Genomic DNA, 144,179 nt, shown 5'->3' with positions numbered 1-144,179 from the left:
TGTTCAGTGGTAGCAGTATGCTGAATCTGTGAGCATAGATATGAGAAAGGTGATGGAGAAAGAATGTTAAATGTTAGGAAAGGTGAGACTCTGGTCATCCAGTGAAGGATTTGCAGTCAGAAAAGATATTTGAGGGAAGGGGAGACTGTATCACACAGAGTATTGCAAAAGCTTCAAAGTACAGCAAAAGCTACAAAAGTAGGAGTGAGTGAAGTTAATTTCAGATACATTGAATGTCTCACTTGTTCTTTATTTCAGTGATTTTAACATTAAGATGTTATGTAGAACAGGTTTGTCTTAATTGCATGCTGTGAAATCAGACATGTGACCAAGGCCATGTTTGGGTGGGCACACCCCCTTAGGTGCTGGGCATGTTGGTGGGCACACCTCCTTGGGGCAGCTGTGTTGTCCTCCTTATTGGTTTCCAAAATATGGTCACCCTATGCCAAAGAGATTTCTCTGTGGAAAAAGAGTGAGATGTTCCATAAAGGCTGGCTTTCTGCTTTATCCAGTTACTGCATAAACACAGTTTTATTTTAAATGCCTGTCAAGAAAATCTCCGATGTGCCTTGTGCTACTACATCCTTTCCCACACATTCTTTGATTTACAGCTCATTTCGCCAAAATCTTTGTTTGCTCCTTGCAGAGGAAATACAGGGGAAGCTTTAAAAGTATTAAAATAAAAGATGGACCAGGATAGTTGCCACCAGCTCAGTCATATTGAGGGGAGCATACAGCTTCTTTCATTCTCTTTAGAACTGCACATGTGTTGATCTTCTGAACTGTTAGTGATGTCTTCTTGTTGCTATTCCCAGTTTGGCTAGTTTTGGATGGCCAAATTCCACATTAGGCTAAATAATCTCATGCTTTTATGACTCTGGTTGCAAAATGTGCACTTTAGTTATTTCATTAGAAAGAAACAATGAACAAGTAAATACATTGTTTGATGTCCTGCTGCATTAAGCTCTGGCTAAGCCTGAAAAATGGCCGCTCTTATGCCTTCCCCTGCTGTTCTTTCTGGCAGCCATGAAGGAACCTGGCCTGGGTTCAGGTTTCTGTTTATTAAATCATAATCAGGATAATGATTCCCCTTTGAAAACCTGTTACAAATTAAAAGCAGAATAGATTTTCTTTGCTCTGCTATTAAGCTGCAGCTATTGCAGTATTGATAGAGCACAGTGAAAAGAGCACAGCAGTAAATTAGTCCCCTTTGCTATCAAGCTGCCTAACAACATAGCCTGCTTCTTGAGTAAACAAAGCTTGGAAATAGACCTTCAGTGTAGCTTAAAAATCCATCAGTTGCCAATACTGGTAACCACATGATTTGGAGCAGAAATACAGAACAAAATATAGTTTGCTCCAGTTTATCGTTTTGGGTCACCAGACAGTGGGTTGTGCTAGGCAACATTTACAGCGGGGTGGGCAACATGTGGCCTCTGGACCATATTCCACCCCACCCCTACAAGACCCATTCTCCCTGCAACTCCTGATGCCCCTGCTGTCCCCGTTGTCTTTGCCATGCCTAGTTAGCTTGTTTTCAAACTAAATTTGGTCATTTTAAGGCTCCGTGTTGGCTACAGGGGCTTAGCAAATTTAGCTTTTTTTTAATCCCCCCCTCCTCCTAAATAATCAGCAGGACAGTAGGAGTGCAAACTGCAGTAGGTCCAGGGGAAGGAAATTTGACCCCCAGACTTCCTGAAGCTTCTCACTGCTGCAGAGAGCTCCGGCTATTGGGCGGCATAGAAATAAATAAATAAATAAATAAATATCGCATAAGGCAGCCTCCCCCAGTCTAGTGCCTACAGGTCCAGAGTTCCTGACTATCGGTTGTGCTCATTGGGGCTGGTGGGAATTAAAATTCAAAACTTCTGCAGGAGACCAGGTTGGAGATGGCTGGGTAAGGCCTTGCCCTGTTTCATACCTTTCCTCCATGCGTTGACCAGACATGTGGAATGCGGCACAGGGACACGCCCACTGATCCCATCCTTGAACTCCACACATTCAGCAGTATGTGCTTCTAGGCACATACAGCTGTAGGCATGCCGGGCGTTCCATGTGATTACAAACCTCATGTGATCAGAACCCCAATTATGTGTACCGAACCTATATGTATACCGCTTCATTCCTCCTGCAGAACATGTGGAGGTCAGGGATAGGGCCAGAAGGTTTAATGCCACTCCAAGTATCCAGTCAATGTGTGGAAAGAAAGAAGGTGTGAATGGAAGTGATTTGAATTGCTCTAATACAAGGGGCGTTGCTAGACCTACCGGGTGTTCCGTCGTTGAGGAGCGGTGAAAGCGGCTTTTCCCGTTCAGCCGTGACGCCTCATGCTCCACACCTGCCTTCAATTTGTGGCGGAAGTTTGCGCCGGTTGTGCTGCTGCCGCCGCGAGCACGGTTGCGCAGCCACACCGGCCTGATTGCCGCGGCTTTTTTTTTCGCTCGCTGCACGGTTTGCGCACGTCCGAAAGACCGCAAACTTGCGCAGCCGTCAGCGATGCCGCCGCCGGCCCCGGCGGCAGCGGCGGCGGCGGCGGCAGTGCCAGTGCCAGCTGAAGTGCTGCTGGTGCTGTTGAGGGTCAACATTGATGCGCTCACTTCCTGATGGGGGTCGTGGCGGGTGTAATATGACCCGAGGTCAATTGTCTGCATGGGCACTCTGTGCCTACATCTCCCATCATGCCTCTGAGGTGTCGGCGGCGATGACCGCCTCTGTGCCCTGTGCCCCATCCCAAGGAGCCAACCCACATCTGGCCGTAGCCATGGCAGCAGCCCACAAACAGCTCTGCCCTCTGCCAGCCTGGTACCCACACTAACAGGCAGCGTACAGCACCGCCATTATGCGGCCACGGTAGCTGCCCACCGCAAGGAGTCACCAGCCACTTTTCCGGTCCTCCGGTCCTGCGCAAACTGTCACTGGGGAAATAAAAAAAAAACACTAGAACAGGCGCACATCCCCCACCCATCCCCCACACACCCCAGCAGCACACTAGCCACTTTTCCGTTCCTCCGTTCCTGCGCAAACTATCAGTGGGTGAGTAAAAAAAAAAAGCCGCTCCGCCGCGCTGCCCCAGCTGGCAGACTGCGCGCAAATGGCGGAGGCGGCTTGACCGAAGCCGCTGACCACTCCCCCTTAGCACGCCTTTTCCTGCCCAGTGCGGACCGCAGTGACCTCACATCCTCCCACACGTACTCCAAATTACCGCGGGACGGCAGGAAAAGGCGCACTAGAACTCACTTTTTTAAAGTCGGGAGAAAGAGGCTTCGCCGCAGGATAACGGCGGATCCTCGTGAACGTCATCTGGAAGCCTCGACGTGACTGTGGAAGGTAACGCGCACTAGAGCCTCGTCTAGTAACGCCCAAGGTGTTTGGGTATTAGCCTTCATAGGCCAGATCTATACCAAGCAGTATATAACACTTTGCAAGCTGCTTGAAAACGGTAAATGGAATGTGTCATAGATCCCAACAGTTGTCAGTGCATTATAGAGCAGTAGTGTAGATCCTGCCATACTTTTTTATTTTGTTGCTAAGAGCAAATTTATGGACAGAAACATTTTTCATTGTCTATATTCGTTTCTACAAGGATGACAGAATAACAAAATGTTTCTTTTTTATTTGTTCTTTCCCTTTTCTCTCTTCAGCTCATTCTATAGATACTTTTAGAATCTGCTTGTCCAGATCAAAGGTTGCAACGAAGATAAAATTGCAATAAAGACAAAAGATAAAGACTCAATTATCTTAAAAACTTTCTTCTTGTTGCTTTTTGACCAATGTGCTTGGACCTGCCTTTGCACCACACTGATTGGTCAATTAGGGTTGTCTGTCATCCTGCCCAAACAAGCTGCCCTGCCTGTTTGGCACAGAGGAAATGAATTGCTATTAAACTCAAGCTTTGAACCTTTTTGAAATTTCAAATTTTCCTGCACATCTACACTGCTCAAGCTTCTGTTTAAAAATAATAATAAGCAAAACTGGTCTGGTAGATCTCAAGTAATAAGCTTTACACTACTTATTCTTATATAGATAAAGTTGAAAAGGACCTTGAAGGTCATCTCGTCCAACCTCCTGCTCATGAAGGACATGCCACGGGTAAAGCATTCCTTCTTAGTTTATATAGCACAAACATAATTATTCCCTTCTCGTTCTAAAGGTTGTACATACCCAGTCTAGAGTAATTCACTAGACTGGCTTTTAGCCTCAGATGTCAGTGAGCATTTTTACATGAGGCATTTATTGTGTGCTTGTGATTCCTCACTCATAGTAGTTTGAGGGTGCTTTATACAACATCATCAGTTCTCTAAGACCTCTCTGTGCTTTTGCAGCCATTTTAAGGGGGGGTTTCTAGTGAGGAAAGTCTGGTATTTTGTGTTATTGTGAACCCCTGGGGTATTTGCACACTTCCGCTATATCGCAGCAGCACCCAGTGGTTGCATAATGGAACATATAGAAAGGCAGAAAAAGAAAATCCCCAGGGGAAAAACATGTGTAAAGGAGCTGATCTGAATCCCACAAAGAATCTGGAAGCAGAAGCCTTAGTAAAGTGGTGGGTTAAAAGTCTCATGTAGAAAAGCCCCAATGTTCAAGCACCAGAATCTGTGGTATGACTTTATATCTACACATGTGCTATGGCTATTTATCATTTCACAAACACCGTTTGATAGCTATCTTCCTGATTGGTCAAGGGAGATAATGGGCCTCTAGTAGAAGTGTTAGGAACAATGGAGACTGTCTTATACCAGGTCGGATTATTGGTTCATCTAACTCAGTATTGTCTGTTCTGACTGGCAGAAGCTCTCCAAGGTTTCATACAGGAATCTTTCCCAGCACTACCTAGAGATGCCAGGAATTGAATCTGGGACCTCTGTCATACAAGGTATGTGCTCTACCCTGAGTTATGTTCTGCCCCCTAGCAAATTGTTTTCCACTATTAATTTTGGTAACAAAATTAAACAGAACACTAGGGGGAGTAAAGTTACCAGTCTGGCTGGATTTGTTTGTGAATTAAACCTATCCACACTGTAACTAGTGTCAGACAGCTAACTCAGCTGAGATTCAGTTTTGTCTTCAGAAAGACAATATAGTGGCTTTGGTGCCTTTAGGCAGTTTGGCTTTAAAGCTAAATTTGAAATATGCATATATTTGTCACAGGATTAAAAGTATTTTTGGGTTAAAAATATAGAATAGAATTTATAGGACATAGTTTGAGCACTGTTCCCATGGCAACAGGAGTGGAAACTAACTTGCACATAGTAAGAAAAATAGCTCTTGAGTCAGATGGTCAAACTCATCTAAGTTGTATTTTTATGGGAAATGTTTTATTAAATTCATATCCCATCTTTCTTCCACCATGGACATCAATGTGGCATATGGTTTCCCATACATACACTGACCCATCTTAAACCAGCTTAGCTTCAGCAGGAGTTCTGCATTGTAGCACAATCATATCAGGATTGAAATGGCTGCAGGGGAAACTTTAATCCACTCTTCATCTGCTAATGCTTGGGATCTTCCCTTTTAAGTTCTCTGATAACTTTTTCTGTATTAAATTGCCACTGCTGGTATTTATGATGTCCACTGTGGCTTCCTCTATTAATTAAAAAGGAGCCTAATATGCTTACATAATAATAGTTCATATATGATATACTAAAGCTATACTAGAGTGACCAGATACAAAACAGGGAAGGGCTCCTGCAGCTTTAACTGTTGTGATGAAGAGGGTATTTCACCAGGTGCTGCATGCATACAAATGACGCTTGCTGAAAACCCCTTTTCTCAACAACTGTTAAAGATACAGGAGCCCTGTCCACCTTTTCATATGGTCACCCTAATTTAGATGGCAACAGAGCCATCAACCTAGTAGGATCATAGCTCAGTTGTAGATCACATGCTTTAAATGCAGGCGATCCCAGATTTAATCCCCGTCATCCCCAGACAGGGATGGAAAAATTCCTTCCTGAAACCTGGGAAAGCTGTTGCTAGTCAATGTCAACAATACTGGCCTAGATGAACCAATGGTCTAACTCAGCATAAGCCAACTGCCTATGTTCCTACCAAAAGACAGGGCCTTTTTAATCATACCCCCTTGCCTTTGGAATGCCCCCCCCCGAGTCTTAGCTGCCACCCATTCTTTTCTTTTCTTTTTCACAAGGGGTGAAAACAGTTTAACTTTCCTGGATCTGGACCTTATAATTTCTGTCTGCTGATGTTTTTTATTTGGCCTCTCTCTGTGTCGCTGTCTTGATGACAGCGCACCCTCAAACCTCTGTGTTTGCGCTTTGTGTTATCCCCATGCAAAGGAGCAAGGCAGGGGGTTATCTCAATGGAAGGGGAGAGCTGCTGTGCCGTGTCTTCTTGAGCTGGCAGGGAGCCCTGTGGCAACCAACCAGGGCAAGTTCTGCCAGTGTCGCAGGAAAACATGGATCATTGAAAAAGTTTCTGCTGGGTGATCCTTTCCCCCCCTGCCAGCGGCACCCTCAAGGCCTGTGCACCAGCAACAAGCGGAATGTCTCCACCAGGCAAGGGATGGACCTTCAGCCAATCAGAGAGCGAACACGGGTCACACAGGCATTTCAGAATCCATTTGGCCCACCTTGCCCTCCCTGTCCCTGATGGAGACCACTAATCGGGGTTTGCCATTGGCTGGGACACAGCTCAGTTGTAAGTCCAGAGCAAGGTGACAGATGGCAAATGCGAGTCAGCGCCTTGCTCACAGCAAAAAGACAGGGTAAGTCCCCAACTTTTTTAAACTGGAGCTTCAGGGAATGCCCTGGGATGGCTCCGTGATGGCTGCTGCATCATATAAATGACACAGCACCACTGCGGATTCATCCCGGGGCTTTCCCCTCGTCAAGACAAGCCCCTAGTCTCTCCCATGGTGTGTAAGTTTGCTGCGTGTTTTTAATTTTATGGCTGTAAATTGATATATACTTTTTTTCTTTTCTGGATTTCTTAGCCACCCTGAGAGGCCTTCTGTTGGAGGGCAGTAAAAGAGTTTTTGAAAAAAGTGAACAATATAGCTATATTTTAAGCCTGAGAGCCAGTTCAGTGCTCTCAAATGCCTAAATGATAAATTCAGGTCTCTAAAATCACCTACAGTTTGGTCTGCTCAAGTCTTATTGAATATTAGTGGGTGAGGGAATTGGTTGCCAAGGATGCAATGTTAGGCATGTACACACAGAAAAAAGTCCTACAACTCCCACTATTCCCCAGTCAGCCATGTCTAAATGTGCATAGGATTGTACTCTAAAAGACTGAGTTATTGACAGTAAGTTCCTTGTTAATATCTTTCCTCTGCTATAAATTCACGAGGTGGTCTTAGGCAATCCTTGAGGCCCCATCTTGAATATAGGGACAGTAATACTAGCCTTCTACCATGCAGGGTTGTGGTAAAGATTGCTGAGATGATGTACATGAAATGTGAATACTAAAAAAAGGTCTATATAGTAAGTATTAGTATTAGTGAGGTGCTACTTTGGTACATGCCTCAGTGGAGCAGATTTAAGTATGTGTATATATACTAAGGATGTGAAAATTAGCAAAACTCAAGCTTGCTGAGGTCTTCCAGGTTCACCTCGAAGCTTGGTGTAACTTGTATCCATGTCAAATTATGACACCCACACCCACACCCACACCCACTTTCCCTATGAAAATCACTTGTGTACTTGGGTATGTCCTGGAGTGCACATTCAAAAGTACACAGTCTTCTCCTATTGATTATAGCTTGTATAATTTTTTAAAAGAATGTTATGTGTTTGTTTACTACTGAAATCTGGTTATTCAGAGACTTATTTCCTCTTGAGATAACATGCTCTAGCTAAAAAAGAGTTTAAAATATCTACCAATTATGCAATTATGTGTTTTTGTCGGAAGATTTTGCATCTCGTAAAACTGTAAAGATTCCACCCCACCCACCCCACGGTATAATTTACTTAAATATATTCCAGGTCCAGAGGACTATTTATTTAAAATTGAAAAATTCAGTCTGAGGAAGAAACTCACTTTTGTCAGTAGAGCTATCCAGGGACACCCCAACCCGCCTCAGAGGCTGATTTGGAGCTTCCGAATTGGTCCAGATATGCCTCAGCCCATGTTTGGATCTGAACTGGGTCAGATGTTATGGTTGCCCAGGCACGAGCAAAGTTGGGTATGAGGGCCAACTGGGAGTCCATTGGATTACCAGCCCCCCGCTCACCCTATGAAACCAGCAAGCTACAGCCCCCCGCCTGCCAAGCCACTGGGACTTACCTGACCCATCCGCTTGTGCCTGGCAGCCATTTGTCCTCCCTGAGAGCCTCCATGTTTATTGAAGATGGGAGCTCTCTATTGTTGTAGATCCAATGTTGGAAACTAAGGCCCTTTCTATGGAGCGATCATCCCTGCCTGCTCCCAGGATCCCCTGTGTGGCATTTGGATACACAGGGATGATCCTGGGATATAGGGCTGGTGTAGACATGCCCAAAGGCTGCCATAGAGGGTCACCATAGTTTCCAACATTAGATTTATGACAATAGAGATCCCCCATCTTCTTTAAAAATGGTGGCTCTTATGCAGGAAGGGCAGCTGCAAAATGTAAGCAGACTGGCCAGGTCAGTCCTGGCAGCTCAGCGGGCTGGAGGCAGTAGCTCACCATCGTCCCAGGTTGAGCCAAAGTGCTCTGAAGTGGTTTGACTTCAATCCATACTGTTTTGGCCCGATCTGGATTTTGTCTGAAGAGGTCTGAATCAGTCCACTTTGGTTCGGGATTCAGATCCAGAACCGAAGTGGTGCACAACCCTACTTGCCAGGTTTCAACTAATGCCCTCTACAGTCCCAGATGGACTAAGATACCTTATCACTGACACTTCTGTCATTGTGGATCAGATGACACTGAGTATCTTCCTCATTATTTGTTTAATTGGTCTTTGATGCAACATATTAGAAAAACATATTTATTGAGATGCTAAACAGTGGAACAAACTGGTCAGTTTGCCAAAAGATAGATGTCTTGCTTTACAATGAAGGCACACAGATTCTGAGAAGAGTTGCTACTTTAATAATGGCATTAGCTAAGGTCCAAGCCAGATTAAATAAGGGAGATGTGAAAGGTTGCACTGATACTTTAAATTTTTAGCCTTGTCTGTTTCTTCTTGGTTTGGTTAATAGACACTTCTATAAAAGTCTGAAATTTGCATTAGGGAATGTTATCATTAACTTAAGTTTGTTTGATCAGAGCTGAGCAGCACGAGCAGCACGACAGTGGAACCAGTTACCTGGGGAGGTTGTGGGCTCTCCCACACTAGAGGCATTCAAGAGGCAGCTGGACAACCATCTGTCAATGCTGCTGGATTCCTGCATTGAGCAGGGGGTTGGACTCGATGGCCTTATAGCCTCCTTCCAACTCTACTATTCTATGATCTTAACTATTAGTCATTGTCTCTGATCTGTGTTTAATTTCTCCATATTTATTCTTGCAATATCCTCTGAATGAAGTTGTGTTGTTCTAGAGTTATAAACAATAAAATGGAACTGAACAGAAAAAGTAGACATTTTTCAGGTGCATTTTTAAAATATACATTTTATTATATATCCTACCCCCACGAGCAGTACCACAAGCTCAAGAATGTAGGAACTTTGGCTGCAGTTTGCATTTGTGTTGATGTTCAGAGGTGGAAACAGGCTAAATTCTGATCATAATTTTTCATACATCCCTAGTTTTTATGTCCTGCCATTCATCCTTTGACAAGACCCTGAAGGTCTTGTCAATAAAAACAAGATATTAAATACATAAAACATACAGTTGCAACAATAATGGAGCAGCTTCTTGTGGGTTGTTCTCAGGGTTTCAAATAATGGAGGGATTTAATAGGTTCTTGGGGCACCTACATTTATAGACTGATCCTCCAAAAATGTATTTGCTTCCCTTGCAGAATACAATTGCTGAGGCATACAATTTAATGATTCAGCACATAGATCCTATTGACAGGGAGCTGCAATAAATTCTCAGCCTTGGGGAGACATGCATCACTGAGACAAACAACAATTCTTAATCTATATGGGCAAATGCAGGGGGTGGGGGAGAAAAAGGCTACCAGTCAGAGGTATGCATGATTAGTCTATAAAACAATACATCTTTATGACTAACATCTCTTTTGTCCATTGAAATCTTACATACTAATAGCAAATTTGAGTACTGAGTTTTGATGACTGTGTAGCCAAAATGAAGCTGCTGAAAAACAAAAGGTGGAGATCAGCATGCCCAGGGAAACCCAAAGTTTGAAGAATTAGAAAAAATCTTTAAGGATCTTCCACCACCACACAAACCACTCAATAAGGATTGAATATGCTTAGTGGCCACAAAATGCTGAATGTCTGTTAGCAGGGCAGGCCCTACCATGAAACGAGAGGATGTGGGTGCAGCAGGTGGTGGAGTATGGGAAGAGTGGCGCTCTCCCTCCCCAAGTGGTCTGCCACTTCTTGGTCCTGCTGGCTGCCTGCATGGCGAGCCAGCTGGCTGGCCATGCAAGCAGCCGGAAGGACAAAGAAGGAGCTGCTCTCTTGCACACCACACTGCTCCTCCCACTCCCCCCCGCAAATGCACTTCCCAATGCAGCTGGCTCCATCTTTGCACCTGCGTGCTCGCCTCCCCAGCGCGTTGAGGTGTTCCCACCTTCAGGAGCCATGTGGTTCCTTCTACAAGGTCAGGCAAAGTATCACAAGAGCAAACACCTTAAGGGCAGTGTGCTGGGGAGGTGGATGTGCGCACTTGCGCAAAGAAAATAAGTTGGCCAGCTGGATTGGGAGGAGCACAAGTAGGGTGGAGTGGGAGGTGTGACGCACATGGGAGCGGCTGCGTCTTCGGCTGCTGTACATCTCTTTATTTCCTTCCTCCTGCAATGAGCCCCATGAGCTGAAATGCTATAATTACTGTATTTTCTGGCGTATAAGACTACATTTTAACCCAGGAAAATCTTCTCAAAAGTTGGGGGTCGTCTGATACGCCCAATATAAGATGACTTTTTAACCCAGGAAGATCTTCTCAAAAGTTGGGGGTCGTCTTATACGCCCAGTCGTCTTATACGCTGGAAAATACGGTGCTATATAATGTTTAGGAAGAGTGCAGTAGTAGCTTTTGCCAAATGTTCTTCTAAATTTGAGGTTGTAGCTGTCTATTACTTAAGTAGTTTGGGGCTCAGTCTGTTAATGTGAAGGTTAAGTGTGGATTGCAGAGATACTAGACCAGAAGTAAGGAAGCCTTACAGAAAGTGTATGGGTATGCGTGTTTAGAATATGCATATATAATATATATTGTCCTGGTTCCAGGTTTTGAGGGCCCTTGGGCAGGATTGTCTCAGATGGCCCTCCTTCTTCTCTGCACCCACTTCCTCCTCTTCACCACTGTTGCTTCCTTCTGGGCATAATCCACGCGGCCACCCAGTGGGAGTGGACAAGCTATGCAGGCTGTACTACTCCTTCTCCTTGATCCTCTTACTGCTTGCTTACTAGGAGAGGGCAGGTGAATAGGTAGTAATGGCAAATTTATTTATTTATTTATTTATTTATTACATTTATATACCACTCCATAGCCGAAGCTCTCTGGGCAGTTAACAAAAGTTAAAAACAATGGGCCTCCTACTGGGGTATGGGTATTCAGCAGGTACCCAAAAATGCCAACTTCTGACACTGGCCCTGAAAATAGCCCACCTATTAATTGCTTTACCCTTCATTTTTCTATTACAATTTGCAATGTCTTTAATTTTCTAATTAACAGAACGTTGTTGTTTTGTTTTTGGTGGCACCAAATTACCATTATTAGACTGAGTCTCAAACTGAAGAATTCAGTACAGTGTGTGTGTGTGTGTGTGTGTTTTAAACTCAAAGCAGCAAATAATCTCTGAGTGCAAGGACTGGTGGGGAAAAGTTACTTAAGTATTTCCTTGCTGGGCATCTTTCAGCTCAAAATCTCTCCTGCCAAGCTGCTTTTTCACCTGCAGGGAGAAAAGACAGAGAGAAGCTACAGTCGCCCTGTGTGATTTCCCTCCGTATGTGAAATAGCTGCACAGGGAGGGTGAGTTTGAGGTGAAAAAAGACTCAAGGGGGAAGGGTCAAGTAGTCTCTCTCCATATACTCTTCCTCCTCTCAGATATGTGGCCTGCCCAGGCTACTTTGAGATTTTAAAAAATATCAGAGAAAATAATCATGGAATTTCAGTTTACATGTAATTTGTGCCTATCAGACAAGCTCCTATGTGTACCAGGGTGGACTGCTTTATGGTTTGACAGCTCTAGTTTTTTTAAAAAAGAGCTATGTATGATGTGTGTCCTACCTTAACAGTGACTCATCAGTGAGATAAGAGGTAGTTTCTAGTTAGATAGCTTGGATTGATTTAAAGGGGCATTTTATTTTCACTTTCTAAAACCCGATTTTTCTACTACTTCTTTTTAAAAGATTGTTTGTTGTGGATTATCCTGCAATGCATCTTGGGAAACTTTCCTGTTGTTGAGTTTTAGTTGACTGCCAAGCAGACTCCTGAGGGAGATGCTGAAGAGCCCCTGTTGCTTGACACAATCAAATAATTTGACAAGAAGCAGGGCCAAGTAGCCTGTAAGCAACAATCCTGTGTTAGCCAGAGAGAGTGAGCTGATCAGTTGGTGCTCTTCCAGTGCTTGTTTCTAAAATTTCAGGAGACAGATTTACATGAATAACACATAAGGGAAGAAATAACAAGTAAACGGCTTGCTGTTGTGATACACTTTCTTTCCAACAGGATTCAATTCCTTGGCTGGCACTCAAGGAAAGGCATTGGCACAATAAGACATAGTAGAAGGTGCTCACTATTTAAAAGTTGGTAGACTGTATCCCACAGACTCTGTCTTCCAAATAAGCCTACATGTTTGATTCAAACAAAGCCTTTCCACTGAGCTCTCTCAGGCTGTGGCCTCTCTCTCTTCAGGCCAGAAGCAGTGGGTGTTGCCCTTAACGAAGCACAACCCACTCAGGCTGTATCCAGGAGCTCTTTCATATTGTTACACTCACTGACACATGTCTAGATCAGTCGTTATCCCAGGGATCATCCCGGGATCATCCCTGTGTGTCCAGATGATGCACAGGAAATCCTGGGAGCAGGGAGGGCTGATCCCTCCATTTCCCCGGGATATCGGCAGGCCCTTTTAGCCCTATGCTTCCCGTGGACTCGGGATCATCCTGAGACCAAGGGAGGTGTGGGCGCCCATCCCAGCTTCGTCCTGCCTCCTCGTGAGTAAATGCGAGGAGGCGGGTACCGGGCACAGGGCATGGAGTTCTTTTTACCGGTAGGTGCTCCGTGCCGATCAGGGGAGGGGTGCGGGAGTAGGTTTTTTTAAAAGAAAACAAAACAAAACCTCACTTTCTGTAAAAAGAAAAGAAAATGGCGGACACAACATCCCTCCTTCCTCCTGGGATGTTGCACACATGTCTGGACAGAGGGTTGGATTTCATGAGCAGAATATTGCAAGATCCTCCTACCCCCCCCGCCTCCCCTGGTCTAAGAGAAAGCCATTCTACACATTACAGAGGATGTGATGCTAAACTGAGGTGATGGTATATTCTAAAGTTAGCATTCCAGACTGCAGGTAGGCGGTCATGTTTTGGAATGCTCCCAGAGGTCTGGAGTGGACAGAAAGGTCAGGATTTTACCACTGCAGTTGCCATCTCATTCTGCATAAAATCAAATATGACTCTAAGGAACTTTTCTTGTTTTAGGGCCAAAATACATATTACACAAGAAGATCTGTACTAAAGGCAGGTATGTGGGTGTGGCTAATTTAATGGAGAAACAACACAGGGGTTGGATTCATGATCTGCCTTCCATAAGGATGTTGTGTAAATGGCCCCTTTATGGCCTCCATTTACATAACATTAAATTTACGGAAAAGCACAAGCTGCCATTTCTACACTAAACGGCAACTTGGCAAGGGAGTGGAGGGCCCTGCAGTGCTCTCCTGGCACTCGCCAGACCGTCCAGTAGTTCAGCGAGCACCTGGCAAAACTAGGTACAGTTGAGTCATTGATTAAAGTAATGTCTGAACCCACCCAAATCTCTTGCATGGTCTCTCAGTTAAACTCCAAATAACCCATAATATAAACAGGACAACCCATAATATAAACAGGGCAACATCAGTTTTCCACCCCACCCCAAAGTAAAGAAAAACAGCATAGCCTGTACAAAGGGAACAGAACTGCTAAGCTTGCCCAGATGTACTGAAATCATGGGATTTAATTTCACACACATATTCCGCAGGCCCATATCGGAACAGATACCTTTCAACCTACACACTTCACACAATTCACACTTGTCACACACTTCAAAATGTGAAAAAAAATCTGTTGGTACTCTCTTCCTCCTCTGATGAAAAGAAATCAAGAAAGTAGGTCTGTTTTTTCTCTCAGCTGCACAGCGATAGCACAAGGGGCTGCTAAAATGACTCACTAGGGGCTACTCCAAAGATACAGAAATGGCTTACTAACATTTTAGTAAAAACACTTACAGTATGTTCTGAGTCGCTTACTTCAGATATATTTCTATCCAGTTTTATTCTGCACTTCCTTCTAGAAGAGCTAATTTCTGTCCTAATATGAGCATTCCGGCTCCCTTGTCAGCCCCCCAAAATGGCAGAAAAACTGTTTCCAAATGGAAAATTACTTCATTCAGAAATAGATATGCATGTACTTCGTGTATTGGGGATATTGTGGCTTCTCGAGAAAGCTTGCAGTATAGAATGTAAAACCAATTTTTATTCAAGTGACAGTGGCTACTTTTTCTAAACATTGCTCAAGGCACCTCTTTTATTTCACTAGAAGAAAAATATAATCGTTCACACAGTTGTACTCAGTCTCTAATGAAAAAGGAGTTCATATTCTATAAATATATTTCAAGTGCCAGGACAAATCAGATGTATTCTTACAAACAGCCCTCTAAAGGTAGGTAATATATCCCCAGTTTATTATATTTTTCACCACAGTGGGATCATAACTCAGGGAATGTGCTTAAGTATTACTTTTAGATATGGATATTTGGAATCAACATAGCAGCTACCTGCAGACTGCTAAGGAGATATGGATTAAAAAATATCAATCCTGCTGTCTGTCTCTTAAGATCAAGTCTTCGCTCGGAGAAAACTCTGATTATAAACTAATGTGCCTCCAGAGTCAATAATAAACTTGACACTCCATACTTATGATATACTATTAAACTACCCTGTGTTGTTGTTGTTTTCTTCTGATGAAAGCTTCCCTACCATTTAGCTTAGATGTATGAACGGGAATAAAGTGTAAACCAGTGCAGCTGCATATTTATAGCCTTAGAGGGAGCCAACCTATTTTCCCGCTTTTGGACATTATCAAGAAGTTCTCCTATACATACCCAATTGAAGTGAACAGGATTCATGCAAAGTCTAATAGTGTGAAAAAGACCTGCCTGGGGCATGTGACCTCACAAATAGAAACCAGTGGCACAATTCCTTTTTCGCAACCCAGTATTATTGGGAAAAGGTCTCTCCCCCACACCCAATCACCTGAGAAACAGAGGCTTATTTGCTGCAGTGGAGTGGGGAAGATTTCATATAGCAAAGGCCAAAAAAGCAGTCATCTCCACAGCTACCTACTGATGTATTCTTTCAATAGAACCCTCTTCTATTACCAGTTTACAGTGTCAAAAAGTGGTCTTCTGAGGTGATTGAACAAACAGTAGGACCAAACACGTCACCTGCCTGCCAAAGCTTAGGCCTCGTTCCCACAAACTTCAGATGGGAAGATAAATCTGATTCTCGATTTCAGACTTCAGCTGGGGGAATAAAAAATGAATGCTTCTCCATACAAAATAAATAAATGTCCCCACAGGAGAAGGGCTCTAGATTAGCGTTTTACCTGATATGTTGATTTTCTATTTGTTTGGAACAGGAGGGGATTTAATCATGTGAGTTATTACCTGCAGCTTGTGGAAATATAGTCCAGAAACCAGTTTAACCATCTCAACTACAGTTTATGAGATGGATAGGCCTTCCATCTTTTATATGTCAGACTATAAACAAGAATAGAACTTCACAAACACAGAGAAGAACATCAAATCCGGGTTGCTTTTGTGTACATGCTCAGAATTTCTCTGAATTAGAAGGAAGTTCCCTAAAAATTACCAGTAAATAGTAGATAGAGCATGGACATAGCAGGAAGCAGGAAATGCAGGTTACCTATATAGCTCAGGGGTGAGGAACCTTGTTCCTGTCAGTCTTCATCACTTTGGCTGAAGCCATCTGCATTGCAGCAGTGGGAATGGCCAGACTCAAAAGTGGGTGGAGTTACAGATGTGACTCTTACCTTTGTTCAGGGGTGGTGGGGGGAAGACATTTGCATCCAGGCATTCTCCTTTCCCAGCTTGTGCAAGGTTCACTCCAACAGCTCTGTAGTTGAGAGGACAGAGGCAGGCCCTAGTAAACAATATTAATAACCTGGAGCAGGGGCAGTGAGGGGGCATGGCCGGTGGAGAGGAAGGGTCAGCTAGGGAATCTTGGTGTAACCTCGAGGTTTGTGTTTAGAAGTTCCCCACCACTCACACTACCCTTCTGCCTTTAATTTCCTCTCATCTGAAAACTCTGTTGCATTCTCTCATGTAGATTGAAGGATGAAGGTGGTTTCCAAAATGGACACGACCCAGTAGAGTAAGGCTGGGGAACATCTTTGAGCCTGAGGTCTGAATTCAGTTTGGGAGAAGATCTCAGGGGCTGCATTCCAGTGATAGGTTGGGGGCAAAAGTAAAAACCCAGTGTATTGTAACTTAAAGTTCTTAATGCCAATACTTAAAACAACTTAAAGCTTTTACTGCCTTTGGAGAGCATTTTCAACTTTTTAGAAGGGAGGAGGACTGTACAATAGCTGGGACACAATTGGTGGTTGGAAAAAGGGGGGGTATTGCTAGGGTAAGGGGATATGGCCACTTGTGGAACCCAGAGTGCAGATTGGAACTCCAGGAAAGCTGGATTTGTACCCCAGACCTGCGATCCCCCACCCCTGTAATAGAGAATTTAAACCAGTGAATTTAGGCTAGGGATGGGTGAAAAAATTGTATATATGTGTGTGTGTTTATATATATATATGTGTGTGTGTGTGTGTGTGTGTATGTGTGTGTGTATATATATATAATATATATATATATATATATATATATATATATATATATATAGCTTGCCAAAAATCACAAATGTCTGTATAAACAGGATGGGAAGAACCTAAGATTTTTTAAAAGATGAACTCAGAGAAAGTAAAACTGTGGACGTTTCTACACCTGCCTTTTCCCCCCGGGATCATCCCTGTGCATCGAAATGACACACAGGGGATCCCAGGAGCAGGCAGGGACAATCCCTCCATTTTCCTGGGATATCCTTAGGTGTAGAAAGGGTCGGTGTCTATCCCATAATGGGCGTTAAGTACTTAGCTTTTAAAAGTCTGGATTTAAATCACTGTGTATTGTGGTGCTGATTATTTTCTCAAGCCTTTTATACCGACAATGAGATCCTATGTACGTGACTCCACGCAATTTTTGCAAAAAATAGGTACAATCGATATATTACCAGACGATTTGTTAGTGACAATGGATGTAAGATCCCTTTATACAAGTATCCCACAAGACAGAGCTTCAGAGATTATCTTCCAGGTCCTTCAAAAACGTGACCATCTGCACACACACCCTCACATTACCTTGCGGCCCTAGCGGATCTGGCCCTTCAGAAAAATTATTTTGCTTTCAATAAGAAGTTCTATCTACAAATCAAAGGCATCGCCATGAGATGCCCAATGGCTCCTGAAGTGGCAAACCTAAATATGGAAAATTTTGAAGAATCCTTCATGTTTAACAACAACCCTTACAGCACGCATTTAGTCACATGGCATAGATACATCGATGATGTATTTTTGGTGTGGAGAGGTACTGAAGACATTCTACTAGATTTTTTCAAATGGATTAATAGCAGAGACATCAACCTGTCATTTGAAATTTCATATGACATCCAAAAACTGAATTTTCTAGACATCTTTGTCCAAAAAGGAATGCATGGGCTGATCACAACCACTTACAGAAAAGAAACAGACAAGAACACCTTTCTACGGTACGATAGCTTTCACCCAATCCATCTGAGAAACAACTTGCCATACAGCCAACTTCTCCGGCTCAAAAGAAATTGTTCCCAGCACAAAGACTTTGAGCGTGAATCTGAAGAGTTAGCCACACGCTTCAAGGTTAGAGGCTATCCACAAGCAATCATTGAAACAGCAAGACGAAAAGCCAGGAACAACATATGGGAGAACCTTTTAGAGTCCAAATCAAAACACATGCCGGAACGGACTTCTTGTGTTCTACCATACAATGCAGTGACTAAACGACTCCAAAGACATATACATCAAAACTGGGCATTTGTGCAAGATTTATCAGGTTTATCACCTTTAAGAGGACAAAGAACTTAAAAGATTGGTTAGTACACACTGACCATACGTTCCTTCAAAACAACAACAACGTAATGACCCAATCTTTTTTTCTGCATTTTCCAAGACCTCAGGGTTTCCATCCATGTGGATGGTGCACATACTGCAAACATACCAATAAGGTCCCTTCTTTTACAAACCAAAACAGTGGAAAGGAAGTAGTTATTTCAGATTTTATAACTTGCCAGACTGCCGGAGTCATTTATGCCATTAGTTGCCCCTGTAAAAAACTTTACGTTGGAAAGACTTCTTGACCACTTAAGATTAGAATTGCTTAACACGAAAGATCTGGAGCACCCTTGGTACATCATTTTCAAGAATACAATCATAAAGCAGACGCTATCATTTTCTGGGCTTTCGAAAAAGTACCAAGAGGTGAACCTCAATTGAGCAGGAGGGAGATCTTTTGGATTTTATCCTTGGAATCTTTATAACCCCCTGGGCTCAATGATTCTCTGGAGTGGAAAACAGTAAGATACTAAATAGTTGCAATAGGCACTATATTTCATTTCAAAAAGAAAAAGACCTTACCCAGGGCAAAAAACACAAAGTTTTGACAGGATCACATCCAAAGGGTCTCCCTGAGTGTTAGAGCAACCACAAACATGTATAACAGCTGACTCATCTTAACAAACAGAGAAACGTTTGCTGCAGATACAACAGGCAAAAAGAACACAAGGAAGTCTTTTGACTGCTTCATTTGGACTTTTTGGTAGCTCATATTATTCTGTTATATCAGGTCAGTAGATGCATTGTCTAAGAAGAAATTGTGTGAAGATACTGTGTGCAATGTATAGACTAAGGGATTAAAGAAACATAATTGTTAGACATAAAAAAGAAATAAACCTCTATAGACAAAAAAGGGGGGATATACAAAACCAGAAAATTTCCCACATAGACAATTATTATAACAAAATAAAAAATTAAGAATACAAATCCTGTTATTTGAACAAAGTTTACAAGTTGAAAGCTGTTAACCCATATTTATATAATGCAGACTCCAAGGGCACCATCTCAAGTTATAAATAAATTGCTGTAAAAAATATACAATACTAATGTTTTCCATTCAAGGTTAGGTTATTATTAATTACAAAGAAGAAAAGGTGTTGTTCTGTTTTCTTTTTCTCCCTTTTGTTCTCCTCCCGTTTTTTTCTCAGACTTTTACTCTTTCTCGTGTATAATGTATAATGATATTCAATATAAATATGACATGTGTTGTTCAAAAAAAAATTCTTTGTTCGTAGCTCCTGAAGAAGGATCGGCAGATCCGAAACGTCGAGCTTTTATTCAAAAAGTCTTGTAATAACAATACATTTTTAAACGTTTGAGATATCAGTACAAAGAGATTAAAACTTTTCTACTTTTTAACACTAGAGACTATCTCTTCCTTTTTTTGGCTGAATTTGGTTTGCCACCTCACTTTGCTTTCTTTTTTTCTGACAGACTCCTTATCTTTAACAGCCTCATGACAGGCACATACAACATAGTCCTTGTGCTAGGAATAGCCATGCCTGTTGCATTTGGTCAGTGCAAGTGGGCAATTTTATTCAGTTCATTAAAAAAAGAAAAAGAACTGACCAACTTTGCAAATTTATTCAGACAGGATGGAACTAACTTAATTTTTTTAATGTGGGAGAAAGTGAAATTGACAGATTCATCTATCACTGGTTTATGCATGCCTAACTCAGTGTTGGAACAGTAACTGATGGATCATAACAACAAAATAATGATTTTAAACCCTAACTTTTAACCTTCTGTAAGCTACTTGTGCCAGATCTACACCCAGCAGGATATTCCACTATGAAAGCAGTAGATATGAGGCTTTATAGCAGAATTGAAGTGCGCTGACAACTGTTGGGGCCCATTGACACATGCCCTATACTGCTTTCATGCTGCTATATCCTGCTTGGTGTGGCTCCTGCTTCTTATATACTGCTATCATGGTGCTATATCCTGCTTGGTGTAGATGTGGCCTTGGTAAACGTTTGGACCAACAAGATTGCTCTTTAACATTTTTAGTTTTCCTTAATTTATTTTTTATGTTGATTATGTTATTTGTTATAAGCTGAAAACAATAAATTGATAAAACAATGAGGAAATGACCTAAATCAAAATAAGCTTTTTTTGTTTCATATTTGAGAGAGGTTCTTAGCCATAATGCTGCCTCAAGTTTAGCCCTAAGTAAAAATAATTTGAAATAATTGGGAAATTAATGGAATTTCTAATTAGTATTGCAACTGTGTGATAAGCCATGGGTTGAAATCACGTTAATGAAAGACATCTTGTTTACTCTAGATAACTGTGAGCTGACATAAAAAACAAAAGAACTAAAACCTCCTTACAGACCATCTTAGTTAATCCTTGTTTTTCCTCCCATAAAGGAGATGACCTGATTGGAGATGCCACAACCAAAACAAACCATTCTTTTCTCTTGTGAATTAAGAAATATTTCTTCTCATCATTTTTGGAGCTGGCAAAGATTTTTATATCTGAGAAGTTCGTTACCAAAATTACTCAAGAGAGTTTAGACTGTGGATTAGATTAATGAGATGTTAACTAAAGACAGAGAATGATTTGTGACTTCTTCATCCAAGTGAAGTTCTAAGGAGTTTCTTTCCACACAGAACATCAGAGGATGCTAATTACAGAGTCGATTTATATTTTCAGGGTTGTCCCTTCATTGCCAATGCTCTGCATGTATTAACCAGTCTGTGACGAAGTTCACTTCAGATGTTTAGAGAAGACATAATAACCATTGGTGCAGTGCAAAGCCATAAAGCATAATGTTGTACCAGCACTACAGGGACTGTTAATGCTGCAGTTATTGGTGTGGATGTTTAAGGCAAGGATGGGGAACTGGTATTCTGTACAGTGCCATGAACATTGATGGTGCTTTATTATTATTATTATTATTAATAATAATAATAATAATATTGCTGGACTCCAACTCCCATCAGCCCCAGCCAGCATGACTGATCAAAGTGACACAAAATCACGAAGGGCTTTTTTTTTTTTTTTTTTTTGTACAAGCCCAATTTATTTATTTACAAGATTTCTATGCCACTCTACATCTAACAGGATTCCTGAGTGGTGAACAATAAAAAAACAGAATCAAAATAAAGTATTAAAATGTTTAGAATCAGATTATAGCAACAACACAGTTGCTAGTCAGGGAAGGCTTGTTTAAATACAAATGTTTTCAGCAGGTGCCATAAACAAAGCAGCATCAACAGGAAGGGAATTTCATGGAGTAGGAGCCAGTACAATTACAGCTCTATTCCGAGTGGGCGCCAAATGGATTGTAGGTCCATGTGGAACTACCGAGAGCATCGCATCTGATAACCTCAGTGACCAGGTAGACTGATAAGGAAGAAGGCACTCTGTCCAATGTTTTGGAGAATGATTCCTTCCTCAGGGATTACTGCAACCCATTCATATAATGGGCAGCAGTAACTGCTGAGAAAGAGGTAGTTCTCCAAAATGTTGGGCTTGCACAAAAATAAAAGCAGGCACTTAGTGGTTTTGTGTCATTTTTATTTCTTGCATTTTCTGTGCCTCCCTGTGGCTATTCATATTGGAGTTATAGTCCAACAATGTTTGGAGGACCACAGGCTCCTCACCCCTAGTTTACAGGTTAATGCTTCAGGTTCTTTCATCCGTACCTGGACTAGGCTGAAAATACTAGTCACTTGTCTGGTTGTCTGTGGCAGCCTTCCTCAACCTTTGCTCTGCATTTTGCACTACACCATGCAGCATTCCTGACTATTGGCTAAAAAAATTCAAAACCAAGGCAAATCAGTATGCTGTAGTGGTTAGAGTATTGGACTGCAACTCAGGAGATCTTGGTTGTAGTCCCCACTCAGCCATAAAGCTCCCTGGGTGACTTTAGGCCAGTCACTGACTCTCAGCCTAACCTTCCTCAAAGGATTGTTGGAAGGATGAAATGAGGAGGATCATGTAAGCTGCTGTGGATTCCTTGCAAGAGAAAAAAAAGTACAGAATATAAACGTCATAATAAATAAAATAAATAAATCCATGTGAATCAATTTCTCTGCATTTCCAATAGATTGTTCTGTACATGACCAACAACAGTACTTCTCTTTTAATTCCGAAAGAATTATGAATGGCCTTACAAGTTACAACCAAATCAAAAGAAAAATCCCCTTTCCATTTATTACAGCAGCAGCAATTGGCCTCCCTTTTCTTTTTGATTTCATTAAAATCAAAGCCACTTGAGACAAAGAAAGAGTGAAAAATTGGATTTGCTGGCAAATTGATGAGTTGACAGGCTTTACCCATTAAAACTCTTTTAATCAAGATCCAAATGCTTTTCAAAATGGAAGATGACAAAAAGAACCCTTAGAAAAGACATCAAATTATTAAAGTGAATATTTAAAAGCGCCTGTATTCATAAGAACACCCTCCCTATTTGTTTTCTAATGGTAAATTACTATATAATACTTATTCTGCACAACTGTGGAGATGAGATATAAAAGAAATGTGAACAGAAGGAATAGTGAGCTGAACTACAAAAGGAAGTGCACCATTTTCTACATTGCTACACTACTCCCCTCCACTACCCAGAATGTTTTCAATTATATTTCATTCAGGAGAAGCTAGGATCTTGATTTATGAGTCTGACTGGTTGGATCATGCCAGTTCTATAAATATAATTTCCCCATTATTTTCTGGCAGCTATAACATTAAAAGGTAAAGTATACAAGCCCATCTAACACATCTAATGCGGTTTAATAGTAAATTAACACAGATAGATGTTTTCCTGTTATTTTGTTGTTGCATTGGTGTTTGGATAAAATGAGGAAGTGCAGTAAATTTAAAATGGAAACAGATACTTCCAATCTCGTCTTTCTTGCCACACTGGAAGAGAAGAGGGAGGCATGTGAGCCTGAACCTTCCTCATGTAATGGTAAACTGTGTTTTAATGTGACACCCAAACTCTCTGAGCAAGAGTCAACCAGTCCACAAAGTATTTGAAATGTGTAGACAGCAGTGGAATGGATTAGACTGCTGGGGCCAAAGTCCAGAAATTGATTCATCAGTGTCCAATGAGTAGCTCTTGATCTCTTTATAGCGGCTATTTCTCATTCCCTCATGCTCAATTGTTACTTGTTCTTGATGGATGTCAGTTGTACAGTTGCTATATCACTGTACTTTTGCTTTTGGAGTTCTACTTTGAATCCCTCTTCCTATGTGCTTCCCATAGTTGTAACCACTGTCCAAATCTTCTACATAGCAAAGGTTTTCATTCTAAGCCTTCCCTCCAAACTTATCATGGCATCCTCAGCCTACTTTGCAGGTTCTCTGTGTCCTGTCATCGCACATCTCTTTTAATTACAGTTACTGGAGAATTGGGTGGCCTGGCTCTTGCAGCTTCTGCTTTGAGCCAGCCATGATTGAACAACCACAGAATTACAGCACCAAGCAATTATAGAGCCAAACTCATCAATCACAGAGTCTCATTGCTCTCTGGCCAGGTGACCTGTTGCAGTTTGTGAAAGGGCTCTATTACAAAATTCAGTGAACGGCATTCCTCATTGTTTTGCAGTGGAGGTTAATGAACCAAGCCGAAGGTTGTAAACATTTCAATTGGTGTTTTTACAGTTATGTCTATTTCCGGAACTGAATGTAACCTTAAGGCAGCCATTCCCAATCTGGTGCCCTTCAGATGCATTGGTGTACAACTCCCAGCATCCCCCAGCCAGGTCCAGAAAGGCTGCCTTATAAGAACAACTACAGTTCCACATCAGCTATATCAATGTCATGGTGTTCTTAAAGCAAAAGCACCTGACAACATAAGGTCCTCTTTTGCTGATCACTATCAACTGATTAGTTGCTCATCCCTTTTGCATAGCAATGTTGTCACCTTACAGGTAAACTCTTCCAATGAATCAATCATTCTTGCTAGGGATGTGAACAAACAGCAACCAAGCTTTTTGTAAACCGCCCAGAGAGCTTCGGCTATGGGACGGTATATAAATGTAATAAATCAAATCAAATCAAAATGGTGTTTATTATTCCCATAAAAAATAATCTGATTCAATACTAATTCATTAGTTATTATATTCTGTATTTTATACTGTGTATCAAGCAGCCTGATCCTCTGCATGTTTACTTGGAAATAAGTCTCTAAGTTAACTTAAATGGGGCTAACTTTGCAAGTGTGCATAGGGCTTCAGCCTTCTTTGTTATATGCTGTTATTATATAGCCAGTGTAGTGGCTAAGGTGTTGGACTGGGAGTTGGGAGATCCGAATTCTAGTTCCCACTCGGCTATGGAAAGCCACTGGGTGACTTTGGGCCAGCCCAACCTACCTCACAGGGTGGTTGTTGTGAGAATAAAATGGAGAGGGGGATGAGGATTAGGTACGCCACCTTGGGTTCCTTGGAGGAAAAAACGTGGGATATAAATGGAATAAATAAATAAAAATATATGCAATAGTATGCATTAAGCTTTTTGTTTTCTTATAAACAAATACATACTTAGGATTGACATTGCTAATATCAACTCTTAGTAATGTTTGATTTCAAAATTGGTGTGTTCATTTCTTGGCTGCTATTACTATTATATCTCTTGCTCAACCTTAAAAATCTAACCAGGATTGTAGAGAATCCAGCATTCCAATGTTTTTGCTAAGAAATTATTTGACAGAAACATAATTTAACTTTAATAACACTGAACCAATTTCCTCTTCCTTGTTTAAACAGTCATATAATAATTAAATCTACAAGTAAAGTAATGTTAAGAAGTCATTTTGAACTTAACATTGAATGGGAAGGGATTTTCAAAGCATTGTCAAAATGTTGTCTGCTGTTGCTCTCCTGACAATGGAAATAGTGATCTGTATAACCATACTATTGATGTTACTATAAACATACCACACCCACACAATTATAGGTAACCTAATGGTACAAATAAAAAAAGACAAAGACATTTTGAGAGTTAACTAGAATGAAAGCAGCTGTCCATAGTAGAGGTATATGTATTATTGAGCCACCTGTTTTCATCCCAATGTATACTAACTTATTTCCTATCCTTTATCAGTTAGGAGAAATACACACATATGATGATGTTGAAGATATTTTAGGGAAATTCCAACTCCTAGTTCCCCACCATACCATCTTTATGTGTGGCATAATATGACCTGAATGCAGAGGCTAGCTTGACCAATAAAAAAGTTTAATACTATGATTGATTGAATTGTTCTTCCCTCTTATCTCCAGGGTTCTGTGCAAGTTGCAATAGGGTGGCTGTTTTTTTAAACAACTAAAATGCCCATTAAAGTACGCCACATAAAACAACAGATTGAAGTGTCACAAAGGTCAAATCCCAAACAACAGTTTAACCCTGGAATTATAACTCAACCCCAGTATGATAGAATCTTATAATGCTTCCAAAGTATGGTTGAGCTTGTTCTTGCTTGTAAAAGCTCATGCTGCAATAAATTAGGTAGTTGTTAAACTGCTGCAGCACTCTGCCATCTTTGAAGACTGTGGGAGTCTCTAGGTGTAGTAGAATACCACTCTATATGCCCTTGTTGCATGGACACTGCATTCAGATGGTGGGGTCAGAGAGGCACTGTTGGACAAGCTATATAGGCAACTCAGAAGCAGCATTACACTTCAGCAGCTCCCCAAGCTGTTTTATAAAATAGCCAGTTCCAAAACCAACTTGTTTTGTTCTGGTAACATTAAAAATATGCGCCTCCCTGGCACAAAGTGCACCTCTGCTGGACAATTACTTTGACAGATCAAGCATGCTACTTTGCCCTCAGAGAGATGTGTTGTAAGCAGATAAAAATGTTGAAATAGACTGAGGGTACACAAGAAAGCTCACTTTAATTATCACTGCAACTCTGGGGAGCTTTTGAAAATGTTCTTTCTTTGAGCAATTTTTAATACATTTTCTTATCTGATTCAAGATTTTAGGTCATATCTTGAGGTGAAATAACATTTTAAAATTTCTGTCTTTTTCAAATGTTTGTGTAAACCCCACCCTCCAGTTGTAATGTGTTGTTTGGATTCATATTTTAAACACTGCTGAATTAAGTTATCCAAGGCATCTGAAAGCTACACAGACTGTGTCCCAATTGATAGTGAACCAATTCACTAATACATTTAGGTATGTGCAACTGGTTTGATGGAAGTGGACTTCCTGCCCCTCTTCTCACCACAGTACCCCCCTCCATCCCCCTGAAAATGCAATACTGAGAGTAGAGGCTGTTGTTGAATGGAGTGAGCTATGATATGTTTGGGGAAAGGGGGAATCCTTGAAAACCAGGTGGCATTGTCTTCCATAAGTGCAGTCCTTCTGTCTATAGAAGGTAGTTCCTGGATCCAACCCAACACCTTATTCCCCCCCCTCTCTCTCTCTCTCATTATTTTCAAGAAAAAGAAGAAAAATACAAAGTATTGATTCCATACTAAGAAATGGTTTCGTCCTTCCCAAAGACAGCTTCTCACAACATACACCCCCAAATCTTGTCCAACACTTGTTTTTCTGCAACCTTGTTTGGCTCCACCTTTTACCTAACATATTTACCCAACAAATATTATCAAAGTTTCAGAGTTTAGCATGGGGGGATTTGTCAGATCTTGAGTGATTGTCTCTTCATGAAAAGCCCCTAAAGATGTATTTTATCTTGTGCTAGTTGCCTGCAAGAACTATTGTCTCTTTTTCTAGTGCTCCAGACAGGTAATTGTTACCATTTAAAGCTGCCTGATGCCTGTGGAATGTATTTTAGGACTTACACTCTTTGAATTATTGCTCACGATAAACCTTCTTTACAGCTTGGCTGTTTTTCAGTTTTATCTGGACCATTTTACCATTGGCGGGAACCTCCTTCACACCTGCTTGCCCACTGACACCACCCATATGTCCATACAGCTTTGCATTTGGGTGTTTTCCTTCTTGCAAAGTAACTTTAAAGCATATTATGAAGTACAACTCTATAACTCCCCTGGATATTTAATGGATTTCTTTGCAAGGTTTGTTCAGCACATCTTTTATAATTGTTTGTAGGCAATACATAGATGGATCCACATATTTGTGAACTGTAGTCAGTTTCCTGGTCTTAAAAATGCTCTCATCCATAGGTGACAAAGTCTTTGATGATTTATTTTGTTAGACACATCCCTAACAGAGTTTTTTATTTTTTCTGCAAGTTTTAAAAGTTTAAACATACAAATATGACATTTCTGGCACTGTGTCTGGGCATTAGAACAGGAGTAAGGTAACTTAGCCCACAAGCCAAATCCAGCTTACCTGGAACCCAATTCTGGCCCTCCGAGGTTCCTCAGATGGTCACACTCCCTTCATCATTTGGTGGATTCCTGGCTCCCCATCCCCACTCTGTTCCTCCACTGCCCATCCTATAAGGTTGAAATGTCACTCCTAATGAGTAGTTACTGGCAGTATGAGCTTTAGGTTATAATTCATTAAACAAAAAACCTATGGTTTACAAAACAATGTTAAGGCTCTTCAGTTTTCAACCAAGCACCAAAAAGCAGGGGAATTGGGAATTAAGGCTCACAAGCCTTAATGCAACATCCTTCCTAAGGAGGCAGAAAGTGCAAGAGAAATTCTCATTCTCCCAAAGCAGATAAACCAATTTCCCTGCTTTTTGGTAACAAAAAAGGTTTTGCCTGCCTCCAAAAATACATCAAGAGCCAGTCTAGACTGCAATGATTAGAAAGAAAATACATGTGTACACTATGCAAAACACACTACAGTTTAACTGTTTCTAAAGCTTATGAGAAAAACACTGTGACTAGGCTGAAACCAATGGTGTAGGCCCAAATGCACTTTGAAAGGTTTCAAAATTGTACTTAAAAACTTACACCAGCCCAAACTAATTAACGAAGTGTTTGAAGCTTTCAACTTTATAGCAGTATGGACAAAACTCTTAGAAAATCGGAAAGGAGCACTGTGTGTATATGGGGGGCGGGGGCGGGGGGGGTTAAAAGGAATGTATAGCTACCTATTCCAAGGAGAGATCTGAAGACCAGGTGATCATGGATCCAGAGGAAGGCTGAAAGAGATCTTTGCTGAGTTCTACACCCTGCTTCACCAGTGAGCAAAAAAGCAAACTGGCTGTTGGAAAAAGAGAGCCCCAAATACTCTCAAAGCCAAAGGAAAACATGTTCGAAAAGAGAACTCTTCTTCTCTCAAAAGGGAGGCAAGAACCATGCTGAGTCTGTTTCTTAGAAAGCCAGGGCTGCTTATGAACTAAAGTTTAAATCCCATTCAGTTCCATTGCTTCCTTGTGCTAGGGTCTGAAACCAGGCTGCTTACAATCATAAGGAATAATTTAAAGAATTCATATGAACAAAAACGTAAAGGAAGCATGAGCAAAAGTGTAGTAATTAAAATATTTTTGTCCTACTTTTTGCACTGTATAAAGAGGCTTACAAAAAGTTGTTAATTGTAGGATTATTGTGCTGGAAAGGAAAGGAAATTCTCAGTAACGTCTCTCACTTTCCTCCTTCCAAGGTTCCAGGCAGTTTTAATTAAAAAGGCTACAATCCCCTACACACTTACCTGGGAGTAAGACCATTACACTCAATGGAACTTACTTCTGAGAAGACACAGATGATTCCACTAAGCAAATGTTTGTCCTAGAGAAGGCAGGCGGGCATTTTATTTTCAACATTCTAAGGCGGGGGGAGGGGGAGAGCAACGCTACTGAGCTGTGCGCGCTATCCTTGAAGAAGGCCTCTGTATTCACTCTAATGGGATGAATAAATATTCATTGAAAATCAACCAAAGGGAATTTTAATTTTTTTAAAAAAGCCATTCCACCAACTAGAAAGAAGGAGGAGGAAGACCCCACCACTGTATTAATTACTAAGGATTTCCTGACTTCATAAATTGTGAGCAAATATACTTGCCAGCCTGTGTTATCAGAACCATTTTGATTCAGAGATGGTTTTTCCCCCCTTTTGTACTTTAAACTGCCCTCCTTCCCTCAATCTTTCACCAATATTCTTGAATTTTTCAGCATATGTAAAACCAACATTTCTTTCTGGCACATGTAAATTTCAGCAAGATTGGTGAAACATTTTCGATTTTATGAACGATAGAATGACCCACTCCAATTACTCATTTAGAATGATAGAATGCATAATCTACTGTCCACTCTTAACTACAGGGACATGGCAGTGTCCCTGTAAATATGCCAGCTTTTTGTTTGTTGTATATTTTGTGTAACTTTTCATTTACACAAATCCGCTAGGGAGAGGGGGAGAATAACAAAACTAATATTTATTTATTTATTACATTTTTACACCGCCCAATAGCCGAAGCTCTCTGGGTGGTTCACAAAACTTAAAACCATAATAAAACAACCAACAGGTGAAAAGCACAAATACAAAATACAGTATAAAAGGCACAACCAGGATAAAACCACGCAGCAAAATTGATATAAAATTAAAATACAGAGTTAAAACAGTAAAATTTAAATATCCCCAAACAGAATTAAAATAATAATTTTCCATTCCCCACATTTCTGACGTTAACCAAATACTATCCTGCCTCAAAAGCAGGTAGCTGCTTTATTTACAAAATGAATGCTTTTGTACATTTGAATACTTGGGATAAATATATTGAGATAACTATATTGACTGCAATTATTACTGAGTTCAAGCTTCAGATATATTTTAAATGTCCTGAGAAGATGGAGAATTATGCCTTTGTTTTAAAGTGCTTGCTCTGGTGTTCAGGCATCCTGCGTGGGCATTCAGACTCTCACTATACTGTAACAAACACTATATGTCTCTTATATATCCATATGTTTTCCACTTAGATTTGCAGGCTTTGTTTTTCAATGACTTTTTCCACTAAAAAAAAAATCTTCACAAATGCACCCATTAATTTCACTCAATGAATAAATATGATACAGTTTGCCAGCAAAGGTGGGGAATGGGCCTGAGAAAAGACCAACTATTGCATACCTGGTCTCTGGGGATCATCAAGTAGTCATGTTTAGCTTCTACTAAAATGAATGAGCAAACAACATTAACAATGATAATGCCACAGGAAATTCACTTACCCCCTGTTGTGTGTTTTTAAATGGTTTTTAAAGACCTAGCTATTTACATCTATTTTTTTACTGATTAAAAACCTGTGCCAGTTTCAAATTAGTATTTTTTTAAAGTATCTGCTTATTTTACTGTTTGTTTTAGATGGTATATTTTTGTGGTTTAAAACGATTTTGTATATTTTATATGTTTATCACTGAGCAGGGAGAGCTAACAGGAATTTGGAAAGACAAGGCAAGTTCTATAGAAGGCTCCACAGGTGAAAGACAAGGAGTTCTACAGGTGTAGACACAAGAAGAAGAGTGAACCTGAGAAATTTGCTGTGTGCTCTAATTGAACATGTGCTCAGCTGTGTGGGTTGAAAGGGGGATGTGTTCTAAAATAACTGCTTGATTGCCAGAGGTGGTCCTGAAATATGTGCTTGATTGCTCAATTGCTCACTGTGTGTGATTGGAGGACTCCTTCCTGCTCAGCCAGGAGAAGCTGGATTATTAGGTCTAGTAGGTATATAAGCCAGCCAGATCCCAGGCATTTGACAGTGGAATTTGTTGGAGGAGGTCCCTAACAAAAAATTCCCATAAGTTAAGTGGGCAGTGTGTGGCTAGAAGGATCCACAAACTATGCAGCTAAGGAATAAGAAAGAAGGCCCACTACGCTGATAATGAAGAGGGAGGACTAACATGGAAGATGAAATGGACAGAAGCAATTCATCAGTGGTGACCTGCAGTGTATGTTTGTTTTTCTACCTGAACATACGATGCCATACATTTGCAGCAAGTCCAAGCTGATTGCATTACTAAAAGAAAAGATAAGAGGTCTGGAACAGTGAGCGACCACACTCGAATGTACAAAAGAGGATGAAGAGTTCTTGGACAGAACACAGGAGTCACTGAAAAGAAAACTACAGGGGGGCACTCACAAGAGGAACAGGATGCATGAAAGGAGAAGAAACCTGCATGGGTGACAGTAACACCCAGGAGGAAGAGATTCAGGAGGCATTCTGTACCACTGGAACTAAGAAACTGCTTTGAGGCTCTTGCAGAAGAGAGTGGCTCTGAGACCTTGGGGGAAGATCTACAGCAGACCTCACAGGACAGGAAGCAAGGTGCTGTACTCCTACAGATCAGAGGGAATGGAACTGCAGGCGCCTTGACTCCAATGCAGTGAAACCAGCATGGATTTATCAAGAACTCATCCTGCTAGACCAATCATATTTCATTTTTTGATCAGGTAACATCCTGCTAGACCAATCTTATTTCATTTTCTAATTAGAAGGTAGAAATAGATCATGGGCATAATACACATGTTATCCTGATTAGCAAGACAGTTAAGTATGGGTTGGATGACATTACCAATAGGTGGATCCACAGCTGGCTGGAAAACCATACTCAAAGAATGCTCGTCAATAGTTCTTCATCAAACTGGACCGAGGTATTGAGTGGGCTTGGTCTTTCGCCCTGTACTCTTCAACATTTTTATTAATGACTTGGAGAAAGAGGCGAGGAGAATGCTTATCAAATTTGCAGATGACACAAAATTGAGTAGAAGAACTAATACCTTAGACGACAGAAACAACATTCAAAATGATCTTGCTAGTTAAGAAGACTGGGAAGAAAATAACAGAATGCAATTTAACAGAGGCAAATGCAAAGTTCTTCATTTAGGAAAAATAAATCAAAAGCAGAGGTATAAGTTGGGGGATACCTGCTTGGCAATAGTACATATGAAAAGGATATTGGAATTGTAGTTGATCACAAGCTAAATGTGAGTCAGCAGTATGGTCTGGCTGCAAAAATGGCAAATGCAATTTTAGGTTGCATCCATAGAAGCATAGTTTCAAAACAAGGGAAATAATAGTTCCATTCTGCACTGATCAGACCTTATTTTGAATTCTGTGTCCAATTCCAGACACCACACTTTAAAGATTCAGAGAAATTGGAATGAGTTCAAAGGGCAGCAAAGATGATGAAGGGTCTAGAAAAGCTAAATCCTACAAGAGACGATTGAAAGAACTGGGTATGTTTAGCCTTGAGAAGACAAGACTGAGGGGGGATATGATAGCACTAAGTGCCTAAAGAGTTGTCACACAGACAAGGTGAATGGATGTACAATTACAGTGATGCAAATCTTGTTTAAAAAGAAAAAGACTCCCTAAATATAGCATCTGGAAGGCAATTGGATGTGTGTGAATGTTAATGTTCTATTCACTATTACATGTTGTTCCACTCATGTACTGAATTATGTCCAAGCAAAAAGCATGTCAGCCACATAAATATCACTTCAGTCTTTATTCATATAAGGAAAGAGATTGGCCTGAATTGGTTTTATTAGATGAAGTCCCAACCTCATTAAAATCAATAGGATGTCTGCCATTTTCTTCAGTGTAGGCAGGTCAGTAGGAAAATTTATTTCATTAATGCATCAGCTAGCATATGAATTTTATAGCACTATTAGAAGTGAGCAGATTAATCCTCTATTAAAAGGGAATATAAATGTAATGACTAAAGAGAAGGTCATTTGGCATTTTTTCACATATTGGAGTATATACAATATTTTCTGACTTCTGCACATAGACCTCTGAAATCCAAGGTGACTAAAATGAAAGCACTTCCCTGCGAAATAATTTTAATTAATATTTATAAATATTTAAGGATTTGATATCATTGACTTTTGCTTTGATGGAGAAAAGTATTTGTAGAGTGTTACAATGAGCAAAAGTTTCTTGACTGACCCTGGGATATTTATAAATACTAATTAACATTATCTTAATGTACGCTTAAAACTATGAAGTCCACTCTGTGCCTTCCTCATTTTCATAACTATATGTAACAAGGCCAGCACATATTACTGTTTTCTTACTACATCAAGAAGCCAGATGACCTTCTTTTGATCTATTAAATATACATTCTTCTTTTTAAATGGAAACTTAATCCTTTCATTGCTAACAATGGTATAAAAATTGCATGCTAGCTGATGTGATGAGTTAAAGCTCCCAAGCAGCCTACCTCCAGAAGTGTGTTCTAAAAAATTAACTGTTTTTCCACCTAAAAGAATAGCCTCTCCATATTAAAGGAACAGAAGAAGTGTTATAACAGACAGAACTGGCTAGTACGTTTCTCATTTTTAATAGAATATCTGAGGCATGTTCCAGAGTAATTTGGGCAAATAATATGCTTGCTTCCTAGAAAGGGCTGGGTGGACACCTCATGATAGACTGGGGCCAGTTCAAGCAAATGAGCATGGAATGTGCTTGTGAAGGATCTAAAACATAGTATTTATGTGATTCACGTCAATGGACATAGAGAATCATGGGCTACAAATAGAGATAAATAGTGGAGTAGTGAGCCCAATGTGGGTCATTCTTTTTGATGCTTCTAGATGAGGCTCCTTTGTGCGATTTCTCAGCCTCACTCATGGAATTTGTATAGTGGTGGTGATGGGGAGTCCAGAAATGCCGTAATGGCGTCAGGAAGGCTAAAGCTGAGAATGAGCTGAGATTAGCGAGGGATGCTAAAAGCAATAAAAAGGCTTTCTTCAGATACGTGAGTAGTAAAAGACAGAGGAAAGAAATGGTAGTTCAACTGCTTAATGAGGGTGGCAAATTGATAACAGATGACAAAGAAAAGGCTGAAGTGCTTGATTCCTACTTTGCCTTAGTCTTCTCTCATAAGTGGGTCTATGACCCTAGAAAAAGTGAAGCACAAGTTGAGGGGGCAGGATTGCAGTTTGAGATTGATAAACAAATAGTCAAGGAACACCTGATTTCTTTGAAAGAGTTTAAATCTCTAGGCCCCGATGAACTGCATCCTAGAGTAATGAAGGAGCTAGCGGAAGAACTCTTAGAACCACTATCTATTATCTTTGTGAAATCATGGAAGACGGGTGAGGTGCCAGACGACTGGAGGAGGGTTAACGTTGTCCCTATCTTCAAAAAGGGCAAAAAGGAAGAACCTGGGAACTACAGACCAGTCAGTCTAACATCCATCCCTGGGAAATTTTGGGAGCAGATTATAAAGTCAATCTGTAAGCACCTTGAAAACAATGCAGTGATTACTAGAAGCCAACATGGATTTGTCAGGAACAAATCCTGTCAGACTAATTTGATCTCATTTTTTGATCGGGTAACCTCCCTTGTGGACTGTTGATATTCTGATTAACAAACTAGCTAAAAGTGGGCTAGATGGAACAACTATTAGGTGGATTCACAGTTGGCTACAGAATCGGACTCAAAGAGTGCTTTTCAATGGTACCTTCTCAAACAGGGGGGAGGTAACAAGTGCAGTACCGCAGAGCTGAGTCCTGGGTCCAGTGCTCTTCAACATTTTTATGAATGATTTGGACGAGGAGGTGCAGGGAATGCATCAAATTTGCTAATGATACAAAATTGGGTGGGATAGCTGATACCCTGGAAGACAGAAACAAACTTCAAAGTGATCTTGATAGGCTGGAGTGCTGGGCTGAAAACAACAGAATGAAATTTAATAGGGATAAATACCAAGTTCTACATCTAGGAAATAGAAACCAAATGCACAGTTACAAGATGGGGGATGCTTGGCTCAGCAATACTACAAACGAGAAGCATCTTGGAATTGTTGTAGATCACAAGCTGAATATGAGCCAACAGTGTAATATGGCTGCAAGAACACCTAATTTCCTTGAATGAGTTCAAATCTCCAGGGCCCGATGAACTGCATCCAAGAGTAATGAAGGAGCTAGCGGAAGAACTCTCAGAACCTTTGTCTATTATCTTTGCAAAATCATGGAAGACGGGTGAAGTGCCGGACGACTGGAGGAGGGCTAACGTTGTCCCTATCTTCAAAAAGGGCAAAAAGGAGGAACCTGGGAACTACAGACCAGTCAGTCTGACATCCATCCCTGGGAAAATTCTGGAGCAGATTATAAAGAAGTCAATCTGTAAACACCTTGAAATCAATGCAGTGATTACTAGAAGCCAACATGGATTTGTCAGGAACAAATCCTGTCAGACTAATTTGATCTCATTTTTTGATAGGATAACCTCCTTTGTGGACTGTGGGAATGCTGTGGATGTCATATATCTTGACTTCAGCAAAGCTTTTGACAAAGTACCACATGACATTCTGATTAACAAACTAGCTAAAAGTGGGCTAGATGGAACAACTATTAGGTGGATCCACAGTTGGCTACAGAATCGGACTCAAAGAGTACTTATCAATGGAACCTTCTCAAACTGGGGAGAGGCAATGAGTGGGGTGCCACAGGGCTCAGTCCTGGGCCCAGTGCTCTTCAACATTTTTATTAGGGATGTGCTCCGCTCCGATTAGGAGCGTAGAAGCAGTAGCGGATTGGCCTGCTCCGCCTTACCCAGAGGCGGAGTAGGAGCGGACCGCGGACCCCCTAGAAGCAAGGCGAAGAGAAGCGACCATTTTTCGGAGCTCCGAGTTCAGTCGGAGCGCTCCGGTCGCCATCTTGAAAACATTTCGCCATAGGATTGCATTGCGGCAAATAATCGCGCATAACTACGTTGTTTTTGAAGCTATCGTTCTGGAAATTCTTGTGCACAGAGAGTCGTGGATGGGGGTCATTTTGAGACCACTCTCAACTTTCTGCATCGTACGGGTCGCGGGCTATATTTTTGTGAAAATCGGGTCAACCGCGCGGCTCAAACTGCCTTTTCGGCTTTTCGCCCATAGGATTGCATTGAGGGAAAGAATCGGGGATAACTGGGGGGGGGTTAAGCTATCGTTCTGGAAATTCTTGTGCACAGAGAGTCGTGGATGGGGGTCATTTTGAGACCACTCTCAACTTTCTGCATCGTACGGGTCGCGGGCTAGACGTTTTTAAAAAATCGGCGGGAAAAATACCTTTTTCAAAGGGCTGAGGGGCAGAGTCAGCTCCCGGTCATGATGATCCCAAAGTTGGAGGAGGGCATAGGCAAAACAGGTAACTTGGGATTCTGGGAAACTTCTCTTTCTTCATCTGAACGGGCTTTTCCCCGTGTTTTTTAACACAGTAGCCCCACCAAATGCACAAACACAACCTGAAATCATATACTAAGCCAAGAATAAGAGATAGAAAAACACAGCACTGCTCCCCACCCTAACCTTGGGGAACAACTGAATCGATGTGGTGCAAGGGGATGAGCTCCCCTAGGGCATCTCATCATGGACGTGCCCCCACTCTCTCCTGCACTGGAAGGCCATTAGAGCCTTCCAAAGAGAGTAAAACGGTGGAGCAAATGCCTATCATGAGTTGAAGTGAATGGTCACTTTTCAGTGGTGGAGCAATGCCTGTTCTGAGTCGAAGTGAGCGTTTTACTTCTTCTCAGAGCTGTGGCTGTCAGTGTCTTGAACTGGCAGCTACTTCCCCCTCCCCCGGGCACGTCCCCCTATTGCTGGTAAAAGACAGATATAGCCTTTTAAAAAAAGTTCTTCTTGTTGTTTATTGAGCAACACTGCTGCTTTTAATTCCACCCCTCCTTTGTTTATTGATTGATTTATTCCATTTTCTATGCATTACTGGCTTATCCTTGGCTCACTTCCTTATGCCCCCAGAAATGCCAGCTGCATGCCTGCCTGCCTTCCCTCCCTCCTCCCCTGCCCACCTCGCAGGGATGGTGTGTGTGGGGTGCCCGATTTTCAAAAATTCGCCAAAAATCAGGGGATGATGGGATTGCTTTGAAACTTGGCATGCGTGTGTATATCCCCATGAGGTGTCATGGTGCCAAACATGAGGTTTCTAACTTGAACAGAAAAAAAGTTGTATAATTTTTTAGCTTTCAATGCAAGCCTATGGGGGGGGGAAATGGAGCTCCGGATCCGGATCCGGAGCTCCGGGCGGAGCGGAGCGGAAGTGGGCGGAGCGGGGGCGGGGCGGAGCGGCCCGATCCGGAAAATGGCGGATCTGCAAGTGAAGCAGAGCGGGGGGTCTGTGCACACCCCTAATTTTTATTAATGATTTGGACGAGGAGGTGCAGGGAACGCTGATCAAATTGCAGATGACACCAAATTGGGCGGGATAGCTAATACCTGGGAAGACAGAAACAAACTTCAAAGTGATCTTGATAGGCTGGAGTGCTGGGCTGAAAACAACAGAATGAAATTTAATAGGGATGAATGCCAAGTTCTACATTTAGGGAATAGAAACCAAATGCACAGTTACAAGATGAGGGACACTTGGCTCAGCAATACTACAAAGATCTTGGAATTGTTGTAGATCACAAGCTGAATATGAGCCAACAGTGCGATATGGCTGCAAGAAAGGCAAATGCTATTTTGGGCTGCATTAATAGAAGTATAGCTTCCAAATCACGTGAGGTACTGGTTCCTCTCTATTTGGCCCTGGTTAGGCCTCATCTAGAGTATTGCGTCCAGTTCTGGGCTCCACAATTCAAGGACGCAGACAAGCTGGAGCGTGTTCAGAAGAGGGCAACCAGGATGATCAGAGGTCTAGAAACAAAGCCCTATGAAGAGAGACTGAAAGAACTGGGCCTGTTTAGCCTGGAGAAGAGAAGATTGAGGGGAGACATGACAGCACTCTTCAAATACTTAAAAGGTTGTCCCACAGAGGAGGGCCAGGATCTCTTCTCGATCCTCCCAGAGTGCAGGACACGGAATAACGGGCTCAAGTTAAAGGAAGCCAGATTCCAGCTGGACATCAGGAAAAACTTCCTGACTGTTAGAGCAGTGCGACGGTGGAATCAGCTACCTAGGGAGGTTGTGGGCTCTCCCACACTAGAGGCCTTCAAGAGGCAGCTGGACAACCATCTGTCAGGGATGCTTTAGGGTGGATTCCTGCATTGAGCAGGGGGTTGGACTCGATGGCCTTGTAGGCCCCTTCCAACTCTGCTATTCTATGATTCTATGAAAGGCAAATGCTATTTTGGGCTGCATTAATAGAAGTATAGCTTCCAAATCATGTGAGGTATTGGTTCCTCTCTATTTGGCTCTGGTTAGGCCTCATCTTGAGTATTGCATCCAGTTCTGGGCTGCACATTTCAAGAAGGATGCTAACAAGCTGGAGCATGTTCAGAAGAGGGTAACGAGGATGATCAGGGGTCTGGAAACAAAGCCCTATCGGGTGAGACTGAAAGAACTGGGCATGTTTAGTCTGGAGAAGAGAAGATTGAAGGGGACATGATAACACTCTTCAAATACTTGAAAGGTTGTCACACAGAGGAGGGCAGGATCTCTTCTCAATCATCCCAGACAGCAGGACACAGAATTATGGGCTCAAGTTACAGGAAACATTACGACAATGGAACCAGTTACCTAGGGAGGTTGTTGGCTCTCCCGCACTAGAGGCATTCAAGAGGCAGATGGACAACCATCTGTCAGGTATGCTTTAGGGTGGATTCCTGCATTGAGCAGGAGGTTGGACTCGGCCGTATATGCCCCTTCCAACTCTACATTTCTATGATTCTATGTCGTCACCTCCCAGTTATAGCCCACTGCTCCTTCCATCTCTTTTCTTTCTATAAAAAAACTCATTCAGGAAGAAAAGGTGGAATATCTGCATAATGTCTTTTAATTGGTAGTGCTAGGAGTAGTTTACAGATCAGGTTCAGGAACTGATTCTTCTTATTTCCAGTTGAAGCTATTTGCAGTGCTGGCTCCAGATTTTTGAAGGCCCTTGGGCAAGACAACCTCAATGGGCTCTGTCCCTCAGTGAGTCTACCCTCTCACAGCCATTGTCTTGCTCCTCATCCTCTTTCTTATCATTGTCACCAGTTGTTTGCTTGACAGGCAGAGAGCCAGTGAGCAAGGAGCATCTGCTCCTCCTCCTCACCATGTCCGTTATCTGGGCCAGGACAACAAGTAGGTGAATAAGCAGGTTGCAATGGTTTCCCCCCCCCCCCATATATATATACAAGATAAAAATATATTTACAGTTATTTCTACAAAGCATGATTACAGTAATTAAAAATACTAAAAGGTTTTAACAGTAAAGGATTATCTTACCTATTTTATATATATAGATAGGTAAGAGGTTGCAATGGAGAAGCTGAGGAACAACTCCAGGGGGCTCTTGTCAGTGGGCCCCTGCTGGAGTGAGGGCCCTCCACAGGTGCCCAACCATGCCTACCCTTGACACCTTCCCTGACTGGTTGCACGGAATGCTGATTCTGTGCAACCAGATGAGACCAAAAGTCCAGATGAGACTTTTTATGGTGCCATTGCCCTGTCTCATTCATAGAATTTTATGGGGAGGGGGATCCAGTCTTCGAATCTTAACCCTCCCATGTTTTTCCACCACATATTCCATCTTTTCTTCTACTGCAGATTATCTGTTAAGAAAGAAGAGTTGGAATAGCTGCACAATGCCTTCTCATTGGTAGTGCTAGGAGTTCTCTGTCTGGAAGCATCCACAATCACCCAGAGCAACTTCTCCCAATAGAGCAGTGCAGAGTGCTGGCTGGCTGGCTCTTGTGGCAATCACAAAGCCATTTCCAAATTTCTCTTTAATAAAGACAACAATAGATTGGCAGACTAGTGCTTAACAAGATGGACCTCCAACAAAATATTGCAAGGCTGAGTGCCCGTTTGCGTTTTCAGCATTCCATTGCCCCAGCCCCCCCCCCCCGCGCTCCTGGTTTTCTAGGGGTAGTAGATTCTTCTCCAACCGTCAGCCAGAATTCCATAAATATTAAGCACGCATAGTCTTAATTGGGTTGCTGTTTGATTCCCACCCCCTTAGGTTTTCTTCCTCTAAAGTATTTTTGTATATCTGTAAAACGTAGGGTTCCCCCAAGGTTGCTCCCTCTTATGTGTGGACGGTGCTGTTTTAGGACCATCACTTGTAGAACTTTGTTTGCTATGTAGATCAAGAGTGGGCAATGTCCTGGGGTGGGAGGGCCACATTGCCTCCCTGGAAACCATCACAGGCCATGTCCCACCTCCATGGAACCTGCTCTGGTGGCAGGCAACGTTGTGGTGATTTTGTAAGGGAACAAAATCTGTGGCTTTTCAGATGTTGGAATCCTAATCCTAGCTGCCCCTGACAGCACATCCAATTGATAGGAATTAAGGGAATTGTCATCCAACATAATCTGGAGAGCTACAGGTTTTCTACCTCTGCACTTTAGGGAGCTAATTTTATGTGAGTTTACTGTATTTTCATCAGTTGAAAGTTTCTTTCTTTCCCTTTAAAAAAAAAATTCCCTAGCTTTTGATCTGATATTTAAAACTGCTTCCTCCCACTGATTGTGCTTTGATTAATTTTATTCTTTACTCTGCATTACTGTACTTTTAACAGGATTTTACTGTATTCCCTGCCACCGCCACCACCTCCTCTCTTTTATTATGAGCTACTTTGGGGGCTCATTTCAGGGCCAGTAAATCGGATAACAATTATTGACACATAAATAAACATGCAGAATTGTAGTTGCAGAAGGCCAGAGAGTGAAGATTAACTTCTCCATTTCGCCCAGAAATAGTAATCCCAACTGCCTTCCTGACCCCGGGGCAGAGCAAGACTTGCCTCCCACTCCCTCACGAAAACCCCCTCAGCACACTCTTCACCCTCCGCCCCAAGGGCGAGTGTGAGGGGTAAAAAATTATATCGACCCTTCTCCTCCCCTCCTGGCGGATTTAAGATGTCAGTCAGTCGCGTAAAGACCTTCTCTCTTGGCCCCGGGGAGGCTCTTGAACAGGCCGAGGCGAAGGGGGCAGTCCTTGAGTAGCCATTTCTTTCCTCCTCCTCCCGAAACAGCAACCACTCTTCTGCTTGCGTGGACCAGCCGGCGGGGAGGGCGCAAGACTTAGGCAAAGGTAAGCCGCCGCCGCCGCCTGTTGCATTTCCTGTCAGGAATGGGCGCGCGCTCTTTTTTCCTCCTTGCTAGAGCATCTGCTCCCGCGGCGATCGTTTATTCCCGACGGTGGTTTGGCTGCTAGGCTCACGGAAAGGGCTGGGCTGGTGACTGGGAGAACCAGCCGGCTTTCAATGTTGCATTGAACATCTATGCAAACGGATTGAATTAGTGGAGGCAGGATCTGCCCCTTCTGTAAACTGCATCGTTGCCTAGTAATCTCCCTCCCCCCACCCATATACATCTTTTGAAGTTGCTGTGCATTGATAAAAATGGAACGCACGGAGGAAGCTTCGGTTGAAGGAAGGGAGTAGGAAGGTGCATTAGGGGTGGGTGGGTTTCAATTTGGCGTCCAAAAAGATTGCTGCTCACGCGGGGTACGAAAAGATATCTTCCATCGGGGGTAATATGGATGCAGATTTCCCCCCTCCTCTAAAATCGAAGTCCTCGCCTCCTCCCCCTCCCCCACACCGGTGCATTTTGAAAACTGACTGAAGAGAATTGATCTGCGCATATACTATTTCTGAGGGAGCTTAGAAAGATAAAGCTGCATCATTTAAATAACCAGTTTTTTTTTTAAAAAAAGAGAGAGAGTGGAAGGGAGAGAGATTGCAGACGTGTGGCTGCAATCTCCCCTTCTATACAATTTTGTGTTTTTGCATGGGAATGGGGAAAAACCCTGCATTTTCTATAGCAGCCTCCCTCAACCTGACGCCCTACAGATGTGTTGGACCACAAGCCCCCATCAATCCCAGCCAGCGTGGCCGTTTGGACTACAACTCCCATCGTCACCTGGCTGGGGCTGATGGGAGTTGAAGTCCAGCACATCTGGAGGACGCTGGGTTGGGCGAGGCTGTTCTACAATCCAGCCAAAGTAGAACATCTGCCGGGGAGGGGAAGGAGAGAGGTGCCTAAACGACAAGCAAAAGCTGGGGCCGCGAGAGCAACAGGAGCATGAGTTTGCTGAGCGTCGGTGTGTGTGTGGTGGTGGTGGTGGTGAATCTGCAGAAAAACTGGTCGAAAGGCTGGGTTAAGAGGAGAGGTTTAAAGCCGGAAGAGTAGGAAGCTAAAGCCTGACAGCAAATCTCTTTACTTTCAAGGGGATCGACTTCTTCCCAGCACGTTTAGAACTAATTTGGGGCTGCCAGATCTAGTCCGAGAGAAGTGAAAATCCAAACCAACGGCGGAGCTTGCACGGCACAGCAACGATGTGTGCTGAGACAACAGAGCGCCCGACATGGCAGGGCAGAGTCGAGTCCTGGGTCGGGATGGCAGGATGGACAGAGGAGCCCCCATTTCCTGTGGGGGGGGGAGGCGAGGCGAGGGATGCCCCCGTCGGAAGGGCGCGTTGGAGGGGGCACATGGCCGCGTCACTTTCCTGCAGACGCTCCCAGGGGCAGGGGTGGGGGAGCCTCCCACGCCAGACGCTCGGAGTCCGTGACTCTCTTGCCGCACGTCCAGAAAAACTCCCGCTGCCTGGGTCGTGTCTGCACCGCCGAGCAAGTCATCTCCTTGATCGCAGAGGCTGTGCGCGCGCCTCGCCGGGCAGCGGGGATCGCGGTTTCCCCCGGAATACAAACGCCCCCAGCGGGTGGCGCCGGAGGGGGGAGGGGCGGCTACCGAATGCTTTTTAAGAGCCCTCCTAGATCGCGGCGGCGGCGGCGGCGGCGGCACCTGTAGAGCGCACGAGGCGACCGAGTCCGCCCCCCCCCCCCCGCCCCAACCCACCCTTCGCAGCAGAGCGAATCGAAGTCGCTCATCTCTACCAAGGCGCTGCTTTTGCCACGCCCGGGTTGCAGGACGCCGCGGCGGCCGCCGATCAGCATTCGGGGGGTGCGAGAAGCCAAGTACGCGAGCGATTGGGACGTGCCAGCCGGCTGGCAGCGCAACATGAGGCGAAGAGCGAGCGAGCAGCCGAGCCGAGCGGTGGGGAGCGCCTCGGCTTGCCTTGGGATTTTGCCACACTGAGCGGAAGGCTGGGGTGGGGAGAGAAGCCCTTAGCCAGGATCTGTTGCTACGGATCATGATGGGAAGGAGCGGCACTTCCTAAATGCCTCGCTTGCGGCTTCCCCGGGCAGGCGTGCAACAAATGGCAGCCAGAGCTGTGATCCGGGCTGCAGTAGCGGCAGCGGCGACTCCCAGGTGAGGCGCAAAGGCTCCGCTCTGCAAGCTGCAGCTCTCCATGCCTGCCTGCCTGCCTGCGCCTCGCCTTCCTCTCCTCCTGAGTCACTCCGCTGCTGCAACCGGTAAGGCACTCGGACGCCCCTCTCGTGTGTCTCGGGGGTGGGGTGGCGATCCGTTAGAAGAGAGCCCTCGCCCAACTTGGGATGCAGGCACGGGTGGGGTCTTCCCCCCTTTCCTTGGTCTTTGTACATTATTTCACCTAACTCCCTCGCCCCCTACTTGGGGGCTCCAGTATTGGAAGGGCAAGAGAGTGTGTTAAAAGATACACTGCGATGCAGGGGGGTAAACACACACACACGCACCTAAAGGCACACACACTCGCATATGCCTCAAAGGCGGTGAAATGCCCTGATCAGGACACTGTGGTCCTGCCCTTAAAATCTGAAATTTCATGGCTGTGAATAGGAAAAGGTGCAGAGATTCCAAGGAAGTGGAAACTGACATGGTGTATCTCTATGCATTTATATGTGTGTGTGCTCCCAAATTCCATACCTTTTGAAAAAGTCTGTGTATTCCCAGGCAGTCTTTTGAGAAAATGAGAACATAGCAATACCAAATAAAATGTGTTAATTGTGCTCAGTGTTTGCCTAACTCAGAGTGGGGTGGGGAAATGGCCAAACTACATAAGTAAACATAACACAGCAAAACCAAAAACGTCTTGCACCCAAGAAGTAGTGGAAATATAGCTAATTATATTTTTTCAGAAAACAAAAGTGTATTCTTGGAACTGCTTTAGATAATGATGCCGTGAAAGAAAGACATTGAACAGAAAACTTCAGATAAAACCAGCTCTGATGGTATTGCAACATTTACATGTCTTGCAAAGTCTGTGCTGTGGGCATGTTGAAAACGAGAATTTTTGGAACTTCTTTTGAGATAGAACTATTTGGATGCTTAACTTTAGCTTAAGATTTCCATTTTTTGACTGTAAATGACAGGTGCAAACTAGTGTGTGGTTTGGTGACAAAAAACAGAATAGATAAGTGGTGTTATAAATTGACCTCTTCCTTTTGGAAATCTCCCAGCATTGGGGCAGCATAGAAATGTAACAAATAATAAATAATACATTTGCTATACCTAATACAGTATCAATTTCTGATATTTTTATTAGGTCCAGTTTAGTACTAATCTTACTCAGAGTGCCAGAATAATTAAATAAATGCTTGAACAAATTCTGCACTCCTTTCCTCCCTCTCCATATGAGTAAAAGGCTGAATTTCCAATTTGCTGTTAAACTGGTAATGATACAAAGGGTGAAATCCAGGTCCATTAATGTCAATGGGAGACTTGCCAGTATCTTCAGAAGGATGTGGCTTGCACCCAAAATTAAATTTGAACTTGGTCCTCCTGACCTCTGAAGTCAACGAGCAATATCCCAGTTGACTCTCAACAGGGAAAAAAAGCAAGCTTCATCTCCAATCGAAATTTCCTTTGCCCTTGTACTGCTAATATGTTCTACCTCTCCAGAGACATTTAGCATTTTGTGGTGTTTGGAGCATTTAGTTTTCTTTATCTTGCAGGCAGTTTTGTAAAAACCATAATTTCATTTTTTGATACTGAGGAAGATGATGACTAGTAAGCCACATGTTGTGCCTGAAGGGAGGGATAATGGAAATAAAGACTTAATTGCAAGAAATAAAATAAGCATATATTCTGGTGATGAACGCAGATTCAGGATGAAGTAAGCAGAAGATGGAGCAGGAGTTGTTCTTTCCCTTCTAATGGGGAGTTGGCTAGAGACTAACCTGTGCCATAGGCCGGTTTGTTTCTCTCCTACCTTTCAATGTATATTGAACCTACCTAAGCCCCTTAAATGTCAGGCTGTGAAACGACTTTGGAAAGCAAGGCCATCTGTAACTGAGGACTTGTTTGTGTGATCAGTTATCCTGGAATCACAATCCATTAATTCACCTCAGCTGCTGGTTTGTTTACACATTCAAGGGATGAACTGGAGGATAGCGAGAGTCCTGAAAACATACAGTCAGGTTGAGCTCTTGACTTCCTGCTCTTTTAACCCAGGATAAGTGATCATATAAACAACAGCAGGATAATTATCTCTGCTGTGTAAACCCAATGGAGTGATTTGTTCCGTGCAAACATAGTGATGTTGTATGAATAACCTGAAATGATTAGTGAGGGTATATTGGTGAAACATTCTCAATTGACAACACCAAATTCCAGGGCCCTTGAGTCAACAAGCTCAGGGAGCTCTGAAGATTTGTTCGAACTTCACCCGTGTCTTGAAGACAATTAGAAGCCAAGTCATAATTTTTCATTTGAAGGCAAAACTTCTGGAGTGAGAAATTAAACATGATCACAGCTCCATTTGGGGCTAAACAAGATAATATACTAATGAATACTTAATGTGATTGCTTATGTTTGCAATCCCATAAATGTGCTTTGCCTTATTTATGGGAAACATGTATGGGTTGCGGTGGGATTATGAAAGAAAGAAGAATTTAGTGGGATGGTTATCGAATGAATGAATGAATGAAAGAAAGAAGACTGTCGTTGCATACAGTGCAATCCTATACATGTCTACTCAGAAGCTAGCACCATTGAATTCAGTGGGATCTGCACCCAGATAAGCGTGTATAGGATTGTAGCTAAACTTTGGCTATACCATGCCCTTCATTAGTTGGAGTATGTGAGTGCGTGCACTACAATAAGGGGAAAAGAGAAGAATTATTTAATAGAATTATTAAATTCACTTAAGAAATGTTTGCCGGTTCCTTAGTTTGACTTCATTGGCTCTAGGCTGATCAATATCTTTGCATGGATTTTATCAGGCTTTGGGCATTCCCTCCCCACCCACCCAGAAAGAAGGGAGGAAACTGATAATAAGATATATATATTTTTGGTAGAGGGTGTCTTAATGAGATTGTACAAAATATTTTGAATTAACTACTTGGAGAAGTTTCTAGAATTAATGGGTTGGATCCAGACCTTGAGTAGACCTATTTGAAATTATTGGAATTTAAGTCATGACTAAATTAGGGCTCATTGATTTTGATGGGTCTACCCTAATCTGGACCTAACCCTTGGGGAAACAATACAAAATCACATAATGTAATTTCCAAATCATTTGGAATTTACTTAGCAAACATGTAGTGAGAGCTTTGGCAAGCCTTTGAACAATTTTGTTAATAAAAAGTAATTTCCCTTAATCTGATAAGGAAGCAGGCATTTGTGTTCATCTCACTGAAAGTGCTGAAGAGTAGCTAGACACATTCATCAGCCAGGGAACACATGTAATGCTAATGAACCAGCTCTAGAAAGTTAAATAGATTGTTCATACTGTCCATTCTGTTGGGACCCTGGCTCCTCAAGCTTCATGGAAACAGATTTCATGGCCAAACCATGGTTGGTTGCGAGATCTACGCTTTCAGCTTGCATGCTTCCTCCCTCTTTCTCCCTCTGCCCTGCCCACTTATGCACTCTGATTTCTCCCCTCACTTCCTGGAACATGGGAACTATAGTTTGTTATTACAACTGAATTGATAAACTGTGATTACTGCAAATCTCAGTTTACCTCTAACCCTGACCTGGAAGCTGAATTTAGACAACTTTGGTCTAGGGGCAACATGGTCTGTAGTAACCATGGCTTGCCAATTCAGATATAACAGCATTTAATAGCTACAGTTAATCAACAAGAGTCGGACATGCAGCCCCACTGGCCAAATGCTGTTTACTAGGACATAGCATGTCATAGCAGAGCAGAGTTTCCAGTCAAAGAACATACAAACATAGATACATTTTTCATAGGAATGGGGGCCTATTGAGTAATTTTCTCAAGGAGAAATAAGAAATGCAAATTATACTTTCAAATTGATCATATTTGTACCCAAGCAGACAACCGGTGCCTCAGGGGCTTTACAGTCTGGCTCTATGTAGTGCATTTCAGGAAGAGATAGTGCCTCACAGATGTTTCCTTCTGCCTAGAAAAGTATGTCTAAGGAGAATAGTGTTCTCTACAGAGAACTGCCCATCGGTGAGGCCCATGTTACTTATGTTTACGTTTTCCGTGTTCACCCTGATATTGCATTCACTGAAAACTGATCTCTGAAAAGCACATAGAGTTGGATCCAGATTACATTAGTTGTGTTTTTTTCTTACTGAAAGCAATTGGATTTAAGTTAGGGTTTGCTAACTTGTCCCATTCACCTGACAGTTTAGATCCAACTCATAGCTTGGTGGAGGGGTAGCCAATTTTGTGAACCCATTTTGTTGATGCTCGTAGCTTTCAGATATGTCCACACTTTTCAGTTATGCCATTCGTCATATTTAGTTAAAATGGCAATAAGGTATTAATCCTGGTCCACGTGCCCCAGCATTGACCTCCTGTTTTTTGGGGAAAAGACTGATTCGAGGCATCTCCTTCCTTCCCCTTCCCCAGCAGGTGATCAGTACTGTCAAAATTGACAGCACCATCTGTTTGGCAAGGGAGATCTTTGCACATGGCAGCATGTGTACAGCATCAACAACATTTGAGGATCTTTGGATTGTGCTTGCTGTGTTCAAAGACAGTATGCACAAAGAATAAATTGAAGCTGTTCTGTGTTAAAAAGCATTCGTAATTTGTGAGGACATTTCTACATGTCTTTACAGGCAAACAAAACTTAAGTTAACATATCATTACTTTATATGGAAGTCATGACCAAGTACAAATGCCTCTTGTTCTAATCATCTATTTTTGTTCTGGTCATGCCCCTGTATCAAGTCAGTATAAAATATCTTTTCAGCCCCTTCCTCTTTCAGTTACAACTTCTACGTATTTGTGAGCATTACCCGATGTGAATTTCCAGGTCAAATTAACTGATAGTGTTTAACCATAACTCTTGATTTAGAGTGTTGTCAAGGCCAAAGCTTGTTATCGTGTTATTTAACAGTGACTAAGGGGAAAGCATTAAACGCTCAATGACTGGTGAATGCAATGGTTGTTTCTAATTATGGCCCAGTGACTCGCCATGCAGTTGTAGTTCTGTACACTGAGCTGGGCCAAAAATGTCTGTATTATGTTGAACCTGAAGGGCCCTGCATTGGGATAGGAGGGCAGGCCTGCACATTTTTGCCATTCAGCTCTCAGAAATATATCAGGTTTTATTCATTTACGTTCTTCCCATTACGGCATTTACGTGTTATTAGTGCTGTCATGAAAGCATGCCTCCTTCACAAGTGGTCAGAACTACAAAACTGTTGAATCCACCTGTTAAGGGAGAGGGCAATGTTGGCCAAATAATGAAATGGCTTGTTCCTCTCTCAGGAAATAGATGATTTACAGAATAAACAAGAAGGAGGGGATACATAGGGTGGCCACTTATGAATAGTTAAAAAAGATGACATGCATCACCAAAAGAGAGGATAAAAAAAGACACAAATTTGCATAAAATTTGCATATAAATTCAAATTTAGAAATAATTATTATAATTTAAATACAGTACATCACACTATAGTGGAGAAGACTGTGACCAGGTGACCTGGGTGCCTTACTGGGGCCCTTTCTACACCTAAGAGCCTTCGGGGAGGGAGGGGGGACGATCCCAGACTTACCTGCTTCCGGGACCATCCATAGGTGTCTAAACAGAAGCACGACATCCTGGAACAGAAGAGGGCCATTGCGCCTGCCATTTTCTTTTAAAGAAACAGGTGCTGGAGTGCACTTGTGCTCCAGTGAAAAGTAAGTTAAAAAGAAAGCCCCACCCTCGCTCCCCCCCAACCCCAATGTCTCTGGACTCCCCCAGGCCCGTCTCCTTCCCTCTGCTGACTCCCACTACTTGCGGGACCGCTGGCAAAATTGGGATAACTGGGCAACCAGTTATCCTGGGGAAATGGAGGGATCGTTCCTGCCTGCCCCCTGGGATCCCCTGTGTGTCATTTGGACACACAGGGACAATCCTGGGGGAAATCCAAGGTGTAGAAAAGGCCTTAGTCTGCTGTCCAGGTACTATTGATGTGCAACTTCAAGGCTCCTGCTCTTCCTTCTGATGGTTCTTTATTGTTAAACTGGACTTGGACTGAATAGACCTTCTAATAGGGAATGCCTTCAAAAGAGAGGAATGTTCTCAGTTAAAGGAAACCTTTTCACCCTAAATCAGGCATAAGGAAGGTTGAGCAGATGTTTGGCTAGGAAAAGAGATGGTTAAGAGAACAATATGACATTTATCTACGGTGGCTAAGTTGTCAAAGTAGCAATCCCCAGGACTAACCACCATGCTTCTTCAATACCTTTTCTTTGGAGTTTCATCCTTGCTGTTAGTTGTCAGAGCCAAGAGACCTATTTTCCCAGGGCCTGGTCATATTAGAAATTGAACACACACTTCTTGCATTTTATAGCTCTGTGGTGCCTTGCTAAGGGCCCCCATTCTTTCTTCTTTTGCTGGAGAGAGAACACCCAAATAACATAGAAAGGAGAAAGCATCGCAGGTTCTTTGACTTTCTCAACCCCTGTTCATCCTGGCCAAGAGGGTGGGTGAGGCAGTCTGCAGTTATGCCAGGGATTGGCATTGGATCCTACATTTAATGCTCAGTTCTGGAACATGTGAATTAGCATCTCCTGTGCCCACAACTGTCAGTCCTTGTTCACCGATAATTAAAAGACGAGGATTTGGGGTGGACTTGAGCTCCAGCATCTTTCTTTTTATGAAATAATAAGTACTGATTTAGATGTCACAATATTTATTCCTGTTACAATGCTCCTTTAACAGATGGCCTACCCTTCAGTCATGCTGTGGCAGGATGACGGAATGTTCTGCTATTGTGAATGGAATCATATTGCTGTTTGCTGATGGGTTATTCACCTCAGCTAGTAGCATGTGTATTTTTAACAGTGACATACAGCAGCCATATTTTACTTATTTATTTATTTACAGCATTTATATACCGTTCCACATCTAAATGATCAAAAAAGATAAAAGAAATTAAACACCATGTTAATTTTTTTTTAAAACAACAACAACAGGGTAACAGTAAAACTAGCTGGTGAGTCTGTGGCGGCACCTACCCTCTGGAGGACCCTCCCTCGTGTGGTTCAGGAGGTGGAAAACATAATATCTTTTAAACACCTCCTGAAGACATACCTTTTTACACAGGCTTTCCCTGGTTTTTAATGTAGCTGGTTCTATATTGTCTTTTTACCTTTTTAATGTTTAAAATTTGTACTTGTTATATTTTATGATTTTTGGTTGTGCACTGCCCATAGAGCTTCAGCTGATGGGCAGTATAAAAATGTTATAAATAAATAAAATAAAGGAAGGTTTCCTGGAATAAAGCTGTTTTCATGAGGCGCCGGGAACAGCACAGTATTTGCTCCTGCCTGACCTCCAGAGGCAGGGAGTTCCATAGAAAGGGGGGCACCACACTGAAGGGTCTTCTCTGGGTAGATTCCAATTAGGCCATAAGTCCATGTGGAACCACCCGGAGCATCTACAGAGGCAAGAGACTTTTAAAACAAAGGTGAGGTTCAAGAGCCTGTGCCCCCTAGCAGTGGTGCAGCTAAGGCTGTTCCTCCATGCTGAAATCCAGGATGCAGCAACTTTTATTTTTAAAAACATTTTATAGTCAAGAGATGGGAAGGCAGCGGCCTCCATTTTATTCCTGTAGCCATGAAGGTGTTATGATTTAAGTAAGTTTAAAATGCAAATTTGCACATGCTCAGAGTATTTCTAAATCAGGGTTGGCAAACTGTTCATTTGTTGTCCTAACACGGGGAGGCAACCTTATGGGCCCATTTGGAAATTTGGGAATTTCCTGGACACAATCAGGAAAAGACTGGCATGGCTAATTATAAAGGACAAGTAACTAGCCCAGAGGTATTCATTGGAGATTTAGGTGACAGCAGCTAGAGGCCACCACTTCACATTGAACCAAAGTAGGCTGACCATATGAAAAGGAGGACAGGGCTTCTGAATCTTTAACACTTGTATTGAAAAGGGAAATTTAGCAGGTGTCATTTGTATTCAAGGAGAGTAAAAAATAAGCCAAAGGCAAGGGTGGAACCAAGGAATCTTCTACAATAATATTATTAGTAAAAGGGTTATTAAAGTGCTTGGCACTTGTCTTTGGCTTATTTTTTACTCCCCTATGGGGTTTTCCTTCTTTTCGCACTTGTTATTTGTATTCATGCAGCACCTGGTGAAGTTCCCTCTTCCTCACAACAGTTAAAGCTGCAGGAGCTATACTAGAATGACCAGATGCAAAAGAGGGCAGGGCTCCTTCAGCTTTAACTGTTGTGAGGAAGAGGGAATTTCACCAGGTGCTGCATGCATAAGAATGACATCTGCTGAAACTCCCTTTTCTATGCAACTGTTAAAGTTACAGGAGTCCTGTCCTCCTTTCATTTGGTCACCCTATCTTTGAAGCAATCCTAGCTGCCAGTAAGAAAATATTAAAATAATTTAAAGTAAAAATGGGAAGAGTAGGGTCCCTTGGTGGGCATGAAGGGAAGTATCTGAAGTGACATTACTGTCCACAGGCAGTACGTTGCCTATTCCTGCTCTAACACATCAGGAATATAGAAGCAATTGTAAAACATGGAATAGTGAGTGGTGGCAGGAGAAGAAAAATGTTGTGTGTTTCACAACTGAAGTAATCCACATGGCTCTCTAAAGGGCTTCCACAGTATAAATGGCAGGGGGAGGGGGGGAAATTAACTCAAATGAGCTAGAGGAACCATTTCCTACTGCAATCCTGGCTTTAGTCTGCTGGAGGACAAGCAGCTGTCGAGATGGCTCAGAAACTAGCATGTTTTCCAAATACGTAATCATGTCAGCAAGTTTGGATTGTTTAGTAAAGGTAACAGAGTGCCCTCATAAAGTTGTCAGAAGCAAGATCAGAGCTTTTCCAGGAAAAGAGTTTCATTGAGAAAGTTTAACAAAATGACAATTCAATAGTTAACTGTGAAGGCAAGGCTCCTGCAGCTTTAACTGTTGTGATGAAGAGGGCATTTCACCAGGTGCTGCATGCATACAAATGACACCTGCTGAAATTCCATTTTCTGTACAACTGTTAAAGATACAGGAATCCTGTCCTCCTTTCCATATGGTTACCCTAAACAGGCATTGAAAAGCAGACAAGAGAGGAAGAAAGAGAGAATTATACTTTCATGTGGTTTTGATTAGTTCAGGAACTGGAGAAAAGTTGGATATTTACAACTTTAGAAAGTCCCATACTAGCATATAGAAAAGTTTTCCCCAACCTTGATGTCCTCCAAATGTGTTGGGTTACAACTCTTGGCATCTCCAGCCAGCATGGAGCAAGAAATGTGCAAGTGCACTTTGTCCTAGGCCATAGCTAGACAGGGCAAAATCCTGGGGCGATCCCTGGGATCGTCCCTGTGTGTCCACATGACACACAGGAGATCCTGGGATCAGGGAGGGATGATCCCTCCCTTGCCCCGGGATCTCACCCTAGACTTTAGGCCCGCTTTTTCCGCTTGGGATGATCCTGAGACCGCAGAACACGTGGGCGGGCATCATGGGTTGTCCCGGTCCCTCACGAGGAGCCGGGACCCACGCACGGAGCGTAGAGTTCCTCAGGAGCTCTGCGCCCATCAAGGGGGGGGATTAAGTTTAATTTTTTTAAAAAAACAACAACCTACCTTCCTGTGCACGAGCATTTGTGTGTTCTTCTTTAAGATTTTTTTTTAAATGGTGGCTGCAACGTTCTTGCCTTCCGATGTCGTCGCAGGCTGCTTGTAAACAGAGGGGGAGATCTCACGATAAAAATATTGCGAGATTTTCACCCCTTCGTCCCGCTAGACTGATAGGTCAGTCTGCCCTCACTTGTTCTTACTTGCTCACCCTTTGCTCTTTCTTTGCCCTTGCTTGGGGCTCATCTACACCAAACAGCATATTCCACTATGAAAACAGTGTATAAAAGGCAGGAGCCACGCTACTGTTTTATAGCGGTATTGAAGTTGTCAGTGCAATTCAGTACCACTGTAAAGCAGTAGTGTAGATCCTGCAGTGCACTGCAATACCGCTATAAAGCAGTAGTGTGGCACCTGCCTTTTGTATACTGCTTTCATACCACTTTCAAAGTGGAATATCCTGCTTGGTGTAAATGAGCCCTTGCTCACCTTCCCAGACAAAATGTGGGTCTTTTGAGCCAAGATGCTCATGAAGGGACATACAGAATGGTAGCTGAATAGTTGCTCTCTGGCAACCAAAGTGAATGTAACCCACCAGACATGTATGGTGGACTGCTTGGTTGACAAGCTTCTCATTTTGTGCAATTCCGTGTCCTGCACTCTGGGAGGATCAAGTGGTAATTTTTTAATTTTTTTAAAAAAGATTTTCAATTCTGAATATGCTCCATACATATTATCTTCGTAAGTCTAGTAATAAGGATTGGAAAGCTAATTCTGGTCACCCCATATGGCAGGGGTGGGTGGCTGAGTGCTTGTTTGAGCAGAGTTCTGAGTCGCTGGGAGGCAGACCTCCAGCTCCTGCTTTAAACCACCACCAAGTAGATTACTAATGATTTATGATTCATTGATCTCACTTAATTGCATGTAGATTGCTATAGGATCACGACCTTAGTTAAAATGTCAACGTAGAATATTTGCCTTGCCTATCAGATTTGAAAGTCTCGTTTGGTGGAGATGGGCAAAGAATACAGTAGTACTCAAGTTGCTATTATCTTGCTGGGCAAAAGGGTTGGCCTTTACTTTCTCATCATTATTTCAACAAATTCCTGTTTGATTGATTAAATAAAAAACCCTATATCCTTGCAGGTGTCTGTTTGTGATGTAGAAGTGCACATTGGAACAGAAAGCCCCAGAACCAATAATTATAGAAATCTTTTGTTAGAGTTTCCCCTGAACAGTGAATTTGTGATTTAAGGGAGTGGATGCGAGGCAATAGTGAAAAACATATAAGTGTAAATGTACAATTGCTTCACTCTGCTGGAGTATAAAATGTACCTTGCAGACATCTGTCCTATTTGTCTTCAATTTCAGTCACTCTGTAATTCTATCAAGGGTTGATTCAAGGTAGGCTTCTTTCACGCCAGCTCTTTTCTTAAATTCTGGCTTCCTCTCAGACTTTTCCCTAGTGCTATGTATATCTCTTTGTACTTCCTCATTATATTCTCATCAGCTATGCCTTAGTTGCTAATTGGTCTCTAGGCACAACCATATCCAATGAAAGAGTTCTGCAAAGGAGTAGAATAAGGCTGTTGAAGGATCCTTCCTTGGCATATGCTCTCCTGAAGAACCCGACATACCAGTCAGAGGAGATTTTAGTATTATTATTATTATTATTTATTTATATAGCACCATCAATGTACATGGTGCTGTAGTGGTGCCAATATTCCGTTTCCTTAAGGTACTGTGGGGTATTTAAATAAGGAATACTGATGAGTGCTCCAACATAGAGCAGTGAAGGCAGAGAGAGAGAGAGAGAAGAGAACTTGGATAAGGAAAGAGAAAAAGCATAAAACCTGCAAATATTTACAACAGCAAAAAGGGGGGGGAGTTAAATACAATTATAATGACCATGATTCAGGTCAAAAGTAAGCACTTTTAAATCTAACTTTAGTGGTAGAATGAATATATATATATATATATATATATATATATATGTATATGAAAATAATGGGGCTGCTTATTGGGGCTGGATCATACCCCAGCATGTCTTAAATTAGCAATTAAACAAAGGTAATAGATTTGAATAAATCAGATATGCCCTCTAGTCAAGTATAAAAATAGAGACATTCAATAGAACAAAATGAGAGTCGTTAAGTAACATAGCCACAAATTTAGATCCCACTGAGGGAGCAGAGAATTGTGCACTGTGATACGATGCCTGCAAAACAAATAGTTTTAGATGTCTCATTCATACCAGGCCTACATCCCCAAGTCTCTAGGCAATCTGACTCATGGAAAAAAATATTTTGGACTCCAAATATGAGAGAGAGTGTAAAGCAAGCTGGGATATGAGCCCAGGTCTTTCATATTTATCTCCTTCTTTCTCGCCCATTTAAATCTAATATATCAAATCAAATCTATCTACCTTGTAATTCAGATATTTTGCTGCTACATAGGTAGATCAAGCCATAACATTCACTTCTCATTTCCACTGCTATTGCCCCATATGCAGACTATGGGGAGATGCCTCCATGTGGGTATGAGGACTGCATATCACATAGCTAGATGGGGTGATATCCTGGGGATCACCCCGGGATTGTCCCTGTGCATCCACATGACGCACAGGGGATCCTGGGAGCATGGAGGGATGATCCCTCTGTTTCCCTGTGATATAGCCCTACAGTTATAGCCCACTTTTTCCACGGTCTTGGGATGATCCCAAGCCTGCAGAATGTGTGGGCGGGCTTTGCAGTTTGTCCCAGCTCCTCACGGTTACTTGCGAGGAGCTGGGAGAACCACGCACGGGTTCTGCGCCCATTGGGGGTGGGGTGGGGGGAGTGGGAAAAATAGTTTTAAATTAAAAAAACGCTCTTCTCCTTTAAGAAAAAAACAAACAAAATGGCGGGCGCAACGTCCTGTTCCTCCAAGGTCGTTGTGCACCGCGCGTAAACGGGGAGAGCTTGCGATAACAATATCGCGAGATCCCCACCCCTCCGTCACGCTAAACCTGTAGGTCTAGCTGAGGCCTTAGTCTTAGCAGAGTTGGTTTTTTTTGTTCAGAACATGTGTCAAGACAATTTCAAGGTTGGGATCAGGGTAGAACTCCATTGTGACATCTAAGATGCCTTCTTCTCTTTGTGCCCCTCAGCCTAATTTGCAAAGCCCTCTACATTAGGGATGGGCAAATGAGCAGTGGTTGAAATTATCAGGATTCTGTGAACATTGTCCTGACTGTTGTCTTGTGTCTGATACCCATTTGCAGTTGCTGGCCACTCTGCGTAAATGGGGAAATTGCGCAAATTGAGCACCAATCGCATGTGAAATTTGCATAACTTTCCCCTGTTCAATTTGAGCAAGTTTCCGAAATTTACACACATTTCCTCCATATACGAAAGTGGGACTGATTCAGACTAAAGAGGAAATTTGTGTAAATTTTGGAAATTTGCGCAAATCAAATGGAAGCACGTGTTTGCCAATTTACGAATGTATTTGACAGATGTGCTCACATTTGAAGTTGTGTATGGGGCATGCTTGCATGTTTTTTTGTGCAAAAGCAAAATTCCCATACATCCCTACTCTGCATACAATCAGTTCAGACCTCAGGCAAGAACAATCTGTACCTTCCCTGGCAGCCTGCTGGGTGGGGAGAAAGGGGTGTGGGGAGAAAATGTATGGCAGACGTAGAAAATGTGATGGCAGAAAGAAAATAGGGCATGAACATTTGGCACTGGCACTGCCCACTTCTGACTTTGGCTCCACTCACTGCCCCCAACAGATTACCCATGCAGAAATGTGGCCCTCAAAAAAACAAAGGTTGCCCACCCCTGGTTTAACCCCCACATACTAGAAACAAAGCAATGCTAATAAAGCACAAAATCATTCAAGATTTTCAGTTTTATCTTTATGTCTTTATATATATATTATGTACATCTTTGTATTCTATATGGTGTTAGTTTGTTTAGTCCAATTCATGTTTGTTATGTAATAGTTCAGTATTTTGCTTTTTGTTCCTTTGATTGTTCCCTTAATTGTAAATAGCTGTTTTTTGTGACATAGATGAATTTTCATTTGTGTTCTTTATTAGCATTGTTTTGTTTTTGGTCCTTGTAAAGCTGGTGCCTTGCCCCCCCCCCCGCCCCCCCCCCCCCGTAGACATTTTTCCCGCTCCCCATGCATTTAGTGACTATGTAGAGGGAGAAGTAGGACCCTGCCTGCTGGCCTCTAGTATTTGGTGGAAGGTCTTAAAGGGGCACTGCCAGTAAACAGTGGTTCTTTTTGGATATTCGGCAGCAATGAGCACACCAATGGGTGAAGTAGAGAAGTTGGTTTAGCTAAAATAGGCAAATAAAACAAGAAAAAGCAAGGCACTACATTCAAAGTGTAAAACATACGTTCCTTCAGTGACTGGGAACTCTGTACTCTTATCAGAGATCATAAATCAAATAAGAGCAGTTATGAACGGTTCCAATCGCCTGGCCCTATGGTGAGGGTCTGAATTGGGAGGGTCCCAGGAAATCATACTCTATCCCCTTGTTCTCTCCCTTTCATTCTCCATTCTTGTAGACTGGAAAACAGCCAGCCTCAACAATCAGCAATCAGACAGCCCAACACAGGTAGCTTCTATCTCTGCTCTCAGCTGGCCTTGAGATTCTCTCATAGTCTTTATCTACCAGCTCGAGCACAGCATCAGCAGCCTCCACCCTGGGAACTAGCATAGCTACAGCCCCATCAGCTCAATAAACAGGCTTGATGGCACTCTAGACATGGGCAGGAGAATTCTGTGCCCCACTGGCTCCTCAATATACAATGGTCTTCCACATTTGCACTGCAAAACCTTCCCAAGATTAATGCATTCAAGTTCAAATATATCAATGGCACAGATTCCCATGCCATCAACATGCCATGCTCTCTGATTTTCTCCTCCCCTTATTTAGACCAAATATGGAGAGAGTCATAACCACAAATTAAAATTGCTTTGGCTGTCCTCATCACTCTTTCGTGTATCAGCTTTGCCACCAGGATTCTTGCCCAGGCATAATTTATCTTCACCCAAGGCAAATGAGTTGAAATTTGAAGTCTGCTGCATTGCCTTTCAAAAAGTTGTTTCAACGTTCACTGCTTATTAGAAAGATCCCTGGTTTTAGTTGGTTCCAAGACAAATTTCCTTGATAAAGTTTTATTTACCAGCCAGCCCTTTTTACTTCCTAACAGAAACACCCTAACAGACTCCCAAAGGTAATGGAGGGTAACTAGGATGAACTCTCTGTTGTTCATAATCAGGTGGCCAAGAATGACGTTTGTCACCCACATGGCATTTGCCATACCACTTGGGTGAGCCGCAGGAAGCAGCTCATGGCTGCTTCCCGGCTCCTAGTACCAACAGTCAAAAGGAATTGTGCAGCCATTAAGTATCTTTTCTTCCTTAATGTTTTTTTTTCAGGTAAGAAAAGGGATGGAAGCTGCTATTATTATTATTATTATTATTATTATTATTATTATTATTATTATTATTATTATTATTATTTACATTTATATACCGCCCCGTAGTCAAAGCTCTCTGGGCGGCTTACAAAAGTTAAAAACAGTGAACATTAAAAAGAAATATACAAAATTTAAAACCATAAAAAGCATAAAATACAAACAAAAACAGACACTATCCATTTAAAAACAACTATTCTGAGAAAACATTTGAGGGCTGCAAATTGATGATGACATTCTCTCCCCCACTCCCATGAATGTGGCAAGGCAATTGCATAATAAGCATAAATTGCAAGCACCCAATGTGTGTGTCCATTCCAAAACACTATGCTGTGTACTTTTCCTACACAGATATCACTTAGATGTAGAGAGTGGGAAAGCAACAGTGTACCAAAGGCTTTTTAGTTAAGCCCCCTTGTTAAGCTCCTTTGAAAGAGCTTTCCTCCTCTGAGTACTACGCTGACTGGTACTGAAAGTACCCAGGACATGTGCAAGAAGCAATAAGGTGGTTTATGAAGTGACCTGTACTAGGGTTTATGGTCTGTTGCGGTTGTTAATCAGTTCATAAAGATTTTAAAACTGCAGGGCTATTTGAATATTGGGTCTGAGCGAGTCTAATTATGTCATAGTTTCAGCAGAAAAAGACTTGATTTTTCTTATCACAAACCATAGACATTCAGAATACTGCAGTTTTATTAGTGTAGTGAGTTATTGGAGGCTGATTGACCTCATTCTCCCAAGGTCTCATTAATTTGATACTCTCATGACCCCCCCACCCCAGTCCTGGACCTTCCAGTGTGCAGCAAAGAGTTCTGATGAGGATGAAGCATAGGCTACTTCCTCAGGGGTAGGATAAGAGGACACAGTCCTGCCAACATCTTCTGACTCTGAGGATGAGTCCCTGGCAGAACCTTTATCTATGCAGCTTCGTAGAAATCTCCGGTTACAAAACCAGGCAAGGGCCCTTTAACAGTCCAATCAGTTTCTTTTGGAGGGGAGGAGCTGTCCACACTATAGGTCTTGTCAGCCTACATACAGGCTTTAGCTCTTTGTTGAGACAACATTCTCCTATTGTAGTAGGAGAGAGTTCCATCCAGCAGGATCCACCTGGTGCTATCCAAGATTCAGGCCGTAGCTAGACCTAAGGTTTATCCCAGGATCATCCCGGGTTCGTCCCTGCCTGAGCGCTGGATGCCCTGTGTGGAACTTAGATGAACAGGTTTGACCCCAGGACAATCCTGGGATAAACCTTAGGTCTAACTACGGCCTCAGTTTTCTTCTTGCCTTGTTCTGACTGCCATTGGATGCTACCAGCTTGCCCTGCGAACCTTAAGGGACCACAGAATGGGATAGATAAGGACATAATGCTGACTTCCAGTTAGGAGCTATCATTCAGAAGAACATGTACCCCCTCCTTGTATCCTGTCCCCTCTTACCATGGTTAAGCAGTTAATTGGTGCCAAAGTTAACTGAGATTAAAGTTAACCAGGATCTGAGCCTTAAACCAGTCTCTGAAACTCCCTGGTATCAGTAATGTTACTGTTGCGAACGTCTGTAACTACTTCCTTTTTTTACATGTACAGTTGTGACAAATTTTCATAATTTTCATTGACGTTATTTATATATCTTGTTTTATTATTGTAGGTATATTAGGCCTTTTTTTCCTCTTGCAAGGAACCCAAGGCAGCTTACATAATCTCCTTCTTCTCCTTTTTAACCTCACATCAACCCTGTAAGGTGGCTTAGGCTGAGAGTGAGTGACTAGCCCAAAGTCACCCATTGAGCTTCAGTTCTGAGGCTCTTTCTACACCTAAGGATTATCCCAGGAAAATGATCATCCCTGCCTGCTCCCGGGATCCCCCGTGTGTCATTTGGATGCACAGGGATGATCCTGTGATGATCCCGGGGGAAACGGCAGGTGTAGAAATGGCCTGAGTGGGGACTAGAACCCTGATCTCCTGAGTCCCAAAGCTTCATCCCATGTACCCGTTTCCCTCGAATTATCCCCATAGCGTAAAGTTGTTGTTAGCTAAATCACACCCCAGGTGGCAGCACTCCTAAGATCCTTTGCATGCCAGGAAAAGGGTTTGGGCGGGGGGGAGAAATGTAAAAACTCAACGGATGACCCAATCCGATTCAAATTTGGTATGCTGAAAGCCCTTCTTAATATCTATTACTGTGCCAATTTTAATGTCTTTATCTTTAAAACTTACGCAGATGTAAGGATTTGTTTAATTTGTAGTTTAAACGTATCAAATCATCCTCCTGCGTCCCAGTGGCCGCTTGGAGAACAACAAAAGATTTGCTCTTAAAGGGGTAGTAAAATACCACGCTTCTTTTGGCTAAGAAGCACAATTAAAGCAGGATGCATGGGAGTACTTCGCAATCAAAGCAGATTATAAGCTGGAAAACTTCAGAGTCCTTTGCACACAATTTGCAGTGATTGCACAGTATAACGCTGGTGTGATGAAGCTCCCAGTCTAATGCTCTAACCCAGTGTTTCCCAAAGTGGGCAGTACCGCCCCCCTTGGGATTGCATAGAGGCGTGTTAAGAGGCAAGGGGGCAGCAGGGGGGGCGCTAAGACGCAAAGGGGCAGCAGGGGGGCGCTTGAGATGGTCTTTTCCGTACCAGGAGTTTTGGTTACAGAAGGAAATTTCTGATCACTGTCCTGCACTGCACTATGGAGAGTTCAGAAGCTCCTGGTTGCATTTCCAACATCATATTTGGTGAAATGTTGTTTTAGTGTGGTCTGCCTACTTCTCTCCAAGCAAAGAAATCGACTCCAGATTACTAAATGTGGTATGTTAAGTGACTTTAAACCAGACATTGGGAAACTGGTATCACTTCATCAAGCCCATCCATCACATTAAGAATTTACAGAATAGTGAAGTACTCTACCTTAGTTACTAAATGTGATAATATTCTTGCTAAATGACTATCAGACTTTGAAAAGATGATATCGCAAGTTAATCAATTATGTTTAATTGAATAAACTAAAAAATGTAATTGGATTTTGAATAAATATTCAATTGTTACTGTTTTGAATTTTATTGTTATTATCTTCCTTAGTGGGTCGTTGAAAACCACTATTCTGAATAATGATTTTATAGGGTAGGGTAGAGGGCACTGGGCATGAGTTTGTGGAACCAAGGGGGCGGTTACCAGAAAAAGTTTGGGAACCACTGCTCTAACTGCTATGCCACCCTGACTCTCATATACTGATAAGTATATGAGAATTAGTGTAAATGCATAGCTGTTATAGCTGATGACCCTAATGTGCTTTTAAAAGTGCAATTATGAGCTTGGCAAAGCTATAGCAGAGGAGATGATAAACTACTGCAGAATCATTGTGATCATCCCAGTAAGAGAATGCATAAAGTATGAGCTTTCATAGGTCTCTGTTAGATTTTTAAGCAGGCCAGCCACCAGCTTCTTTAGAGCGTTCAGAATCTTTGTACGTGTTTGACTGAAATAAAATTGTATCTATGAAAAGGGCTTGGTTTTTTTCTGTTGTTGGGAGTACCTTTTTTCCTTTTCCTTTCCAAAAACTTGTATTTCCATTGATCATGATATATTGTTGGATATTTGAACATAAGCAGAGGTCAAATTCTTGTTCCATTCCACTGGTAAAGTCTGCCAGCAAAGCTGTTTTTAATTAGCCACAACAAGGTTACTCCAATGCAGAGATATCCTCTGGAGGCAAGCTGCCATTTGGATACACAAGTGTATTTGGGATGTATTGGTAACTTCAGCTCCTGTGAAACCCAGAATTTGTCTTTGCTCCAGTTTTATTTGGGTAACTGGTGTAGCATGAAGAAAATTCCAAATTAGGTTCTTGTTGTGGCTAGGTATCTACATAGTATTATATATTTTGGTTGTTTTCTATTGGAGCCATCAGTCAATCTTATGCCTTGCTGGCAAGAGCCAGGCTAGTCAGGAAGAGGACTGGGGCGAAAATGCCTCCTATTCCTCCTCTTCTTTTTTTACAGCTTTAGCTCTTGGCTCATCTAACTTACCTACTGTGTTGTGGCTGGGATGGGAAATAGAGAGAATTTAGGATCCTGCAAGTCGTCTTCTGAGGTCACTGTTACAACTTTGGAAGAGCATGCCAAGGGGTTCCTTGGCAGCTGCTGGGGGAATGCTCCAATCTTGAATTGTCCCCACTAAGGTCATAGCAGTGTCTACAGCTGCAGGAGGGGAGATCAGCCATTTCCTGTGGCCCTTGGGACACTCTCCCAGGGACCATGGGATTGCTATGCCTGTGGCCATAACTTGCCGTATCTCACTAGGACGGATTACAGGAAATGTTTAATAAAGAATTAAGATTGTGTTGGGATAGAAAGCAAAAGTGAGGTTCTAGTAAAAAGTCAAAACTAAATTAGATGTAATACCTGCAAAAATACGGTTCCACCTCGCATGACAGCTGTTTCCAAATGGGCTCCAGGATCTTCCCTCCATCATGATTAAGTTCCCTGAGTTCACTGGGACTTACTGTGTTTAGGATTCTAGGCCTACTTCTAAGTAAATATTCAAAGGATTTCACTGCAAGATTCTAGCAGTGGAAAACTATACATACCTACTCAGAAGGAAGGGTCATTGCGCTTATTGAGGCTTACTTCTGAATGGACATGTATAGACTTGCATTGTAAGATAATGACCATCTCACCAGCATTTTTAAAACTCTTTTATTAATGTGAAGTATACAGAATCTTACCCTGTTAGAAACTGAGCATATTTTTTTCCTTGTTGCCTGCCTGAAATCAACTCTAATTTGTTTCAAATGTCTTGTATCCCTGCACCATTTTCTTTTCGGGGTTTGTTTTTGTTTTAGTTTGAAGAGATCAGTCGTGCGTTTAAAAAAAAAAATCCTGCTCTCTAAGTCAAAATTGCATTCTTCATTTTCCATGGCTAGTGATCCTGTTCAAACAACAAGGCTTATGATGGAAGGTGATGAAGTGAAACAAAGGTTATAATAAGATGCAACATACCAAAACTGCTGGTACCAGCATGAATAATTTTTTACTCAGTTTTTGAAAGACATCCAAAAGCTTGTTTCTTTATGTATTCCCCCCTTCCCCCCATCGCCAGCCAAATCATTTAATACTGAACTACGTTTTACCAGTCCTTAATTAAAACTACAGATCAGGGGAAAGGAATTTAAAAGTTAGAAGTGAATTATTTATACTCTCAGTTTTTAATTATAGGTAGGGAAGAAATTCTGACTTGCAATCCTTGCAACAATTTTGTAAGGCCATTAGATCGTGCAAGTGAACCACTTTGAACATCTGAAACTGTATACATTGTTGTTAACCAAGTTTGGTTTGAACTATGTGGGGGGAAGTTTTTACATTTTTTCTGGCTTGAAGAATTGCTTTTAATTGAGCAGTTTTGGTTCCTAATTCTGATTACTTTAAACACATTCATTTGACAAACGTTTTGTATAAACATTGATAATAGTTTTTCTTTCCTCCCTTTATCATAGAATCATAGAATCATAGAATAGCAGAGTTGGAAGGGGCCTACAAGGCCATCGAGTCCAACCCCCTGCTCAATGCAGGAATCCACCCTAAAGCATCCCTGACAGATGGTTGTCCAGCTGCCTCTTGAATGCCTCTAGTGTGGGAGAGCCCACAACCTCCCTAGGTAGCTGATTCCATTGTCGCACTGCTCTAACAGTCAGGAAGTTTTTCCTGATGTCCAGCCGGAATCTGGCTTCCTTTAACTTGAGCCCGTCATTCCGTGTCTTGCACTCTGGGAGGATCGAGAAGAGATCCTGGCCCTCCTCTGTGTGACAACCTTTTAAGTATTTGAAGAGTGCTATCATGTCTCCCCTCAATCTTCTCTTCTCCAGGCTAAACATGCCCAGTTCTTTCAGTCTCTCTTCATAGGGCTTTGTTTCTAGACCTCTGATCATCCTGGTTGCCCTCTTCTGAACACGCTCCAGCTTGTCTGCGTCCTTCTTGAATTGTGGAGCCTCAGGCCAAGGGGCTAAATCTGGCTCTCTTGGGGTCCCATGTCCACTTCTTCAGGCCCCACTCCCTTTCACCTGACTACCTTTTGTGCAGTTTTTTCAATAATAATAATAATAATAACAACAACAACAACAACAACAACACTCTTGAATGAAACGGATTATCTAGATCCATTTCAATCGGGTTTCAGGCCTGGTTTTGGAACGGAAACTGCCTTGGTCGCCCTGTGGGATGACCTCTGTCGGGAGAGAGACAGGGGGAGTGCGACCCTGTTGGTTCTCCTGGACCTCTCAGCGGCCTTCGATACCATCGACCATGGTATCCTTCTGGATAGGTTGTCTGAACTGGGAGTTGGAGGTACTGCGTTGCAGTGGTTCCGCTCCTACTTGGATGGCCGATTCCAGAAGGTGGTGCTGGGGGATTATTGCTCTGTGCCGTGGCTCCTAAGCCATGGGGTTCCGCAGGGCTCTATTTTATCCCCTATGCTGTTTAACATATACATGAAGCCGCTGGGGGAGGTTATCCGGAGATGTGGACTGAGGTGTCATCAATATGCGGATGACACCCAGCTCTACCTTTCCTTTTCATCAAACCCAGGTGAGGCAGTGACTGTTCTGAACCAGTGCCTGGGCACGGTAATGGACTGGATGAGGGCTAACAAACTGAGACTCAATCCAGACAAGACGGAGGTACTGTTAGCGGGTGGTTCATTTGTCCGGCGAGGTGATGTTTGCCCTGTCCTGGACGGGGTTGCACTCTCCCTAAAGGATCGGGTCCGTAGTTTGGGGGTGCTCTTCGATCCAGAACTGTCACTTGAGGCACAGGTGAACTCAGTGGCAAAGAGCACCTTTTATCAGCTTAGGCTGATATACCAACTGCGCCCTTATCTGGACAGTGATAGCCTAGCTACAGTTATCCATGCTCTGATAACCTCTCGTTTGGATTACTGCAATGCGTTATACGTGGGGCTGCCTTTGAAAACGGTCCGGAAGCTTCAGCTGGTACAAAACAGGGCAGCCCGTTTACTAACAGGGACTGGCTGGCGAGATCACATTACGCCAGTCCTTTTACAACTTCATTGGCTGCCAGTCCAGGTCCGGGCCTGATTCAAAGTGCTGGTATTGACATTTAAAGCCCTAAACGGTTTGGGGCCAGGTTATTTGAAGGAACGCCTCCTCCCATATGTACCTACCCGGACCTTAAGATCATCTACAGGGGCCCTTCTCCGTGAGCCCCTGCCAAAGGAAGTGAGGCAGGTGGCTACTAGGAGGAGGGCTTTCTCCGCTGTGGCACCCCGGTTGTGGAATGAGCTCCCCAGAGAGGTCCGCCTGGCGCCTACACTGTACTCCTTTCGTCGCCAGCTGAAGACCTTTTTATTCACTCAGTATTTTAACACTTAATTTTAACTTAAATTTAAATTATACTGTTTTAACTCTGTATTTTAACCTTATATCAATTTTGCTGTGTGGTTTTATCCTGGTTGTGCTTTTTATATTGTATTTTGTATTTGTATTTTTAACTTGTTGGTTGTTTTATGATGGTTTTAATTTTTGTGAACCGCCCAGAGAGCTTCGGCTATTGGGCGGTATAAAAATGTAATAAATAAATAAATAAATAAATAAACAACAACAACATAGTATACATTATTAAAGCATCCTAAAAACATCCTAAAATACTCAAGATCCTTTCCTAAGGCTTAGTTACTGCCAGTGAGAAGTTTAAGCTACCATATGCTGGTGCTTGGGGCTTGCTCCTTGTGCCTTTGGCCATGACCGCCACTGGAATGTGGCACCTTAGAGTTTCTCCTAAATGGGATTTGGCCCTCAGACTAAAAGGGGTTGAACACCCTCTGCTCAATGAGTTTGGGCAGTCGTTTTATATTGAGAGTTGTGGAGTGATAGAGGCAGACTCTACGATAAGCAGAAAAGAGCAAACAGAGTGCGTATCTGTCAGAGAAATGAACCTACCTGAGCAAGGGCAGACCCACTGCTATTTTCTCTAGGCTTCACAACCAGAAAGACCAATCTGAGGAGGCTGCTTTGGATCACCTAGTCAATGAATCCATAATTCTGAAAGGAGAAATTGGCCTGAAACATAATGGCAGGGCCTAGGGCAACATATAGGCTTCAACCCTGGATAGCGGAAATTGACTTGAGTCAGAAGTAAAATAATAATAATAATAATAATAATAATAATAATAATAATAATAATAATAATAATTCTTACCCACCTCTCCATCCTGATCGAGGTGGGGAACAACAATAAGTATAAAACACATAAAATATTGATTAAAAACATAATATATATTGTTAAAACTTCCCAAAAAGCATCCTAAAATTTCACTGGATAGGCCTGTCGGAAGAGATCAGTCTTTATAGCTTTCTTAAATGCTAAAAGACTGTTAAATTGAAGAATCTCCTCCGGCAGGCCATTCCAGTATCTCAACTTAAATTTGGTTGGGGGGTCTTTTACATTAGCTCAATTCATTGTGCAACAATGCAGAGCGTATGCACAGCAGGATCTTACAGGCCATTCTTGTGAGCTTCTGTGATGCATAGATATAAAACCCCAATTTAGCTGCTGCAACATCCTGTGGAAGGCAAGACGTTGGACATGCTCGGTTCATACATGGTGATACCTTGTCAGATTTGAACTTAGATTCCATTTTGTTTGTTGGGGTGTGTATGTCTGATTTTAATGCGGGTCAGAGTGCACTGCTCTATGATCTAAAATAAACTGGAGATAGTCCCTTACTCCTTTCACAGATACAGGAGTCACTGACTCTTCAGCAAGTAAGGTACAAGGAAACTTGAAGAATGTCCATAACTACATGTCACCATTATATGTCCTCTGCAGTGAAGGCCACACTTTTGCAACGACTCACCATTACTATCCTCTGAATAATAAAGCGCTAGGAGCAACTGAGTGGATAATGTACAGGAAAGCTTTGGCCAGTATAAATTTGTTAGTCTTTAAGATGCTACAAGAACCTTTGTTGTTTTTATATGTATTAGGTACAACCAGAGCTCCTATGTTAGTCATTTCAGTCAACCTTCAATGCAAAGTGTGGGTTTATTTTAGATTTTTACTCTTGTGATTACAAAAGTTACAAAAATAATATCTAAATTACAGTGTTGTGCAAAATAACCCTGTGATAGGAGACCAAACAAGTTTTTTTTACAAGGTATAGAAGTTTGTATAACTTAGTTCCTGTCTACTGTGAATGATGGAAGACATCTTCAACACATTTCTTGTTATGAATTCTGTCACAGCTGTAGGAATTAAATCAAAATCAAGACACCTTTGGGTGCAAATGTTCCTAAATAACCATTCCTTTTTATAGATGTAGTCAAAATAGAAGCATCTGAACAGCCGAATTTATTTATGCTAGTATCTCATAATCAGCGAGTAGTCTGAAATAATTACTGTAAATACGCTTTCAGTTTCAAACTGCCAAAACTTACATTTATTTAAGGCTGCCTTGCAATCCTGAAAATAGAGATAATCCTCTTATCTCTTAGCATACGGTTGTATGAAGCTGCCTTTTGTGAGGTTCATTATGAACGATGTTATAATGAATGAAATTATTCAAGAAGAGAATTTGGGGGAAATGTAAAGTGCAATAAACTCAGAATTCTCTGGATTCTTTGTTGTATAAGCCTTCCTATTTTTATTTTTTCGCGTTCAATTCCTTACACTATGTAAAGATGCCTGCAGATGATATTTCCTTGTGGTGATTTGGTAATTTTATTTGATGCTTTAAGTAAAGATTTTGTTTGAAAATTAAAATAATTAAATTCTAGGATTAGCTCTTTTTTTAAAAAAGAGAAGCTTATGATGGCAACAGTGGATTAATTTAACAGAAGCAACAATAATGACTGTTTGCGTAAAAGGAAAAAGTAGCATTCCAAATGGGATGTCCCTGAAACTCCATCTTGAGTGATTTTGCACATCCATTTTTAGGCTGTGTATCTAAGAAGTAAAGTATGAATGCTATTATTTATTATTTTAAAATGTTAATTTAAGGGGTTGGATTCAGGATCTGCCTTCCGGGAGAGGAAGGGCCCAGCTCTTGGAAGGTGTCTCTGCCTCATTTTTGGCGATCTTACTGACACACAGCAACTCACACCATTTAGCAGGGTCTTCTGACTCTCTGTGTAGCATTTTCTGGGGACTGCAGGTGCCCTGCCCTCTTTTAAATCTGGTCACTCTAGTATAGCTCCTGCTGCTTTAACTGTTGTGATGAAGAGGGAGTTTCACCAGGTTCTCCATATATACAAATGACACCTGCTGAAATTCCATTTTCTATGCAACTGTTAAAGATACAGGAGCCCTGTCCTCCTTTCCATAGGGTCACCCTATGCCAGGGCAATTTTCTATGTGCAGGGATTTGCATCCATGTGAATAGTGTGTGTGTTTTGTGCAGTGAACTATTCAGTCAGGTGAGTTGCCATCTGATGTCTGAAGCAATATTGCCCAAACACTGGTTGGCCATTTAAGTGAAAACTAGGCCTAAGCCTCAGATCATTCATTTTCTTGAACAGGTATGTCCCTTAGCGCTCAATATTTTGCTCTAGTGAGTTGAGTCTAGTGAAGAGGAAAGTGGTTGTGTCAGGTGGTTCCAGACTCCCAGTGGAGCTTCTTTCCCCACCAAAAATGTTATTCAAAGGGCCTTTTCCCAAGAAGAAGGGACATGAGCAGCCTCATTTTCCTGCTGGGGATTTTGTGTCTGACAACATGCTCTACCAGAACTTTGGAACCATTTGAGGCAGCTTTGACTTTTGCAGTGAAGCAGCTCTAGGTGGCAGAGTTTAGTTGTCATTACATTTCCCAGTGTGCTGCTATGATGCTACATCGGGATCATGCTGGGGAATTTAAATGGTGGCTAAAGCCAGCTGCTTGGAGGACTGGTGCTTGCACGTCCTACCACTGCCAGGGCCTACTGAAGGACGAAGTGGTCCACCAGAATAGTGCCAGCTCCAAGTTTTTGAGAACCCTTGCACAAGGCCCCTTCAACGGTCCCCTCTCTCATTAGGTCTACCTCCCCACCATTGTCACTAGCTGTTAGTGATCCTCATCAGAGAGCCAATGAGCAATTAAGCAGTAGTGTCCTCCTTTTCACCACCTCCATTGTTTTGGCCACAGTGAGAAGCTGGTGAACAAAATGGTTGTAATGGTAAAAAGGAGGAGTAAAACTAGGGGGCACCTACCAATGAGCCATTGATGATATGTAGGCCCTCAGCAGATGCCAGCCATACCTGTCTTTGATGATTCCCCTCTTTGCCAGTGATGTCCCTTTGTGCTATTTAGAAGACAGGAAAATTGAAACTCATTGTAACTCATCCATACTAACTCAGAAAAGTTCGTAATGCCAGCTCAACCGTAAATATACTTACTTGGAAGGAGGTCCTATTTAATTCAATGGAATTCAAATGTTTCTGCTTTTTTGTTCTGTCAGACAATATGCTGAAATACTGGTAATATCTTTTTCCATGATAAAACGTTCCAAGACTAGGAGCCTAAACTTCTATTGTTGTATCACCATTTTCCTGGCTGCAGATCTGTTTTTAATTCACAAGAGTATCCTGCGTTGCTTACTGGGTTCCTTGTTGGTAGCAATTCATATCTGCTGTAGTTTTGTGCTTTGGGGTCATGTCTCTTTTGTTCATTGAGAGAACCACATTGAACAAACACTAACGGTTATTGTGACCTTTGCTGTATAATAGTCACAGGCTATGAGGTGTCCTCTTTTAAATTTTTAATGGTCCAAACTGTTCTTCAATAAAACTATATTAAATCTTTAAAGGAAAATTAAGTAATTGGACATATAAAACAAGAGTTTGTTATGAGCTGTTTTATGATCCTAAGCACATTTATTCAGACGCAAGTCCCACTAAGCTCAATGGGGCGTAATTCTAAGTAAATACACATAAGGTTGAATGTTTGATATACATAGGATTGCATAGTTAAGAGTTATGTCTGGATAGGGCAGGGCTGACAGAGAAAGCAAGGGCCAAAATATGTGTGGTATTTATCACACTTAAAGAAGCATGATTCATCTGGAATCATACAAGGCCCTATTGTGGAACATGCTCGTGAGTTGGCCAGATAACAACCTCATAAAGATTACTTTTTTAAAAATGGGTCCCCGGAGAGAATATGTGGACCCCTTTGATAATACTATAGAAGACTGACCCACATATATTGAACACTCTGAGCAGAAGCCCCCTAGAGGCTTGACATGGAATATACAAAACACTCCCAATCTCTCTCAGGCATCCATGCCATCGCCCCTTGCTTGGTTACTATTTACCCCCAAGATGGTTTTTGCAGTAAACCACACTTTCAGGGACAAATAGCAGCCAAGGTGGAGCCATTTTCAGCAGAAAACTAGTGTGGGCCTTGATCCAGACAGTGATGTGCTGAGGAAAAGGTTTCCCAAATGGATTTTTTTCCAATGCTTTATTTTTCCGCAGAAAAATTTCTTTCATAAGTTCAATAGTAACAATGAATAGATGGAAATTGCGAATTCAGTATTCAGTAAACTTGACAGTTTCAAAGTTCTAAATAATGTGTTTTAGGTGATTATCCCTAGCAAGTATGTGAGAGAATACATATATCATTGAAATACATATATGCCTCAGTGTGAAACTGAACTAATAAGTAGTGACAGTGAAACTGACAATACCCCAAAAACCTCAGTGGAAGACAATTGAACTCAGTTGAAATAGATGAATGGTTGTTAGTGTATCATGCACAGTTCTTTTGGTTGTTAAAATTGGCATCAGATATCCATGGCTTGCTGGGCATGCTGGGAGTTGTAGTCCAATACATCTGGAGGACATCATGTTGGGGAAGGCTGAAGTAACAGTTTTCTGTTCTTCTTTCTTTCTTACATTTAAACAAAGCATTGGAATATTTCCAATAAAAAGTCTACATAATATAACATTTAAATCTCATTAAGTATGTGTCATGTCTAGCCCTGCTCCCCCTGGGTTGGAAGAAGGTGTTTCAGGTGATCTATCAGAACCTGACTCTGACATAGAGGAGTCAACGCCAGAAGCCGGCCAGCCTGTACCTGTACCTCACGGGCTCTTCACCAGCTGGGAGTGAACCCTCTCCAGAGCTTATCTCGTCAAGGGCAAATAATACACAGTCAGTGGGAAGCCAACATTCTTCCAAAGGGGAGAGCATGGAGAGGTTAGCCAATCCTAGAGTACGCCGCAGACTAAAATGGGCGGAGCTAAAGGAAGGCAAGAGAAAGTCAGCCCAGCTGGCGTCCCATCAGAAGCTGCCTCAGAACTAGTCTCTCTGAAGTTAATGCGTCTTGGGAAAGGGCTTTCCATTCTTCTTGAAAGGACAATTGTCTCACTTACCTTGCATAGTTTTGCCCAGGAAAAAGTTCCTAGAGATTAGACTCTCTTCAGGTGGGATGAGATGTTTATTGCTTGAATAAAGCTTTGTGGATTACTTAGGAGGCCTCGTTATTGTCTCCCAAGAAGGCAGGAGGTTTTGAGAAACATGGCAGTATGCTTCAGTTTTTTCCTCAGAGATTTCGGGTCAAATACTTGTGGTGTATTGGAACACATGGGATACTTCCCTTTAGCTTTGTTTACCAAATACAAGTAAAATAAACACGCTAAATTAGATCTCATGTAAATTAGGTTAATTTTGATAGAGTTATTTTCTGATACAAACTGAAAAATTTCTGATGCAAATGACCCTATGTAAATTACCATAATTTGCTTTGGAAATTTTTCCAAAAAAACCACATCACAGGATCCAGATCAGGAACATATTCTGGATTGGGGACGTACAACTGTTTTTGTTTTGTTTTTGCTAAAAATTAAGTTTGCCACATTGAGCACACTAGTTTAACTAAATAAATAACACAGCATGCACTTTTTCCCTGAGACAGAGGGAGAGAGTAAAGGAGATGGAGAGAGGAGGGGCAAGACAAATAAAAGTAGAATTCTTTTGATTTCTTTAGGAATTTATGGAAAACCATATGGAAATATTAGTCTTTCACCAGAAAGCATAACTATTCATGATAGCTTTTATTTTGTGTTATTTAATACTGGACAATGTGCAAAAGTTTATGTGTTTGCTTTCCCAGAGACATAATTTGTATGATTTTATCTGTACACTGCCCTGAGATCCTTGTGATATAGGGCGAGATGCAAATGCCTTAATAAATACATTTTATGAACTTGGCTTTGTTCATTCACTGCTGTGCTTGCTTTGGTCTGAAAATACAATGTGAACTATTATTTAGCAAGCTGACTGATGACTCATGCTTTTGCTTTGCTGACTTTTTGTAGCTGATTCTATCTGCGAGCGTACCTAAGGTCTAATAGGTATCTAATGAGATGTTAACCACATCCAAGGGTAGATCTTGTACTGTCACAGAGTGATTTCTTGTCTCTGGAATGACACTGGATATATTGCTCTTTGGTCTTCAGTATGGTATCTGTGGTGGTGTGCACTTTAGACATCATGGGGGCCAAACTAAATACTATATGCAAATGCATATAACAAGCCCTTTGCAGTTTTTCAGGTTTAACAGAAAATGAGGACAATGTGAAGTGGAGAATGTGCATCACAAGGGGACAATGTGAAGTGGAGAAGCAGCAGTGTGTGCTGCATGAACCTTTCCCTATCCACAAACTTTCCTTTTGTTCCAAGTTGCCCTCCCCTAGTTGCTTTTATTCTCATTTGGCAACGGGCCTGCAGGTCTATACCAATCACATATAAAGAGGACTAATTGGATCCAGATTTACAGTGGATCAACTCCACTGGTGGAAGTGAACTTCTCCTTCCTTCCTTCCTTCCTTCCTTCCTTCCTTCCTTCCTTCCTTCCTGTGGTAGCTCCTCCAGTCCCCTGGAAATGCTACGTGAGGAGTCAGAAGACCCTGATGAATGCTTTGAGTTGTGGGTGGTTGGGTAGGGGATCACCAAAAATCAGGCAGAAAGATGTTCCACAAGTGGAACCTTTCCTCTCATGAATGGCAGATCCTGGATTGAAACCAAAGTGGAGCCTTTTTTAAGAGCAAAAGGGGCACATGTGCACACCCCTTACCTTGCTACAGCCCCTCCCCCAGTCCCTTCTTTCCAGCAGTGCTCATAGTATCAGAGCCTGAGTGAGAAAATAACAAATAAATAAACAAATATCCCATTATGGGACTGTGTGTGCAGGGGAAAAGTTTGGCAACTTCTGCCTGCGCATCCCTTTCGCTCTTGAAGCTTGCCTGAATACATTTCTCAGGCAAACATAAATTTTAAAAAAGAGAGTGAGAGTGAAATTGTCCTCTGATATCACATAGAGGATTATGCTGCTAATCTTTTTTTAAAAGTTATTTATCATGTGGAGAATTATGAATTGTATACTTATGAAAAACCGTAAGGACTGTTTTTTGGAGACAAAGAAGTGCTTACTCAAATAGTCCTTCCAGATGCCATTTGCATGAAAAGTGATTTTACGCTTCATTACTTAAGCTAAAAAACACACACCAACCCAAACCTTATTTATTTTGTAAAGCCATGCATGGATAAACCATGTGAAGGAACTTTCTTTCTTCTTTTTATAATAGTAGTTCATTTTCTGAATTTTGATGTATAGACCTACAGGCTAAAGGAAATGTTTTGCAGTAACGTTTTGGATGAGGCTTAATTGAAGGATCAAAATAATTCACATTGCTTGCTTCAGTACATTTTAATTTTGTTTCCTTGCTTGACACGCCTCCTTAGTTTTTACTGTTTGATATTGCATATGTTACTCCATGCCTGCCCCACTCCTCAGAATTGTTAATTCTTAGGTTTCTTCTACTGGTGTCGGATGGTAGTTACCTATATTCTCACAACAGGGCAGCTGCACCTGTGTGAACTAAATATGGCCTTGATGTACCAGCACAAGGGTCATATTTCTTTTTGTTATTGAGGACATATTGGAAAAACTGGGTGTGGCAGAGATTTTCCCTGAAAACAGCAGCAGGAAAAGGGAAAAAGAATTGGAATTGCCTATGATTTTGAGGCTTGGAGATGTGGACACTTTTTTCTGATGCATAGATTCCAGGCACCATAAAATGTGGTACATTTCCTGGCTCCTGTGGAGAGCAGCAAACACCCTTAGGGCACAGCACCGGCTATTTTGTTTCTTATTTAGCCCTAAGGTAGCTCCAGGGACACATATGTAGGGCCATAATGCTTTTCATCGAGTTGGAAGAGAATTTCTGAAGCATTAAATTTGGGATTGTGCCTCTGTGCAGTATAAAAAGACTCTTTAGAATATGTTGGATGGAGGGGTGTGAGACCTGAGATGTTACAGAGAAACCACAATTGCTTATCAGTGAAGGCTATCTTTTCAACTATCAAGTGATATGTCTGTAGCCAGTTGTGCTATTTGACACTAAGGCCTTAGCTAGACCTAAGGATTATCCCAGGCAAATGGAGGGGTCGTCCCTGCCTGCTCCCGGGATCCCCTGTGTGTCATTTGGATGCCCAGGGATGATCCTGGGACAATCCCAGGATATAGGCCTGGTCTAGCCATGGCCTAAGAGCTCATCAACACCAAGCAGGATATTGCACTATGAAAGCGTTATATAAAAGGCAGGAGCTACACTAGTGCTTTATAGTGGTATTGAAGTGCACTACAGGATCTGCACTACTGCTTTATAGTGGTACTGAAGTGCACTGACAACTGTTGGGGCCCCATGACACATCTACACCAAGCAGAATATAACACTATGAAAGTGGTATATGGTATGTGTGATAGGCCCCAACAGTTGTCAGTGCATTTCAATACCGCTACAAAGTAGCAGTGTGACTCCTGTCTTTTATATACCACTATCATACTGCTTTCATAGTAGTATATCCTGCTTGGTGTAGATGAGCCCCGTGTGTGAAATAAGGGACCTTCCAGTAACAAAAGCAGTTTCAGGTGAATTTTGGCTTGCTTTTCCCAGTTTCTCAAAATTGTCTATTTTGGTTCGTCCCCAGAGTACATGGAGCCTTTTAAATCCTTCATATTGTAAATGGTTCATCAGGAGAAAACTGCATGTTACTTAGGAGGTCCTTTATCAGATCTTTTCTTTGTTTTTAATATGGGAGAGTCAGATTTTATCGTAGTTGTGATGTGGGAAAGGAAGTGTTTATCCTTTTCCCTTTATTGTTTTCTTTCTAAAGCTGCTGTTAGTCCTGAGGGTGCCTGGCTTTTTATCTCCCCCACAATGCTTTATTTCACCAGCATTGGGGTGGGGGTACTTTAGATGAAGAAAATGGCACAAGGACAAAGGGTTAAAAACTTCTTCTCCCAGCATCATTGATCCAATCAAGTTCAGAACAGTGGCTGTCCCTGCACACTTTAAAGTAATAAGAACAAAGTAGCCTTTAATATTAACAATTGACATCTAGAAACCCTTATTTGCTAAACATATAAAACCTCTATTTTTGTCTCTGTAGCATATACAATATTTCTGTCTGCAGGATATGAGCATTAAACTTCAGAGCATAGACATTTTTAAATATAATGACCCAGACTTAACTATTCTGATAATAAAGATGTATGACAGAGAAAAGAAAAAGGACATTGTTCAGGTCAATTGACTTCAAATAAATGATATATATTCACTAGAAGGAATGGGGACTTGTAATACCAAAGTCAGTACATAAGAATCATGGAGAGAGGGATTATCCCAGTGGAATTGACCTAGTTCTTATGTTTAGGAAATGTTCTCTTGTAACTATTATTATTAATATGCTTTAGATTCCTTTCTAATTTGTATTTACAACATTCCTATGAGGTATGTAAGTCTGGACTGTTAATTAGTAGAAGGTTATCCATTGATCTTTATCTGAACCCATATTTGAATATGTCTCTTCCAGTTTTTTGTCTGATGGGTTTATCCAAATCCTCACTATTTCCTCTTGCAAGTTTGAAGGTGTTGTTTATCATCCTTTTCTTGGAGGCCCTGGTAGATGGTTGTAATTGCTACAGATGTCTCTGGATATTTTAAAACCGTGAATCTCTTTTACTCACCTCAGTCCTCATGTAGATATGTAGGCTAGACATATTAATTCATATTATTTCTATGAAGTGGTTGCAAATCTTTGTCATAGTTGGTTCCTTAACACATTCTTGTCCATATTGGGACATGTTACTCCAGCTAAAGCATATTGCCAAAGTTTTGGCCATAGTCCAGTGCATGTATTCATTTAAGTCCCAGTTGAAATCAGTGATTTTAAATTCATCTAATACAGTGCTGGATTATGAGGTTTGATCGGTAGGCCTCCATTGCATATGAAATTTCCTTTAATTCAGTTCACATTTTGCTTTTGAAATACATTTGAGGGAATGTGACTGTTGAGGGGAAAAGTCCTTAATACATGTCTGCAAATTATGTTGCGAATGTATTTGCATGTAGTAAATATAAATGTTATACAGGATGCTTTTGTGTCTGTTTACAGCATGAATTTAGAAAGACCTTTGTAATAACAAGTGCTGCAAAATAAGCATGTCTAGTCAGCTTGCAGGCTCTTGGCATAGCTTACAGAGAATAGACCACTGACTTAATTTATATATTCACACGTACACACACAAGATCATTTGAGTGACAGCATGGTGGATTTCCATAATTGTATGATGTGTAATAATATATTTTGACAAAGCAGTTATGGTATCACATACATATAAAACATATGAACTGTTTTTCTTATGATGACAGTTCATTCTAATTATACCTTAAACTTAATTATAAAAGGATTTCAGAGACTCTTGACATTTCTTTAATTTACCTATTCAGGGGAAGAAGGTCCTTTGTCATTGTTCCCTTGCTATTTTTTTTTAAATGCTTTCTATAGAAACTATATTGGCCATACGGAAGGATGGCAGCCTCCAGATGTGTTGTAGTCCAGCACATCTGGAGGCTGCCAGGTTGGGGGAGGCTGACCTAGTAGACCATTGTTTCTGTTACTCATTATTTTTCTAACTATTTTTAATTGCAATATAGTATCATAGCACTGGTTCAGGTTCATTCTGTTTGGAGGTTATTGCTGTTTATTTCATATTGAATGTTTGCTTGCAGATATTATGAAGAGCATAAGCTTTGCATCTGATGAAGGAATTTGTCAGTATTTAAGCTACCATAGGTCTGTTTAGTGTTTTGGACTCTTTCTATCTAAAGTAACTTTTTCACAATTTGACAGGCCTGAGAGTTAAACAAACAGATGAATTTGGCTTTGCACACCGGATGTGTTTGCACATTACCTATTATTGCTGGACACTGTGCTTCTCTACATGAACTCACAGTGTGTGCATATTATTATTTATTATAACATTTTTATTTTCTGTTTGCATCGCTAAATATGTTGTGTTTTTAGGAAGACAAAAATACCCCTTCCAGCATAAACTCCAGGTTGGGTCAAGACTACGTTGATCATGCTGTAGTTCCATTGAAATCAATGGTATTGAAGTTAATCATGGCTGCTTCTGCCCACACTCCCAGTGGAACATTGGCACAATATTATCTGGAACATCACATTAGTTATATGATTCTTTTCTGTCTAAACATACATAGGATTGCATCCTAGACAATTAAAAACAGCAAGAAGAAATAAAGATGCTGTCAACTTCACAGAAACAGCGTACTGCCTATTAAATAACAGAGGATACAATTGTTAAACCACCCAGCGCACATGGGTCATGATGGAAAAGCACCATCAGATAACTCCAGCTCTTAATGTACTTCATTCAGTTTTAATATATAAGTTATCAACTATTCCCCTAAAGTAATAGACTATTAATAACCCCCATTTCACTCTGTTCTTTTCTAACTTGTAATGAACATAATGAATTTCTTTGAGATATTTTTTCCAGACAGGGCTTTTATTGTGCAGTTGCCCTACCTCAAACACTTACATTTACGGAAGGTCCAGATGTCAACTTTCCCACAGCTACTTCCACCTTTTTTCTTACCACAAAATTATCTGTTAATGAAGGAAAGACAGAATGTATAATGGTATTTTGGTTGGTAGCACTAGAAGCTGTCACCTGGAAACACCTTTAGCCTAGTTCCACTCTTATGATGAAAAAAGAACTTGTGATGGATGCCATGTTTATAGATTTCTATGGGTTTCAACAAGACTGGTTATGTGTGTTTCTGTGTTTAGTCTTTGAGACTGGGACTTTGTGTACACAAAGATGTGATTAGGATTATATGCTTGTTTATTTATTTATTACATTTCTATACTGCCCAGTAGCATATAGGGACTTATATAACCCAATCCCATGCATGTTCATGCAGAAATAAGTGACACTATATTCAATGGGATTTACTCCTTGCTATAATGCTATGCACACAAAGCTGAAATTAGCCAGCTTGAATACAGTTGGACTTGCTTCTGAGTAAACATGCCTATAACTGGGCTGAACACACTTTCAGGGCAATAGTTTCCCTCAAACAATAAATTCTTATGTGTTGTGGAAATTAAACATCTTTCCTTTAGGTTGCATTACTCTTGCAGGAATATCATGTTTCCTCATGACCAATAGCAGTGTTTCGTGCTGAGACAATTCAAGTTCTCAGTCCAGCTAGTTTTGGCTCTCATCCAAAGCAGGTGTTTCTCCCTTCCAAGTGTTCAGATCTTAGAGCTCTGGGTCTGCAAACATCCAGTCAGAATGGCGAAGTTTGAACTTGTTTGTATGGTGGACCACTATTGTTTAATAGTGCCACGTTTTCTTTCTGCCGGTACAACTGCCACACGGACGGCTGTCTGTACAGCTAGGTGGCTGCTTCTTCAGTAGCTCTCGCCACTGAAGAAGCAAGTTTTCTCAATATGGATTTTAACATTTAAACTGAAAAGCAGGTGCAATGAAAGCTTCCAAGAAGCTACTGTTGATTGACTTGTGGTTTTGTTTGTTTGTTTTGCTTATATCACTCTCTTATAAGTCATTTGAAAATTAACTGTGGATTACTCTTCAAGAATCATTGATTTAGAGAACTGATAGACATACATCCCTGTGCATCTTTACTCAGAAGTAAGTCCTGAATTTGGTGGCCTTTGCTTCCAAGTATGTAGCATGCATAGGACTGCAGCCTTGTTTGAACATACACCATATTGTGCATATACAAGCAAATCCAGCAAAGTAATAATGTACCAAAGTAGTGATATTTGGATGCTGTATTGCCAAGGCAAATACCATTCTGCCTTAGCCACCATTTTGACAGAAGCCTCCATTTCATCCCCCCGCCCCCCGATCTTAGCCTGAATTCCCTGTTGGCAAGGGATCCTTTGGTGTCTGGTGGAGCCACCTTGCCTGAGTGATTTGTGCTGCCACAGTGAGCTGGATTTCATAGGTACTACATACATACTAATGTGTTCCTTACTGAATATATCCCTCTGGTGCTTACGTCTTTTCCACCTCGCTGACTTTATTGTCAACAGATCTTCCTTAGCCTAATTACAGTGATGCTTTCCTCAGTGTTTCCTGTTCTGAGTTACTGGTATGTGCAACTCATTCATTATTCTTTCCAAACAGTCTCGCTGTATAAAACATGTGCTAATTAGGGTAGGCTAGCAGGTGCTGAAGTGTTGAGCTCTACTTTATTACTTCCTCGGGTTTGCTTATTTATGTATTTTCTCCCTATGTTGCTCAACTGTGGACTGTGTATCTGATTCACTGCATACTTTGGTGGGATTCACTTCAGACTCTATTTCACTGTGTTCTTAAAAGAGAAGATAAGACATTTCAGAACGGGACGGTGGACTTTTTTCTGTCGAGGGACATGATGTATCGAGGGGCACAGGCTGGCAGTGGGCAGAGCCAGAGCTGTGCAGAGCCAAAGCCAAAAGTTGGTACGGCCCCCATTCCTCCCTCTTTTTACTACCTCATTTTGCTACCACTTCCTCTCTCTCTCTCTCTCTCTTTGTCTTCCTCCTCATCCATTAGGCAGTTCTGGGAGAAGAACAGGATGCTCTTGCCAGAACTGACCACTTGCAGAGGGCTTTTGAAATTTTGAACCTGTAGCCTAGGGCTACAGGTTGCTCACCCCTGTTCTAAAGACAAAGAAAATAATGTGGGGTGGGATGTTTTTTAGACACATGGTTTTTTTCCTCAGTTACTTGGGGGCATGTTCAATTGAAGTATGCTCCACATGGAATGGAATTGCAGTTTACTGATCCCTGGTCTAGAAGAAGGGGGGAAGTCCTAAAAAGCACTCAGACTGGAAGGGTCTTGTTTTTATCCTAAGATGGAGAGTTGTCAGCAGAGGTTGGGAAGGGTGTCACAACCTCAATATATTAAAATGACACTTTGGGCCTTCCTAGATGGGGCTTTAGCCCGGTGTGAGCCCCAGGCTCACCCTGTGCATCCAGATGACGCACAGGGTATCCTGGGCTCAGGCAGGGCTCAAACTGCCCTGGGCCCGGGGTAACTGGCACCACTTCAGGCCCGGTTTTTCCTGTGGTCTCGGGCTGAGCCCGAGACCACAGGCGTGTAACCATGTCCGCTGCTTTTCCCGGCTACCGGATTTACTCCCGAGTAGCCGGGAAAAGCGGCGGACAGGCGCTGCGGCCATCAGAGCTATGGTGGGGACATGGGGCAGAAAATGGAGGCCGGGGAGATCTGGGGGGGGATCGCAGCCCAGGGGACAGCGGGGGGGACAGTGGGCGCGGGATCGGAGATCACGGATGGGGGGCAGATTGCAGAAGTAGAAGGGGCCGGTGGGCGGGCGGGGGAAGGAGAATTAAAAAACACACACCCCTACTTACCTTTCCTGCGTCCTGCCACTTTAAAATGCCATAAAAAAAATGGCAGCCGCGACAGCGCTCCTCCAGAGCTTGTCACGGCTCCCGTCTGAATAAGGGGGAGATCTTGCGTTATTCATAATCAGGGATCTCCCCTCACGTTATTCATAATCAGGGATCTCCCCTCCTCTCCCCCGGATTTACAAGGCCCTTTGTAAAAGAATGTAATCATTACAGGTACATGAGCATATCTTGAATTTACTGCTAGGATAAAACGGTAGGGAAATGGTACTTTTTTCTGATATATCCTAAGCTTCATCTCTAATTAGTGGCCCATCCTTTGTGAAGAGTTTTGAAAACGTGCACCTTAAGTCATGCCTTCTGTCATTCTGAGAGCATCCATCTTATGTCAGAAGATTCATTAAAGCATTTTTAGGGAATCTATTCACCAGTAAAAGGTTTATTCGAATCTTACTGCTTTTTCTCTCTGACATGTGGCAAATAGACTGGCTAACTTTTTATTTATAAAGATTTTTATGAAATTCAAAATAATTAAAGCCAGTACATAAATTAAGCAGGAAACAAAACCTACAGCAAAGGCAAAATCAGTATCAAACATATAAATAAAGCAAGTGATGGACCAATGTATGAGGCGTGATATGGTGAACATTTGATTGTGAAAAGAAATGATAGAGCCAAGTGAGAGTTTTACAACAAGCAAAGAACTGCAGTTTTAAATGTCTCTTCTGTGTTCCTCAATGTGAGGAACACATTGAGGAACACATTTTGCACACCCAACGCAATGTGAGTTGGGTGTGCAAAACTGAAACTTCTGCTTGTGGAAAACATCATCTGGAATTGTTAATTGCAAAAAATGAGCTAGCACCATCCTGGAAGATGAAGAACATAATAAATGTGGTGACCTTGCTTAGAACCGACTAGAACTGTTTTCTAGCAACTAGAAAATAAAGGCTGAAATTCTTAGCATTCTTCCAAAGTCATAGGTCTGCCTTAGGAATAGGTAAATCAGTCTATTTCCAATGCATGTTACTTTTCTATGTGCTCACCCATAAATCTCATCCATCCCATTTCTGCATTAATCTGTAATTTAAATAAACACATTCTCATCATAATGCCATATGGCGTATAGTGCAAATGTAGGACTTATAGGATACTGCTGAACAAAGGATATATAGTTACTAGTATTTTGTAGAGAGGTAGGTTGTCCTACAAAGTCAAGACCTAACTCTTTTTAACCGGATGCCCTTTCCACAAATCACTTTTGAGCATTTTCCAGGTACTGCCTTCGTTGTTTTTAACCAGACATATATAGAAGATATCCCCTGGTCCTATTTTGTTTTAAAACACTTAATACCTTTCTCTCTCTTCCCCCATCCCCTGGAGGAACATTAGCAACAGCACCTAAGTACAGTTCAGACATTCTCTTCTCACCTGATGTGGAAGGGGAAATGGGACTGGGCTCCCTGTCCCTGCCCAAATGTGGGTGTGGCCACAGCCCCAATGTCAGAAACGGGAGCCTGTGTGCATATCTCTGTACATATGTAGGCTCTCCACACTAATAAGAACTCTAGTCGCCTAGAATTTCACTGGGGCAAAGAGCCTATGCATGTACATATGTAATCTCTTGTCTGATACTCTGCTGAATGCGTGGAAGTTGTGCCCAGGAGTGTGCGGAGGTCTGGGTGGGGTCAGTAGGCATGGTCCCCCTTCCCCCCTCTTTATGTTCAGTATGCACAATGGAAGGGTCTAAACTGCCCTCTAGAGATTCATAAGAACATAAAAAGTGCCATGCTGGATCAGACCAAGGGTCCATCTAGTCCAGCACTCTGTTCACACAGTGACCAACCAGCTGTCAACCAGGGACCCATAAGCAGGACATGGTGCAACAGCACCTTTCCACCCATGTTCAACAACAATTCTTGTATGTAGCAATCTGGAGCCATATTTCTTCAGTTCATGGTGCAGTCATGATCACTGTGCAGTTATCACTGGCTCCACCAATTCCATTTTTAAGTGTGTAAACAAAAGGGTTGGATAGAATTTATTACTTATTTATATATTGTATTTCTATTCTGCCTTTCTGAAGCCATCCAAGGCGGGTTACCAAAATTTTCAAAAATAAAAACCATAACCAAATAAAAACATAGTAAAACTTTAAAGACAATAACAAGTTAAAAAGAGAAAGAGGAGAGAAGGAGGCTTAGATCTTCAAGAAACCAATCTGCAGTGACAATTGCACTGTGGCGTAGTGGCTAAAATGTAGGACTGGGAGTTGGGAGATCCGGGTTCTAGTCCCCACTAAGCCATGGAAAGCCACTGGGTGAAATTGGGCCAGTCACAGGCTCTCAGCCCAACCCACTTCACAGGGTTGTTGTTGTGAGGATAAAATGGAGAGGAGGAGGATTATGTACGCTACAGTTATCCATGCTATAGTTATCCATGCTCTGATAACCTCTCGTTTGGATTACTGCAGTGCGTTATACGTGGGGCTGCCTTTGAAAACAGTCCAGAAACTTCAGCTGGTACAAAACAGGGCAGCCCGTTTACTAACAGGGACTGGCCAGCGAGCCAGTCCTTCTACAACTTCATTGGCTGCCAGTCCAGGTCCGGGCCCGAATCAAAGTGCTGGTACTAATATACAAAGCCCTAAACGGCTTGGGGCCAGTTTATTTGAAGGAACGCCTCCTCCCATATGTACCTGCCCGGACATTAAGATCATCCACAGGGGCCCTTCTCCATGAGCCCCTGCCAAAGGAAGTGAGGCAGGTGGCTACTAGGAGGAGGGTTTTCTCCGCTGTGGCACCCTGGCTGTGGAATGAGCTCCCCAGAGAGGTCCGCCTGGTGCCTACACTGTATTCTTTTCGTCGCCAGCTGAAGACCTTTTTATTTTCTCAGTATTTTAACACCTAAATTTAAACTTTGCTGTTTTAATTCTGTATTTTAATCCTATATCAATTTCTGCCATGTGGTTTTATCCTGGTTGTGCTTTTTATATTGTATTTGGTATTTGGGTTTCCCCACCCCCATCTCCCCATGCCTTAAGAGTAGTATATGTGTGAGTGTGTTTGTATATGTGAAGACTTACATAGCTAATTATTACATCCCCCCTTTTTATTGTGAATATCAACAAAACAGAGAACAGAAAATACATTGTGTAAAGAAAACACACACATTACATATATAGGAATATCGTCATTTTTCATCATGTGTACCGTTCTTTAAAAAAAAAATGGGGGGCAGAGTTATGCATAGGTTTCAAGAAAAGCAGACCAGATATCCATGTATTTATCCACTCGCAAGTTGCGCCTATATAACACTCATTCAAAAGTTGATAGTGTTATTAGGTCCTCAGTCCATATGGGAGGTGAGCATTTGTCCTTCCAACGTGATAGTATAAGGTTTTTGGCTGTCATAAGGGCCCTGAAGATCCATCTGCACTGACCATGTGTTAACTTCCAAGGAGCCAGTGGGTAATTTAGCAGGACATGCACATTGTTCCATATTATAGATAGTTTCTGTACAAAGTTTATCCTTATTATAACCTCCTCCCAACAAGGGGCGACTATGGGACATTGCCAAAACGTATGAGTTAAGGAAGCATTAGATGTATTACTTCTCCAACAATTGTGTGAGTTGAACAAACCTTTATTGAAAAGGCGTTGTGGAGTCCAATAAACCTGAAACAATTTTTTTTGCTGAATAGCCAATTATTACATGATATTTGTGAAATAATTTATCACTTGAGAGGTAGGAAAGCAAAGTCAAATGTATTTTTAATATGAAGTGAACCCATCAATTGGAAAGTGCTGATTCACTTATACACACGGTATAATTAAGTAAGTTTTTCATCTTTAATATGGTCCAATGTATTCAGTGTTCATGCAATCAAAGCATAATTATAGCTTTAAATGTTCATGAAGGCTCTCCTTACCATTTTATAATTCTGTAATTGTTAGAGTTAACAGTTCATAGCATGAGGTCATTAACTCTTTCATTCCATTAGCCTTTCTAGAAGCTGAAAAACTATTTTTAAATAAAGAAGAATTTACAGAAATCTTACTAAGAAAGTCACTTGGTTCTGGAGGTCTTCTTCCTAAATGTGACTCTGATACTGGGGTACCATGGGCTATTTCATTAGATAATAAGTGTACAGTATAATTTGAAGGCAATTTTACTGATTAATGATGACATCTCTGTTATTCACTGAATCAGTGATCTCTTGAACTTCTTCCTTTCTGCTTAATCTGCTGTTCATTTTTCAAAAATTATTTTCCCTAATTCATTAGTGTTCTGTCCTTCAAGGTGTTATGGTCATTTATTAGGAGTTGATTGTTCTCAGTACTTTGCAAAGTGCTGCTCAATACTAAGACATGACCAAGTGCTTGTCTCCAAACCAGAGCATTGTAAATCATATCAGGCTGTCATAATAAGGGCCACTTTCTACATTCAGTGGAATCAAGTGGTATGGCTTTTCTGAACCTTGGGCAGCAGATGATGGATCACATTTTTGAGAGCTGTCTTGGGGACAGGGAGACACACAACACCATCTCTTTTTGCATACAAAACAGCATGTGATATTGATGTGCTAGTTTTCAACGTATAGTGTTGTTGTTGTTTTAAATAAGAGAACATTCAAACATGCCACTCCTATTTGCAGGGATTAGAGATGTATGAAAATTTCATTGCTGCTCGCATAACATGTGAGCATGCCTGTTCTAAGCGCCAAACAAAAGTGCAAGTGCAATTGTCGAACATGTACTCATGTTCGTCTCGTTCTTGATTCTGGTTCAGTGCGCACAATTTTCTTCATTTGTGTCAATTTCCTCAGACTGACCCAACCCTGCTTTAGTGTATGGAGGAAATTGGCACAAATTAAGAAATGTGTGCAAATGTGGAGAGATTTGTGCAAATTTGGGAAGATTTGCACAATTCTCCCATTCAGTTGTTGCTCAATTCACCCAGCTTTCCTGTTCGCGCAGACTGCGCAGCAATCGCAAACACAAACAAGAATTGGGCACAAGAGAGTGGTGAGTTGATGTTCAGAGAATCCTAGCAATCTCAACTCTTATCACTTGATTCTGCTGATTTTTTCCTTCTTTTTTCTTTATTGTGAATTGAACAGAACAGGAAACAAATCGTGAGATAAAAAAAAGAACAAAAATGACATGCATAGGAATGTCATTTTTTTCATCAAATACGCCATTCTTACAAAAGTGGGGGGGGGGAGTTATGCATAGGTTTCAAGAAAAGCAGAACAGATATCCATGTGTTTATCCATTCACAAGTGGCACTTATATACCACCCGTTCAAATGCTGATAGCATTGTTAAGTCCTCAGTCCATTGCATTATGGAAGGTGAACATTTGTCCTTCCAACACAGTAATATCAATCTTTTAGCTGTCAGAAGGGCTCGGAAAATCCTTTTGCACTGATCATGCGTTAACTTCCAATAAAACGGTAGGTAGTGTAGGAGGACATGCGCATTGTTCTATATTAAAGACTGTTTCAATAAAAAGTTTATCCTCATTATGACCTCCTCCCAACAGGAGGCAACTATTGGGCATTGCCAAAACCATATGAATAAAAGACACATTATTTATTTATTTAAATTACTTATTTACAATATTTAGAATTTCAGAAGTTCGGAGCAATGTATAAAATAAGGTGTGTTACATCTCCAGCAATTATGCAAATTAGACAGAGGTGTTGTGGAGTCCAACAATCCTGAAACAAGATTTTTTGCTGCCTATGGCATAGCCTCAGATCAGTAGAAACTTCAGTTCTAATAAACCAATCACGACCAGCACCGTTTATATGTGTTTTTTACTTAATCAGGTACATAAAGAGTTACTTACACACATGCATATGCAAGGGACAAATAAATGTGATGTTAGAGGTCCATGATTAGGATATCTTGCATTTTTTTTAAAAAGGTGATACCGGTTGTCGGCTTTCTTAAATTAGATTCAGACTACAACATTGTATCCACCATTGTTATTCCACTACTGTAAAGTTTCCATTGCTTGCAGAAACCTCATTTTCATCCTCATGTGTTTCAAATCCAGTGTTTTGATTAGAAATATGAAGACCCCCCCCCAAAACCTGGATTTTTATTTTGTGGGAGGGAACCATTTCCCCCCCATTTTGTTCCATTTTGTTTTGTTTTTCCCAAACAAATGGAAAAACATGAGCAGCTTTTGATTATAAAATATTTTCTTTTAGAATATTGAATGAAAGATTTACGGTAGGGTGTTCATATGTTTCTACCCAGCCTTTACTCCCCCCAAAATGTTTTCTAAAAACTATATAATAAAACTTTTATAGAAAGACTAGAGATGTAACATTTCTGAAAATAATGAAACCATGGAGGAAAATGTGTTTTTTTAAAAAATATTTTCTGCAGTATTCGGAGTATAGTTATTTCTTCCTTTTCTTATTAGAATTATTGATCTACGGTGCAATCCCATGCATGGTTTGACAGGAAAAATTCCTCCAACTCCTGGGAGTTGGAGGATTTTTTCACATAGGATTACACCCTAAGCTAATTTCAGTGAGTTGATCAGAACATTAAAAATATTGTCCTTTCCTTGACAGGGAAATTGTTTGATATATTTTAATATCTGCTCTCCTTGAAGAAAGTCATGATACCTTTCCAAACTAGAACATGTTCCAGAAATTGATTAGAAGTCTAGCGAAACAATAATATCATTGCCTGTGCTTGCCTGTAACCCATGTTGGGTTCTGCATGCCAAGTTTGTTTTTTTGTTTTGAAAATACACAGCATGTTTGCTTTTAATGTGGTGGCTGGACAAGGTGGTAGATGGGTGGATTTGATGGTTTTCTTGCCATTAGGCATTATTTAAACTCACTTTAATCCAAAAAGTGACTGTCCTCAAAAATTGAATGAGATTACTAATATTTGTGAAATTACCTTCATCAACAAGTAGAAACCTAAGTTTACTGTTTCCTGATGAAAATACAGACTTAAGTATAATTTTGAAGAGACTTCAAAACAGTGTGTATTCATTTTAGGACATCACTTCTCTTTTGTGAGATGAAGCATGACAAGCAAAAACTTAATTCCTTGACCTGATTTGCACAATCACAGGGTGGTTAATAAGCCCCTGTGGCTTGTGAACAACCTGAATGTGCTGGTCACATGCCTCCGATTTACATAATTACCCTTGCTGGGTGCCACATGTCATGATGTCTGAACCCAGAGAAGTGGGTGATTGGGGTGATTAACAAGCCACCCAACAACCCTAATGCAACCATTCAGTCCATGCTAACATTACTACGCTAAAGGCCACAGCTTTGCTCTTATTTGCAGATTTACAATATTTGGGTCTTATGATAATCTCTCTGCCAAAGATGCTAATTTCTCCAATTGCCTGTTTTTATTTGATAAATATTAACGTCCCAACATCCTGGAAAGCAGGACAGTGGAACATGTTAAACTTGCCAAAGTTTAAATGTGATTGTATTGCCATGCACATCATTTGCCTTCCATCAGTGTGTGGAATATGTAATGTCAAGTAAAAAAAATGCCAAATAATTACCTGGTTAATTAATATGCCAGGAACTACAGTATCAAATTACTAATTCAGTGCACTGAATGGGGATTTTCTGTTTTCTCCTTACCTTCTTTCTCTATTCTTTCCCTATGGAATCCCACCATGTTCTGAATTTAGCAGTTCATGGAGGATAGTTTGACTCTAAAATTATCTGTGGAGAAAAACACGCTCTTTGTTTTAATCAAACAAACAGGCAGAGTTGTGTACTCTACTTTTAATGAGCTATCGCTGCAGTAGCATTATGACCTGTGCCCTGATTAATACTAATAAAATTATAAAAGCCTTTCATTGTGAAAGTGCATCTCACAACCAGTAAGTTAGCTTAGGACACAATTCTATGCATGTTTAGACAGAACAAAGTCCTACAACTCCCAGCATGCCCCAGCGAACATTTTTCATCAATATTTGATGCTTATGTACATGAATGTTATGTTTATTACCATGCACTGCATCATGTTCCTAATTTTCATGAATATAATTTGAAGCAGAAGTCGTGTGCAAAAATTGATCTTAGATTTTTGTTTCTCTCAATATAGTATGCTATATATGTTACACACACGTAACAATAACAGTCTTAAAAACCTTAGGTTGAATCCTGGATCAGATTCTTCGATATGGCCCATGCAATCCCTGTGAGCCAGTGAGATGAGTAATATACCATGATCCTTTGAGCTACTGTGCTGAGTCTTAAAAGAGCATCATAGAGGCATAGGTACAATGGGAAACTTCATTGCTGGCACACTTCCCTCTCTTCTCATCTACAGGTCAGCTGTATTACTCTATTTGGGGTGAGGAAGGACAAGTATTAATCATTTATTAGTCTTCCTGGAGCCAAGATGTATGGCCTTATTCCTATGTACTAAGGGAAATTCCAGGCAAGTAGTGCACATATGTATATGATACTCTCCAAGATGCTTCTTTCATTTCTGTAGCACAAAGTATAATTTATGCCAGAACAACTAAAGGTGATCTGTGGGATTGAGCCACCAGCAATTTCAACACCCCCTGGATCTTCTCACTGGATTACAATGAAATAATAGCTGGAGTAAAAACTAAATAAATGCAGTTAATGCAGTAGCAGGGTAGTTAAAGTACTTTTATCCCCAGAGAGTGATGCTAAATGATGGCAACAGTGAAGAGAGTAACTCCCATTCCCCAGTACACAGGATTCACTTACTGCTGCTCTCTTGAAAACTCACTGGTTAGTTCTGTCATTTTGATCACAATGATACAGGTTTAATAAGCTGATACATGAACGAGCCTTGAGCTCACAGCCCCTTTGGTTTTCTGTTTGCAGAAGAAAGTGAACAAGCCAGAAAGTCTTCCGTTAAGTCCAGTTCCACGCTTTGTCAGAATAGGAAACTATGATTAATGGCTGTGGAACAAGCCAAAGTACTAAGCCAATAGCCATGGTTTGAAATTGCCATAGTATTCTGGCTTGTTCCAAACCTGGTAAATCTAGTTTCCTGTTTTAGATGAAACAGGAAACTATAGTCAATAAAAGAGCCACATCTTCCATGGGAACCATTTTGTAGTAGTGCTCACAGCAGTTTCTCAAATTTCCAAATGTGTCTACAGGTCCAAAAAAAAAGCTTGGGAACCCCTGGGGGGTACAGAATGCCTGCCATAGAGCCCTCCCCCTCCGCTTCAGTGAATGTTCACCCCCTGCTCTTCTGAGTACTGTGAGCTTGCACCACAGCAAAAGCTACTGAAAGTGAATATCATATTTTTTTTCACATTCTTCCATCAATATTTGATGCTTATGTACATGAATGTTATGTTTATTACCATGCACAGCATCGTATGGTTTCTGGATTCAGTTCAGTTACACAATAAACTACATTGCAAGAGCAACGTCTTAATTCTGTTCAGTATCTAATTTCTTCACGTTGTTAAAGTGATAAATGGAGCCTCACAGCCATTATGTGGCTCTAGATTTTCATATTGAAATAAGCAACCGTAAACATAACAGCAGAGTCACTGTTTCATATCTGGAAAAGTGGGTGCAGTACAGTACTGAAAAGATGCTAAGGGAGTCACTTCCACCTTTGCTAACAGGCTCACAGTAATGCTAGGAAAAACAAGGTAGAAGGAAAAGACGAAGACCAAACAAGAGATGGATTGACTCTATAAAGGAAGATATGGACATGAAGTTACAAGATCTGAACAGGGTGGTTTACAACAGATGCAATTATAGGTCGCTGATTCATAGGGTCGCAATAAGTCGAAGTTGACTTGAAGGCACGTAACTACTATTACTACTGAAAATACAAAGAGGTATACATAAGGTCAGGTTTCCCCTTATATGTATCATTCTTGGTTAGCAAGTTATATATGTTGTGGGTGCTATTAATAAATGATGTTATACTCAGAATTGGAAGTGGTTCTCAAATGAAAACAAAAAGCAGTGTGTGTAGTAGTCCTAAGGCATTCTGGCATTCTTTGTCCATGGTGAAAAATGACTGGCGTTCAGAATCAGTGTAAACAACTTTCAGATCTGTTTTACAGATGTGTGATCTAAAACAACCTTAGCTTCTTTCCAGTCCCTTGTAAAGAGGTTATTATCAGATATGATAATTTGTACGCCAATGCTGCAGTTTTGTATTTAAGTTCATAAGAACTCAGAAGTTGAATGTTATCCAATCTTGGCAGTGGTTTTAAGGCTGCAATCCTCTTGCTTACGCAGGAATAATGTTGGGTTATTGTGCCAGAACTTTTCTCTCTCTGGAACTCTGTTTGTGCTCAGAAACAAACACACATCACGCAGGTCTTACACAGCAGAGCTGGTTTATTTCCTTCAGGCTTCTGTGCAGTTCAATTCAGATCAGTTCAGATCAGCACACTGAGGCATACACAGAGAGCAGTGATCATAGAGCAGTGATCAGTTCCATTTTACACAAGTGAGAAACTATATACAGATCTACACAATTCTTATCTACATTACATACAGCTGTGATGAGGCTAACTTAGAATCTTGGCAAGGTTCCCAGAACAGCCTCTATCTCAAGGTAATTGCCCACAGATAGACTTTCTCTGTTTAACCCTGAGATAGCCATACACACACAATTTTAATGACTAAGCAAGTATTTCTTTTCATATACTTAACAGTCCTCCTCTTGCGCATGTTGTTTAAATTGTGTTACAATCTGAGACCTAGCTTTAAAGCATCTCTTTGTGTTTTACCATTGAACGTTCCACCTGTCCTTTCTCATTTTGTTTTACTTTGAATACCCATTTACAGGTAATGGCTTTACAGCCTTCAGGTAAAGGTACTAGCTCCCACGTTTCATTTTTTTCCATTGCTCTGATTTCCTCTGACATTGCTTCATGCCAGCCCTGAGCTTCTGTAGGTTCCATTTCCTGAATTTCCTCAAATGAAGTAGGTTCATAGGCTATTAGTAAAGCTCTATGAGAAACCTGTTTGCTTTGGTATTCATCTGAATAACGAATTGGAGCTTTGCGTTCCCTTTCTGATCGTCTTGGCATAGTTACAGGCATAGTTTCCTCCTCCACAGTTTCTTCCCCCTCCCTCTCTTGCTGAGATTGTTCAGGAATTTCTTCTGTTTCTACAGCTTTCTGTTCTACAGGCAAACTTACATACTGTTTTGTTTCCTGCATTTGTTCATGAAAAACTACATCTCTGCTCACAATTACACTTTTGTGATATGGAGACCACAAACGATAGCCTTTTGTTTGTGTATCATATCCCAACAGTTTACATTCCAAACCTCTTTGAGCTAGCTTTCCTGGTCTGTTTTCTTTCTGAACATGAGCAAAACATTTACTTCCAAAAACCCTTATATGTGACACTCTAGGTTTTCTTTTGTAAAACATTTCATATGGGGTTTTTTCATGTACAGAGTGGTAAAGCCTGTTTAACAAATAATTTGAGGTGGACAAAGCTTCTGCCCAAAACAGATTAGACAATCCTGACTCTTTCAATAGAGCTCTTAACATGTTCTGCAAGGTTCTGTTTTTCCTTTCTGCAACTCCATTTTGAAATGGTGAATATGGAGCAGTAAGGTCATGTTGTATACCCTCATCACTGAGGAATTTTTTAAATTGGTTGCTAAGAAATTCACCTCCCCGGTCCGTTCTTAGATTAGCTATAGGTTCTTTAAATCTATTTTTACTCCACTTAACAAAGGCTTTAAACTTTCCAAAAGTTTCACTCTTCTGTTTTAACACATACACAAATCCAAATCTACTGTAATCATCAACAATAGACAAGAAAAATCTGTTTCCTCCTTGACTTGTCTCAAAAGGACCTGCAAGATCTGCATGTATTAATTCAAAAATTCTTTTTGTTGTTCTCTCACTATGTTTTGGAATGTTTGACTTATGACACTTGGTTTCACTGCATACATTACATTCTACATAGTTAGAACATGGTTTGATTTTCACCCCTTCACACAATTCTGGAATCTTAGAAATTGTTTTATAGTTAGCATGACCAAACCTTTTATGAGTTAAATGGATGCACTCTTGGTGTGGTTTGCAATTGGCTATTGTTTTTGTTGTGACTTTGCTAGCTACAACTTCATTTTTTGTACAAGTATTAATCACATACAAAGATTCTTTCATTATTCCCTGCACACACACCTTGTTTCCCTGTTTTATAGTACAATTTTCTTCAGTAAAACAAACCTCATACCCCATTTCTGTTAACTGAAACACACTTAGAAGGTTTGTTTCTAATTCTGGTACATATAAAACACTTTGTAGTTCAACTCCCAGACAATCAAAATATACATTACCCACACCACAAATCTGGATTTTTGTTCCATTTGCAAGGGTAACACACTTTTGCTCTGAAGTAGAAGTTTCCAAGGTTACAAATGAAAGTTTGTCTTTTGCCATACTTATTGAAGCCCCAGAGTCCAAAAACCAAGGATTCATTGTCTCTTTGTCTCTTGCTAGAAGACACTTCTTTGTTGATTCAGCTTCATTCATGTTGTTTTCTTCTCTCCACTTTGCTGTCAACAGCTTTTTCTTCTTGTTGTTGCAATCCCGCCTTAAGTGTCCTGTGGAACCACAGTTAAAGCATTTCCTTGCCTTTAATGCAGCCACCACGTCAAAAGTTTTATGGCTTTGTTGAAATTCAGCCACAGGATGTTTAAGGCTCTGTTGTTTTGAAGCTTGTCTTCTTTCATAGGTTTCCAGTAGTTTTCCAGCTACATACTCGAGGGTTAAATTTTTCTCCTCTTGACTTTCCATCATGGTGACAACCGCGTCATACGATGAATCAAGACTTGACAAAATCACATAGACTTGGTGTATAGTTGTAAACTCCATCCCTCGTGCCCTGAGTTGATTGAAGATTTCTCTCATGCTTTTCAAATGGTTTGACATAGACTCCCCTGGTTTCAGCTTCATTCCATACAGCTTCCGGGTTAGAATTACTTTACTGCCCGCTGTTTCTCTTTGATATACAGCTTGTAGCGCATTCCAGCACTCTTTTGATGTATTCAAAAACTGAATGAAGGAAATTTGAGAGTCTTCCACAGCTAATGCAATAACTGCCATTGCTTTTGCATCATCCTTAAACCATTTAGCATTCTGTGGATCTGCTCTATCTGGTGGATCCTCTGTGACTACATACCACAGTTCAGCCTGAATCAGATACATTTGCATTTTGTAAGACCATAATGCATAGTTAGAGTCATTCAGCTTTTCTAACAATTGATGCAAACCAGACATATTAGCTCCTGCCATTTCCTCTGCTTTAGGAATTTGTATCTCACCGTCCTCCTGCTCAGAGTCCTCCTCAGAGTCAGCCGACTGAGATTTTTCCTCACTTTGCAGCACTGGCTTTAGCTTGATGTCTTCCTTCATCAACAGTTTTCTGTTTTAGCAGACTCCTGGTTCTGATACTGCACCGTTCCCATCAAGTTCTGGTTCTTCTGCCTGGATTAGGCTGGCGTAGGCTTCCTGGACTGGACTGGGCTGGGCCCATAACCTTTGTTGGGTTATTGTGCCAGAACTTTTCTCTCTCTGGAACTCTGTTTGTGCTCAGAAACAAACACACATCACGCAGGTCTTACACAGCAGAGCTGGTTTATTTCCTTCAGGCTTCTGTGCAGTTCAATTCAGATCAGTTCAGATCAGCACACTGAGGCATACACAGAGAGCAGTGATCATAGAGCAGTGATCAGTTCCATTTTACACAAGTGAGAAACTATATACAGATCTACACAATTCTTATCTACATTACATACAGCTGTGATGAGGCTAACTTAGAATCTTGGCAAGGTTCCCAGAACAGCCTCTATCTCAAGGTAATTGCCCACAGATAGACTTTCTCTGTTTAACCCTGAGATAGCCATACACACACAATTTTAATGACTAAGCAAGTATTTCTTTTCATATACTTAACCCATGGAACTCAGTGGGATTTTCTTCTGAGTAGACATGTATAGGTTGTACTATAAGTGTACCCATTTTCCTAGAATGCATCATATTTTGATCATTCCTGGAGAGGTGCATGTATATTTTTTGCAGTTTAATAGAGTGAACCCGTTTTAAGTTTTGAATTGTCCCTATTATTCTTTCTAATGCCAATTGGACATACCAGTACAAATCCTTTGTAAAAAGACTCAACATTTTTTTGGGGGGGGTTCCCCATAATGTTGCAAAGCCCTCCAAAATAGAATGGATTTTATACTTAAAAATTAGATAAACAAATGTAGGCCATTCATTCTCCCCAAGCCTCTATTTTGGTGTTTTTAACTAGTCTGCACAGTTTGTGTGTGGGCAACTGCTCCTAATAGCTGCTTTGTAACTGGTAATTGGGGACTACATACCATCCTTTTATTGTTCCCTTTTCTAAAATTATGTGTTCACTTCTGGGGTTGTTTGTTTTGCAGTTTGCTTCCTAGGAGTTATTGGATGTAATTGCTTCGTGGTGATTGTTACTAGCAGTTCAGTTCCAGTTACCTTTGTATGCTAAAGCAGGAATGGACTCTTTTGTGTTCTGTGACTATTTGCCATCTAAAATGCCTAGAAATTGTATAACTGTATACTTCTGTGTTACATTTTGCCAAAGAGAACTATGGTGATTTGAAATTTTCCATTCTTTATTGTGCTTGCGGCTATTTTAGCCTTTCTGGTTTTCCTTAACATTTCAAACCCATTCAACATTGTGTTAGGATGGTGATTGCGAAAGTTCCTACTGTTATATTTGTTTACTTAATAATGTAATGTCTAGAATAATATCTAGAATGCCTAAGGGATACTTTATGGTCCTATGTTGTATTAAAACATTTTACAGCGTTTGGTTCTGTTTCCTTTAACAGCATGATCTGTTCTGTCATGCATATATATATATATATATATATATATATATATATATATATATATTCATTCCATTGATTATCTTAATTCCAGTCACTTTTATGATGCTGCATAATAGAACAAAGAATTTCAAATGTACCTCTCTTTATTTAATCATTATGTAATTACCAGTATGCATTTAACTAGGATACTAATAGGTGGTATTGCTACTGTTGATTAATTCTACCAATCCCTCAACATTTTCTCTTTTGTATTATTCTGTCATGGAATTACTACCTAATGATGTTTTTTCTTTTAATAATTATAATTATTATTGTATTATAACATTTCCACAAAATGTGGTGATGTCCCAGAAGGGTAGCAGGGTAGCAGCTTCATTCTGTTTTGGAGAGGTATTTTCAACTGCCAACCTGTAGCCTCTTATCTGGGAGTAAGTTCCATTGAATTCATTGGGACTTACTTCTGAGTAGACATCTATAGGCTATATTAATATGTAAAAAAAGAAGAAGAAGACCCTCGATTTCTGCAAGCCAGAAAGACATTATGCTATTAAAAATTATTTATGCAAATATGCAAATGCTTGTTTTCATCGTGCAGATGTGCTTTAATACAATAAAATTGCCTAGGCCCTTGCAGAAGTAGCAACTATTTTGAGACAGTGCTACTCAGGAAAAAAATCTGATTTAGATAGCTAGAAGTGGTCCTGGGGATTTTTAATACTTTTCAAGCCAGCTTCCATAACGCCAAGCCCTCTGAGAATGCTGCTGAGAGTCCTCGGGTGGTTTGTATTTTACTCAATAGTCTCTGTTTAACTAAGGCCTCATCTACACCAAGCAGGATATTGCACTAATGCACTGTGAAAGCAGTATGCAAAAGGCAGGAGCCACGCTACTGCTTTACAGCGATATTGAAGTGCACTGACAACTGTTGGGGCCCATTGACACATACCATATACCACTTTCATAGTGCTATATCCTGCTTGGCATGGCTCCTGCCTTTTATATAGGCCTCAGGCTACAATTCTATATACACTTACCTGGGAATAAGTCCCATTAAACTCATTGGAACTTCCTTCTGAGTACATAGGACTGCACTGTTAGCCAATGTTTTGCTTATATCCTCCTATTTTGCTAGTAACTCATCCCCTCTGGCACTTCCTAGGACAGCCCACCCCAACATGTTGCCTCCCTTCAGCCCCAACCAGTGTGGTCAATGGTCAGGAATTCTGGGAGTTGTAGTCTAAAACAACTAGATGACAGCAAGTTGGAGAAAGCTGTTCTGGGACACTGTTCGTATTTCCTTCATGCCTGGCTCCCGGGTCTTGTCTTCTTTTCCAGTCCAGTCTGTGGTTAGTGTCTGGTTAGCCTGGATGCGTTTTTCATTTTCTTTTAGAATGTTGAAGAAAACACAGTTAAGAGGAGCTGTGTTCTTTAACTTTCTATTCAGTGAAGGGTTGTTGTTGTGTTAAAAAACATTTTACTATTATCTTTTTGGGATGGCCCTTCACTTTGTGTTAAGATAAAACAATCATGACACAGGGCCCGAATTCATGTATGTATGCAGGATCTATTTTTCAGAGAAATCTGCAGTTTCTTGACTGTAGATTAATAGGTGCATATAGTATTTTGAATTGTTGCTGAAGGCAGCAAATGGTGATTAATAGATTTCCTGTGTATAATTGTCTTCCAAGTACTGCTAAGAGTAAGATGATTTGGAAAGACTATAGAAATCATTCAGAATCCCAGATGCTTAATTACCAAGTGGTCCAGTTTGCACGTAACACTAAGCCAAGATTTAGCAAAGCTTCCTCAACCTGGTACCTTCCAGATGTTTAGAACTATAACGGCCAGAATTGCTGCCTGGGGCTGATGGGAGTTGGAGACCAAAACATCTGGAAGGCACCATGTTGGGAAAGGCTGATTTAGCATTAGGTTCATGAGCCACTGCAAGCTGAGCAAAGTCACTGGCTTGGTTCAGACAATTTGATAAGCAACCGTGTGTGTGTGTATGTGTGTGTGTGTTAAGATTCAACCATCAGTTGAGTTGTTTATGGTGTTGTCTGTTGAGCAACACACAATTAACACACAATTGATGGTTGATTATTTTGCTGAAATAGTCAACAGAGAAAAACAGCAGGCTTCTCCATTGACTTTCCCGTCAACCATTGCCTATTTTGTCATCTGGGGGGCTCTGCTGATTATTCTGCCCTGTCGACAGAGTCGCAAGGCAAGAGCAGCAGAAACCTGGCCACTCTAGCCCTGCGAGGCTCTATGGGCAAGGGAAAATAATCCCGTGCCAGGGAGCACTTCAGGAGCCCCAATTGTCCCATCCCTTGGTGGGGCAATCAGGGCTCCTGAAGCGTTCCCTGGCATGGGAACATGCCGTCACTGGATGGGGCATCGCCAATCATGACGCCCCACATGTTGCCAGGGGCATGCATGTCACAAGCCCCTGTGCCCTGATCTACCTGGAGATCGCCTTGTGGGGATAGAAGGAGCCCCTTCCATCCTATCCCAAAATAGATTGGGGGGTGGTGATGGCTGGGAGCTGTCCAACCACAGGACGCAGTTGTCTATCCAGATCAGCACATCGGAGGAGCATGCAGGGATGGGAGCTGCTGGTGTCACCAGCAGCTCCAGCCCCTACGTGCTTCTCTGACATGCCAGTCTCCATATGAACAGGGCAAGGGTCGGTGTTCTTGTACCTGCTCCTTGCCTTGTTCCTATGGACCCCGACTGAGATGGATGCCTCAGCACCGTTGTCCCTTGGATGACATGGCTTGGCGCTGAGGTGTCCTTCGGCAGAGTCGGGATCATGGCCATTTCTCGCATGTCAGGGGCTGCAATCCTGGCTCTGCCGAAGGCTGTGCCACCAGGCAACTCCAAATGCCTTGCCTCCTCTGACAAGGGAGATGCAGTGTCCTGGTTGCTTGGCGATGCCAACAGTGACAGAGCTCCTTCGGAATTTCTTCCTGCAGCCCTGCCTCCTGTTGACAGGAAATGGAATTACTCCATTGCCAGGAGCCTCATCTCTCCTCCACTCCTCCCCCCGTAATGGCACTGCCGGTAAGGTAAGCACTAGATGCTAAAAAGAGAAATCAACTCTGGTACTTGATAAACTTATTAAAAACTATTTTATTCTTAAAATCCAAAAATGCTCTGCTCAACGTTTTGGACGTAACAAAATAACAAAACAGGAACAACACCCATGCATTAATGAAGCATTTCATGTAGAAACCTCAGCTACTCCTATCTACAGATTTTGTAGTTGCCACAAGTCATGGAGACTAAAGGTTTTTCTAGGGACACTTTTGCTGGGATGTTATGTTTGTGGACTAGGGTCAGCAAATAGTATTACGTAATCCTGGGGAGGGATAAGGGCAAAAGTGTCCCTAGAAAAACCTTTAGTCTCCATGACTTGTAACTAAAAATCTGTAGATAGGAGTAGCTGAGGTTTCTACATGAAATGTTTCATTAATGCATGGGTGTTGTTCCTGTTTTGTTATTTTTTAAAAGAACTGTATATTTTATTATAGCTCCTGACGAAGGACGATACGTCCAAAACGCTGAGCAGAGCATTTTTGGATTTTAAGACTAAAATAGTTTTTAATACGTTTATCAAGCACCAGAGTTCATTTCTCTTTTTAGCATCTATGCTTATTGGTGCGTTTTCCCCCCTACATCAGCATACCAAGGTAAGCACTAACCAGTACCACCATTCGGTGGGGAGGGAGTACAGGTGTGTGGGGAGAGATGACAACTCGGAGTGGAGACAGTCCTCTCCAACGGAGCGGCACTTCCATGTCACCCAAAAGCACACAAGGATTTACCGCCCATCGAGTGGACTATTTCCTTTCCATTGACAAAAGTGTCGTCCGAACTCACTCTCTAGCTTGTACTGTATACTTCCTCCTCCCCTCTCCTCCTACCATGCAGTCAGAAGAGGACTCCTGCCAACTTTAGTTTCACTGTCCCTAATTCCTGGTTTGTTACGCACAAACTGAGAATCATGGTTTAAAACAAACTCTTGTCAGTTCCTAAACAATCCAATAGCAAATCCTGAATTGTTTTGCTTAATTGTTTAACAAGCAAGATGTTTTAAACTGTGATTCCTGGTTCATGCCCAATGACAAGCCAAGAATTTGGGAAAGTGAACCTAAATTCAGCAGGAGTCCTCTAAAGTAAAGTAAACTCAGCAGGAGTCATCTGAGAGGAGGAAAGGGGATGGGGAACATGCCCAATATTTGGTGTTGGTGCCAATAACCGTCTGAAATCACTTTTTCTCAGAACTGATAACTAAAACTTTGGTAAAAGTTTTACAGACCTTATAGAATATTGTTTACCAAAGCCCCGGGCTTCAATTTGGGACATAATCCTGAGATTCTAGCAGTTCTGCAAACATAACATCTGAAATTCTGTTTGATTAATTCATGAGAATACGGGTTTAAGGAATCTTTTACATGGACATTTTGAAGTTTAAGATCTCTAAAATTCTTCTTTGTTTAATTTGTTTTAATAAATCTATACCTGTGTGAAAAAACTGGTGCACAAGTATGCTGTATAAGAGTAGGGAAAATGTACTTTTAGGCATTTCATCATGCAGTTTTTCATTTCTAAGGGCATGACTGGATTCACATATCACGCTAACCCATGTTGGCTGGCAAGTGACGCTGGGTAGGTGGTTATGCAAACAACCTACTGTGCTCCCATCAGATGATCAGGCAAACAAGCTGCACAGAGTAGTTTATTCCATACTTCCTCACCCCTCCTCCTCCTGTAGTGCTCTCACCCAGCCAGGCAGGTATCCCAGCTTCCTTTGCGGCAGGAATAGAGATGACTTGAGAGGTTCAGAGTGGCGGCAGCATTTTTGGCTGCTCTTGCCAAGCAGCACTGTCAATGATCTCCATAACCCATGCTGCACGACAGTTGACATGTTAACCCATCTTAGGTAAAATAACCCTTGTTACAGACTGGTTTGTCAGTGTGGCTTATTTGGGGGAAATAACTCACCGTGGGGAGGGGGGTAAACATGTCACAGACAACATGCTAGCCCACCATGGTTGTTCCAGAAAATAAACCATTATGTAATATTTATCTGTAAGAGTAAACTTTATAACTCAGCACTATAGAAATATTGTGAGAAATGAAAAAATAAACGACAGTGAAAATGCACTTCTAGTTCCATGAGCAGCCAGCTTACTGTTCGTAGATATACATTTCCCCCCAGGACTGTTATCTCATATTGTCAACTTCTTGAAAGTCATTACCAAAATTTGCATTTCACTTCAGAATCCTAGTAGAAATCTCTTTTTGCTTTGAGATGTCTTATGGAACAACCTTGTACTTTATGTTCATCAAAATCAGTTTGTAATTGCTTTTCATTTGTTCAAATGAGTATTGAACCAAATGAACATTGAACCATTATTATCAACATTGTGGATTTCAACATTATCAACATTCTGTAGAGTAAGAAAAAAAATCTACTGTTTGGCCTAGTTCCAGAAGATGAAATGGACAAGAGAGAGCAACAGAGTCAACATTAAAGAATCAATTTTGCACAACCTTGTCAACAACCGTTTTCTTTCTTTTTGTCCCTAAGACCACTCACCCATAAGATAAGAGATGGCACCATGTGATTCATTCAGCAAGATCTCTTTCTACCTCTTTGACAGAACTAAGGAGCATCCTATGAGGCTACCTGGCAACCTCCAAGGCTCCTCACCAAAACATCAGAGCTACAATACATGGACAGGTTCTCTGATTTTCATTTACTTCACACTCTATTTCTTTTATCCCAATTTTTCTTTTTATGTGTTTAGATGGGATAATTGTTTGTTTTCCAAAACTTAGAGCCCCAGGTCAGAGGGATTATTTTGTTTGAAGGAGAACCAGTAATTTGAATTTAGTGCACATATTAGTGTTATTTTATTTATGTTGTTATTTATTCAACACATTGTTAAACATTCGAGTCAAAAGTTCTTTGGAGAACAGTTTACAACTCTAAATGGGAGTCGTTTTGGGAGTGATGGAAAAGGTTTCATGAAACCACTACCCCTCATCATTTCCATTGCAACAATTTGTTTATATGATCTGGTGGAATGGAGGTTGTGCGTCTCACTGCTGCTGGGTAACTGCCATTGTTGTGAAGCCAAATCAGAGTGAAGGTAAAAGCAGGAAGCAATGCTTAGTGCCCTCACACTGATGGGTTTTTTTTTTTTTGGGGGGGGGGGTAGGAGACTCTGAAGAAATTCTATACCCATCAGCAGTGGAGAGCATGATTGCCACCAGTGGTAGGTGTACGCGTGCACTTAAACATCCCTACTCACATCTCCCAAGCCGATAAAATGGCTCCCCAGCTTTGCATCCTGGTGACAAAGTTGGGTAGGCTATTTTGGCTCAGTAATAATAAAAACAACAGCAACCCACCTTCCTCCAAGGAGCTCAGAGCAGCTCACTTGGTATTTTCCTATTTTATCCTCAAAAGAACCCTGTGAGGTAGGTTAGGATAATGCAGGATATGTTCTTTAAGCCCAATTGATTAGATCCTGGGTCAGAGAATTTCTGTAAACTTATTCAGTTGTAAGATTGCTCATGTGACCCTAATGAGTCTGTGTGAGTATTTGTATTTTTGAAGGAATAGCCACAGATATTTCTGCATGCCAGTCATAGGGATATTTAGGGTCTAAGTAGTACATAGATTGTGAAATGTTGAGGCCATGACTTAACTGCCACATGGCTTGTTCAGAACTGGAATAAGTCCAGTCCTTCAAGACAATAGAGTTACAATCTATGGACTGTCTTCCTGGAGCATTGAGTCATTCTGTTGTATCAACTAGTGATTTTAGCACAAAAACCCGCTACAAGAATGCTGGGATTAAATGCAGAGATGTGGTAGAAAACAAGTGAAGAACAAGATGAAAACTAGATGATACGAAACAATGGAAGCACAAGATGAAAACTAGATGAAATATAGAGTTCCATTTCAATTTTCACTGACTTCTTTTAAAATGAAAAGCAGCCGGGAAGCTGCAGAAATGAGAGACTAATTGAAATGTCCCACTTTTGCCATTTGTCCTCTAAAAATCTCTCCCAGTTGCATTTCAGTTGACATGCTTCCACATTACACATACACTTTGTGCATAGTATATTTATTATGAATTCCCCTTTGCATTCTTATATTGTAAATGAGATGTGAGAATAAAAAATACTTTAAATACAGCTTTTTCATTTAGAAAACATTACTCACTGCTAATATCACTCAATGATACAGTGTTCTCAACGTGCAGGGTGTTTTTCCATTTCTGACCTTCTGTAACTGGTTTTTAAAGTGGGTTGTTATTATTCCCATTTTACAGATGCAAAAGTAAGGCTGACATTCTGTGACTTGCAGAAACTCATCCAAAAAATCTAGAGGTAAAGGAGGATAGAGATTTCTGGTGCCCTAGTTCCAAACTTGATGTCCAGTGTAGTATAGATAGTTCTTCTACTAAGAGAATAGATGATCTGCAAATTCCTCCTAAATGCAGGAATCAAAAATAAAGGTGATTCAGATTTCATATTTTCTCTGAAATTTTATGCTGCATTATATGAATTTAATTAGCATTAACCTGCCTTTATGTTAATATAAGATTCATTTATATGTAAATACAACTTGGAAGGTGTGCAAGCTTCTCAGCTTTTACATAAAAGGAAATGTGTATAAAGATAAATGGATCTGCCATGATTATAAAGCTGGATTGTAGTTCATAATAAGGAAGGGAATTGTATTGAAGAATCTTGCACGTCTTTCACAGTCTGCCTTTGTACTATGTTCAAAGTTAATTGAGGAAGAACTATTTGAATATTTATTTTCTTTGAACACTATGAAATGTTAGAGGGCTTTCTGTTCTATTCAATAGTGATTCCATCTTTTACGTTTTATTGCTGGCAATATTTAAAACGCAATTTAAAACATGAGATTTTTATTTCCTGAGTCCCCTGCAACAAACATGTAGCAAACCTCCTTGCCAAGTAAGTAGATAAAAATGTTCTAATACAAAAGGAAATGTGGCGGTGGGGAGAGAAGTGAGACGATTGGAGAATAAAGGTGCAATCCTGTGCATGTGCAGAGTACAATCTGACTAAGACTTCAGAGGGTTTTGTTTTCTAGACAGTTCTTTGGCCTTTGGGACACTGTCTAAGAACCCTAGGTTTGCTGTGTAAAAGTTGCGCCTGTGCCATGAAATCCAGCTAAATTTGGTTTGTCTTGATAACTCTGTACAGCACCATGTACATTGATGGTGCTATATAAATAAATAATAATAATAATAATAATAATGGCTCAGTTCAGACAACACATTAGTCAATGCAGTGTGAAAACTCCACTCAACGGTTTATTTATTTATTTATTACATTTATATACTGCCCCATAGCTGAAGCTCTCTGGGCGGTTTACAAAAGTTTAAAAAAGTGAACATTAAAAATAAATATACAAAATTTAAAACCATCCAAAACATAAAACAACAATATCCTTTTAAAACAACTATTCTGGGGTCAGTTAAAAACAACTGCTAACTGCCTGGGAGAAGAGAAAAGTCTTGACCTGATGCTGAAAAGATCCTCATTGGGGAGATCATTCCATAATTGGGGGGCCACCACTGAAAAGGCCCTCCTCTCCCTTGTTGCCATCCTCCGGGCTTTCCTCGGAGTGGCCACTCAGAGGAGGACTTTAGATGTTGAGCATAGTGTGTAGGTAGGTTCATGTCAGGAGAGGCATTCTGTCAGGAATTGTGGTCCCAAGCCGTGTAAGGCATTATAGGTTAAAACCAGCACCTTGAATTGGGCTCAGAAATGTATAGGCAGCCAATGCAAGTGGGCCTGAATTAGTCTTATATGTTCAAACCATCTGATTCCAGTTATCAATCTGGCCGCTGCATTTTGAGTTTTTAGGAGGTACTCCCCACACATGTTCTAACTCCACCGTTGTGTGACTGTGGGCTACTGTGGAGTTGAGTAAAATCCATTATGATGTTTGAGTGACAGTTCTTCCACCCTTTCTAATCCCTCGGCGATGGCATCCCATCAGCCATTGCTGCAAAAAAGAAACAATCCTGGCAGCTCTCCTAGAGTGGCACTCGCTACTTTTGCCACTCTTGCCAGAGAACTTTGTAGCTAATGGGAAAAGTTAACGCAACAGAAAGCTCCACGGAGCTCTCCACACAACACACAATGCAGTAGTTGTGCAGTAACTCTCCTCTATACAACGTGGATATTCAGCGTGGAGTATTTTCCAAAAAAAACTCCACCGTGGGGTGGAATTTTCCCGCCAGACAACAAATTTCCGAACGTTGGTGTAAAAACTCCACCGTGGAGTTCTAAAAACACCATTAAGAAACGTGTTGTCTGAACTGAGTCGATAAGTAGTTTTTGGTTGTTGGTTTTTTTTAAGTAAAAATGCTTTTTCTCTTAAAATTTGGATTTAAAGCAGTAGGGAATACTTTGTTGCAAGGTCATTAGCCACAAAAATGCTTGCCTAATTTGTTACTGCTGCTGGAGTTCCACTATAAATCTTATTAATGTGTCTGCTACTGTAAAAGGAAGAAAGTAATTAAGTTTTATTACTATTGTTCTAGAAAACCTGGGTTTAAAAAAAGAAAGAAAGAAACAGTCTCTCTCAAGAATTGTGATGTTTGAGTGGGATGACGTCTGTTCCCTTAAAGACGTACATATCAACTCAAGTTGGTGCCAAAAGTGATCCTGCTGTACCTTAGTGAAACAATAGACTTTTCCATAGAGATTTCCTATTCATACCTGGATTCTATACCAACATATCTGGGGTAAGGGGGGATCTACACTACTGCTTTAAAGCGCTTTATAACAGTTTTGACAACTGTTGGGGCCCAGGTTTCAAAACGTTTTCAAAGTGCTTTAAAGCACTTTAAAAGCAGTAGTGTAGATCCCCCCTAAGTCCCATTGAACTCAGTGGAGCTTACTTCTGAGTAGACATGTATAGGACTGCACTGTAAACTGCATTCCTGTCTTGTACACCAGTTGTTGGGGAACTTGGACAGGAGGGTGCTGTTGCCCTCATGTCCTGGTTGTGGTTTGCCCTTGGCCAGCTGTGTGAACACTATGCTGGACTAGATGGACCTTTAGTCTGATCCAACATGGCTCTTCTTATGTTCTTATGTCTTAATACAATGAGTGGCCCTTCTAGTTTGGTAAGAGATTTTTGTTTTGTTTTGTTTTAATTTTCTAGGAACGTTCTTTTAAAGAGAAAACTGACCATGAGGAAGTCTACGCATTAGCACATTCTCAAGTCGAATGACATCACGGAAGAGAATGAGGTTGCGGTTTTGTGCCTGAGATCCTTTGCCACCACTGTTGGGTAAATGAGAAGTGGTTGTGTGATTATGCTGACATCCCAGCATGCATCTGGTAGACTTGTGGTTAACTCGCTCCCTCTCCATGTGTCTGCTCTTACAAAGCTTTGTCCTCATGATACTGTGCTTTCATTCTGCCAGTATGTGCCCCAAAGGTTGCCTTTGTTCCCATTCCGGAGGCTTAAATGTCAGTTGCAGCAATGCAAACCTCAAGGAAATACCCAGAGATCTTCCTCCTGAAACTGTCTTACTTTATTTAGACTCCAATCAGATCACATCCATCCCAAATGAAATTTTCAAGGACTTGCACCAATTGAAAGTCCTCAACTTATCCAAGAACATTATTGAATTCATTGATGAACACTCCTTCAAAGGGGTGGCGGAAACCTTGCAGATGCTGGACTTGTCAGACAACCGGATTAAAAGTGTGCACAAAAATGCTTTTAACAACTTAAAGGCCAGGGCTAGAATTGCAAACAATCCTTGGCACTGTGACTGCACTCTGCAGCAGGTCTTGAGGAGCATGGCCTCTAACCATGAAACAGCCAACAGTGTGATCTGTAAGACTTCAGATTTAGATGAACATGCTGGGAGACCATTCCTGAATGCTGCTGATGCTGACCTCTGTAACCTTCCTAAAAAGACTACTGATTATGCCATGCTAGTCACCATGTTTGGCTGGTTCACCATGGTGATCTCCTATGTAGTTTACTATGTGCGGCAAAATCAAGAGGATGCACGCAGGCACCTTGAGTACTTGAAATCCCTGCCAAGCAGGCAAAAGAAACCAGATGAAGCTGATGATATTAGCACTGTCGTATAGTGCCCCGAACACAGTGATTGAAATTAGATGTGGGTAGCACGGATGCCAGATGTTTACTTCTAACATTCGTTGTAAACGTGTAAGACTTTTTTCCAATTAAACTGAATTCTACCACTGTCAAACTTTCTAACAAAAAGATTTCTGTTTGGGGTGATACAGTACACCTTTATTGTTTCTCTGGTGGTATTCTAAACCAAGTAAACTAATATGTAAACATTAGTTTAGACCCATTCCACTCTTTAATAATGAAATTTATTTTTTTAATTTAAAACCAAATAAAAGCTTAACTTTGAACCATGTAAATACAGAGTAATTTATTGACCCGAAGCCTGGCTGGTGAGTTAATGCTGTGTGTGTGTGTGTGAGAGAGAGAGAGAGAGAGAGAGAGAGACGGGCGGTTGTTGGCAGGATAGAAATCATATGGTACAGAGTAGGGTATTACTCAAACTGCAAGATTCAGCCACTCTAAAACAAATGTGGGAGGGCGGGTTTCCAGCCCTCATGATTGTAAAAATTAACTTAAAAACATGGAGATAAAAGTATAACACAAAAACAACAAGGGAACTTACAATAATATGGATAATACTTCAGTCAGAGCAACTCACAGACTGGGTTCATGTGAACACCGCAGCCCACCATGACTTATTTAAGCCATGATGGGTTATGGCACATTTTGAATATTCCACCTGCAGCAGTGATTTCCATGATTTGCTGTGTTGTCCAAATCCAGACTTGCTAAAGGGGAAAATATTGGCTATTAGAGGGTTGTTTTGCCCTCCAATAAGCCATGCCGCCTGGGTTTGGGTGACATGGCAAACCATGACAGCCTTTTGCTGGGGTTGAATATTCAAAATGGCCGCAGGCATGCACCACAACCCACTGTGCCTTGAATAAGGTCCATATTGAGAACCTAGGTGGCCCTCAGGCTTGAGGTTCAACATCACTGGGTGTAGGTGTGTGTGTGGTGTTCCTTACACTGGATTTAGAACCATGCCCAATCAGGTGGTCAGTAGCAGTGCTACCAACTTCAACAACACCGTTTTCACCCTCCAACTTTGCCATTCTTTGGGCATCTGGGTATGTCTGTTGATCTGTGCACAGGAGTATGCTATGCATATATTTCTCTGGTTCCGGGCCACATTCTCTGACCCAGAAGTTAAACCTTCCTTAGTTTAATGAGTCCAAACTCTTGGCTTTATAATTCTATTATCAATAAATGCAACATATTACTATTACTACAATACCCACTCCTGGGATCTTGATGACCAAATCTCAAGTGTTCCTCAGTTCTCTTTGGGAACATCTAATTTATTGCAGAATAACAAGAGACTCTTAAACACAGATGGGTTTGTGGAGTTCCTAAATCAATCCTTAAGCACTTAAGTAAAAGTTGTGTGATGTTTCTTAGAGAATTTGTTCTGCAATATGCTTCAAATGTTAAAATATGGGCCAGTATATTGAGGGAACAATACAAATCACTGACATTACTTTCAAACAATTTGCATATGTAATGTATTTTATTTCTGCAGTCATGCCACAGTTGATTCTAATAATTTGAACTCCGGTGCCAATAACATTATGATGGCAGTTCCAGAAACAAGCATCAGTGAAGAAAATACCATCGTTGGAAATTATTTTGTTGCTGTTTTAAAGAATGAGATGGTTTTCTGTTTTTAGATTGAATTAGTATTCCAAGACACTTCAGTATATGGCCTAGCAAGACAAGGTGAAAGTTTGTGCAAATCCATACAGTTTTGGTTTTACTGAGCTTAGAAATGCTGTGGTTTATTGGCTGTAGGGGGCATTCTCAAGATAGTTTGCTTTACTATATGCTGTTTAGCAGGGGTGAGCAACACACACATGTGGCTCTAGGTGCTCTGCACTGCGCCCCCTAATATATATTTTTAGAAACAAAATGGCACTCACTAGTGACTATGGAGTACAAAAAGAGACAAATGTAGCTTGCTATCAAGCTAAATTTGTAAAGTTTAGCTCTCTGCAGCTTCTACTAAAAATGTCAAAGTTAGCTAAACATCCAATCAGAGCACCCTTCCCTAAGGGGAAGGACTTTGGGGAGGGGCCTCTGGCCAAATGGGGAGGCCTTGTCTGTCTAAGCTGGGCTTCAGGCCAAAGATTTGCCTTCTCTGCAATACAGATTGTGTCTGTTTGCCCTAACTGGAACCAAAGCCCCACATCAACACCAATGTTTGTATGTCATTGTGCATGAAGAGCACTACTGAGAGACAGTCTGTGCTCTGTGGCATTTGTATCAAGCAAGGATGTCCTAAAAAAAGTAATACCTAGTAAATAGTGTTTTCATGCTACTCTATATTGGAATCATCTTTTTCAAGGCGCTGTCCCCTTCACTGAAAATGGCAGAGAGGATGTGTATGGCACAAAGTGGGGTTCAGAAGGCTGGATTTGAAAAAGGTCACCTGTCTAAAGAAAGCCAGGTACATATTCTGCCTCTGGGTTGGATCCAGGGTGTGTCTTCCACAAGAGGAAGGAAATTTTCATGAAAAGGGCTCCACTCAAAGAACGTCTCTCTACCCAATTTTTCGAGATACCACCACCACCACAGTTCACCCCATTCAGTATAGTCTCCTGCCTCTCTGTGAAGCATTTTCAGTGGGCTGGACTGACTGCTGTGGGAAGAAGGGGGTGGGGAAGACCACTTCTGCCAGTACTGTTGATCCAGTGTAAATCTGGATTAACTCCCTGGTATATATAGTTAATGGTCTGGTTCACAAGATCACAACGACTTAAGCCAGAGTGGGCTATTTTGAGGGTCAACAGGCCATGGGTTATTTGAGGATTGTTTCCCCCTCAACCAAGCCATGCTGCCCAGGTTCAAGAGTGATTCCCCCCTCAAACAAGTTATGGTGCTCACGATATAACAAGCCACGGCCAGGTGGGTAATTAAACAAATGGTGCCTGGCATGCGTTAGTACGTGCCACAACTTAAACAAGCTACCATGGCTTGTTTAAACTGCAGTGACCATGCAAACCGGGTCAATATATCAGAAATACATATTTTTCAAGTTCAGAAATATGGTATGGAATTTAAAAACTACAATGTCATTTGTTTCTGTTACCGTATCTTATACTTGAAACCTAATGCTATATTCAGTGCCTTGTATGAGTTAGACATATCTCTCTGTACCAGGCTTGGAATTTAATTAAACTATTCTACAATAGAAATGAAGATGAGGTTTTTGTATTCTGTGAACAAAACCGAAAGGTGCTTTTTACCTTGAGAATAGCAAAAAAATGTCTTTTTTTGTTGTTGTTCAAATTTGGGGGGGGGGCAATCTTCATTTCTTTAGCTATGCTGAGTGTACCTCTTCTATAATTGAAGAGTTAGAATTAGAATGGGAAAAGAATAATGAAATCTTTCAAAGTGTCCTATCTTATTTGACTAAAAGGTAACGCTGTTTGAGTTGATTTTAAAATTACCTTCTTTTAAAAATGGGATGGTGTGGAATATCTTCACATTTTTCCATTATATTTATATGACTTTCTAGCAAGTCAACGGACCTCCATAAGGAACACACAGACATGTGATTTGTATTATATGTAGTAATTTTACGTTTTTCACACTGTGTTCTCTAGGTAACTGGGGAACCTTACCAAGGAGATCAGTCATGGCTGATGCGTTTCCCTAAAAAACAGCTTGTCTACAGAACTTCCCCTACCTCACTGGTGTGGTTAAGAACAGTGGTGTAACAGTACAGCACACCCCAAAGGAGTGACCAAAATGCAGGCAGCTGTGTTGATTCATACCAAGAAACCAGTTCTAGCTGTTGTCACATCTCCTAGGAACAGGACTTTTGTAAAGTTTATGGGTCTTAATTGCCTATTCATGATCAAAATACTTTGCTTTACAGTAGGGAACAATGACTGTGCACCCTAGAGTAGTCAAAGAATCTTCTGAGACATTCAGGGGCCCTTAGCCCAGTGGTCTTCCACTTGTGGTCGCAACCCAAAAGTGGGTCGTGAGATCAGTCCAGAAGTGTCGTGGCAAAACTGTTGCTACCATATTGGGCATGGAGAAAATTGTGAAAGTGGGTCCAATCATGTTGCAGGTTGAGAGTCCAAGGTGGGTCTCAGGTCTGGATCAGTTGAAAGCTGACATGCTTTGCCAACATGCTTTGAGGGGGATTGGTCTTCAGTAGGTGTCAATGTGGAAAGGCTTTCCTGGATATAAAGCATTGGATGTAGATGTAGTCACGCTTAGAGTAGCCCCACTGAAATCAATGAGACAAAGAAAATCATGGCTAACTCATGTCCCATTGATTTCAGTAGGTTTATTCTAAGCATGACTAAATCTCAGTCTAACACAATTTTAAAAATATCATTGCAGTTTGCAGTCCATGAGCATAGGATATAATTCAGATAAAACATATAATTCAGATATTAGCAAAATACAATAGGACTGCCATGACATTCTCTACCTTTTTCTATTAATACCCATTACATAAAAATAGACAACATTCTGCTTTTAAATGTCAAATAAATGACTCCATCATGGATACATTTTGCAGCTCAGAAAGCTGCTGATTTGTTGCTAAGCAAATTTAAACAACACAGTTCATGTTTATCAGAAAAATACCTGTAATGCAAGATTAATACTATTATCAATAAAAGTAAGAATTTCATACACTTATGCAAATAAAAGTATGCTAAACAATATATAGAAGATTGAACAGCAAAAAAAAGCAAAACTTCAGTATATACGAAACTCGTAGCCTTGGCTTTATATTTGATTCCTCGCTCTCCTTTATTCCTCATATCGAGGCAGTAGCTAAATCTTGTCGTTTCTTCCTGTATAATATTGCCAGGATTCGACCATTTTTGTCTGTCTCTTCTGCCAAGACTCTCGTTCACGCACTGGTTATCTCTCGGTTGGACTACTGCAACCTCCTCCTCTCTGGCCTCCCCTCATCTCACATCAGTCCGCTGGTCTCTGTCCACCACTCTGCCGCTAAGATCATCTTCCTGGCCCGCCGCTCTGACCATGTCACTCCGCTTCTGAAATCTCTTCATTGGCTCCCAATTCACTCCAGAATCCAATATAAACTTCTCCTGTTGACCTTCAAAGCTTTTCACGGTCTAGCTCCTGCCTATCTCTCCTCTCTCATCTCACACTATTGCCCCGCTTGTGCTCTTCGCTCCTCTGATGCCATGCTTCTTGCCTGCCCAAGGGTCTCTACTTCCCTTGCTCGGCTTCGCCCATTTTCCTCTGCTGCCCCTCATGCCTGGAATGCTCTTCCAGAACACCTGAGAACTACCAACTCAATCACAGCTTTTAAAACACAGCTAAAAACTTTTCTTTTCCCTATAGCTTTTAAACTTTGAGTTTGTTCTGACTCTATACTGTTAGCTTCACCCTTCCCGGTGCCTGTTTACACTTCCCTGTCCCTGTTTGCATTCTCTTTCCCTCCTTATTGTTTACTACAACTTTATTAGATTGTAAGCCTATGCGGCAGGGTCTTGCTATTTACTGTGTTATCTGTACAGCACCATGTACATCAATGGTGCTATATAAATAAATTAATAATAATAATAATAATAATAATAATAATAATAATAATAATAATAATAATAATAATAATAATAATAATAGAATGAAATCATCAATTACTGAAAAGTTATTTGTCCCTTCTCTTGTGACTTCCAATGAATTAATGGCCTGGTTCAGACCACACTTTGGGTTTTGTGGTTAACGTAACCATGGCCAGCTGTGGTTACACTAACCACATGCAAAATAGGTCCAGACGACACCATTAACCTTTTTGTGGTTAAATTTTCCTTAACTACAAAGCAGTTAATGCAGTACCTGAATCCTCCATCGGGCAGAAATCATAGAGCCCGAAGTATAGAGTGGCTTAAATTGCCATGGCTACTTTATACTGCGGGCTCCGTGCCCATTGGAGGAGTGCTTGGGGGAGGGAGAAGGTTTTTTGTTTAAATGCCCATGGGGGGGTGCTGGGGGGTGGGCAAAGGATTTTGTTCCTTTTAAATGCCCATGGGGGGGTGCTGGGGGGTGGGCAAAGGATTTTGTTCCTTTTAAATGCCCATCTGGGGTGGGCTGGGGTTTACTTCTTAAATGCTAGAATGGCTGGTGGTGGGCACAGTGGATACTACTCACTGCTAGAGATGTGAAGGCCCGGGTGGGGGAATTGAAACAAACAAAAAAATTTCCCCTGTTTTTCCCTGAAGCCTTTTTTGTTTTTTTCTGAAATATTGAAAAAAAGAAAAATGGATTATGGAAAGTTTTATTTTAGCATGATGAATAAAATGCTTAGGAAAAAGTGTTCATATATTTACTTCTCCAAATGATTTCTAAAAACTACGTACAGTATCAGATTATTACAATTTCTGTGCACCGAAGACAAGCAAGTGCTAATATTGCATTTTTTAAATTTCCCGAAAATATGTCCCGTCCCCCCCCCATGGCTTCAAAATTTCTGGAAATTTTACACCTCTACTCACTGCTATGTTAGATGAAGGCGATTCAGACTTCAGTTTCTAAAAAATCATTTTATGTAGCCAGTATTTCTTATACATTACGAATAATAGGGGTTTCACTGGGTACATCTAAAATATGACTTTATGTATTAATTATTTGTTAGTTTCCTGCAAAATAGTTAAATCAAACTAAATGCAACAACTACACTACTGCTTTAAAGTGCTTTGTAACAGTTTTGACAACTGTATATGGAGAGTGTCCTAGGCCCCAACAGTTGTCAAAACTGTTACAAAGCGCTTTAAAGCAGTAGTGTAGATCCTGCCCTAGAAGCATGAAGCTATTACATGGTATGGATGAAGCACCTCTACCTCTAGATAGTGGGGAATTGTCCTTTGATGGCTACTGTGTTAAACGTAAGCTGATTCAGGTCCTGTGCTTAGCAAATATTTCCCTCATGTATTTTTGATGGCTCTCCAGAAGCTTAAGCTTGCTATTTATTTATTTATTTATTTATTGCATTTATAAACCGCCCCATAGCCGAAGCTGTCTGGGCGGTTTACAAAAGTTAAAAACAAAGATGCTCTTTGTCCATCTAAGGTTAGCTCTTTCACCTCAAACGTTCTCCAATCTAATATTGGTTGATCGTATGTCAGTTACCAGAAGGAAATGCTAAAACGAAATAAAAACTGCTTTTGTGAATTGCGTTCTCGCAGTCTGTGAAAACTATGTGTATGGAATGCAAAAAACAAAACAAAAAAAACTTCTGGATATTGTCTAAGAAACAGTTAGTTCCCCCCTCCCTGCATGCCCCTCTGATTTTCTGAAGACTAATTTCTGGAGAGGTGATGCGCTACAGAATTTTATGGTCCCCCCCTTTTCTCTCCTTTCTCAGAAAATCTGTATTGTGATGCTAAACTCAAGCTTTCTGTGATGATGCTGTTTTAGGGCACTTAGGATTGCTGCAATCATGTGGATGAGAGATCAAATTAAAGCTCAAGATGTGTCGATTTGAACAGGGGGAAAGTGGTTCTGCGGACTGAAGAAGAAATCTGAAGTAAACACAGGATCATTGCTACCTGTCAATACTCAGTTCCTTCTTAGCCATTAACTTAACGGCTCTGATGTCACAGACATCTTGAGGAGAGAAGGAAGGAAGGAAAGAAGGAAGTCAGAGGTTTGTCGTTATGAGGTTAGAAGGCCCAAGAGATAGTGGCACCTCTGTTATGGAACAGCCTTCCCTGAAACATTTGCCAGGTGCCATTTTTGTGGCCTTTTCAGCACCCGGTGGAAATCTTTCTGTTCACCCAGGCCTTTTAAATTACTCATGAAGACTAGGCCTCTCACTGTTTTAAAATCTGTATTTTAGTCCTGGAGTTGCTGTAAGTTTTGTTTCTTACTATATTTTATGCTGCTTCTGACATCATGGTTTTATGCCTTACTTTGTATTTAAATGGTTTTATGTTTATTTATTGTAAGCCATCCAGAGAACTTTATGTTGTAGGGCTACAGAAGGAAGGAAGGAAGGAAGGAAGGAAGGAAGGAAGGAAGGAAGGAAGGAAGGAAGGAAGGAAGATAGATAGATAGATAGATGCTCTTCCAGAACATTTGAGAACTACAAGTTCAACCGCAGCTTTTAAAGCTCAGCTAAAAACTTTTCTTTTTCCTAAAGCTTTTAAAACTTGATTTTGTTCTGACTTTGTACTGTTAGTTTTACCCTACCCAGTGCCTGTTTGCTTTCTCTTCCCCTCCTTATTGTTTTATTATGGTTTTATTAGAATGTAAGCCTATGCGGCAGGGTCTTGCTATTTACTGTTTTACTCTGTACAGCACCATGTACATTGATGGTGCTATATAAATAAATAAATAAATAAATAAATAAATAAATAAATAAATAAAAACAACAACAACAACAACAATAATAATAATAATAATAGATAGATGGTCTCTCTAAGGCCAGGAATAACAGAGGTCTGCTCTAGTGCTAAAGCAGGTCAGGCCAGAGCCAGCGCAAGACATTTTACTGCCTGAGGCAAGATGCCCCTGCAGTCCATGTACAGAAGCTGACTAAACTGTTAGCTGAATCTTATTTCAATGATTGCTGCCTCTATTGCACCTAAGGGAAGCAGGATAGCTTAGGAGGCACAGAACAGGCTGTTTGGTGCACATACAGCTCTGTCCTCAACACTTCGCTGCCTCTCCAGCTGTCCCCTACCCTTATTCTGCGTAATGGTTGGGCTGGTCCCGGAATCTGGCTATGTATGGCGTTAAGAGATTTGGAGTAGACAGAGTGACTACGAACATTGATGGTGCTATATAAATAAATAATAATAATAATAATAATAATAATAATAATGTGACTATTACTTCTTAAGGTTTCTTCTACTCTCCAGCCCTTTAGCACAGCTAGGGGCGCTGCTTTCCTGCAGATTAGCTTAAAGTGAAATTAAAAGATAGGTCCCCCACACACTACTTAATATATGTAATATGATCCAGCAATGCTGTTCCCCATAGCCAAGATCCTTCTATAATGTCTACTCAAAAGTTGGGTCTGTTCAGGAAATGTCCTTCCTAAGGTTAATTGAAAGTCGCCTTTTTGAAGGCTTAGCTTGTTTTATTGCTTCTGTGGTCAGCAAGACTGGAGAATTTGTGCTGATTTGCCCTTTTTTTAATCAGATTTTGTTTCCCATGGTCTCTTTCCTTTCTTCTCTCCCCCCCTTTCTCTTTTCTTTCTTTTATGGTAAAACAGCACTATTTAAAAGGAATAAAGAAATAAAAATGGGCTGAAGCTTCAAAGTGGGAGCATGTATTTTACAGGAACCACCCCCCTTAAAAGCATGATGCTACTTGTTGTTGCCTGATACTGCATTTGTGTTTTATAGCCAAGCCCTTTCCCACACATCAGGTCTGGAAAAAGAGAGGGCAGCTGAAGTGCAAAGATTTGGCAATGATGTCATGTGGAAGCTTCGTAAAAAGTGAGTGAACAGAAGGTGGCAATTCCAGAGAAAAAGACTAGTGTGGAAACAACTGAAATTGTTTTTTTTTAGGATAGACTAAAATGGGAGAGGAATGTGGTACCACAGGTGGGTGGGTGTCTGTGTATGTGTGAGAGAGGAGGAGGTGAATAACCTAAACCTTGCAGATTAGGCTCTCTTGAAAAAGTTCCACCTAACTTCAACTTCGCCAACAGGCAGACACCTTTATGAAGTCACATGGCACAAATAGTTCATCCTTGCCCACTAAAATGAACCCTGGCTGGCAAGAAGCCTTCCCCATGAGAGAAATTCTCCATCAGAAATACATCCTAGGTCTGTGTCCTCAGAGCCTGTAACCAACGGATTGAATCTGGGGCTTCATACGTGCAAAACCAACCAGGGACTAATCAAGCCTCTTTGTTGGACTTTAACTGATGGCACAGGATCCACCAATTGTGCTGCTCCCTGACTAAACATGAGACACACTACTGGCAACTTAGCTTTAGGAAAGAGAGAAAGAGAGGAGGGTGACCAGATCCAAAGAAGGACACGAACCCCAGTGCCTCTAATAAATGTATCGTGGAAGAAACGTGGCCCTGCATGGTAAGCTGCCCATCACCTCTACTATACAACTATTATTTTATTTATTTATTTATTTATTACATTTTTATACCGCCCAATAGCCGAAGCTCTCTGGGCGGTTCCCAAAAATTAAAACCATAATAAAACAACCAACAGGTTAAAAAAAAATATTTAACCTGGGTGCAGGGGCCCTGTCCTCCTTTCCATCACCTCATCATAGAGAGAAAAGGAGAATTACAGGCAAATGCAGAGAAAAATTTAAATCGGATCTCATGTTGCAGGTTGAGATTAAAGGTGAATCCTGGCTCTGATAAGGTTGAAGGTCACAGCTTGCTTTCTGGGCCATGCCTCTTACTTGGGGAGAGCCAGCCTGGTGGAAACTTAACCGAGACCTTCTCATGCCTGAAGAAGGCTGAATCTTCTCGCCTTGCCTTTGCTGCTTCTCTCCTTCCCTCATCTTTACCATCCAGCTGCTACAATAATACCCAAACAAATGACTCTGGGGCCTTTTGCTTTCCAAGCTATCAGTAGAACAAATGCCTTAGGAAGCACCGTCCTTCAGTCTTCAGGCAGGCAAGCCAGGGTGTAGGTGAATGCTTACACTAAAAAGAGAGGTTACTCTAAAAACGCCTCAGCTAATCAGCTGCCTCAGCTCACTCCCTTAGCAGTAGATTTGCTTGCTGCTTGGCAGCTCCCTCACCAATCCTCATCAGTTCCTAGGTGATGTGCGATTTTTCTCCATTACCTTCTCAGCCTCAGGTTTTAAGATGGTAATGTTCATGCTCTAGTATGCCCTTCTGAGGTGTTAAATTGACTCTCTGTGTGTGGTGGCAGGTTGAAGATGGGGCAAAGACAGCATATACCACACACACACACACACACACACACACACTTCACCTTTCCCTTGTCACCCTCTTCAAATTCTGAGACCAGCCGCCACTACCACAGTATCATTTGCCTGGAAACCTCTTGCAAGGGATACTAAACAACTCAGGATTACAGCCTGTGTTATCCACGAGTACTGCAAAGTATTTTGGCTTTTTTTAAAGACAACCCCCCCCCCCAAAACCACCCATGTATGTTAAATGCGAAGACACATTTACAGTCCAATCCTATACGTGCCTCTAAAAGCCCCATTGCATTCAAGGGAAGCTACTTCCAGGTAAACATATTTAGGATTGCAGACTTTTTTATTGTTCCTTTGTTTGTTTATTGTATCATGTCATTCCTCGCAAAGAGCCCAGGAAAGCTAACAACCAATATATAAGCATTGCAGCACAGGAACACTATTAAAATAATAACTCTAAGATTACAAATACAATAAAAGCATCACTACACAACACCAGAAAACAGATAAAACATTTGCCTATCCACCAAAATTTCCAACAAATACATACATCCTTTAGTAGGGCCTGAATAACAACAATAGGAGATGGCTGAATTTCTACTGAAGGGAGTAACACAGTTGGAGTGCCACCACTGAGAAGGCTCTTCTACATGTGGTAGCCCCAAGGGCCACATTCTTCAACAGCACCACAAGCAAAGCCTCACCAGCCAATCTTACATCCTGGACTGGTACGTACTGGGGATTGTCATGTCTAATTTGTCCCCGCTTTTTTCAATATATCCTGATCTATAACTCACTACTTTGTGACAATATTTCATGATGTTAGGACCAAAGTAGAAATACCTGTGTTATTAAAACACACATTTACTCTTTCCCCTATAAAGTAGGGATGGGGGTACTTTTATATCAAAACTAGCATAGGGCAGAGAGAGGAACAAAATCTATCTCTGCTTACCTTGTTGTGCTTGGCTGCTTGAAATAGTTTCTGGTAACCTGGATACTGACACCAGAAGTGAATCAGGCTCAGGGCAAATGGCTTAAAGTAGCCAAACACAGCAAAGTAAGAGGGGGAGGGGCTCCCTTATCTCCTCCACATGCTCATTTTGAAAGTAAAAGTAATTTTGATAAGCAAACAGGCCAATACACACATGTGTCTAGATTGGCACTTAGGGTTATATCCAGTGGTGTCCTTGTGCCAGAGGAACAGTCACCAAGAGCAGCTCCCTGCATGCCTTCCAAATTTTCTCCAAAGAGTTGGGGGACCCTCTAGAGCAGACTTGAGGGGACATCCAGGGGGAGGAGGCGAAGGACACTTGCTGACATAACATTGGATTTAGTCCTTAGTCACAGAATACTCAGGGCCTTGCTAGACCTGCCGTCTTACGCCGGCAGGGAGGCGGGGCCGAGGCGCGCTAACGTTAGCGCGCCTCCCCCAGGCTACCACACAGCGGACGCGTAGGGACATCACGTCCCTGCGGTGTCCGCCATTTTTATTTTATTTTAAAGGGGCCGGGTGCGGCCCAAAGACGGCGGACAAGGTCAGTGGTTTTTTTGTGTTTTTTTTACGGGGGGGGGGGCAAAGGCTGGGAGGGTGGGTGGCAGGGTGGGTGGCACGGGGGAGGGCGGGTGCGATCGCGCCACCTGAGCCCGGGCAAGTCCTGCTCTCCCCCCGTGCCACCCACCCTGCCACCCACCGTCCCAGCCTTCGCCCCCCCCCCCCCGCTGATGGGCACAGCGCTCCTATGAGCGCTGTGCCAGGTCCGCGGCTCCTCGCGGCGAGGAGCCGTGAAAAGCTGCGGAAGTCCCTAGACGTTCCCCAGCTCCGGCCTGAGGCCGGAGCTGGGGAAAAGGCGCGCCATAAGCAAATTCGCTTATGGCGCGTTGGAGGAGGCCTCAGCGCGGCCTGTCACCGGATTCCCCTGTGCGTCATCTGGACGCACAGCAGGGAAGCCATGACAGAAGGCGTGCTAAGGCCTCGTCTAGGAAGGCCCTTAGTCTATCCTTATGTTCAAGGGTATTTCTACCACATTTACTAGATCAACTCTACCATGGCCCTACTCTTCGCCATAACCCCTATCTCTTCCATAGTCATACTCTTTTCATTTCATTCCACTTTCATGACTATACTGCCCAATCACCAAAGTTCTCTAAAACCCCAAATACAGCGTAATAGAAACGTAATATAAAATCTTTGACATACAAAAAATTAAAATGGCCAAAAGCGATTAACAGTAGAATACAGGGACCCAATAAAAGAACTTACATTAAAAGCCCCATTGTGTGCTCTCAAATGCCTGGGAGCAGAGAAAAAGTCTTAACCTGGCACCAAAAAGATGGCAATGTTGGCAGACCTCAGCAGGACAAGCATTCCACAACTGAGGGAACTGCCACCCAGAAGGTCATCCACCGAGTAATAGGTGCAGTCCATTGTCAATTTCCTGTTGATGAATCATTCATATCATACATTTATCACATAGCCATGGCAGCAAAATCACAAGCACTGGGAAAACACATGGACGAGGAGGCACCCTAAGCCCCAGTTCCTTCTGTGCTGACAAAAATGAGAGATGCATCATCCATCACCCTGTTCTAATGCAGTGCTCTCTACTGCTAGTTGATCACAAGTATCTGGTGGCCGTGACTCCACAAGATCACCAGGTACTGACTGAAAGAGCCTTCCTGTTAATGCGGTTTCTCTTGTTATTTTGATGAAGTTTGGGGAGAGTGTTAAAACTCTGAAAGTCTTCCTGATCCTGTCATATGGATACTAAGTACCTTTCAAAGCCAGACGTCGGCAATGCAAGTAGTAGGCAATCCTGATTTTCAAAGCCTACCTAAGAAAATGCTAGCAATTGCTTAGGAAGTCTTGGGTTTCTTTCTGACCCCTCCTCTAATGTGTAATGTTTTGATGTCTCTTCCCAGAATCCTACTTCCATGTTTTGCGGTCATTTTAATGAACCAGAATCTGAAGCATTTCCAATGCAGGATTTCTTGCTCATGCTTGCCACAGGCTGGACCTGGCCAGGAAGCAATGAAAGATTCTAATTGGCTTCATTCTACATTTCCAGTTGGTACAACCTGACTATTTGACCTCCCACCCTCTCTGAACCTTCATAGGTCCATAAAATACACTAGGAATGGGCACGCCTAAGGTCTGCTGGTTTCTGGGATCCTTGCAAAAGGTGCTGAGCCTTGATCCAATCCGCTGAAGCATTTCTTATGTCCTTATGCAGGAGTGCCCTCTGCTCTCCACTCCACTCCAACAGACAGAGAACAGTACTTAGCTCGTGGATCAAGTTGAATCACCCAGGAAAAATGCCAGTGTAATTCTCCATTTGTATGTTAGGGTTTCCCCCCTATTGAATCAGTCCCCCAACAAGCAAATGCCTAAAGCAGTGGTGTTGAACCTCTTTCCACCCCTGGGCTGAATTCCATTTTGGAGAAGCTCCCAGATCCAAATTCCTATGGTTGTCAGGGCTGGAAGCAGAAGGGAAGGGCCAACATATTTAGCTTAATGGTCTTACTGCTAGTAACTAAGCATTAGAACTTTTTAGAATGGAGGGGGAAATCTGCAAAAGCCTGGACAACAAACTATCAACAGTTTATTTATTTATTTATGTATTTATTTAGTTGGGGGAAGGGAGGGCAGGGCCATCTGTTAAACCCCTGACTGGGCCCCTGAGGTGGGCCCTGAGCATCAACATTTCTGGCCTAAAGAGAGCTGTAGTGTGCTGCCTTGCTTTATAAATTGGGCACACAGTAGTGGACCATGAGGATAGCAGTAAAACAATTAAAAAGTAGGCCACGCAAGAGTCAAGTCCACCTACTCCGACTCTACACGCCCGCTGCCAAACTTGCCCTCTTTTATACATGCTCATTCAACATGCGGGAAAGATGCCAAACAATGTCCTATTGATTACCTTCCCTCACCCAGTGACGGTGATGCAGGATGTTAGGTGCTTTTTCTTGGCGTTACTTGCTTCATGTGATCTGTAACACACTTGTTGATCAGCAGTCTTGAACTGAAAACACTGTTCTTGTTATAGTGAAAATAGTTGCTCTCTCTCTCTCTTACTTCCTGCCTCCCGCTCTCTCATCTATCTATCTATCTATCTATCCAGGGTGCAAAACCTTTTTCAGCCTAAGAACAGAAGTGCATCTTGGATAACCTTTGGTGGGACGTATTCCAATGGCAGGTGGGGCCAAAGGCAAAACTCTGGGGCTGAAGTTCTCCACCTTTATCTTATATATTTCTCATTCTGTTTCTGATTTTGTTGTATTTCCTGGTGTGCATTTGGTGACCTTTTCTTGATCCTCTGCAAGACCATGATCTGACAGCTGGGATGCCATCTCAGAGTGAAATGCAAGAAGCCTGCAGTCTGCTGTACATCTGCCTTTCCAGCATTGGACTTCTAGCACAATAGGTGGGCATCAACATGACCAACAAGCCGGCTAAAATGAGCAGCGATTCAGCATGGTGCTCTCTGCTCCACTCCAACAGGCGAAGAACCGTACTTAGCACTGCTCCTGGATTGAGTTTTATCACTCAGGAAAAATGCACGTGTAATCCTCCATTTGCACATTAGTTTTTGTCTGCTGAATCAGACCAGCAAAAAGGCAATCTGGTTTGTCATTAAAGAGAAGGCGGGGTGAATAAGAAATTGCATTATTCATTGAGCGTTTCAGTTAATAAGAATTTAACAGGAGAAAATCAGTGCTTTTGTATCAACATCATAATATTCATGTTTCATTTTTACCACAGCTCTACAAGAACCTAAGTGCATTCTTCAGAGGAAATATTTTGTGAGTCACTTTTAATGGAAGGCACAATGGCCTTTTCTCAATTTCCTCTAGATTCATCTGCTACAGATTCAAGATGCAAATCTCGGGATATTTTGAGCAGACTAAGCACAGCCAATCATCATCTTCATCCTCATCCTCATCTGGGCCTATTGCTGAGATTTATAGCTGGATTGGTCAGATCAACATAAAATGAATGAGGATGAAAAGGAGGGTTGGAGAACACAAAATCCCAGTTAAGTCTTTGAGAAGGTAATGAGAACATAAATACGTGAATACATGAAGTAACATGGGACCAAAACGGACAAAGGCCAGGATCTGCCTTCTGTGAAAAGAAGGGCTGTGCTCAGAGGAAGGTCCTCTCACCCAATGGGGGGAAGGATTCCCCTAGATCACCCCTATCAGCAGGGGCTTCTAACTCTTCCTAGCATTTTCAGGGGGCTGAAGGCATTACCGTGGGAAGTAGGCGGCAGGGAACTCCACTTTCAATAGTGCAATTAATCCAGCATAAATCTGGACCCAAGTCTTGGGCTATTACCCCCAGCATACTTACCTGGAAGTAGGGCCTGTTGAACGTAATAGGACTTCTGAGAAAAAATGTATAGGAGTGTGTAAGTGTTTTAGGTCATTTATTAATTTTGTGGGCACAGCACTGGTATTAATTGGTATTTCCCTGCTTGCAACAACAACTATTACCAGATGTATCACTTATTGAATGATTTTAGATGATGATGATAATGATGATTGTAGTATACTGTGATGTAATCATTTACAGCCTACCCTGAAATTCTAAATAGAATGATGGCTGGTATAGAAACATTTAAAATAAATTGGCAACTATGCCACATTTATTATCAATCTTTTGAATGGTACAGAGAGGGAGAGTGACAGGCACATCATTGGAGAGCCCTGTGAGTGACTCACCTCTGTAGCATTATGAAATCATTTTGGGTCACTTCAGTGTTAGTTGTGTCATGCAACAATATGCTCTGAATGTTTGGGAGTCATGTTTTATGGGCCATTTATCAGGCAAAATAGCAGGGCAGACTTGCCCTACTTGCAAGTATATGGTGCGGCTGGGGTCAAATCAGGTCAAAGCGAGCTGTGCATTGTGGCAGCCATAGATTTCAAATTACTGTTTAACTATTCTATATGTAAAATAGGCTAAAAATGGCTGCTCCCTACCACTTGTCAGAAGGGCCCAAATCTGTGTGTGTGTATGTGTATGGTGGGGAGAATTGGTATATTTTGGGGGGCCACAGTGGTAGGGAAGGAAAGAAGAGCCCAGACTTCCGATGAGAAAAAGGCGAGGTTAAATGATTGGGTGGCCGGCTTTCCTTTTTCCCAGGGGACAGGCCTCTGTTCAAAGAGCTGCCAGAGGACTGTCTTTTATTTTTAAGGCATCCTCTAATTGAAGAGCTGCCCAATCCAAGTCCGCTCTTAAGATAAAGACCCTTCAGAAGGCAGAGGTGGGCCTTGAAGTGTCCCATCAATAGCACCTGGACAGCAGACTGGGCATACAGGTCACCTGCGCCAGATCTACACCTTGTGTCAAATCATTACGATCCCATCATGATAATGTGATATCCCTCTTGTACATTAATACTTCAAAGGACACACAATAAACTTCTTTAAATGAGCGACTTACAGCATGCTCGTTACTGGCCACTCAGGGATGTTCTCAGGTCATTTTAATGATGCTGTCAGCCTCTCCACCCCCTTTTCTCAGTTGTAGCATCACAAAATACACCTCAGAAAACCCGACTCTTCCGAGATATGTCGGGTTTGTCAGGATTTCCTGCCATGTGCAGGTGAGGCTGTGCTATAAAATGCCCACTGGGGGCACTATCTCATTGAAATGTAAAGGCTATGTGGTCACTGCTCTCTTCTCTGTGTAATTCTGCTCGTTTCAAATGCAGAAGAGAACCAGGAAGAGAGACACAGTAAGGAAACATGATTCCACCCCACCCACCTGTTTGAAGTCGTCATTGACACTTTGGATATTTTGGATAATGTGGAATAAAAAACAGAAAATAACACTATGGAAGTGATATATGGAAAGTGTAATGTGCCCCAACAGTTATCAGCACACTTCAATACCAGTATAAAGCAGTAGTGTAGATCTAGCCCTGGCCACATGATGATGGGATGTATTGTATTTCTATTGTTATGCAAATTTGTGACCTCTTTTGTCCTTTTATTTTTAGTGATGTGTGTCCTCTTTTTTGGCAATTCACAAGAGGCCACCCTAACTGTGCTTGAGAATATGCATGCAAGGTTGTTTCTCGTAGCCCTATACAGGTGTTCTGAAGACTGCATGTGGGCTGACTGTGGAGAAAGGTATTGGGCTGCACATGTTAGCCCTGCCCCAAACATCCCCATGTGCTCCAGGCCCTGCGCCTTTATTCCTGACTTGAGCAATGAGGTCTGAATGGAGGTCCTGCTCACATTCAATTGAAAGTGAATTGAATGCTCCAGGCAATTTGAGACCCTGTTTTATCTGTGCTGCTGATACAATTTACAAGGCCCTTTTTACACATAAATCTGCATTTGAAGTCTTTCTTCAGTTCCTCCAGCCATCAGAGGCAAGGCAGGAATAGGTGCGTTTAGGTGGGGACACTTTGTCTCTGGAATGATCTCCCCAGGAAGGCCCACCAGCTTCAAGAATGTTTCAACACCATCCTTTTCAATCTTCTGTTTTTAGTGTGTGTCTGTGCAAAGAATGATCTGACATGACACCTGGTTTTTCTATTCCTTTTCTTCTTTCAATGTATTTTATAGAGATGCTGATGGAAGTTCTCCAAACTCTGGCTTGCATAGAAGCTTTGAGGGCCTGTAAAACCCTGCCTCAAAAAAGAGGTGGGTTTTACAAGCCCCCAATTTTTCTCCAACCTGGGAAAATTATAACTATCAAAGGCCACCAGAGCCTTTCCCCTTTGGCATGCTAGCAGTGTGCCAGAGAAGAGAGGGAGAGTTCTTATCTTCCAACTTCTCTTCTTCTAGCTGATCTATTACAGATGCTGCCATGTCGCCTTCCATGCTGTCCATGAAGTATAATTTAAATGGAAAGGGGAGAGTGTTTGGGATTGGAAGGTTGACAGGATGTTTTGGGGATTGGGGTTGCTGGATGGACAAGAAGGGATGAGCAACTTCCAGAATCAGATTAGCTTGGAAAATAAACATGTATGTGCATATAGATCTGTCAATTTGAGGTTAGCATAGAATGCATCTGATGGAAATGGACAGTGTCCACGAAAGCTTATGCCAGAATAAATTAGATAGTATTTAAGGTGCCATAAGGCTCTTTGTTGTTTTTGGAAAATAAGGTGACTTTGGTGGAAATCACTCCATTTATTTCTGAGCTCATTCTATTTGAGCTGAGGTTGGTCACAGCCCATACTAGTTTCATATGCTGCTCAGTTGTTCTACTCTGTCATTGTATTGTTGTTTTTCATCTTCTCTGAGAGCCTTCAGGCTGAAGTGCAAGAAATGAAATATGCTAATTAAACAAACCAACAAACAAACATATGTGAATAAATGAGTGAGGCCCCTGGTCTCTAGATTGCATAGAAGAACTGGTGTTAGATGCCAGGGCCTGGACACAATGTCTAAAGGGCACTTGCTACTTGCATGTAATTAATATAATACAATCCATACTGCTGTGTCTGGCTGTAAATACAAATCAAACAGCCAGAAATGTAAGCAGCTTAAAGGGAATGAAAAGAAGCTAAAGGTCACCAATCAATCTGCCAATTTTTCTAAACAGACGAGGCTTCATGGAGAGCAGTGGCATGTCTTGCAAATTTGTACTGGGTCAGAGAAACGATGCCTGCCCACTGCTCACACCAGTTAATCCCTCTAGCCATGGGCCGCAACTGGAGTGATGTAGAGGCTCACAGCTTTGCAACTGCTGAAGTTGCAAGAGTCGGTTAAACATCATTGACAAACAAAGCATTTCCCTGAGGCGGGGACATCATAGAGGATATTCAAGACTAAGTGATGATGGCACAGACACTACATTTCTAAAGCGCTTTGCACGTATTCAGTGGTGTACAATGTACCGCTCTTTGGAAATTTTGATCACCAATAGGTGATACAGTTCTGTCCATAATAGGTGCATTAGGAGCAAGTGAGTGGGATGTAAGTTGCAATTCTGCAGGAAATTACTTGGGAAATGACAAATGTACAACCACTTAAGACACACTCTTGGCTTGCTCTAAGCTTAGCACAGCACAGAGCCTGAGGGCAGGCTTTAGGGTAAAAGGCTTCTGTCTCGTTACTGTGTGGCCATTATAACACAGACATTAACTATTCTCACTGTTCAGAAAGCTGGTTTGTTTCCTTGCATTTGACACATAGGATTGGATCCAGATGTAGGCCATGGCTAGACCAGGCCTATATCCTGGGATCATCCCGGGATCATCCCTATACATCCAAATGACACACGGGATACCGGGAGCAGGCAGGGACGACCCCTCCATTTGTCTGAGATAATCCTTAGGTCTAGCTAAGGCCTTAGTCATACTTGCAGCAGATCCAATGAAATCAATGGGACTAAAGTTAATCCTCATTAACTTGTCCCATTGGTTTTAATGGGTCTACTCTAAGGGCCTTGCTAGACCTACCAGGTAATCCGGTGGGGAGTAGGGGCGAGGCCACGCTGCAGCTTGCATGGGCCGTCACCCCTAGCTAGACATAACACGTGATGGGGTAAGGGAAAGCCCCGTCACGTCGGCCATTTTTTAAAAAATTAAAGGGCCATGTGCGCAGGAGTGCACCAACAAGAACGTAAGGCTTTTAAAAAAATAAATAAAGGATATTTAATAATAAAATAACCTGTAAAGCTTTTAATGGGTTGGTCCCAAGCTACATGAAGGGCTGCCTATTTCCATACCAGCCTGTCCATACACTAAGACCATCAACAATGGCCCATCTCATCTGCCTGCACCAAAGGGTGGATAGAATGGTGAGTGCAAGGGAGAGGGTCTTCTCAGTGGTGGTCCCTTACTTTTGGAATGAGTTTCCATCAGGAGGGTCATCAGGCCCTTTCTTTGCAGATCTTCAGGAAATATCTGTTGTGCTGGCCTTCCTGTAATGTCTAGACTGCTGGCTTTACTGGCAAGTTCTGCTTTCATGGATTTTTTATTGAATAAGTTCTTACTGATTTTTATTTGTGTTATTTTTATCTTGCCCATTGCCTTGAGAGGGTTCCATCCTTAAAGGTATCCTAAAAAAATTTTTTTAATACAAATAAATAAAATAATATCTCATCCCCTATGTATTTCCCATGGAGAGAAATGTTACAAGAACTACTTGATAAACTAAATGTGTAACCCTGGAATTGCTTACCACAGATCATCACCTTTTACTGCTTTCTTCTAATACCCCCCCACACACCTAAATAGTTCAGCTAGCAAGTGATAAGAGGCAATGTTCCATGCTGACACTGCGATTGATGCTACAAAGATGGACTCTCTATGAACCCCCCCCCCCCAACAAAGACAGATGTGTTTGTTGTCAGCGCTCCCTCTCACTCTGAGACTACAGCTCATCATCACAATGATGAAACTAGGAGGCAAGGGTGGGGTTCTATCCATAGTAGTGATTTTTAATCCTGTTCAACCATTGACCCTCATGCCCATTGCAGGGCGGCCTTGCCAGCGCTGCCACTGCTTCACCTTCCCAGCTTGACCCTGCCGTCCTCCAGACATGGGGCTGAATATGCTGCAGGGAACCAGCATGGAGGCTCCTCGTATGATTTAGGAGGCATCACTCCCTCTATTTCTGATGTTCAGGTGTGAGTGCCGGTCCTTCTGTAGCCAAAGCAGCAGCATCCAGTAAAAGGCGGGATGCAAATAAATATCATCATCATCATCATCCATGCACAAGAGGATCAGCATACTATATCAGCAGGCTTGGGGGAAACCCAGCTTTGCAGAAGTACAAAAAGTTTTAGGAAAAGAAAAACCTACCCCATCCCACCTGCAAAGAGCCCACTGAGAACTGAGCTTGCTCATTGGCTGTGGAATACTGACAGACTTTTGGGGAGGGGGAACCAGAAGACATGTTGGAATGCTTCTCCCAGTATGTATTAGCTCAACCATTGAGATCTTTATAGAGCAGTGATTCTCAACCTTCCTAATGCTGCGACCCTTTAATACAGTTCCTCATGTTGTGGTGACCCCCAATCATAAAATTATTTTCGTTCTTCTCTACACAATCCATTGTCATGGGATGGTTTGCTAATGAAAATAATACATAACAATAGCTTTAATAATACAAAAGATGATACATGACATAGTTCAGTCAATACAGTTTCCTAAGACCATCAGAAATGTGTGTTTTCTGATGGTCTTAGGCGACCCCTGTGAAAGGGTCATTCGACCCCCAAAGGGGTCCCGACCCACAGGTTGAGAACCGCTGTTATAGAGGGGCTCGCTCATAGTCCCACCTATGGGCAACGCCCAGAGAGCCATGACCTGAATGAGGGCCTTCTCAGTTGTGGCACCCTCATTATGGAGCTCCCTGCCTTTGAAGGTGTGTCAGGCATCTCCCGAAGCCTTGTTTTGTCAGCTACATAAAACACACCTCTTCACCCAGGCCTTTGGGTCCTTTCGATGAGACCTTTGAACCTTTTCTTTGCAGAGCAGTTTTTGGCATACAGTATCCTGCTGGTGGTTTGGTTTTATTGGTATATTAGTCCATGCGTTTGGCTTTGTTACTCTTTATCAGTGGCAAAACCTCTGGTGGTTCGTGAGCAAGAACACATAAAAGCAAGAACACATAAAAGCTGGGAAATCATTTTTGCAACCCTTTTCAAACCACAACACACTTTAGGCAAAGGGACCAGCACGTGTGTGGCAAGTGACGAAGGGCAAGACCCCATCGGGAGGCACACATCACTGTTGAACCACAGGGCCTGGGCCTTATCAGTCAACAGCCTGAGTGCTCAGACCTGAGAGATATTATGCATGCCAAGTCAGAGTTGCCTCCTTATTTCAAGTTGATGAAGCATCTGTGGGTGTTTGTTTCTGAAGCCGTCTTTGTACCTCAAGATCAAGCTGCCTACGGTCCCCTAGCAGTGAGGGGGTCATCAGTGAGTACTGGCAAGGAGAGAGGGAGTTGGGATACAGAGAGAAAGCCAGTGACCGGTTACAAGGGTTAACAGTGTAGCCTCCATTGGGCTGCACCACCACTGTAGGGGTTAACACCCCCTATAGCCCACAACTCTTGTCCCTCTCTCTGTTTTTCCCAGCTCTCCCAATCCACTTCCATCAGCATAGTTGATCGAGCATAAATCTGGATCCAGCCCACGATGTGGAGGTTTTGCAGTAGCAGTGCCGGATGAATTATGCCATGAGTCTTTAGCAAAGAAGTCATTGATAAATGTCCAAAGTGGCTTTATAATATGACTGTAATAGAAGTTGGCTGTACCAAAAAAAAAAAGAGGCCTGGCAAGTGAGCGTCTTCATCCAGGGACATCTAATACTTAAACAGAATTTGTGAGCTATACGGAAAGCTTTTAAATGATAAGTCTTCAAATGGAAGCAATGCATTTACTCTTGACTGCAGCATGAAATGTCGGCTCTTTGAGATTAGGATTCTTCAACAGTATTGGTTTAGGAATTGCCAAAGTGGAAAGGGCTTTTCTTCTAATATGAGCTTGTTTCCTAATACGTAGAAGCAAAGTTTGTTCATTGCCTACCTGTTCAGGCAAAATGTTAACTCATTTCCTCACATTTTGAGTGTGGCTGAAAGAGATATGCTTGAGTTGCAGTAGTGGTGAGAAGTTCACCTACCTAGATTAATAATCAATAAATCAGTATATTGATCCAGTCCTCACAATAAGACCCATACAACAATAGTCATGGGAGGATAAAATATTTTTTTTTATTTATTTATTTATTACATTTCTATACCGCCCAATAGCCGGAGCTCTCTGGGCGGTTCACAAAATACAAGGCCATAACTTGACTTTAGAGGAATAAAATCCTAAAACATTAATCAAATATCTCTATTTATACAATAATTAAAGACTAAAGAAAAAAAATAAAACAACACAAGCAGAAAATTTAGTCTGGTTCAATAATATTTTACACTGTATTCTCATTGTACTCTGCAAATATTGAACGGCAATTTTTGTAACAGGCTCTTTTATATCAGAAAGAAGAAAAAGAACATAGTATTCAGACAATCCTCCTGGCTACAAAGATATTAATGGGGTAATTAACTCATTATGGAAAACTTAATGAAAATTACAGAAAAGAAAATCATGGCTTACTGTTTCAATTAGTAATAGTAAGTCACAGATTAAAGGAAGTACTTCTTCACACAGCACATCGTTAAACTATGCAAATCACTTCCACAAAGTGTAGTGATGACCACGAGTTTGAATCCTGGATGGGATTGGATAGCTTCCTGGAGGAAAAGGCTATCGATGACTACTACTCCTGATAGCTATATGCTACTTCCACTATCAGAGGCAGGTGAACTTAATGGGGGAGTCACATATCCTACTTGTGGGTGTCCTGTGGGCAGCTGGTTGGCCATTGTATGAACAGAACATTGGACCAAACGGACCTTTACTCTGATCACACATGGCTCTTCTTGTGTTCTTATGACGTACTTCCTCTGATTCATATGGTAAACACCTCCATAACTACCTGATTTTGTAAGGCAGGAGTGGGCAACTTGTGGCCCTCCAGATGTATTGCCTACAACTCCCAACTGCCTCAGCCACCATAGGCAATGGTGCGGGATAGGCCAAAACACCTAGATGGCCACAAATTGCCCACCCCTGTTGTAAGGTGAGAAGCGGCACTTGGCTTTTAGCAAAGAACCAACCCTGCACAAAATATGAGGGACTTCAAAGCAAGGAGCTTTCTTAATCTGGACACAGTCCCTTCCAGTCAACTGCAATGGGAGAAGATAGTGCTGCTGTGGAGCTCTGAAAGAAGCACACCTCAGCAGACAGGACTTCCTCCATAACAAGCGGGAGACTCTCCATTAGCTACCAGCTTGCTACATCAGCTGGGGGATTTCTGGGAATGAGTGCAATTTTAGGCCCTCCACAGATAGACTGTACACACCGGGATAGTTTGTGTGTGAACAAACATATGGTCTTCCAGAAAGCTTGCTGCAGCCAGATCCAGCAGATGAGCTCAGGGATTGCCCGATTCATGATGTCCGGTTTTAACAGCTGTCATTTCAGAAGTACTGCCTTGAAGCAAAACATAAACACGAACAATTTCCTCGTTACTCTTCATAATTATGCTGTAGTCATTAGCCATGTTTTTTCATGAGCTCATCTACTGGAAATGTCCAACCTATGTGTTGTTTGGACTTAATCACAGCCTATTTAGGAGAGTGCCATTTATAATTCCAGGGGGTCCTGTTTGCTTTGGCTAATGTTGCAGACACACAATGGCTATTTTAGTCTCTTCTTAACATCGGTGTATCTACTCAGATTCTCAGCTGGCATAAAAACATTGGCGATATAGACTTTAATGGAATTAAGTTGATTTAGACCAGCTGAAAACTGAGCTTCTTGTAGATACTTTTTTCAGAATGTTTTCCTTTTGTTCTCTTCTATTTTTAGCCTAGTTATTCAGTTTCCATTCAATTACACTAGTAAAGTCAACACCTGTCCTTCTAAATATAAAGGAGCGTGGAAGTGAGTCCAGTTTGCTCTCTGACTGGTTTTCATTGTGTTGTTTCCCTAGTTGACCTCTATTATTGGACTTATTTAGGATTATCCATTTTTAAAAACTGATTGGCTTAAGGGATCAGTTATCTGGTGTCAACTAACCCTGCCACTGAATTCTGACTCTGCAAAATTCACAACCCCAAAAGAGAGCCTTTTGATTTTTTAACGAAATTGCTAATGTCAAGAGCATTCCACTTTACCCAAACAGGAAACAATTCTTAATCGATGTGAGTAAAATTGTTGCCGGAGGCTGTCTTCTGCTTTCTCGCTGCTCTTTAGGTCCACAATTATAGGGAAAGTGATTTGAACGAAGATCAATTTCTCCTGTTATCCATGATGCTCCAGCTACCAAAATAACATATAAATGTAGGAACCCTATGTATGCATTTATTTATTTATTTATTTAAAGTATAGCCCACTTTTCTTTGCAAAGCAAACTTAAAATGCATGACAAGAAAAGTTCATAAAATACACCATACATTGAAATAAAACCTCACAGTTCAAGTCGCAGTGAAAACCACACATTTCAAATGACTAAAGTCAGTTTCATGCAATAAAACCAAGAAAAAACAATTCGGCATAAAAACAGGAAGACAGAAATTTCGCCCACATTAAAAGCGTGGTAAAATTAAAAATGGTCTTAGCAACTCACTTGGCATTTAAGAATCCAACTGACCATCTCACACATGCTGGGGAGGCGCCACTACTCACACAAAATTCACAACCCCAAAAGAGAGCAGCTGGATGTGCAGGATTGCGCTGGCCCAATGTGGTGGTGTGTCTTTAGGGCACTGGATAATCCACCTGCTCCTCACCTCCCCTGTTCAGTGGTGCAGCATGTGGCTGAATTCCACAACCTCTCCTCACAGATCCAGGGGTGGCAAACCCCAAGGCCACCCTGTCACCTGCATCTCGCCTGGCAGAGATTCGCAACCGCCGCTCGCAGAAGACAGGAGGAGATGCTGCACTGGAAATCATGCGCCAGGCAGCAGAAGACAACTCCCGCATCCTGCAAATCCTCGAGCGCGACTCTGACACCTTCAGCGAACACGTGGCCAGCGCTAAGCAGCAAGCCAAAGTAGATGCTGAGCAGGGGGCAGCAATGGTGTGCTCTGTGGATAGGCTAGCCAGTTCTCTGGAGGTGCTGGTCACTGCCATCCTCCCAGTGTTCACAGGTATGAGGGGTGGCTGGCCCGCCTATGCACAGGGATGTGTCTCTGAGACCACTGCCTCTTACTGGGCCAGAAGCTGGCGGAGTAGGAGGCAGCCACCCAGTGGAGGAGCTGCTCCCTGGGCCACTCTGGGAGCAGGCTCCCCACCCCCCACCCCAGAGGGATGACACACCACCCCAGGAGAAACCTCTCTGTGCCCCACCCAAGGGGGGAAGGGCAGGGGGAAGGGCCAGGGCAGCCACAGCTGCTGTGGGGCCACAGGGCAGGGCCAGGGCAGCCACAGCTGCTGTGGGGCCACAGGGCAGGGCCAGGGCAGCCACAGCTGCTGTGGGGCCACAGGGCAGGGCCAGGGCAGCCACAGCTGCTGTGGGGCCACAGGGCAGGGCCAGGGCAGCCACAGCTGCTGTGGGGCCACAGGGCAGGGCCAGGGCAGCCACAGCTGCTGTGGGGCCACAGGGCAGGGCAGCCACAGCTGCTGTGGGGCCACAGGGCAGGGCCAGGGCAGCCACAGCTGCTGTGGGGCCACAGGGCAGGGGCAAGGCAGCCACAGCTGCTGTGGGGGGAAGGTAGGGGCCAGGGGCAGGTGCCTGGAGCCTCCAGCTGCTCCCTCCGCAGTGCCTGGGGAACCCCGCAGCCCCCCCCCCGCCAAACAGCAGCGCAGGGAGTTGCCAAAGTGTAACCCAAAGGAGCACCAGCCCTACTCCCCATTAAGGGGAGGAATGGTAGTATTGAGTGTGGGGTGGGGGTGGGGGTGTCTCCATTCCTCCTACTCCCATGGGCAAGCACTGTAGAGAAGCACATACACAACTCACAACCATATAAAGGCACTTTACTTTTTTAAAACAAACATTTTCTAAATAAAACAGTAGAACTGCAGCAGTCATGGGTCTTGGTGCTCCCGGGCATCCTGCCTGCAGGATCTCTTGAGGTCCCGGGCATCCTGCTCTAGGTGGGTGACCCTCCATTCCAAGGACTGCACTGCAAAAGTAAAGATGGTATTAGTCATGTGTGCTGCAGCACCACCCCATGAGCACATCAAACACTAGCATCAGTATGCACTAGTTCTCATGGTGGCCTCCGTCCTGTTGATGGCCCCCACAATGTCAGGAGTCACCACCGGGGGGGGTAACACCAGCTCCATCACCTGTCACAGAAAAGTAGGGGTGTTGAGGAACAAAGGAATGTGAGTGGCGACCACACAAACACAATGCTAGTATGGGACTGGATGGGCAGGTGGAATGGTGCACAACATGGTGGTGAATAGGCCACATACCTGCCCATTTGCAGTCCACCGTACTGATGGCCACCACTCCCTCTCCAATGCATGTGGCCTCTACCCCAACCGGAAGGTGCCTGGCACCTGCACCAACCCCTGTCATTTCTCCACTGGGATAGGTCTCCACATGACAGTGACGTTCCTCTCCAGAAGTGGCCGCAACTCCTCTACGATTTCAAAAAATGTGCCCCTGCTCATGCGGAAGTTGCTCAGCCATTGCTCATCGTCCCACTCCTTTAGAACAAAGTTCTCCCACCAGTCCTTGCTCGACGGCCAGACCCAGTAGCGCCGGTGGGGACTTGTGCGGCGCACGTAATCTCCATACGTGGTCAACATGGCGTACCTCGTTCGGGAGAGGGCGGTCCGGTGCGGCGGCGTACCCACCTCTCTAGTTCTTCCTCCCACTGCCGCCGTCTGGCAGCCACCACCGCACGGAACCGCAGATACTCCGCCACAGCCCCGTTGATCATGGCTATGCCCATGAGAAGGGCACCAATGGCTACCTCAGGGCGAATATCCATAGCTCCCCTCCCTTCGCTACCGCTCCCCGCACAGACGCACACACACAGCCGCCTCTCCTTCCCGCATATGCTGCTTGAACACAATGCGCTTCCGCTGGCACAGCTGGTTCTGGGCTGCTGCCATGGCTATGCCCAGATGTGGGCTGGCTCCGAGGGATGGGGGGGGAAGGGCACAGGGCCGGTCATGGCCAGCAAAACTCAGAGGCGTGATGGGAGATGTAGGCGCAGAGTGCCCATGCAGACGGCTGTCCTCGGATCACAGTACGCCTGTCATCACCCCCGAAAGCAAATGACAGCATCCCAGCCTTGTCAATGTTGCCGCTCAACAATGCCACTCGTTCCCATCCTCCTGCCACCACTGGCCACGCCCCCTGTGGGTCATCCCCCAATCCCAACTGGCTCCCCTGTGCCCAGCCTGAGGGGGCGGCGGCATGGAACAACAGCAGCAGCGCCACTTCAGCCGCTGCAGCTGCTGCGGCCACCTCTGCCGCTGATCTACACGGATTGCGCTCTTTCGCACTTGCGCAAATTGTGCGGCGGGCGAACACCCCCCCCCCCGGAAATCAGGCCGGTGTGGCTGCGCAACCCATGCTCAACCCAACAGCACCACAACCGGAGCAAACTCCCGCAACCACCCCCCTCCAGCACCGGGATAATCCACACAAGGTGTGGACCATGAGGTGTCACACCTAAACAGGAAAATCTGGTTTCACCCCTCCTCAAGCATGGAACACCCGGTAGGTCTAGCAAGGCCCATGGACTGGTACTAGAGGATGCCTTCAAACAGAGGACAGTTACCTGTAAACCTCTACAGAAGAGGACACCTGGCCACTCTAGCTTTAGTCTGATCCATCATGGCTCCTCTTAGAATCATAGAATATCAGAGTTGGAAGGGGCCTACAAGGCCATCGAGTCCAACCCCCTGCTCAATGCAGGAATCCACCCTAAAGCATCCCTGACAGATGGTTGCCCAGCTGCCTCTTGAAGGCCTCTAGTGTGGGAGCGCCCACAACCTCCCTAGGTAACTGATTCCACCGTCGCACTGCTCTAACAGTTAGGAAGTTTTTCCTGATGTCCAGCCGGAATCTGGATTCCTTTAACTTGAGCCCGTTATTCCGTGTCCTGCACTCTGGGAGGATCGAGAAGAGATCCTGGCCCTCCTCTGTGGGACAACCTTTTAAGTATTTGAAGAGTGCTATCATGTCTCCCCTCAATCTTCTCTTCTCCAGGCTAAACATGCCCAGTTCTTTCAGTCTCTCTTCATAGGGCTTTGTTTCTAGACCTCTGATCATCCTGGTTGCCCTCTTCTGAACAACCTGGTTGCCCTCTTATTATTTTTAGGAATCTGTCCACTGCTTTACAAAGCAGCTTTCCCTTTGGGGTTTGGTTACATGTGTGTAATGTAACGCACAGTTAAAAGCTGAGGTCTTTTATTTTAAAAAAAGGAAAGAAAGAAAGAAACAACAACTGGCGATGCCAAGGAACATATGTTCTGCCACGGAATGGTGGCCCCTCTCCCCTCATTACCCACTTCTTGGATTGTGCTCCTTGGTTGAGTCACAGGCTGACTAGTTTACAATGAGCTGCATAAAAATAAAATAAAAATGTGTCCCTCCCTCCCCTCTTCCCTCCCTCCCCTCTTCCTCACTACCATCTGGGTGACAAATCTGAATAATTAATTTTTTATCGCTATGCTTCTAGGCTGACATTTCTGTCTTAAAAGAAAGAATGGGGCATGTTTAATTAAAGAAGAAAGGGCCAGGGTTTAACAACACTTCAATCACACAGACACAGTTTAATAACACGCTGTCCTTTCACAGCAACACAGGCGCTCTTCAAGCAATATTTACTTTTTCCTTTACATTTCTACAGCCTGTTTCCTCAGAATTGTAGCGGCAGCAATCTGCCAAAAGCTCAACAGAAACAGAATTAGTAGAGAGCAGAAGCATGAAATTTGCACACGGAGCTCTTTCCAGAGGGACTGAGTCAATTCATTCTGGGCTCTATCTCTCAGTACTGCACAGGAGTTTCTTCTGTCAACATCAGTTTTAGGGTGCCCACTTACACACCTCCCGAAAAAGAGGCGGGGGAGGAGGGTGGAGATTTGCATAAAATTTGTGCATGCTAATTCATAGGCATGCACACCCATTTAGAAAGCATTACTTCAAGCCAACTAGAAATATAATATGTTTTACAGTAGTGGGGAAGACTGTTGACTAGGGGACTTGTGTACCTGTCTGCTTGGTCGGCTTCTCAGTGTTAACAGATGATGAACAACTTCATGGCCCCTGCTCTCCCAGCTTCTTATGATTCCTTATCTTTAGACGGAATAACCCTTCAAACAGAGGACACCTTCCAATACTGTCCTCTGACAGCCCTTGAAACAGAAGACTGTCCTCTATAAAGTAGGACATATGGCCTTGAATCAGACCCTTAACTGGGTCTAATCCTGTGGACTAATTCTGTTGCATTCTCTAGTCTTTCTCATCCAGTGAAGAATAGTTGAATCCCAACCGTAGCTGATTTTGGTAGGACTGGTGCGGAGTAATTTACTGGCCTATACATGTACACCTCCAGATATGGAGCTACATCTGCCTATGCCAACCTCCCGCTACCTGCCCTCTCCAGATGTTTTGAACTTCCACTCCCATCCTCCCTCACCATGCTGGCTGATGGGACCTGTAGTCCAAAAACATCAGGAGAGGGAAGATTGGCCTATGCCATGAATCAGCAGCAGCAACAACTTTGGTGGAGCTGAATCCATACCTACTTGACACGGAAAACTTCTTGAGAAATTACATTGACATGGTTGAGATTCTTTTGAGATTCTCCAGTTATTTTACCTGAGGTGAGACCTAGAGATATATCTTAATTGTTTGGGGTGTGTGTGTGTTTATACAACCTCAGAAACTTCAGAACCCCCTAAGAAATTTATTTTCTTTTATTGAATTGCTATATGTAGTTCTTAAACCTGGAACACCTTCTGACTCTCTGGTATTCAAAAATGCCTCCCATTTTCAGGATATTTCAGTATACTGGATATAGGATTGGGTCCTTACTTTTTCCATTTGGGGGCATTCCCTGCAAAAATAAACATCTATTTGTTTACGTTGTCATCACTTGCTCTCACTCTTAATTGTCTCATTATCTGTTAATCCTATATTCCTTGTAGCCAAGGATTGGTTGTGAGGTCAATACATTTATTACAAACTCACTGATTGTCTGCAATAAACGAAAACTAGGAAGAAAAAAGAAGTAATGGGGATAAACAGATTTGAAAAAGTGAATAAATTTGCACAAAGTTTTTTTTTGTTTTTTTTTCAGGAAGAAAAAAATCCTACCCCATTGAAATAGCTATTTTTTACTTGAAAATTAAAACGGTGGAATATTCTGTTCATCACTAGATAGGACCATTTGTCTTTGAAATAGTTGAGGGTTGGGATGTTTATGTCATGATGAGTGATTGCTTTTAAGCAAGGGAGATGTTGAATGGAAAAAGCAGACATGGGCGTTCCTTATAGTTCCTTATGCAGGCAGGGTTTTGTTTTAAAAGATGGGGGTAAGCCAAGGAATGGAGCTCAATACAAGTTATAACCCTGATACATAATATTCACCCCAAGGTTCTGAAAGAACTGGCAGAGACAATTACAGAGATGTTATCAATCATTTTTGACAACTCATTAAAAACAGATGAGTTACCAGTTGACTGAAGGACAGCAGGGGAAGTCACAGCATTTAAGCAGATGATAAACAGGAAATTGCATGCCATTGTAACCAACTTTAATACCCAATTTAAAACATAAAGGTGAATAATCACTTACGGTGCAAACATTTTGATCAAGAGGAGCCAGATTAAGGTATCAGATTATTGCGAGGATTATTGAATACACATGGAGGGCAGTCCTGTTCACGTTCTTCATAGCTAGGATGTGAGTTTGCGAAGGGTGGGGAAGATACTAGGGGGCGGGGAATTGATGGGAGGAAAGAGACTGAGAACTAATCTATTACACCATCCTCATCAATCATTATTTAATGAACTATATAAGTAGCATCAATCAGAATCTTAGTAACTACACTCATCAGGCAGAAGGAAGTTGTTCTGCATGAGAAATCCCTTTTGTTGAACCAGCTAGTCTTTAAAATTTGGGAAGTGAACTTTTACATCCCTTGTAACATTTTTTCAGGCTTTTGGTGCTGAAGGCAAGAACAGAAACAGATGTTACTTTAAGCCAGGCAAATGTTTAATTACCAGAGCCTTTAATTAATTACTGCATAGCAGACCAAAAATTCAACAGGTGAAGCCTTCCCCTTTTTTAATTCCCCTGGAACTAATGGGAAGAGAGTTAACTACACCAGCTCTAGACTGGTTTCGTTGAAGGCCCCTTCCTTGGCCCTGGCAAGGGAATGGAGGGACTTTGGATTCAACAGCTTCAAAGCTGCCTCCAACCTGCCCATAGAACACCTGGTGTTCTATGGGCAGGAACACTTTGGGTACACTCACATCCACAGAGCTTTCTGCATGCATAAGTGAGGCATCCACCTTGCTAGCAGTACCTGTTAGGAATGTACTTGGGGAGGCCTCCTCGGATGAGGAGGAAAACACTCCTGCAGGAAAGGGAGTGTCTGCTCCCACAGTTGAGCCAGAGAGGGGCTCACAGAGGGAGGAAGATCCCAGAGCAGAGGAGGTGCCAGAGTCTCAGGTTGACCAGGACCTGGCCTTACCTGAAGTTCCTAGGGAGGAGGAGGTGGAGCCGCCCAGTCCTCGGGAACGCTGACAGCACAAACAAGCGGTACAGTTGCTGTCAGTTAGAGGGAGTGTGTGCGTGCACAATCGGCAGGAGAGGAATGTGATGCTTAAATAGCAGGCTGATGTGATGAGGCACAGCTGGGGGAGAGGGCGGAGGTCATCTGCCTGGATTACACCTGGGGTAATTCCTAGCAGCCAGCATGATCCATGTCCTGACTTCGCTTCGCTGGACCTTGCATCCTCCGTTTGGATCCAGCTCCCGTCTTTGGCCTGATTTACATTGCTTCTCCGTTTCGCTCCTGCCTTCGACTTCGGACTGAACTGACATCACTTCTCTGTCCTGCTCCTGCCTCCCTGTGACCCCAGACCGGCTGACCACGCTTCCTAGCTCCTGATCCTGCTTGTTATCTTGGACTTGGACTTGACGACCCTTGCTAAGCTCCTTTTCCAGCTGCTGTTGACCTGAACTCTCACACATCAAGACTCTGAAATCCGACCCTGCTTTCCGCTTACCTCATTGTTGTACTGGCTAAGAGATTTATTAGCCGGGTAATTGGAATTGCCTAATAAAACACTTAAGAGCAGATAACGCTTGTGGCTGCCTTCCTAACAGTACCCCTCTGTACAGACAGAGGGTCCCCTCCATCCCATCCTAACTGTGCTAGCCAGAGAATCTTGGGGTTAAGATTGCTCTGTTTGTGCTAAATGCTACACTGCAGTATGTCATACTTGATTCAACTTCCTTCCCAGGATTTCTGGGTTTTGAATTACCAAGTGAAATGTGTGGCTGCATCTTGTCTCTACTGCAGATGCCTAGAAATGCATGCACATCAACAGTGAAGAACAAAGCCATGCACAGCCTGTCATTTCAAAGCCTACAACTGATGACACATAGTTTGAACAGTTGATAACCTATGTTTTCCTACAGTATCTTTGTTCTTACATGACTCTTTATTATTAATATATTGGTGAGCCAGGTAGTGATTCTTCTTGCAAAAAGAGGGTTTTTGCAAGCATATGCTGTTTTCTTTGGTTCTGTTGTTGTTGTTTTTCTTTTAATTATACCATAGTATAATTGTTGTAATTTTGTGCTATTGTATAATGGGGCAGCTGGATTTGGCCAAGAAACAGGACCTAGCCAAAATATTTTGGTGCAAATGGTCTGTCCCACCCCCACCCCCCACAAAGTCAAAGTGGACGGTACATAAGGCTGGTCAAATTATTTTGCCACCTGAGGCAGGAGATCCCACAAGCATCTCTCCCCTTTCCCTGGCAGTAAAAATACAGTAATTAACCATTTTCTGACATTTCAAGACACCCACAATCAGCTGCCTGAGGTACCCATCTCTCTCTGCTTAATGGTAGGGCCAGCCCTGTACAGAAAGCAATTTTGCATGGTCCTCAGCAGGCTTACCAGTTTCCTCATAAGTACCTGCCCGTGTGCTGTAGTCAACTTGTGAGACCTTGCTCTGGGTGCCCTGCTCTGTGAAGTCAGGCAGGTGGCAAATAGCAAGAGGGCTTTCGGCCATGGCACCCTCTCTTTGGAATTCTCTCCCTAGGAAGACTCATCTGGCACCCACTCTTAGGTCTTTTTAGTACCAGGCACATTTAAAATTTATTTTCCCAGACCATTTAAACATTAGATGAATTTTGAATCTGGTTATATATTCTTCTCTGGTACTGAGTATTGTTTTACATTGTTCCCCTCTTTTCATCTTTGGTATCATCTTTCTTGCTTTTATTTTAACTGTTTTTTTATATACAGCTAGGCAACCTAAGAACATATTGGTGGAGTGCAGGAAACAATTATTTAATAAATAAGGTGCAGTAAAAATGTTGTTCACAATGTCACCCACAAAGGAAATAGTTATGTGAGACAGTTAATCTATATTTATCTGAGCAGCATACACATGGTTCTTATTTTTATATGTATTTATAAAAGCATATCTAATTCTATACTGATTTTTGGCACTAGCGAGGGCACCCAAAGAGGTTTACATAACAGAAGAAAGCGTAATCAAATAAGAAAAAAATTAAATAGAAGCCTTAAAATCAAAAGGAACAAAGTCTAAGGGCCTTGCTAGACCAGGCGTTAGCGTGGTGTGAGGCCCGGTTTCGCTCCTGTGCATCCAGATGACACACAGGGGAATCCGGGGTCGGGCCGTGCTAAAACCTGCCTTAAGCCTAGGGTGACCATATTTTGGAAACCAAAAAGGAGGACAACATGGTCGCCCCCAAGGGGGCATGTCCAGTACCAAGGGGGCGTGCCCACCCGAACATAGCCTTGGTCACATGTCTGATTTTACAGCACACATTTAAGACAAATCTGTTCTACATAACATCTTAATGTTAAAATCACTGAAGTAAAGAACAAGTGAGAGATTCAATGTTTCTGAAATTAACGTCACTCACTCTTACTTTTGTAAGTTTTGCTGTACTTTGAAGCTTTTGCTATACTCTGTGTGTTACATTCTCCCCTTCACTCAAATATCTTTTCTGACTGTATCTTCACTCATTGCAAGCTGGTTAACAGGGTTTGCTACTGGCCACAGATCTGTTTCAAATTTGGTATGGCTAAAGCGCTACCTAAATCCTTTCATGGTGCAAAGTTTCATCTCTTTATCTTTAAAAATGATGATTTTAAAAATAATAATTTTAAACCTCAATTTTTAAAAAATTCCTAAAAAATCAATGGATGAATGGATCTGTTTCAAATTTGGTATGACTAAAGCCCTTCCTAAGAGCTACCATTGTGCCAAGTTTCATGTACTTATCTTAAAAAATGATGGAGATAAGCATTTTTGTTAATTCCCATTAGAGCTGCTGTTTGAAAAAATCCGGATTTCCCTTCCCGGATTTGCCATCAAAAAACCTGGACAAATTCGGTCAAATCCGGTCATATGGTCACCCTACTTAAGCCGGCATAAGCGAATTCGCTTATGGCCCGGCTTTTCCGCAGCCCCGGCCTGAGGCCGGGGCTGCGGAACGTCTAGCAGGGTACGTGGCTTTTTGTGGCTGCTCACTTACTCGCGAGTAGCCGGGGAAAGCCACGGACTGGGCACAGCGCTCATATGAGCGCTGTGCCCATCGGGCCGGGGGGGATCCCGGGGGGGGGAGAGAGGGGCGGGGGGGGAAGGCCGGACCCGGCAGGGAAGGAGAGCTGGGGACAGGGCATCGGGGATGGCGCGGGGGGAAGCTGGGCATCGGGGATGGCACGGGGGGGAAGCCGGGCATCGGAGATGGCGCGGGGGGGAAAGCCGGGCATCGGGGATGGCACGGGGGGACAAGGCTGGGCATCGGCCATTGGGAATGGGGGGAGGATGGGCGAGCGAGGGGGGAGGGGGTCATTGGGCATTGGGGGGAATCAGGGGCGGGGGCAGCGGGGGGGGGGCTTTATTGATTTTTTTTAAAAAGCACTTACCTTCTCCGGTGCACATGGCCCCTTTAAAAAAAAATGGCCGACGCTACGGGGCTTCCCGTTGCCCCATCACATCGTGCGTCTAGAAGCTGGCAACGGTGCGCGCTGCCTCTAGCGCGCCATCGCCCCTCCTCCCTGCCGGCTTATCCAGCAGGTCTAGCAAGGCCCTAAATCTTTCAGTTTAAAAACCATTAAAAGCCAAGGGGAATAATAATGCTTTCACATTATCAACAGCTATCAATGGTTGACTATACTCTATCAGAAGCAGTGTGCCTATTTACACCAGTTGCTAGGGAACATGGTTGGGAG

At 42.2% G+C, this 144,179-nt stretch overlaps 1 protein-coding gene across 5 annotated transcripts; it reads left to right on the top strand.

Moving 5' to 3' along the window:
* Window positions 1-41,147: 41,147 nt before the first annotated feature.
* LRRC3B (leucine rich repeat containing 3B) lies at window positions 41,148-107,694 on the top strand. 5 transcript variants are annotated; one of them, XM_063147641.1, is made up of 3 exons: window positions 41,148-41,287; window positions 101,773-101,925; window positions 106,411-107,694. In XM_063147641.1, the coding sequence occupies exon 3, from the start codon at window positions 106,581-106,583 to the stop codon at window positions 107,355-107,357; it is 777 nt and encodes a 258-aa protein (XP_063003711.1). In that variant the 5' UTR covers window positions 41,148-41,287; window positions 101,773-101,925; window positions 106,411-106,580; the 3' UTR covers window positions 107,358-107,694. The 5 variants fall into 5 exon arrangements, with proteins under 5 accessions (XP_063003711.1, XP_063003732.1, XP_063003718.1 ...); XM_063147648.1 differs by lacking the exon at window positions 41,148-41,287 and adding an exon at window positions 43,361-43,571; XM_063147662.1 differs by lacking the exon at window positions 101,773-101,925.
* The last annotated feature ends 36,485 nt before the right edge of the window (window positions 107,695-144,179 follow it).

This window comes from Elgaria multicarinata, chromosome 1 (assembly GCF_023053635.1).
Source record: "Elgaria multicarinata webbii isolate HBS135686 ecotype San Diego chromosome 1, rElgMul1.1.pri, whole genome shotgun sequence".
NCBI lineage: Eukaryota > Metazoa > Chordata > Lepidosauria > Squamata > Anguidae > Elgaria > Elgaria multicarinata.
This window is presented reverse-complemented; position numbering and strand designations above follow the sequence as displayed.

What these genes read in the sequence shown, in the direction of transcription:
- LRRC3B (XM_063147662.1), top strand. Translation starts at nt 106,581, where the DNA reads ATGCATCTGGTAGACTTGTGGTTAACTCGCTCCCTCTCCATGTGTCTG.